Source organism: Hyperoodon ampullatus (genome assembly GCF_949752795.1).
Source record: "Hyperoodon ampullatus genome assembly, chromosome: 4".
Lineage (NCBI taxonomy): Eukaryota > Metazoa > Chordata > Mammalia > Artiodactyla > Ziphiidae > Hyperoodon > Hyperoodon ampullatus.
This window is the reverse complement of record NC_136917.1, coordinates 77,295,862-77,440,040: the sequence shown is the minus strand read 5'-3', so window position 1 is coordinate 77,440,040 and position 144,179 is coordinate 77,295,862. Positions and strand designations below refer to the sequence as shown.

Here is a 144,179-nt window from a genome sequence, read left to right as displayed (position 1 = left end):
CTCGATTTCTGTTAGCTGCTGCCATCACCACCACCACCATCATCATCATCATCATCACCACCACCTGGAGAATGTGGACAGGGATGTGGAGGTGATGGGAGTGGTTTTTAGTGTGACCTGAGGCCACATCGCTGGACTAAGATACCTCTGTAGTTAGTAGATGCCTTTTCTAAGAAAATGCTTGCTGTTGAATTTTAGATTTGAAACTAAAACCATCATCCAGGCTGTTTTATGAAGAAGGAATCAGATGCACAGAGAATTTATTTAGGAGACTTAATACTTGAGGCCTTTTAAATTAGCAGTTTATATTTGAGGAAGATTCGTATTTGGAGATAAATGTTAATCTTCATTTTGAAAATATTCACTAGCTATTGTGTTGCACCTTTCTCTTTACTTTTGAAATGTAATAACATATTCAACCAAGGGTACCAGGGCTGTGCTAACGGTTTCATCCAACCAGAGCCACATTCCGTCTTAGCAGTTCACTGGCTCCCTTCAACAATGACTCCTCTCATTCACCGGTGCCAGGCTGAGGTCATGTTCTCGGTGTATCCCAGCTCTAAGAAAGGTGATTGGTTTGTTCCTTCTGCATCACCCTTGTCCCTGGCTGTAGATTTGATACAAATTCCATGTACACTATATGTAAACCATATGGACACCATCTGAGAAGAACCTTTCTCCTGTGTTAGCTCTTCAGGATAAGCTGAAAGCTTCTGAGCCTGCATGCCTCTGGCTCCTTTAGTCTCTGTTATGGCTCCTTTATTTTAAATCCTGGAATTTCCAAGGTCATGACAAAGTGAGTGTGGGGAAAGAGGGATGACTGATACTTGTTACATTGCTCTGGATTCACAGGTATTGACTCTGGCATAACTTAATTGTTGAGTGAGAGATGCTTTATATTAACTCCTTAAATCTGTATTTTGCCCGAACTTAGGACCTCTGCCCATAGGTTGGCAATCGTTATCTGGCCATGATTTTAGGAATTGTTCTGATTTCTAATGTTATGTCACGTTGTCATTCATGGGCCCAGAGTTTAGTTAAGAGTATGTGTAGTTGAGTCCCTAGGCTCATAGGGTATTAGGACCTAACATCATTTACGTTGTGGTCAGTTACATTTTGTTGCTCAGCATCCATTCTCTTTCTATTGGTAACAACATGCTGGTTTCTCTGTAGGACAGCAGTACCACCTCTCTCCAGCTCTCTATCCAGATGCTGATGGTAACTCTGATGACAGTTGGGCACATGATGTGGGTCTGGTCAATCAGAGCATGGCCTCCCCTTTGTGTCAGTGATTGATTCAAGAATGAACATGTAATGCAGCTGTGCAATCAGGCTCAACCGTAAATCATCCTAGGACTTTTGCTAGAGATACAGGGAAAGAATCCTTCTGTCTTCCCCCTGGGCTTGAAACTATGAGACTATGAGTCTGGAGCTTCTGGCAGCCAATGTGCTTCCTTGAGGAGAGAGGCAGGCTGAGAAAGAAAGGAACCTGGAAAGTGGAGGGATGGAGAGACGGAGAGAAAGTGAGTCCTGATGCTATCATCTGAGGCAGTACTTCCAGCCTCACCTGCAGTTGCCTTCCCCTGGACTTCTCCAGTTTCAGGAGCCAATACATTTAATTTTTTTGCGTAAGCCAATTTGAGTCAAGTTTCTTTACTATAACTGAAAGAGTTCTGATTGATACAAGATGATTTCTAGGTTGGTTTTATATTCCCTGTGGAAAGTTCTTGCTCTTTTAGAGAAGGGAGAGGGAACCTAAGAAAACTTAGTGCCAGGAAACTTTGCCTAGAAACAGACTAGTAGGCACCTGACCTGGTCAGTGGAGACAGACCAGCTAGAACTCAGAATTAAAGTCTGTCCTAAAGTATCATGAGAATATATTGATTCAAATTAAGGTTTATTATTTTTAAGCATTTGCAATCACTGAAAGTATTTTGGAAGACTGCAAAGTGGCCTAAGGTTAAGAAAACAAGCTTCGTACTTGAAGCTTGGGAATGTGATTTCATTTCTTTGAAACTTCTTTTCTTTCATTTCATTTTTCAGTTTCCTCATCTGTATAATGGGCATATCCAGTGCCTATCTCAAATAATCACTAAGGCACATAAAACATTCATAGCAGGATGTCTAGTATATCCTCAAGTAGAAGCTATCACTCTTAATAATGCTCTGACCTTTTCCTTTTTGTATTGTGTGATGCATAATATTATATCTTTGAGCCAGAATTGAGTCAAAATAATGTAAACTAGAAGGACAAATTCTCTAGAAAGAGGATATTAGGGTTTTTAAACATTCCTTAGGCTGACTAAAATTTGCTAGCTCTTCCAAGTTGGTAAGTAAAGGGAAATCTAAGTACTGGTTGTTTTCTTATATTTAGTGAAGGACCAAGTTATCTAACTGAGTTCCTCTTGTTTAAGGTTGCTCTAAGTTGTCAATGACAGTCCTCCTGATGGAAGTAAGAGTTCAGGCCAAGCTTTACCTCTTGGGCACTTAAAAACAAAGTGAGAAAAAAAAAGATAACACAAATCAAAACCCTAATCAAAACCAATCTTTATTTAGTACCATGTGCCTGGCACTATGCTAAACTCTCTCTGTGGACCATCTTGTCTCCATCACAACTCTAGAGGGTAGGAACTCTTATTACCATTTTACAGATGAGAAAACTCAGGTTCAGAAAGAAAGGACTGTTAAAGGGCACACAGTTGGTATGTGGTGGAGCTGGGATGGTAGCTGCCCTTTTAACCACACACACACTGCTCCTTGCCTGTGCACTCTCCAGTCTAGCAGGATGGGAGTCCTCACCCTCCAGTTCCTGAGCCCACATTTGTTCACGGTAGGTCTGAGAGCATCAGGAGACCTAGTTCCTAGGAGTCAGTACCCCCAGGATCATCCAAAAGGCTGATAGTGGGATGTTCCAGTGGCAAATTACACACTGTGGGGGCAGAACTGGCACTTTGAGGAAAAAGAATGTCCTTCCTGGAAGAATTGTTATATTCTCATTGTATCTGCTTGCTGCTCTGAAAATTTGGAGAAGATGTCTCACTGTGGATGGACAATCACTCTTTCCTAGTGAACCACTCAATAATTGATTTGATTACATGTGGTTAATATGGGAACCAGATGTGGGTAAAAAGTATCTACTCTTTTAACTTATTTTTTTTAATACAATGCTGAAAGGGGGGAATAGAGATGTTTATTTGAAACAAATGATTTATTTTACATGAATTTTGTACAGATGATATGCCTTGTTCTAAGATGAATTTAAAGCAGTGGTAATGAACACCTTACATCACCCTGACCATCCTTGAAGTTTCCCCTATCACCATGATGCATATTATCTGAGGTCTTTTTTGTTGCTGTCAGATGTTATCATTGGCTTGGCTTGTCTCCCTGTGACGTGTGTGTGTGTGTGTGTGTGTGTGTGTGTGTGTGTGTGTATGGTGGGGTGGGTGACTTAGTGACAATAGAAATTAACAAAAGATATGAGCAGAGACTCAAACAGTATTGAGCAAATGGATACGAATGATCCACATCACACAGCAATGACCTGGTATGTGGTTGTGAATAGTCAGAGCCACCACACTGCACAACACCAAGGGCTCTATTTTCACTAGATTCAGACATCCAAGGTTCCCTGGAAGCCAAATGGGCCTGTGTAGGATATGCTAGAGAGGGAAGGCCTGAAAAGTGGTGGAGGTAGACACGTGTTACTTCTTGTCTGCCCAGAATTCATTTACACTATTTCTTTCTTTAAAAAAAAAAAAAAAAAATTATTTATTTATTTGGTTGAGCCGGGTCTTAGTTGCAGCAGGCAGGCTCCTTAGTTGCGACATGCAGGCTCCTTAGTTGTGACATGAGAACTCTTAGTTGTGGTATGCATGTGAGATCTAGTTCCCTGACCAGGGATCGAACCCAGGTCCCCTGCATTGGGAGCGTGGAGTCTTATCCACTGTGCCACCAGGAAAGTCCCCATTTACTCTGTTTCTAATAGCTTCTCACATTAACTGGGGATCTACTCTTCTCCTACTCTCAATGTAGATAGAGCTAATTTCACCCCCAGCTCTAAGCGTGGCCTGTGACCCAGGTCTGACCAATCAAAGCTTCATATTCCCCTGACTGCAGAGATGGATCATGACAAGCCACTGGGACTTCACGTTCCTTTGCTGAGGCTCCTTACAGAGAGCTTGACTTAGAGACTTGGTCTTTGTACAAGGCTGACCTGCTTCTCAGGCGTTTCTGAGCTTTTGGGGCCCAACTGTAAAATCATGTTGACTTGAGCAGATCTAAAGCTGGGAAGGAGCACTGATACAATGGCAGGAATACAAGTATGTGGTGAGTTGGAGGCATATATTTCTTCATAATAAATGAGCACTGTAGAAGAGGGACCAGTGTTCATGGCAGAAAAGTGTTAGGGAGAGGAGTTTTGGGAATTGTATCATGAAACGTTCTGGATCTGAAGTCTGTTGGAAGATTCCAAGATTCAAGATGTGATGAGTCTCCCAAGTTACAATTAGCTCCCCCAAGCTTTCAAGATTGCTGTTGTACAGGGCCATGGCTGTATTATCATTCCTTTAGCTAGCTGAATGTTTTCAGGCCCAAACATGTCGCCATTGCTCTTTCTTCAGCCATCTGGAGTCTTTAAGACATCTTGGTTATGGTTTTTCCCATCTCCCAACCTTTTTCCCAGCACCATGACTAGATTAAGCTTTGCCTCTGACAGTGTTTTTTTAAAAATTCACATTTCTATTCAGTACAACACTTTGAACTCTTTGGAAAAGAGTTATCATAGAAATCTAGTAAAAGAGGGAACTCTTGCGGCAGTGATTTGATAACTTATTTTCAAGAAAAGTTTTAAATCGTAGTTTGGAAACCTGTTCTGTTGAATCCAAACAGGATTAGTAAGCATCAGTCAGGACTCAAGGAATCACATTTCTATGGTCACAGTCATAAGTTATCTCCCATTGTATTTACTCTTCCCTGTATTTTTTGCCTGACATTCTGCCTGCAGCGTCTGACTAACTCTGATGAGGGAAAACTATCTTATTCAGCTCTATTCATCATTTTTTTTTCCCCAGGCTGTGCTAACAATGAAAAAATCCCCAAACACCCTGTATGGTTAATTGGGTATAATGTGCTACCATTTGTGGGGCTCAGAGTTTTAGAACTTCCCCAGGCGCAAAGGACTCAGCAATGATTGTGGATTTTAACTGAGGATTTCTATTTATGTCATTCCAAGAAAGGTGTGTTTTCTTAGGCTCAAAGTCTGACCTTTCTCTGCTTATTGAGTGCTTACTGTTGGCCTTTGAAAGTTACTCATTGGCCACTGTATTACCTAGTTACTTTAGTGCTGTGGCAAGTTAATTCAAGAACTACTTGATGGGCTTCCCTGGTGGCGCAGTGGTTGGGAGTCCGCCTGCCGATGCAGGGAACACGGGTTCGTGCCCCGGTCCGGGAAGATCCCACATGCCGCGGAGCGGCTGGGCCTGTGAGCCATGGCCGCTGAGCCTGCGCGTCGCGTACCGCAAAAAAAAAAAAAAAAAAAAAAAAGAACTACTTGAATCACTGAACATTGCATGTGTTCTCATAAACCAGATATTTGGGCTTGGGTGGTGAATCAGAGAGCAGAGGCAGGCACTGAAGGGTGTCTTCAACAGTGCGACAGGAACCCACTTCTGTGTGAATCGGTATCTGGGAGCATTCCTCTGGAAAGTCAGCCTGGGACAGCACAGGAGAAGTAAGCTGCTCCCGGTTCTATTTTCTTCATCTCTACAGAGAGATCTGCAGGTATTGGGCCTGCCTTTGGCCAGAAGAAAGTCTCTGGATTATTAGAAGAGGTAAGAGTGTGGGGGGAATAGAAACAGCAAAAGTTCTGTTTTCTCCAAAATGCTAGAGCCTAGCCGTATGAGATGTTTTTGTGGCTCTTTACTCCCTCTTGTGGTGACATGGTGCCACTGTTTTCTAACTATTGTGGACCTTCATGTTTCCACCTGAGGCAGAAATCAACAAATTGTTTAACATATTCAGGTTGGATGTAACTATCCAATAAGGCAAAGAGCAGAGGTTCCATGCTACATTTGGACACATCTCTCAGAGAGTTAAGGGATTCATCTGTTAAAAGTTGTAAATAAGCATGTAGATCCACTGTTCCCACCAAGAGATGGTTTCACAAATACTTTTCCCCCAAATGTTGGACTAGTATGGGAATTTTAGGATCTGCGGATGAAAAAAAGCACCAGATTTCACCCTTCCATTCCACTTGAGGGTAAATAGTATAAAGTTTCCCTACCAAAAAAATGTAGAATCTGAATTCATATATACATTCCAGTGATATTTTATCAGTCTATATATAAAATGATATCACATATATACATATTTTACTGTGAGCATTAATAAATATTCTTTATTTTAAATTTTGCACATTGCACTTTAACATTACATCCAAACATTTCTCAAGTGGATGCCTACTTTGTAAAACCGTATATTCAGCTCATTGTCATTTCTGTACAGAAGTATAAGTAAATATATGTGATATAATATATGCAATAATACTGGAATTATTTTATTTATCAGATATTTTGTCCTCTATTATATACTCCACTCTGCAGTACAGGGAGGAGTGGAATAAATGGCATAGTTTAATTGGGAGGTCTCTTTTTTAAAAACTTGAATGGAATGGGCAGCTGTACAAGAAAATGTGCCAGAAGTAGATTCTATTTTTCTAGTAAAATGAGCTGGCAGCAAATTTTATAGTGCTGTGCATTGCTTTAGGATCATTCTCAAAATGAGCATCCATTTGTGTTGCTCAGTAGTTTTAGTACTCTGGTAAATTATTCTACAATAAAACACGAGTAGACTCTTTTCAGGCACAGACTCTATAAAGGGCATCCTTTCACTGATGTGGCTGGTTGGGCATGGTCAAGGTAGCTGTAAACACTTGTCTTCCCTGGTGTGGTAGGCAACCTCCAAGATAGCTTCTATGATCCTCCCTCCCCCATCTTGATATTCACACCCTTGTGTAATCTCTCCCTTTTGAGTGCGGGCTGGATTTATTGATTTGCTTCCAATGAACTGAATTCCACAGAAGTAATGGGATGTTATTTCTAAGATTAGGTTACAAAAAGACTATGGGGTGCCAAAACTTGGAAGTAACCAAGATGTCCTTCAGCAGATGGAACGGTAAATAAACTGTGGTACATCCAAACAGTGGAATATTATTTAGTGCTAAAAAGAAGTGAGCTATCAAGCCATGAAAAGACATGGAGGAAACTTAAGTGCATGTTCTAAGTGAGAGAAACCAATCTGAAAAGACTCCCCACTGTATAATTCCTACTATATGACATTCTGGAAAAGACAAAAAAAAAAAAATGAAGACAGTAAAAAGATCCGTGGTTTCCAGGGGTTAGGGAGAGAGAGGGATGAACAGGCAGAGCACAGACTTTTTTTTTTTTTTTTTTTTTTTTTTTTTTTTTTTTGCGGTACGCGGGCCTCTCACTGTTGTGGCCTCTCCCGTTGCGGAGCACAGGCTCCGGACGCGCAGGCTCAGCGGCCATGGCTAACGGGCCCAGCCGCTCCGCGGCATGTGGGATCCTCCCGGACCGGGGCACAAACCCGCGTCCCCTGCATCGGCAGGCAGACTCTCAACCACTGCGCCACCAGGGAAGCCCAGCACAGAGGATTTTTAAGGCAGTGACACTATTCTGTATGGTACAATAATGGAGGATACATGTCATTATACATTTGTCAAAACCAATAAAATGTACAATACCTAAATGTGGACTTTGGGTGATAATGGTGTGTCAATATAGGCTCATCAGTTGTAACAAATTTACCACTCTGGCGGGGGATGTCCACGGTGTGCGTGGTTGTACATGTGTTGGGGAAGGGGTTATATAAGAACCCTCTGTACTTTTTGCTCAGTTTTGCTGTGAACCTAAAACTGCTCTAAAAAATGAAGTCTAGGGCTTCCCTGGTGGCGCAGTGGTTGAGAGTCCGCCTGCCGATGCAGGGGACACGGGTTCGTGCCCGGTCCGGGAAGATCCCACATGCCGCGGAGCGGCTGGGCCCGTGAGCCATGGCCGCTGAGCCTGCGCGTCCGGAGCCTGTGCTCCGCAACGGGAAAGGCCACAACAGTGAGAGGCCCGCGCACGAAAAAAAAAAAAAAGAAGTCTATTTAAAAAAAAAAAGAGGCTATGGCTTCTGTCTAGGTGCCTTCTCTTGCTCTCTCATTTGCTCGCTCTGAGGGAGGACAACTGCCAAGTTGTGAGGAGCTTTATGGAGAGGCCCACGTGGCAAGGAACTCATGTCTCCACCCAATAGCCAGCAAATAACGGAGGCCTGCCCGTGGCCACAGGAGTGGGCTCAGAGTGGAGCCTCCCCCAAATGGGCCTTGAGATGACTGCAGCCAGTCGACACCTTGATTACAGCCTTGTGAGAGACATTTTGAGAAACTCTGAGTTGGAGGTACCCCCTTTAAGGCCCAGATTTATGACTCATAGAAACTGAAATAATAAATAAATGTTTGTGATTTTAAACTATCTAGGTTTTGTAGTAATTTGTTGTATAACGACAGATAGTGAATAAACTTGTTAAGCCACCTCTCATATACAAATGTTGAAGAGATTCTTTAATACTGAGAATTAGATGGAAAGTACTGAACCCATGGTTCACGCCAGGGACTCTACCCACAGGTAAGCATAAATATATCCAACCACCTGTGACTACAGGTGACTACAGTTATAGTCACTGTGTTGTTCTAGAGTAAACCTTCAGTTCCTCTGCATAAAAGGAAGAAAATTAAATTTTACTGAGCATTTACTACTTACTAGGCACTTAAATGATATCTTTTAGGAGGAGATTATGGGCAGTTAAAAAATTTATCCAAGTCTATGAAGATAGAAAGAGAAGAAGATGGGATTAAAATCAAGGTGTCGGACCTCGCTGGTGGCAAAGTGGTTAAGAATCCGCCTGCCAGTGCAGGGGACACGGGTTCAATTCCCTGGTCCGGGAAGACCCCACAGGCTGTGGAGCAACTGAGCCTGTGCACCACAACTACTGAAGCCCATGCACCTAGAGCCCCTGCTCTGAAACAAGAGAAGCCACCGCAATCAGAAGCCCACACACTGCAGCGAAGAGTAGCCCCCGCTCGTCACAACTAGAGAAAGCCTGCATGCAGCAACGAAGACCCAACGCAGCCAAAAATAAATAAATAAACAATAAATAAATAAATAAATAAATTCATTTTTAAAAAATCGAGGTGTCACTTCCAAGTAAAAATAACTTGTATCACTCTTTCCAGAACTTTTCCTTGCATTTTCTCATTCTATATTTTCCACTAATCTGTGTTAAATCATTAGGCTTTCCTCACAGTCTACAGTCATAGTGAGGTATTTTATACACATTTTTTTCAGTAACTGATAGAACAAGCAGGCAAAATATCAGTAAGGATATAAAAGGCTTGAAAAATATGATCTGCAAACTTAACCTAATAGCCATGTATAGAACCCTGAGCCCCAAACTGCAAATTACACATTCTTTTCAAATATACATGGAATCTTTACTAAAACTGTATCAAATTTTACTAAAATTGGGTCATGAAGCCAACCTCAATATGTTTAAAAGGATTGAAATCAGAGTATGTTCTCTGATAATAAGGCATTCAGCTCAAAATCAGCAACAAAAAGATTACTAGGAAATCCCCATATATTTGATAAGAAGAAATATACCTGTAAATAACTCATGCATCAAGAAAGAAATGATCATAGAAATTAGAAAACATTTTAAGCTGGAAAACCTCAAAGTTTTCTAGGAGTAAAAAGAAAAGTTTTCTAGGAGGAAAAGAGAAGCAAGGTTGTGGATTATAATGATGAGTAATGGAGTCTAAGCAAGACAGAGAGGAAGACAGAAAGAGGCTCTGGGTGTCCAGAGAGACACGGAGGGATGTGTTGGAAGTTGCCATGATAGGGAAGGATTCTGCAACGGGAGTACTTGAGCTGGAAAGGTTTGGATGTGAGATTGCCGAAGTGGTAACTGGTAACGAACACGTCCAGGGTGTGACTATGGGAAAAAGTTGCCAGAGTTGACTGGATAAAAAAGTCACTGGAAGTGAGGGCATTAAGCAACTAGGAAGCAGGGCATTGGCTGGATCATGCACAGGGGTTCTAAAGTCTCCAAGCATAATGAAAGGAGCTGAAGTGAAGAGTCACGTAGCAGGAAATAAGCCATGTGATGAGTGAGAGGGTGTGAACAGGAAGGAGGAAGATTGAAAGCAATGAGATGTGAAAGTGGGTAGTAAATCCCAAGTGGCTCAACTGTCATGGGAGTAGGTGTCCAAGATAATCCAGGTTACTCTTAAAGCACATTTCATCAGGTACATTCTACAAAGAAAGACAAAACTGGCAGTAGCTCACTATATACTGAAACTGGTTTTCATAGTTTAGACAATGCATAGAATTATCAATGGCTTCCAACTGGGAGAAACCAGCCAAGTTTTTACTCTTTTTTTTTTAACCCTTTTTAAAAATTCAAGTATATTTAATTTACAGTGTTGTGTTTCAGGTGTATAGCAAAGTGATTCAGTTATACATATCTATCTATTTTTCAGATTCTTTTCCATCATAGATTATTACAGGATATTGAATATACTTTCCTGTGCTATACAGTAGGTCCTTGTTATTTATCTATTTTATATACAGTAGTGTGTATCTGTTAATCTCAACTCCTAACTTATCCTCCCACCCCCTTTGGTAACCATAAGTTTTGTTTTCTATGTCTGTGAGTCTATTTCTATTTTGTAAACAAGTTCATTTATCAAGCTCTTACTCCCTATTTGGGTTTTCTCAGCCTCACAATCAGCTTTATTTACTGTGCCTCTTTTCAGTCTTACCAACTTCTCCCTAAGAGGTTTTGCTCACTACGCGATACACACGACTGCTTGCGGTTTCTCTAAGGGAGATAGACATCCTATAATTCAGGTTTGTATCTGAAGCAGAGTTCACAAGCTCCACAGATATTGTGTTTAGTTCAGAGTGATGCAGCTGCTTGTAACTGAGAGGGTTTTAAGCTACACAACACATGGGATTTTATGGAGCTTAAATTGTTTTTAGAAGTTATTCATTTGTATAATTACACAAGTAGCTTTTCAGGTAAAAAACAGAAAAAGCCAAAGTCCTGTTGATCATTGCCATGGTCCCAAATCATGCCCAGAACTAACCACTTAATCAGGTGGTATGTTCTCTTGGGCTTTTCTCTACGCATTTGCATTCTTGTAAGTGCACAGAGGGGAATATGTAGTTTTTTGCACAACGGATCATTTTACTCCCCTGCTTCTGAAGCGCTCCCCATTATAACTAGAATAAAATCCATGCTTTCCACTGTGGCCTCCAAGATTCCACACAATCCAGTCCCTGCCTCCCTCTGTGACCTCCTCTTGTGCCAGGAGGTGTGATGGTATTCTCCCCACAGGTCCTTTGCATGTACTGTTCATGCTGCTTGGAGAGCTCCGTCACAATCCTTGCTTGACCATTTCTTCTCAACTTTCAAGTCTCAGCTCAAAATTCATCTGCTCATAAGCCTTTCCTGGATGCCCTCTCTAAATTAGTACTTCCCTCCTCTGTCCAACTTTCTATCTCTTTTGAATCCTGCTAGCTTGTTTCAGGCAACAGAGTTCTACCACTGGGGTTTGAATCCTCTCTTTACTACACGCTAGCTAAATTACTTCACCTTTTTGCTCTTTAGGTTTCCCATCTAAAAATGAGGATAATTATGCACTTACTTTTTAGGGTGTTATGAGTGAATATTTGTAAAACATTAACAAGTTGCCTAAAACGTAATGTGCTCTGTTTGATAAATTGATACAATTTTTCCTTAGCACTTGCAATGAGAGGAAATCATTTCTTCCTTTGCTGTTTATCCTCTCCCTTCTCTAGAATGTAAGATCTATAAGTGCAGGGACCTTGTCTGTTCTGTTCTTAGGCCAAGAACAGTGCCTGACTCATAGCACCCTTAATAAGTAAAGGCTGAATGCATGAATGTTCAGATCTTACCTCCTGCATAGGGTTCTGAGTGCACAAGAGGTACTTTTTTTGTTTTTTTTTTAACTTTTGGCCACATCTCATTGCATGTGGGATCTTAGTTCCCTGACCAGGGATCGATCCCGTGCCCCCTGCAGTGAAAGTGCGGAGTCTCAACCACTGGACACCCAGGCAAGTACCAAGAGATAAGTTTAAAATGGAAAACATGGTCCTGCTTTTATTAAAAACTTAACTTTTATACACTGTCCACCACTTAGTGCTATCACCATACCTTGCCCTGTTATACTAGAAATGGATGTAACTCCTCTAACCTCCAAAGTAGGCCTAACCCAGCTGCAATTCTCTCTTGTGTCTTACTTTTCCAAAGAGCACAGCAGAACAAAGACTGCTAACATGCCCTGCCCACTGTCTGCAGCACATGGTGGGATGTAGCTCCAGGACCTTGCTTCAGATGTGCAAGATCACCCATCCGTTAAACCATTGATGTTTCTATTGCTGAAAAAACAAACAAACAAAAAACAAAGAGCACAGCATACAGAAGGTCAGTGTAGTAGCAGCCTCACTGCTAGAAAAACACTAGCAGCAGTTATCATAAGCAAAAATGACATTCCCAGATTCCAGCACAATCCAGACCTTTACTGCAGTTGCCAGCCAATTTATTTAGGATTATCTGCGGGATGGAGGAAAGAGAAAAGTTCTTGTTTAAGCCTGTCAGGTAACTAGTCATACTGTGCTGGTTGGCCAGGGTCTGTGAACCTAAACTCTATTGGGAAAAATCTTCTGTAGAGATGTTAGTTGTGCTTTCATGCGTTCCTCTTGCAGAAACCCAAGCTTTCTCCAGCTGTGCTGTAGCTATTGTCACCACCAAGACGGTGGGTGCTTCAGAGGTCCAGTAAGGTCACATGGACATAAACTTTCCTACTCTGAAAGATGCATTTAAAAAAGATTTTTTTCCTGCAGATATTTTCTTGCTGCATTAGGTCCAAACTGGGTCATCTATCCAAGGCTAAGAAACAAGATAAAAGAGAAAAAAAAATAGCAAAAAATCCATTAGATTGCTACCTACTAAACTGAGCTTGAGGAAAAGCCAGGTCTGAGGTGCTTCGTTCCTGGTGCTATCAATGGGTCTTATTTTTTTTTTAATTGAAGGACAGTTGATTTACAATGTTGTGTTAGTTTCAGGTGTACAGCAAAGTGATTCAGTTATACAGGCACACATATATATATTTTTAGATTCTTTTCCCTTATAGGTTATTAGAAAATATTGAGTATAGTTCTCTGTGCTATAAAGTAGGTCCTTGTTGGTTATCTATTTTATATTTTGTAGTGTGTATGGGATAAATTAATGAGTCTTAAATTCATGCAAATTACAGCTGCCTTTACAGTATAGGGTCCCCTAGAGAACTTCTTGTGATTCCAGGATAAAAAATTCTGTCTCCATCCAAGGCTTGATTCTGACTTATGCAGTATGAGTTCCTGGAAAGCCTGTGCTGGTTCCCAAATGAATCTATTTTCGTATTAAACTTGGCTACTGTAGTCTATATGTGCTCAATCACCCTGCACAGCTGCAATCTCAAACCAGCTGCAGTTCAGTGACAGCTGACAGAATCACTATGAGGGCCAGTGAGTGAGGTCAGGGGCTCTGCAGCCAGGAACCCTGGCCCAATCATGCTGCAGTTGGTCTAGTGAAGACACCGTTCTCCTTGCAGCTGGATACTAGACGTCACCACTCACCCTTCTGATACCACTACCACTGAATTTTGCCCACCCCCGCTAGAGCTAAGACCATTGCTGCTTCTACCACCTATCACCAGAATGGATTCTGTATAGTTTGTCATTCTCTCCATCCCAATTCAAAGCCTTGGGAGGAAGCACCTGATTGGCAGAACTTAGGACATGTGCTATATGCCCGGTTGCAAGGAGGCTAAGAAGGTAAGTATCTCTTATTTTCAGCCTCTGAGGTAGGAAATAGGTAGAGGTATTCTCCAACAATAGGAAGCAGGTTCAGAGACTCAGCAGCAAAAAAGAGAAAAATACTGTTTCCCTGTAACATCCCTTCATGCCCTCCCAGCTCTCCACACACTGTGAGGACTAAGTCACAAAGCTTAGTGTCTCCCTTATAAGAGTAACCCCTTAGAAAAGAGACATCCATAAGGTCGGAGCAAAGAAGATAAACTTAGGAGGAGTTCTGACTAGCAGAGATTAAGTAGAATTCTTACTGGGAAAGGGAGAAAGATTAGGAGGGTAGATAATAGGGGGTGTGGTTGGCCTGGGGTCTTCAGGGACCCAACACCCCTTTTCCCCTTCCGGGGCCAGGGCCTGAAGAGATGGGGGAGAGAAGAGGCTAGAAAGACCAGATAGATATTGACTCTGAGAAGACACTGCTATGCAAGTGACTTTGAATCATCATCAAGTGACTGTGGCAGAACGTTAATGGCCTTGTTTGTTTATGCAATAATGTGCTGAAGGTCCTGTTCCTGTTTCCCTTGGCTCCTGGCTGGCATGGAAGAGATTTATTTTTGTTTGTTTGAAAATTTTATTTTAGACTCACATAGAAGTTGCTAAAATAATTGCGAGAGTGAGAGACAATGCACAGCAGATTCTAGGAATACCTGAGCCCACATGCTGATGCAAACACATTTCAGAGGCTGGATAGACTTGAGTTGGGGCCAAGTGCAGGTAGGTTGAAGATCACTGAGACGTCTCAGTCATGTTGAGAGAATAAACCTCAAGTTTTATCTCCCACATACTTTATCAGTAGCTTGGGGGAGAAACAGAGGCCAGCAGGGCTTTAAGGACCACTCCTACCCCTGCCAAATCTTTCCTCTATCTTAATGTGACCTTTAGGCTAGAAAAGGGAGGAGAGGGAAATCCTGAAAAGACTGCATTTACCCCAAATAGACCGAGTTACCTTTAACTGGTACCTTTAAGTCTCTTCTTCTGCCTCCCCCCACAAGAATGAGGACATGAGAACAAGCTAAGAGCATTAGAGATCAGTGTACACTAATAAAGCAACCCTCTTTTGTAGTGTATCATACACCTCACTCTGAGACTAGCCAGAGCCCAGTTGTGAGTCTGGGAAGTGGTGTATTAGCTTCCCAGCAATGGCTGAGAAAGCCTTCATTCTCGCTCTTGTGGGCCTGTGGCTGGGCACACCTCATGGAAGATCACAGTTGGGTTGATTTTGCACTGACATTTCTGAAAGTAAGAATAACGCACACAACCTTTTTTTCTTTTATTCTTTTTGCAGTTTTTTTTTTTTTTAAACAGAAGAACGGGATTATTGGAAAGACTACAACGCAAGATTGAAGCAGATACCCCGCATGAAGATCTGGGTACTTGTTCCAGGTGGAGCTTGGCGACAGAGCCAATACTCAGCTTGCTAGGCTCCCTCGTGAGATTTCGTTTGAAGAAGTTTGGCGCTGCTCAGTCGCCGTAGCTTCTCGGCAGCCAGCGGGAGCGTGGAGACTACAGTTTACTGAATTGTCCCACTGGCTTACCGTTGATGGCCATGCTCAAGGCTCATTTTTACTTTTTTTTTTTTTTTTGCGGTACGCGGGCCTCTCACTGTTGTGGCCTCTCCCGCTAAGGAGCACAGGCTCCGGACGCGCAGGCTCAGCGGCCATGGCTCACGGGCCCAGCCGCTCCGCGGCATGCGGGATCCTCCCGGACCGGGGCACTTTCAAACCGCGTCCCCTGCATTGGCAGGCGGACTCTCAACCACTGCGCCACCAGGGAAGCCCCCACTTTTACATCTTCATTCGAGTCTGCATTCCAAGTGCCCGCGGACTTCCTTGTGCCCAGTAAGCAAAGAAGCTCGCCGTTGGCCTGATGCTAGGATAGCGTCACGGGTAGACGCGCCTTTGTAGGGAGCAGGGGGCGGGGTGACAGGGGCACCAACCCTCCGGGAAAAGAGGGCCCCGCCTCCAGGCCACGCACCCCCCTGGTTGGAGGCAGCGCGGGGGCGGGGCGAGGTCCTGGCTCAAAGCCTAGGAGTGACCTTTCTTATTACAAGGGCTTTCTTATCTTTCAGCGCCATGGAGGCTAGACTTTCCGGGTTTCGGTGAGCCCCAGAATTAAGGGGTACAACGTCAAAAGGCAGATGTGGATAAAGGGCTAAGAGTGCAAGGGGCTGGTGTAGGGCGAGTTTTCAGTGACAGGACTGTGTTGGAGATTTAGGCTTGAGTTACAGAGAGACTTTTCTTGCTCTGCCTGAGAGTTGAAACCAAACTTTCAGAGTTGTAGAACCATAGCTGTCTGTTTGGCATCTCCAGCCACAGCTTCACTTCGCTTACGGTAGGCAGTTTGCCCAAAATTGAAATCATGTTCCCTCCAAAAGCTGATCTTCTCCCACTATTCCTTATTTTGATGAATGGCCCACCATAACCTAGATTCTCAAGCCAGAAATATGGGGGTTATTTCTGTCGTTCTTCTCGTACATCCTATTAATCAAAAAGACCTATTGACTCCATTTCCAAAAATAGGTAACTAATAAGAACCTACTGTATAGCATAGGGACCTCTACTCGATACTCTGTAATGCCCTATATGGGAAAAGACTCTAAAAAAGAGTGGATATATGTATATGTATAACTGATTCACTTTGCTGTACAGCAGAAACTACACAACATTGTAAATCAACTATACGCCAATAAAAGTTAATTAAAAAAAAAATCTCCAAATTACCCTCTCTTCAACATTTCCTCTGCATTATTTCTGGTCTCAAATTTTCCCAATAGGTTTCTATCTGTTACCCCTGCCCACCTACAATCAATTCTCAATTATGGGGCAGAGTGATCTTTCCATGATGTAAACATTTCTCTGGAGTAATCCTGCTTAAAATATTTTAAGCACAAAATTCAAACACCTAAATGTGCTCTGACTCTGCTTGCTTTCGTGCCCATACCCCGTCTCCAATCTAGCTAGTACTTCTGTTGCCTGAACAGTATTCAGTATAGTTCCCTGTGCTATACAGTAGAACTTGTTGTTTATCCATTTTATGTATAATAGTTTACATCTACTAACCCCAAACTCCCAATCCATCCCTCCCCACCCTCCTCCCTCTTTGCAACCACAAGTCTGCTCTATGTCTGTGAGTCTGTTTCTGTTTTGTTGATAGGTTCATTTGTGTCATATTTTAGATTCCACATATAAGTGATATCATATGGTATTTGTCTTTCTCTTTTTGACTTACTTCACCTAGTATGAAAATCTCTAAGTCCATCAATGTAGTAAGCAACAAAATTAAGAACCATTAAAAGATACTGCCTATGGGCAGCTTGTGTGTCAACATACGTTAATGGGTGTTTTTTATGTGCATGTGCTTAGTTTGCTCTGCTGAACCTCTCTGTACTTATGCTTTTTCTTATCAGTTCCACAGGAAAGAGAAAAGCTGGAATTGAAATTCAAAACAATAAGAAAATCATACATGGGTTGCTTTGTCTGTTAGTGCATAGACTCACTTTGGCTTGAGGAAACGTTTTGGAATTGATTTTAGAAAAGATTATCAAAGAGAACTTTAATAATGCACTTACTATTTGTAATGTCTACAGCACATAGCTCATTGTGTTTACTTTTTCTGATTTTGATCATCCTGGTTTAATAAAAGAAAACTATTAGGATACTGGTTCATTTATGTTAGTTCATTAGCTATAACTTAACATTTGCAAACATTTCTGTTAACCTCAGAAATTAGAATTTAAACTTGATGTGATGCAGTATTAATGTTTCTTAATTTTTGTTGAGAAGAGAAAAAGAACTGCTTATCTATAGATGATGTTGAAAGGTTTGTGATTTTCCTGTCATTTTATGTATTTTATTTTTGCTATTTCCTGATTATCTTTTTCAATGTTTCTAGTTTTATTTTGTTGTGAAACATATCATGGGAGAAGGCATAGGTTTTTACCAAAATTTGTTTCCAGGAACTTGATTTTTATCAATGAAACATTTTTTTTTTTTTTTTTTTGCAGTACGCGGGCCTCTCACTGTTGTGGCCTCTCACTGTTGTGGCCTCTCCCGTTGCAGAGCACAGGCCCCAGACGCGCAGGCTCAGCGGCCATGGCTCATGGGCCCAGCTGCTCAGCTGCATGTGGGATCCTCCCAGACCGGGGCACGAACCCGTCCCCTGCATCGGCCGGCGGACTCTCAACCACTGCGCCACCAGGGAAGTCCACACTAAGTAATTTTATATGCACTAAAAAGTAACTTCAACAATGACTCTCTGTATAGTTTGACAACTTTTCTGATTTAAGGAGAAGAGCAATGATGGTGTGACTCTGGAATGTCACATATAAATGTGGGTAAGTTCAGACACAAATATATTCCAAATACCTCCTCTCAGAGGATCATTGCTTCTTCAACCTCTACTCCCCAGGAAGCTACTTAATGTGTTACAGGAGTGATGCTGGCCTCTTAAGTCCAATAGATTTTAGCTCAGATAGTGGCTCTGATGCCCATATTAGGGTAATTGCAGGAACATGTTTCTTTGTTATTGGAATATGGTATGTTAATAACTTATTTGGTTGGGTGGTGGGATATAAACAGAAAAACCCATATGGCTTCTATACACAACTTCTTGTCTTTTGGAGAGATGGTATAGAGTAAATATTAACACTTCAATTGAGACAGATTTGTTTTACTTTTTACTAATTCCATTATTCCCTCAAATTGTTTCACTTCCCTGAACTTAAGTTTCTTACTTAAGATATGTGGGAAAGGTAAACACTGAATACTCTGGCTATAATATTTTTATTTCTGACACATCAGCTTTCCTAGGCAAATATCAATTGCACTCAACAAATGGACGATAGTATTTGTTAGGCAGGTTTTACAGCAGTACTGAGAAATAACAAATCTAACATTTGTTTTAATTTTTTTAATGTTTTTTTATTGTGGTAAAGTCACGTAGTATAAAACATACGATTTTAACCCTATTTAACCATACAGTTCAGCGGCACTAAGTACATTCACGTTGTGCAGCTCTCACCATCATCCATCTCCTGAATTTTTCACCTTCTTTTTTTTTTTTTTTTTTTTTTTTTGCGGTAGGCGGGCCTCTCACTGTTGTGGCCTCTCCCCTTGCGGAGCACAGGCTCCGGAGCACAGGCTCAGTGGCCATGGCTCACGGGCCTAGCCGCTCTGCGGCATGTGGGATCTTCCCAGACCGGGGCACGAACCCGTGTCCCCTGCATCGGCAGGCGGACTCTCAACCACTGCGCCACCAGGGAAGCCCTTTCACCTTCTTAAACTGAAACTCTGTCCCCTTTAAATACTAACTCCCCATTCCCCCTCCCCCACCCCCCCCCACCTCCCAGCCCCTGGCATCTACCGATGTACTTTCTGACTCTATGAAGTTGACTATTCTAGGTACCTTGTATAAGTGGAATCAAACAGTATTTGTCTGCACCTAATGTATATTGGAATGCATTTTTAAGGTTAACTTAATATATGGCCTGCAAACAGATTGTACCTTCTTTTTTTTCCCCCTGTGCTATACAGTAGGCCCTCACCAGCCATCTACTTCATACACAGTAGTGTACATATGTCAATCCCAATCTCCCAATCCATCCCACTCCCCTCTCCCCACTTGGTGTCCATACGTTTGTTCTCTACATCTGTGTCTCTATTTCTGCTTTGCAAATAGGTTCATCTGTCCCATTTTTCTATATTCCACATATATGTGTTAACATATGATATATATTTTTTTCTTTCTGACTTACCCCACTCTGCATGACAGTCTCTAGGTCCACATCTCTGCAAATGGCACAGTTTTGTTCCTTTTTATGGCTGAGTAATATTCCATTGTATATATTTACCAGATCTTCTTCATCCATTCCCCTGTTGATGGACATTTAGGTTGCTTCCATGTCCTGGCTATTGTAAATAGTGCTGCAATGAACATTGGGGTGCAAGTATCTTTTGGAATTATGGTTTTCTTTGGGTATATGCCCAGGAGAGGGATTACTGGTTCATATGGTAGTTCTATTTTTAGTTTTTTAAGGCACCTCCATACTGTTCTCCATAGTGGCTGTATCAATTTACATTCTCACCAACAGTGTAAGAGGGTCCCTTTTCTCCACACCATCTCCAGCATTAATTGTTTGTAGATATTTTGATGATGGCCATTCTGACTGGTGTGAGGTGATACCTCATTTTGGTTTTGATTTGCATTTCTCTAATAATTAGTGATGTTGAGCATCTTCTCATGTGTTTTTGGCCATCTGTATGTCTTCTTTGGAAAAATGTTTATTTAAGTCTTCTGCCCATTTTTTTTTTTTTTTTTTTTTTTTTTTTTGCGGTATGTGGGCCTCTCACTGTCGTGGCCTCTCCCGTTGCGGAGCACAGGCTCCGGACACGCAGGCTCAATGGCCATGGCTCACGGGCCAAGCCGCTCCGCGGCATGTGGGATCCTCCCAGACCGGGGCACGAACCCGTGTCCCCTGCATCGGCAGGCGGACTCTCAACCACTGCGCCACCAGGGAAGCCCCTTCTGCCCATTTTTTGATTGGGTTGTTTGTTGTTTTGATTTTGAGCTGCATGAGCTGTTTGTATATTTTGGAGATTAATCCCTTGTCAGTTGCTTTGTTTACAAATATTTTCTGCCATTCTGAGGGTTGTCTTTTTGTCTTGTTTATGGTTTCCTTTGCTGTGCAAAAGCTTTTAAGTTTAATTAGGTCCCATTTCTTTCTTTCTTTTTTTTTTGTGTGTGTTACGCGGGCCTCTCACTGTTGTGGCCTCTCCCATTGCGGAGCACAGGCTCCGAAAGCACAGGCTCAGCGGCCATGGCTCACGGGCCCAGCCGCTCCGCGGCATATGGGATCTTCCCGGACCAGGGCACGAACCTGCGTCCCCTGCATCGGCAGGTGGACTCTCAACCACTGCGCCACCAGGGAAGCCCCCCATTTCTTTATTTTTATTTTCATTACTCTGGGAGGTGGGTCAGAAAACATCTATGATTTATGTCAGAGTGTTCTGCCTATGTTTTCCTGTAAACGTTTTATAGTGTCTGGCCTTACATTTAGGTCTTTAATCCATTTTGAGTTTATTTTTGTGTATGGTGTTAGGGAGCGTTCTAATTTCATTCTTTTACAAGTAGCTGTGCAGTTTTCCCAGCATCACTTATTGAAGAGGCTATCTTTTCTCCATCGTATATCCTTGCCTCCTTTGTCATAGATTAGTTGACCATAGGTGCGTGGGTTGATCTCTGGGCTTTCTATCCTGTTCCATTGATCTATATTTCTGTTTTTGTGCCAGTACCATACTGTCTTGATTACTGTAGCTTTGTGTTATAGCCTGAAGTCAGAGAGCCTGATTCTTCCAGCTCCATTTTTTCTTTTTCAAGATTGCTTTGGCTATTCGGGGTCTTTTGTGTTTCCATACAAATTGTAAATTTTTTTGTTCTAATTCTGTGAAAAATGCCACTGGTAATTTGATAGGGATTGCATTGAATCTGCAGATTGCTTTTGGTAGTATAGTTATTATCACAATATTGATTCTTCCAATCCAAGAACATGGTATATCTCTCCATCTGTCTGTGTCATTTTTATTTCTTTCATCAGTATCTTTTAGTTTTCTGAGTACAGTTCTTTTGCCTCCTTAGGTATTTATTCCTGGGTATTTTATTCTTTTTGTTGCAATGGTAAATGGGATTGTTTCCTTAATTTCTCTTTCTGATCTTTCATTGCTAGTGTATAGGAATTTTACATCAGGAAGTGTTTTAGTATAGCCACTATGAAAAACAGTATGGAGGTTCCTCAAGTAATTAAAAATAGAACTGCCATATGATCCAGCAATTCCACTTCTGGGTGTATATCCAAAGAGAACAAAATCATTATGTTCAAGAGACATCTGCACTGTCATGGTCATTGCAGCATTATTTCATAGTCAAGACATGGAAACAACCTAAGTGTTGACAGCTAAATGGATAAACAAATTGTGATACACACACACATCAGAATATTATTCAGCCATGAATAATTGAACTTTGAATTCATGAGTATTTCATGAATAATTGAACTTCTTTCAATTGATATGTCTGTGAGTTTCATTTATATTGTTGTACGTGGTGTTTGATTTTTATTCTCATTGTTACATACTACTATTATGGACATATACCACAGTTTATTTATCCATTCTAGTGTTGATAGGCATTAATAGTGTAGTTGGCAGTTTTGGCCTATTATAAACAGTGATGTTATAAACATTCTAGTTCCTATACTTTTGTAAATCCATCTATGTATTAGGTGTACACCTAAGAAGGAAGGAAGAAAATAGAGAACAAAATTATATAGTTCTAAAATTAAATGTCTTTAAAATATAAATAATAGACGATAGACTCACACATGACCATCTCCTTAAGCAAATAATCTGAAATATTTTCCATTAGATATCACACATGGCTCTACTGATGTTCAAAGAGAGAAAATTTAACCAAATAAACTTAAATGAAATTAAACACATCTTTGTCTGTCTTTGATGATTCAAATGTACCCTGGAAGGACCTTACATATATAAATAAATGTTGTTAATTTTGGACGGTCACAGTGATGAAAGACTGTTTAGAATAGATCAGTTTAAGCAGATTGTATTATATAAACTGAAAAAATCCAACTCCAGGGAAATTTTTTAGAGTATTTAAAGTTTTGTCTTTTCATCTTTATTTTCATTTAAGAAAACTTTTTTTTCTGAAAATAATTGGCTCTGACAAGTATCTTTTAATACAGATTTTTTTAATACAGATTTTTAAAAACGTTTTTCTAAACCTCTAACCCGTAAAAAATCTCACTGAATTACAATATGCCTGCATTAATTTCCATCTATTGTTAATTTAAAACTCAGTGGATTTTCTTAAACTAAACATACTGTGTAACCAGCACTGAGATCCAGAAATAGATCATTACCGTACTACAGTACTATACGATCTGCAGTTGCTGAATCCATGGATGCAGAACTGTGTATAAGGAGGAACCACATAGAGGGAGGGTCGATTATAAGTTATACTCAGATTTTCAACTGTGTGGAGGGTTGTTCAACAATTCTCTCATTATTCGAGGGTCAGCTGTACATTGTGATTCAGCTTCTCCTTCTGCCAGATTCTGCCTTTCTCACATTCTTGCAGGTGAACTTCCTAAGAGCATTGTCCATCAACTTTCCCATTAAAAATCCCCATTTTCAGGAAACCCGATCTAAGATAGTACCAGCAGAAATCCCAGAACATCCATATGGAGAACTATTAGGCTTGCTAAGGAATGAGGAAAACTATGTGCTACCATTGCTGCAGGATTTGGCTAATATGTACCAATATACCATGAGGAGACAAGAGTAGATGCACAGGATTGTATATATTAAGGATGCTGAATGAAGGGGAATAGAACAAAAACGAAAGTTGTGGATGGGGAGTTTATCAATATGGGAGATAGTCCTGTGAAATAGAATTTAACACTCTGGCATCTACAGTGGGAGATCATGCTATTCTCTCCTAGGATAGCTATTAGAAACATGTAAAAAAAATACTGACACAAAATAAATTAGGTAGGAATGTCAGAGTTATCAGGGCTGATGATGGAAAAAGGATTCAAAGATTCAGAAAGAGAGGTAGGTAAGATATATTACATAAAGCTGGATAAACAGCTGACAGTATTTCATGCGAAGGCCTAGAGGACATGCCAGGTGACAGTACTAAGCAAGTAACTGGTGAAAGGGGAACAAAAATTGTTTAGGAGCTCAGGGATGGCTGTTCTCTCTAGGCAAAGAATGACAGTAAGAGATGCTATTTTAGGACTGGGAATCCTGATAGCAATTAATTTGATTGCATCTCAAAATAACAAAGCGGAGATGGTAGTGCTTAGCAATCAAAAGCAAGGTAAGTGCAATTATCACAACGAGCAGCAAGATCTCTGTGGCAGATGAGGAAGCTTGACTCACAGTGAGATATAGAAATGGTTAACAGGATATGTTAGTCCTTACAGAAATATGAATATGCAGCAAGCAAGCATTTTGCATAATATGTACAATCAAAATAAATAAAAATAAATGATAAGGAGGCAGAGGGAAGCTGCCCATTAAAAAGTCACAATTTTTTCCCCTAGATTCCAGATGTGATCTGATTCTCAGACCATGAACCCATTGACTGGAAGAGAGGCCTATGATGAAAGATCATTTTTCACTGTGACAAATGTATAACAGTAGTTCCCCTGTACTTTATCTAGGTGACCCCTGAACTTTAATTCAGGTGCCTCAGCACTGGGAAAAGGGAAATGTCCAGATCATTCAAGGGTTGATGCAAACATGAACATAGTGAGGACAGAAATTCCATATATTAAAAGGAATAAAATAGAATGTCTAGAACCCAAAATACGTTATGTGCAGATTAAACACTACAGAAAAAATATCAGTGAGCTTAAAGACGTAACATTAGAAATTATCCATACAGATATATTTAGCTTTGGTGAAATACGGGATGGTACTAAGAACTCTAACAATAGTGTTGTTAGAGTTCCAGGAAGGAGGTGGACAGGAATTGAATAAATAATGGCTAATATTTTCCAAATTTGTTCAAAATTATAAGCCTGCATGTCCTAGAACCTCAAAAATTCTAATCAAGAAAAAGAAAAGCAAAGGCACATAATTCAAATTTTATAAAATCATTGTTAAAGAGAAAATTTTAAAAGCAGCCAGAGAAAAGAGAGATTAAGTGCAGGAGAATAACCATAAGAAAGTTGTTGACTTTTTATCAGAAACAATGCAAACCAGAATATTTTGGAACATCTTTAAAATGTTGGAAAAAGGTCTCTCAACCTAAAATTCTATATCCAGAAAAAATATTCTTCAGAAATGAAGCGAAAATAAAAATATGTTCAGGAAAAGAAAAACGTGGAGAATTCATCACCCAAAGATCTGCACAAGAAGAAAATTTACAGTAAATTTCTTCAGGCTGAAGAAAGAGTAAACCAGTTTTACTAAGAAATAAAAAATACTGTGAATAGTCACTATGTAGGTAAATTTTTTTTTTTTTTTTTTTTTTTTTTTTTTTTTTTTGTGGTGTGCGGGCCTCTCACTGTTGTGGCCTCTCCCATTGCAGAGCACAGGCTCCGGACACGCAGGCTCAGCGGCCATGGCTCACAGGCCCAGCCGCTCTGCGGCATGTGGGATCTTCCCGGACCGGGGCACGAACCCGTGTCCCCTGCATTGGCAGGCGGACTCTCAACCACTGTGCCACCAGGGAAGCCCTATGTAGGTAAATTTTTAAAAATTCCTTCATTTTAAAATTTCTTCAAAAGGTATTTTATTGTTTAAATTATAAAATGATATATTTGTGGGGTTTATGCCAATGAAGATGTAGATTATTTGACAATAAAAGTATAAAGAAGAGGAGGGCATAGTAGAAATATACTGTTATACATTTCTTACATTAAAATTCAAGAGGCATGATATTACTTGAAGGTAGACTGTGATAAGATGCATATTGCAAACCCTAGAGCTCCTACTGCATAAACTTAAAAGTTATAGCTACTAAGACCATGGTAAAGAAAAATTGAATATTGAAAATATTTAAATAGTCATAAAGAATGCAGGGACAGAGAATAGAAAATATATGGGACACGTCCTCCTCAGCATCATGGCCGCCCTCAGACCTCTCATGAAGCCAAAGATCAAAAAGAGAACCAAGAAATCCATCCAGGGCTTCCCTGGTGGTGCAGTGGTTGAGAGTCCTTTGCCAATGCAGGGGACACGGGTTCGTGCCCCTGTCCGGGAAGATCCCACATGCTGTGGAGCGGCTGGGCCCGTGAGCCATGGCCGCTGAGCCTGCGCATCCAGATTCTGTGCTCCGCAACGGGAGAGGCCACAACAGTGAGAGGCCTGCTTGCCACACACACAAAAAAAGAAAAACAAAAAACACCTGTGGACAAATATCCAGCAGGGTGTTGGGTATATGATTCTGGAGTTCTAGGGCATGTTTGAATCTTAAGGTACAGATGTGGAAGTCATAGCAGACAAGTTCTATTTAAAGCCATAGGCTTGAAAAAATGCCGCCTAGAGAGCCCAGGACATTTAGTGGTGGAGGAGGAGAAAAGGAACCAGCAAAGGAGACTGCGATGAAGCAGCTAATAATGCAGGCACTCAGTTACAAGAACGTCGGGTCCTAGACATTAAGAGATGAGAGAGTTTTGTGAAGAAAAGTGAGCAGTTATGTTGGAAGCAATGGAAAGGTCTGGTTGAGGAAAGAACGGTGATCACTGGATAAATTTTTGTGTGTGTGACCCTGACAAGAACTTTTTCTGGAATAGAAGGGGTGGAAACTGGATTGGACTGGATGTAGAAGATCATATTGACATGACTCTATATTTGTCAAGAAAATGTACAATGAATTGGGAAGGAATGGAAGAGTGGTGGGAAGATGATTCAGGTCAAAGTCATGGGAGGTTTTATTTGATTTGATTTGAAAAAAACCAATATTAGTGCTTTTTTGTATGCTGGTGGTAATATTCCATCAAGAACTGAGAATTGGTTGAAGCAGGAGAGGAAGTGTTCGAGGAAAGTCTTTGAGAAAACACGGGATGCAAACCCCAAGTGGAGGAATTTGTATTTAATACCATGCTTCATTTTGGGATACATAGCATTATGCTAAGAGAATGTATTGATGTCATAGTGCTCTATGCTTTAATACTCAATTTATAACTAAAAAAGAAGACTGAGCAAAATAAGATTTGGTTCAAGTTAAGATTCGGTTAACATTCTCTGATTTCATTTTTGGTTTGGAACACACAATTTTCCCGGTTTTGCCTATCCTTCAGGAATATCTTGCCTTCATTAGATAACTACTATAAAGTTAAAATGAATAGAGAGCATTTTCTAAAGGTTATAGTATTTAAGGTTGTATTTATTGAAGGAAAAAAACATCTAAACAGTTTTATCCTGATGGGAAAAATAGTTTCACCTGAGCCACAAATGAGACGAAACAAAAGACAGAATCTGAGAATTTGTTTGCAGGGTCTTCTGTTCAAAAGAATACAGTCCTCTGAAAAATCTGCAGCCATAGTAACAGCCATTCCCAGTCCTGTGATCTACAGAGCATAGGACCCTGTTAGGTGTCACAAAATAACACACCATTGCATGCCAGTCACTAATGAAAGGTTGAATTTTTTTTTTTTTTTGGTTGCTTTTGGTCTTGGTTGCTGTGTGCGGGCTTTCTCTAGTTGTGGCGAGCAGGAGCTACTCTTGGTTGTGGTGCGCGGACTTCTCATTGCAGTGGCTTCTCTTGTTGCGGAGCCTAGACTCTAGGCACATGGGCTTCAGTAGTTGCGGGGCATGGGCTCAGGAGTTGTGGCTCGTGGGCTCTAGAGAGCAGGCTTAGTAGTTATGGCGCGTGGGCTTAGTTGCTCCGAGACATGGGGGATCTTCCCGGACCAGGGATTGAACCTGTGTCCCTTGCATTGGCAGGCGGACTCAACCACTGGGCCACCAGGGAAGTCCGAAATGTTGACTTTTTATTGTCAGTTCTTGAACAGCCACTAGCAATCATTCGGAGCTAATGACACACTCTTCATCTAATGTGGTGAATGGAGCTAATGAAATATTTAAGGGCCAGAGCAAGAAGTGAGGAAAAAAGCTGTGACTTTAAAATCCCAAGAAACAAAGGATTTCTTACAAATGAGAAGAAAACTTGAGATTGTGAAAGCCTGAGGTTGGGTCTCAGGAAAAAAGAATGTGAAAAAAGCAGATTATTTTCCCAAATACTGGCATTTAAGCTTCTAGTACTTCCACGGGGGTGACCACCAAGATTGTGAGAGGATCTCCTACTCTTGCTGGTAGATCTGCGGAGCTTGGGCCATCCCCTCACTCCTTCTCCTACCTCCTTCAAACATAGATAATAACTCTAAAACAGGTGTATCAGTGAGTATCCTTTAGGTGCAAGTCACTGAATAAACTAAAAGTGGCTTAAACAACGAGAATAATTCGCTACCTCGCAGAACAGGAAGTCTCAAGTTCTGTTTCAGGGCCTAACTTCCAGCCCTGCCACTACTATCCATCTGCTTCCACTTTGGGGGTCTGGTTTTCTCTTCTATAAATTGAAGGAGTTGAAGTTGTTGGGTATGGTATCAACAAATATATGGCACAATCAACCTCATAATCTCAGTATCCCACAGCAATATGCATTTACCTAGATCACACATCCATAGGTCACCTGAGGGTCTCCTGTTCTAGGCTGAGTACATCCCTGGCTGGCTCAGCCCTGTAGGTCTCTAATCCTCCTCAGCTAGCCCAGGCTTACTCTCCTGCTCTGACAGATGTGAAGGAGAGCAGGCACAATAGCACAAACAGTTTTCTGTTAACATTCCATTAACCCAAGCAGATCATGTGGCAAACCCGAAAGCAAGGGGTAGGGAAGTATCTTCTGTCTCTTTCCTGGGAGAAGGTACTGCCAGGTCGTATGTGAAGGATGTGGATAAGGGCAGGGTAAAGAATTGAGGACATTAATGCCGTGTATTTCAACTGCTAAGATTGCTTTTAGCTCCAGCATGTTGTGATTTTCTTCCAATTTACATTTGGTTGGCAGAGTCTCTTTTCCTTATTTCTTTTCTTAATGTTTTTCTTTTTTTAAAAAGTGTTATTTTTAAAAATTAATTCTTATTGGAGTATATTTGCTTTACAATGTTGTGTTAGTTTCTGCTGTACAGCAAAGTGAATCAGTTATGTGTATACATATATCCCCTCTTTTTAAGATTTCCTTCCCGTTTAGGTCACCACAGAACACTGAGTAGAGTTCCCTGTGCTATACAATAGGTTCTCATTAGTCATCTATTTTGTACATAGTAGTGTATATATGTCAGTCCTAATCTCCCAGTTCATCCCACCACCCCTCTTCCCCACTTGGTATCCATAAGTTTGTTCTCTACATCTCTGCCTCTATTTCTGCTTTGCAAATAAGTTCATCTGTACCACTTTTCTAGATTCCACATATAAGATATATTATACGATATTTTTCTCTTTCTGACTTACCCCACTCTGTATGACAGACTCTAGGTCTATCCACATCTCTGCAAATGGCACTATTTCATTCCTTTTTATGGCTGAGTAATATTCCAGTGTATATATGTATCACATCTTCTTTAACCCGTTCCTCTGTTGATGGACATTTAGGTTGCTTCCATGACCTGGCTATTGTAAATAGTGCTGCCGTGAACATTGGGGTGCATGTGTCTTTTTGAATTATGGTTTTCTTTGGGTATATGCCCAGTAGTGGGATTGCTGAGTTATATGGTAGTTCTGTTTTTAGTTTTTTGAGGAAGCTCCATACTGTTCTCCATAGTGGCTGTACCAATTTACATTCCCAACAACAGTGCAGGAGGGTTCCCTTTTCTCCACATCCTCTCCAGCATTCATTGTTTGTAGATTTTTTGACGATGGCCATTCTGACCAGTGTGAGGTGATACCCCGTAACCTCTTCACACTCTTTTCAGATCAAAATCCCTATATTCTGCATCTAGGAAGGACTAATTATTTCCCTCTTTACTGTTTAAACAAAAAAACCTGCATCTGTGTGAACACTGAAAGCATATTCACGATGAAGAAAATATAGTGCTCCAACCTCCTATGAGATTGTCCTTTAATATTGCCTTCTGGAACAATATGTTCAGGGAACAGCAAGATCAACATATAAAAAAAACACAGAATGGCAAACTGACATGAGTTTTCTGCCCTTCAGTGAATTCCTGTTTGCCCTAGGCAACTTGAAAAACATTGACACTAATTATTAGAGAAATTCAAATCGTAAATTTTTTGTGTCTATGTCCATCATTGATATTGACCTATAATTTCCTTTTTTTGTGATATCTTTCTCTGGTTTTGTTATCAGGGTGATGGTGGCCTAATAGAATGAGTTTGGGAGTGTTCCTCCCTCTGCAGTTTTTTGGAAGAGTTTGAGAAGGATAGGAGTTAGCTCTTCTCTAAATGTTTGATAGAATTCGCCTGTGAAGCCATCTGGTCCTGGACTTTTCTTTGTTGGAAGATTTTTAATTACAGTTTCAATTTCATTACTTGTGATTTGTCTGTTTATATTTTCTAATTCTTCCTGGTTCAGTCTTGGAAAGTTGTACCTTTCCAAGAATTTGTCCATTTCTTCCAGGTTGTCAGTTTTATTGGCATATAGTTGCTTGTAGTAGTCTCTTTTGATCCTTTGTATTTCTGTGGTGTCAGTTGTAATTTCTCCTTTTTCATTTCTAATTTTATTGATTCGAGTCCTCTCTCTTTTTTTCTTGATGAGTCTGGCTAAAGGTTTATCAATTTTGTTTATCTTGTCAAGAACCAACTCTTAGTTTTACTGACCTTATTTATTTATTGTTATTGTTTTCTTAATTTCTATTTAGTTTATTTCTGCTCTGATCTTTATGATTTCTTTCCTCCTACTAACTTTGGGGCTTTTTTTTTTGTTCTTCTTTCTCTAGTTGCTTTATGTGTAAGGTTAGATTGTGTTTTAAAGATTTTTCTAGTTTCTTGAGGTGAGATTGAATTGCTATAAACTTCCCTTTTAGAACTGCTTTTGCTGAGTCCCATAGGTTTTTGGTCATCGTGTTTTCGTTGTCATTTGTTTCTAGGTATTTTTTTATTTCCTCTTTGATTTCTTCAGTGATCTCTTGGTTATTTAGTAGCATGCTGTTTAGCTATCATGTGTTTGTGTTTTTTACAGTTTTTTTTCCTGTAATTGATTTCCAATCTCATAGCATTGTGGTCAGAAAAGATGCTTGATACGATTTCAATTTTCTTAAATTTACTGAGCCTTGATTTGTGACCCAAGATGTGATCTATCCTGGAGAATGTTCCCTGTGCACTTGAGAAGAAAGTGTATTCTGCCACTTCTGGGTGGAATGTCCTCTAAATATCAATTAAATCTATCTGGTCTATTGTGTCATTTAAAGCTTGTGTTTCCTTATATATTTTCTGTCTGGATGATCTGTCCATTGGTGTAAGTGGCGTGTTAAAGTCCCCCACTATTATTATGATTATTTTTTAAATATTTATTTATTATTTTCAGCTGCATTGGGTCTTAGTTGTGGCATGCAGGATCTTTGTTGTGGTGCACGGGCTTCTCTCTAGTTGTGGTGCAGGGCTCCAGAGCATGTGGGCTCAGTAGTTGCGGCATGCAGGCCCTCTAGTTGTGGCACATGGGCTCCAGAGTGCATGGGCTCCGTAGTTGTGGCACATGGGCTTAGTTGCCCCACGACATGTGGGATCTTTGTTCCCTGACCAGGGATCAAACCTGCGTCCCCTGCACTGGAAGGCAGATTCTTAACCACTGGACCACCAGGGAAGTTCCCCCCCGCCCAACTATTATTGTGTTACTGTTGATTTCCACTTTTATGGCTGTTAGCATTTGTCTTATGTATTGAGGTACTTCTATGTTGGCTGCATAAATATTTACAATTATTATATCTTCTTCTTGGATTGATCCCTTGATCATTATGTAGTATCCTTGTCTCTTGTAACAGTCTTTATTTTAAAGTCTATTTTATCTGATAGGAACATTGCTACTCAAGCTTTCTTTTGATTTCCACTTGCATGCAATATCTTTTTCCATCCCCTCACTTTCAGTCTGTATGTGTCTCTGGGTCTGAAGTGGGTCTCTTGTAGATAGCATATATACAGGTCTTGTTTTTGTATCCATTCAGCCAGTCTGTGTCTTTTGTTTGGAGCATTTAATCCATTTGCATTCAAGGTAATTATTGATATATGTGTTCCTATTACCATTTTCTTAATTGTTTTGGGTTTGTTTTTGTGGGTTTTTTTCTTTTCTTGTGTTTCCCACCTAGAGAAGTTCCTCTAGCATTCGTTGTAAAGCTAGTTTGGTTGTGTTGAATTCTCTTAGCATTTGCTTGTCTGTAAAGCTTTGGATTTCTCCATCGAATCTGAATGAGATCCTTGCTGGGTAGAGTAGTCTTGGTTTTTCCTTTTTGTCACTTTAAATACATCATGCCACTGCCTTCTGGCCTGCAGAGTTTCTGCTGAAAAATCAGCTGATAACCTCGTGGGCATTCCCTTGTAGGTTATTTGTTGCTTTTCCCTTGCTGCATTTAATATTTTTTTTCTTTGAATTTAATTTTTGTTAGTTTGATTAATATGTGTCTTCGTGTGTTTCTCCTTGGGTTTATCCTATATGGGACTCTCTGTGCTTCGTGGACTTGGGTGGATATTTCCTTTCCCATGTTAGGGAAGTTTTCAACTATAATCTCTTCAAATATTTTCTCAGACCCTTTCTCTTTCTCTTCTTCTTCTGGGACCCCTATAATTTAAATGTTGGTTCACTTAATGTTGTCCCAGAGGTCTCTGAAACTGTCCTCATTTCTTTTCATTCTTTTTTCTTTATTTTGCTCCTCAGCAGTTATTTCCACCATTCTATCTTCCAGCTCACTTATTCGTTCTTCTGCTTCAGTTATTCTGCTATGGATTCCTTCTAGTGTATTTTTTATTTCAGTTATTGTGTTATTCATCACTGTTTGTTCTTTAGTTCTTCTAGGTCCTTGTTAAACATTTCTTGTATTTTCTCAATCCATGCCTCCATCCTATTTCTGAGATTTTGGTTCATCTTCACTACCATTACTCTGAATTCTTTTTCAGGTAGGTTGCCTATTTCCTCTTCATTTATTTGGTCTTTTAGGTTTTTACCTTGCTCCTTCTTCTGTAACATATTTTCTTGTCATCTCATTTTTTTTTATGGGTGGGGCTGTGTTCCTGTCTTACTGGTTGTTTGGCCTGAGGCGTCCAACACTGGGGTCCGCAGTCCAACACTAACAGTTGCGTAGAGCCAGGTCTTGGTGCCAAAATGAGGACCTCTGGGAGTCCTCACACCAATTAACATTCCTTGGGGTCTGAAGTTCTTTGTTAGTCCAGCTGTTTGGACTCAGCACTCCCACCACAAGATCTCAGGCCTGACCCCTGACCTGGGAACCAAGATCCTGCAAGCTGCAGGGCACAGCAAAAAAAAAAAAAAAAAAGGCAACAAACAAAAAGGAGCAGAACAATAACAAAGAATAAAAAATAAAATAAAGTTAGGAAAATAAAAAATATATTAGAAAAAATAATAATATAAATGAAACAATAACAAGAAGGCAAAACAGAACCACAGCAGCAAAAAAAAAAAAAGAAAAAATGCCGGAAAAGGCCTTGGGGGGTTAGATGGGGGGGGGGCTTAGGCAGGGGCAGCTGAGACTAGGCTCAGTGTGGCTGGAGGGGGCCCTGGAGGGCGGAGGTTCAGGCCCAGGACCCCAGCAGGCTTGCCGGGGCCCGAGCAGGTTGGGAAAATGCTGGCTGCATTCCCCTCCAATTCCCTGATCCCCTGAAGTTCTCTCCCCATCCCCACTGATCCCTTCACCATGAGTGGGCCCCTCCGAGCATGGGAACCCCTCCCCTCCCCCAGCTGCCCCTTGGGGTACTGGTTCTCTCTCGCCTCTACTTCTCCTCCCCTCCTCCCTCCCTCCCAGGCCCACAGGACATGCGTGACTGGAGGGGGCCCCAGAAGGTGGAGGTTCAGGCCTTGGACCCCAGCAGGCTCACTGGGGCCCAAGCAAGTGGGGGAAATGCTGGCCACATTCCACTCTGATCCCCGAAGGTATCTCCCTGTCCCCGCTGATCCCCTAGTGGTGAGTGGGCCCCTCTGGGCATTGGAACCCCTCCTCTCCCCCCAGCCGCCCCTCAGGAGCACCAGTCCCATCCTGCCTCCACTTTTGCTTCCCTCTTCCCAACCCCCCACGTCCTACCTGGTTGTGTAGGGGTTCCTCCCGTCCCCTTAGGTGTCCAAGGTCCCCCACCAGAGCCTGGTAGGTGCCCTAGTTGTGAGGAGATGTGAACTCTGCATCCTGCTACCCTGCCATCTTGACTTCACCTCCCCCCCCATCCCCGGAAAAAAGCTCCTTGACATGGGTCTTGGTAGTAATTTTTTGAATGTGATAGATACTTAAAGCACAAGCAACAAAATCAAAAATAAACAAGTGGGACTAAATCAAACTAAAAAGCTTCTGCACAGCAAAAGAAACCATCAACAAAGTGAAAAGACAACCTATGGAATGGGAAAAATATATGAAACCCTATAACTGCTTAGAGATTAATATCCAAAATATATAAAGAACTCACACAAATCAGCAGCAAAAAAACCCAAACAATGAAAAAATGGGCAAAGAACCTGCATAGACATTTCTTCAAAGAAGATATGAGAAAGGCCAACAAGCACGTGGAAAAAATGCTCAACATTACTAGTAACTAAGGAAATGCATTAAAACTGCAATGAGACATCACCTTGCACTTGTTAGAATGGCCATTATAAAAAAGACAAGCGATAACAAATGTGGGTATGGATGAGGAGAAAGGGTTTGGTGGGATTGTAAATTGGTACAGCCACTGCAAAACAATATGGAGGCTCCTCAAAAAATTAAAAATAGATTACCATATTACCCAGCAATTCTAATACTTCTGGGAATATATACAAAGAAAATGAAAACTCTAACTCAAAAGATACCTGCCCTCCCATATTCATAGCAGCATCATTTACAATAGCCAAAAGATGGAAACAACCTAAGTGTACATTGATAGATAAAATGAGTAAAGAAGTTGTGGTATCTATACACAAATGGAATATTACTCAGTCAGAAAAATGAGGAAATTCTACTATTTCTGACAATGTATGGACCTTAAAGGCATTATGCTAAGTGAAATAAATCAGAGAATGACAAATACTGTGACATCTCACTTATATGTGGAATCTAAAAAAAAAAGTCAAACTCATAGAAAAAGAGATCAGACTCGCAGAGGCTGAGGGTGGGGGGAAGGGCAATTGGAGGAAGGTGGTTAAAAGGTACAAACTTCTAGTTATTAGATAAATAAATATTAGGGATGTAATGTACAACATGATGACTATAGCTAGCACTGCTGTGTGTTGTATAGGAAAGTTTTTAAGAGAGTTCTTGTAACAGGGAGAAACATTTTTTTCCTTTTTGCTTATTTTTTCTTTTTATTGTATCTATATGTGAGCTGAGCCTATTGTGGTAATTGCTTCACAGTATATGCAAATCAAAAAATCAAACCATCCTGCTGTACACCATAAAGTTATACTATGATGTATGTCAATTATTTCTCAATAATTGGAAAACTGGAAAAAATAAAGAAATAAAAAGCCAAACATAAATTAAACTTCTGTTCATTTGAACATTTTCTTTCTGGCTACCTAGAATATTTCATCTTTTCTTCAGTATTCTGTAATTTTACCATTATGTAGTCAGGTTTAGTTTTGCTTGTATTTATCTTGCCTGAATATTCTAAAATTAGATGCTTTATATATTTTTCATCAGTTTTGGTTAATTGTCAGTCATTATTTACTCAAATATTGCTTTTTCTTCATGTTCTCTGTTCTCTACTTTGGAATTCTTACACATCTCTTTGACCTTTAAGTTTTTTCCAGTATTTCATGTTTTTATTTTTTCCATGTATTTTATGTATTTTCCATGTATTTTTCATGTATTTTATCTGACCTATCTCAGGTCACTAATTCTATCATGTGTAATTTGATAGTAAATACATTTTTGAAATTCTTAATTTAGTCATTATATTTTTATTATTATTTTTAAAAATCCATTAGATCATTTAAAATTTTCCATTCATGGCGTAAATTTTTAATCATTTTTTAACACCTTGAACCAAATAAGAATAATTATTTTGAAATCTATGGTCAGTAACTCTATTATCTGGAAGCCCTTGGTGTCTGTTTTATAACCTTTGATTTCTCATGGATTTTGTTCACATTGTCTTGTTTCTTCAAATGCCTGGCCATTTAAAGCTATATGCTGGAATGTATATGTGTATATATATATATACACACCACACACATACGCATGCACACATATGAATGTATATATATATTCATATGTATATATATAATATATTCTAGAGTATATTTAAATATGTATATTCCAGCATATGTTAAATATATATGTATATGTGAAAGATAATTTAAAGTTTTTAATATAGTATAATATGCATAATATTCATATTATGTAACATAATATATAATATGCTAGACTTTATATAACACCAGCTGACGTTTTTTTAACAATTTTTAAAAATTGAAGTATAGTTAATTTACAATGTTGTGTTAGTTTCAGATGTACAGCAAAGTGATTCAGTTATACATATGTATATATATCTATTCTTTTTCAGATTCTTTTCCATTATAGGTTGTTACAAGATATTGAATATAGTTCTCTGTGCTATACAGTAGGTCCTCATTGTGTATCTATTTTATATATAGTATTGTGTATATGTTAATCCCAACCTCCTAATTTATCTTCCCCCCCACACCCCCTGCTATCCTGTTTGGTAACCATAAGTTTGCTTTCTATGTCTGTGAGTCTATTTCTGTTTTGTAAATAAGTTCATTTGTATCATTTTTTTAGATTCCACATATAAGTCATATCATATGATAATTGTCTTTCTCTGACTGACTTACTTCACTTAATATGATATTCTCTAGGTCCATCTATGTTGCTGCAAATGGCATTATTTCATTCCTTTTTTGGTTGAGTAATATTCCATTGTATATATATATATACCATACCTTCTTTATCCAGTCACCCGTTGATGGACATTTGGGTTGTTTCCATGTCTTAGCTATTGTAAATAGTCCTGCTGTGAACATTGGGGTACATGTATATTTTTGAATTAGAGTTTTCTTCAGATATATGCCCAGGAGTAGGATTGCAGGATCATATGGTAACTTGACTTTTATTTTTTTAAGGAATCTCTATACTGTTTTCCACAGTGGCTGCACCAGTTTACATTCCCACCAACAGTGTAGGAGGGTTCCTTTTTCTCCACACCCACTGCAGTATTTATTATTTGTAGACTTTTCAATGTTGGCCATTCTGACCGGTGTAAGGTGATACCTCATTGTAGTTTTGATTTGCATTTCCCTAATAATTATCAATATTGAGCATCTTTTCATGTGCCTGTTGGCCATCTGTATGTCATATTTGGAGAAATATCTATTTGGGTCTTCTTCCCATTTTTTGTTTGGGTTGTTTGTTTTTTTGATATTGAGCTGTATGAGCTGCTTATATATTTTATCTCTGTTTTTGTTTCCATTACTCTAGGAGACAGATCCAAAAAAAGTATTGCTGCGATTTATGTCAAAGAGTCTTCTGCCTATGTTTTCCTCTAGGAGTTTTATAGTATCCAGTCTTTCATTTAGGTCTTTGATCCATTTTGAGTTTATTTTTGTATATGGTGTCAGAGAATGTTCTAATTTCATTCTTTTACATGACCAGTTTTCCCAGTACCACTTACTGAAGAGACTGTCTTTTCTCCAATGTGTATTCTTGCCTCCTTTGTCATAGATTTTTTTTTTTTTTTTTTTTAGTACGTGGGCCCCTCACTGTTGTGGCCTCTCCCGTTGCGGAGCACAGGTTCCGGATGTGCAGGCTCAGCGGCCATGGCTCACGGGCCCAGCCACTCCGCGGCATGTGGGATCCTCCTGGACCGGGACATGAAACCGTGTCCCCTGCATCGGCAGGCGGACTCTCAACCACTGCGCCACCAGGGAAGCCCTGTCATAGATTAGTTGACCATAAATGCATGGATTTATTTCTGGGCTTTCTATCCTGTTCCATTGATCTGTATGTCTGTTTTGTGCCAGTACCTTACTGTTTTGATTACTGTAGCTTTGTAGTGTGGTCTGAGGTCAGGGAGGATGATTCCTCCAGCTCCATTCTTTCTCAGGACTGTTTTGGCTATTCAGGGTCTTTTGTGTCTCCATACAAATTGTGAAATCTTTTGTTCTAGTTCTGTGAAAAAATGCCATTGGTAATTTGATAGGGATTGCATTGAACCTATAGATTGTCTTGGGTAGTATGGTCATTTTAACAATATTGATTCTTCCAATCCAAGAACAGGGTATATCTTTCCATTTGTTTGTGGGGTCTTTAATTTCTTTCATCAGCATCTTATAGTTTTCAGAGTACAGGTCTTTTGTCTCCTTAGGTTTATTCCTCTGTATTTCTTTTTGATGTGATGGTAAATAGGATTGTTTCCTTAATTTCTCTTTCTGATATTTTGTTGTCAGTGTATAGAAATGCAACAAATTTCAGTGTATTTGTTTTGTGTCCAGCAACTTTACCAAATTCATTGATGAGCTCTAGTAGTTTTCTGGCAGTGTTTTTAGGATGTTCTACAGAGAGCATCATCCCATCTGCAAACAGCGACAGTTTTACTTCTTCTTTTCCAATTTGGATTCCTTTTATTTCTTTTTCTTCTCTGATTGCTGTGGCTTGGACTTCCAAAACTATGTTCAATATAAGTGGTGAGAATGGTCATACTTATCTTCTTCCTGATCTTAGAGGAAATGCTTTCAGCTTTTCACCATTGAGTATGATGTTAGCTGTGGGTTTGTCCTATATGATCTTTATTATGTTGAGGTATGTTCCCTTTTTTCTCCCTTTCTGAAGTGTTTTTATCATGAATGGATGTTGAATTTTATCGAAAGATTTTTCTGCTTTTATGCTTTTCTGAGATGATCATATGGTTTTTATTCTCCAGTTTGTTAATGTGTTATATCACATTGATTGATTTGAGGATATTGAAAAATCCTTGCATCCCTGGAATAAATCCCACTTGATCATAGTTTATGATTGACAGTTTTTTTTTAACCCTCCTTTTTAATTTTTATTTATTTATTTTTATTTATTTTTTGATTGACAGTTTTATATCCAACTGAATTATCATTTAATACTGAGGGTGAAATGAAGATATTTTCAAGTAAAATAGTAAGAGTTTATCAACAGTAATCCCTGTTGGTGCTGCATTGTGTTCCCTCAAAATTCTTATGTTGAAACCCTGACCCCTAGGACCAGAAAATGTGAGTGTATTTAGAGATAGGGCCTTTAAAATGAAGATTAAGTTAAAATGAGGCTGTTAGAGTGGGCCCTAATCCAATCTAACTGGTGTCATGTAAGAAGAGGAAATTTGGACATACAAAGGGACACCAGGGTACCTGCTGCAAGAAAAGACCATGTGAAGACACAGTGAAAGGCAGCCATCTGCAGACATTAGGAGAGGCCTCAAAAGAAACCAAACCAATCAACACCTTGATCTTAAACTTCCAACCTCTCCAACTGTGAGAAAATAAATTTCAGTTTTTTAAGCCACTAATCTGTGGTATTTGTTATGGCAGCCCTAGCAAGCTAATGAAGATTCTTTAAAGAAGTACTAATACTTTAACTCCTAAATATTTTCAAATTGCAGCACACATATAAAATATTCCTGAAGTATTCTGACAGAAGTACACAGGGGTTGGGGCACTGACCCTCTGTGCAGTTGAAAGTCCTCATATAATTTATAGTTGGTCCTTCATATCCATGGTGCCACACCATGGATTCAACCAACCTCAGATCTTGTAGTACTGTAGCATTTACTATTGAAAAAAAATTCACCCATAAGTGGTCCTGCACAGTTCAAACTCATGTTGTTCAAGGGTCAACTCTAGGTAAGAATGGTCACAGGCCAGAGATCAGCCAGGGGGTTCTAGCCATTCTGTTCTCCACAGCCACACTAAATGTTGAGGATATCAATATTTCATACACATCTGTAACCCTTTCATGACACCTCATCTGGGAAGCTCTTTTCTAAAGGATAAACTTCAGAAAGAAGTAAAATTATCTCATAAGGAATGTCCGACATTCACGGAGGAAGTTTCTTTCTATATATCAACTGAACCCCAGGCAGAGTTTCAGGATGGCTATTAAAAAAAATTTTTTTTTTAAACAGAAGGACGCTAACTGATGACTTCTCAGTGAGCTGAGCCCCAATCTCCTTTATCACCTTTACCTTCCAGGTATATTTTCCTGCTTCTGCACTTGGATTCCAGTAAGTTGTGAGGATAGATCTGTGAGTATAGCCCCATTCTCTGCTTTGGGTTTCTCTCTGGAAATACAAAGGTTTTTGTTTGATCCTAGCTTTATAATTCTCTTTTTGTATTTTATTTATCATCACTATGTCTTTTTTAATTTATTATTTTTAAAATTTATTTTAGTTTTGGCTGCGTTGGGTCTTCGTTGCTGCATGTGGGCTTTCTCTAGTTGTGGCGAGTGGGGGCTACTCTTTGTTGCAATGCATGGGCTTCTCACTGTGGTGGCTTCTCTTGTTGTGGAACATGGGCTCTAGGTGCCGGGGCTTCAGTAGTTGTGGCACGTGGGCTCTAGAGCGCAGGCTCAGTAGTTGTGGCTTGCAGACTCTAGAGCACAGGATCAGTAGTTGTGGCGCACGGGCCTAGTTGCTCCACATCCTGTGGGATCTTCCCGGACCAGGGCTTGAACCCATGTCCCCTGCATTGGCATGCAGATTCTTAACCACTGCGCCACTAGGGAAGCCCATATCATCACTATGTCTTTTGGACAGAGATAGTATATTGAGAGTGTGAACAAATGGAGACTTAATCAGAAACCAAACATAGCCATTATTCAAAAAGTTTCAGATTCCTCTTTGCCTAAGATATTGACTTATGAGACACCACATGAGGATTCATATGTTCAATTCAGTTGTGTTAAAGTGCATGACAATACCCAAAATGAAATTTCATCCTTGAAAATTGGACACTGCTGAAGCTATTTAGTAACTATTTAGAAAGCATTATTTTCACCTTGGAAAATAAACATTAAAGTTTATTTTTTCTAGTAAAATTATGTTTCCAAAAATGTTACTAGTTTATCTTAGTATAAACTAGTTGTTCTCATTCAGGGGTTATCCCCACCCCACCCCAACTGAGGACATTTGGCAATGTCTGGAGGCAATTTTGATTTTTGTGACTTGGGGTGGGGTGCTACTGGCATCTAGTGGGTAGAGGTCAGGGATGTTTCTAGACATCTTACAATGCACTGAACAACCCCACATAACAAAAAAATTATTGACCCCAAATTTCAATAGTGTCAAAATTGAGAAAACCTACATCATTTGACTGTACTCACCATCCAAAAGCAAAAATCATTTAGGAGCACCTGTTGACATTTTTTTGTCCCCTGAGATTCTGTTACCAAGGCTGTTGCCCCAGAATCATACCCCTGCCCCTCCCTCGAATGGAAACCAGTTGTTCTTATCTAAGTTCAGGAGGAAGCTGCAAAGAGAAAAACAAGGACTGGTTAGAACAACTAGACCCAAGATGACAGAAGATTTGACTTCCAGTAGACCTTGATCCTCATTATGCGCTCATTGTAATACGTTAGCATGCTAAAGGGCCCATCCACCAGCACCATGACAGGTGACGATCACCTTGACAACAACTGGAAAAGCCCATACAAGGACTGAAAAAGAGTGTTGCATCAGTTCTGTGTCCAAACCACAACCCTGTTCTCAGATAAGACGTGAGTATGCCTCCCACTCTTTCCAATTCCCTCCCTTTTACCTCGGCCGTCCTAAACATATGGTGTCTCTGTCCCAGTTGGGTTGTGAAGTTGATTTGTGAACTAAATTTGCGCTTCTCCATTGTTTGGCCATTAATTGAAGCTTGTGCTGTTCCAGTCTCAGCATAGGTTTCATTATTGGCTGTGCGAATCTGAGCGGAAAAAGAACCTCCCTGGGTGTCGGCGCCTGGCTAGGACTTTAGTGAGGGTCCAGTTGACCAGTTTGGTAACAGTTCCATTTGGGAGGTCAGCCTGGGGGCCCAGGACTCTGCATTTTTTCCAGATGGTTTCCATCCAAGAGGTCCAAGGATTACATTCTAAGAAATCTTTTTTACCCCTTGCTATTTCTGAAAGCTACTTAAGGATAGGGGCTGCATCCTCGCCTAAATCCAGAAAACGCTTGTTGAGTGAATGACAAAACGATGGATGAAAGTATGAATGAAGTTAGGGGAGTCAATCATTTTACTGCACAGGTCCCAGCAGCTCCCATTACTTCCGGCCGCAGAACTGGCCCCTTCAAGCCAAGCCTCTTGGGCAGGCTCTCGCCGCGACTGGAGGCATGCTGGACTACATTTCCCAGAGTTCCAAGGGATCGCTGCGCAGGCGCACTTGGAAAACTAGGCGTCTCTCTCCTCCTCAGAAACTGGCTGGTCATTGCCGTCCTGCTCCAACCTTTCCTCGTGTCCTCCTTGTCCCGCAGTCTGAACTCCAGTAGTTCTGCTAGTGTATGTGTGTCGCTGCAGGCTGGACTTATGGCCTCGCCGTTGAGGTTCGACGGGCGGGTGGTACTGGTCACCGGCGCGGGGGGAGGTGAGTACGCGAAGGCTAGAGGGCCGGCGTCCTCCAGCTCGCTCTCGTGCTGGGAGTCCCCCTTTTTGGTCTGTGATACGCACGCAGCTGTAGCTGCGACCTCAGCATCTGGGCTGCGGGCAGCGGTGGCGGGGCGGCTTGGGGAGCGAGCGTCTGGACTCGGTAGGGTTGAGGGTGGGAGGACGGACGACGATTGTTCTCCGGGCGCCTAAACGGCTGAGGAAGGAGAGGCGGGGCTGGCCAGCCTTGAGTGGGGAGCCAGAAACTCCTGGTGCAGCCCTCTTCTCCACACCCCCAACCCTGTGGGAGCTTCTCAAGGCTTCAGGTCTTGAGAGGAGAGAGGCCGGGCTCGGCTGCGGGTTGCAAAACTAGGTAAAATTCATCCCGACGCCCGTCTGTGCGTATCGATTGCGACTCTTCCTGTTAATAGACTCCCTAGGCCTCTGTCAAGTGTTTTAAACGTGGCGGAAAAGCCGTCTGGGGGCTGGAATCACCCCCGCAGGAGTAGAAATGTCAGCCCCTTGCCTTTGAAAAGTCAGTCATCTTTCCCTCTGTCGGATGATTTTAAGTTCTTGAGAGGGCCTTCTTTAAAAAAAGGCATCTGATAAGAGTTCTCCGTTTTAGACTTTGTGTGTTTATCAGGCGGATTGCAAACTCCAATGCCTGCAGGACTGAGGCAGGCGATAGAGGAATAAAATGAGAGTGGGGTGGGGGCAGTAGGAACTCGAGAGCAGAGGCCTTTCTGAAGTGGGCCAGATCTTCCTGTATTTCAGAAGCCAAGTGGAGATTGGTTATGTGAAATAACCCTATTTTTATTTCTATTTATTTACTTATTTATGGCTGCATCAGGTCTTTGTTGCGGTGCGCGGGCCTCTCACTGCGGTGGCTTCTCTTGTCGCAGAGCCGGGCTCTAGGCGCGCAGGCTTAGTTGCTCCACGGCATGTGGGATCTTCCCGGACCAGGGCTCGAACCCGTGTCCCCTGCATTGGCAGGCGGATTCTTAACCACTGCACCACCAGGGAAGTCCCAAAATAACCCTATTTTTAAAGGACAAAATTTTAGACAAACCACTCATACCCACACGGATGCTTTGCAGTGAGGTTTTACACTATTTCCCACCTGTCCATGATCTCTGTAATCTCCAAGTGCAGGGATCTTGACCTTATGGGCTTTTGATTACCCACTGGTAGTGCCTTATACCTAGAATGGACCTAATGCAGAATTAATTTGAATTATATATTAAAAGTCACAAACAGTGGAATTCTGACAGTTAATTCTTACATATTTTCACGTCTCCATTTATAAAACGGATTCGCATGCTTCCTTTCAGAAAATATCTTTAGTTTTAATTGGTGGCCAAATGTTTTATATCCGTAGCTATATTTATTCTAAAATGATTATGTTTTTGGGAAAACATTTTGTTTACACTTTGCTTTTGATGGAAATAATTAAGTAATGAACTCATGTTTTAAACCTCTTTTGACAGTGAGTGATTCACAGTATGAAATACATTTTATACCAGGACCTGGTATACACACACACACTATATTTGAAACAAGCTCATGACACGGTACACAGTAAATGCAGTGCACTTTGAACTTTTCTATTCTGTTTCATTAAGTAAATGCAGATTACAACCCACTAAATGGATTTTGTGAAGTATTAATGGGTTGTGACTAGACAGTTCTGAATTTAGCACCTCCTGTTCATGAACTGATTCATATTTTAAAGAGCCTGGATTATGATACAATTACTAGCCATTAGATTTGAATACTGATCTGGGGCAGATATAATTTTGTGGTAAAGTTGAGACTGTCATTAGGTCTACACTGGGCCATCATTATGAAAGAGAGATTGAGATCTAATTCCAGTTCTATCATGAAGACTGTTGTCCTTGAGGTCTTGGGGTTCTCATTTAAGGATACATATCTGTAGAATATGTACACTGCTAAACATCCCAGGAGGGTGTTCGTGAATGCCTGCCAGGCCTGTGTCTGGGAATTAGTCTAACTCCAACCCACACATGTTCTAGAGATGAATAGAAATATCTTTGCACTATTCAGGTGCTGTTGTTTAGCTTGGAATATTGAATAGTTTAATGGGAGACTTCGAAGGAGAGGTTTAGAATTGTCTAGGATTAAGGTAAACAATTTTGCCATGATGGGTGGTATAATGGGAATTCGTATTTATTAGCTGATTATAGTAGTTGCTGGGGATGTAGTTGTGAGAGTGGTGGAGGTGGGCCATGGAAGAAGGGAGTCTGGCCATTGTGAATTTGAGATGGTTATAAAATAGCAAGCTGTAGATCTGGAGGTAGTGAGAAGTGTGTGAGTAGTTGGAGATTCTGGAGTCAGGAGAGGTTTCGAAGTCATTTGACTTTCTTTGATTGGTAGAGCTAGAAGGTGAAATAGTTCAGGAAACTAATCTCAGAGGCTCTGTCAACTTGAAGCAGAGAGAAGTCTAACCCACTGAAGAGAGCACTGAACAAGCACTGTGAGAAAAGAATCAACTGATATTTGACAATGCTAAAGAAGTTAAGGTCAGAAGAGAAATGGGGAAGAGAGGACAGTTGACAATGAACTTAGGTGTGGGAGAAAGTTAAGACAGGATTTAAAAGAGGATTAAGAGAAAATAGAGGCTCTTGGCTTTAACTTTTTGTGCATTTTGACTGTAAAGATGTGCTGGGCATTGTGGGAAATGTAAAAGAATGACATAATCTCAACCTACAAGGACCTTCTAGTTTAGTTGGGGAGACAGACTAAGACACATAAAGTATTTAAATAATGTTTATGTAAGCACAGATATAAAAACATGGGAGGACACTTAACGAACCTGTTAATGGACGAGTGGTGTTACAGGGAAACAGGGAGAAGAATGTCACTTTTAACTTTATATATACAGATTTGTGTACAGTTTGCATGGGCCTTTATGGTAAAAGTAGATTACTTACATATCTTTTCAGAGAATTGTATAGCTTGGTTTTGAGATAATTCTCTGATTAACTTAGATCAATCTGTACTAGAGACATACCCCATTCCTTTTATCTGATGATTTTCTACTTTGTTACCATTTTTTTTTTTTTTTTTGCGTTCTGGTTATGAGTATTTGATTTCTCTGAAAATCTCATGTTTAGAGCAAGTGCTTCAGCCTAGATCTGATAAAATATGAGGAGACTTGAGTTATTATATTGGGTGGGTTCTCTCTCATCCATTCAGAGTGGATTAAATTTAAAAATAAATTATTTGGTGATCTTTTAGTTTTGGAAAACTTTATAGTTTGGGTTCTTTTTAGAAGAGCCTGATAATTTAGCCATCTCAATATTTGTTTACTTGTTTATCAATTCAAATTAAATTTAAACTACCAATTAAATTTATCAATTACATTTCAAAAAACATGTGCATGTTAAAATGATTTAAACAATACAGAAGTAAGCTTTCCACCCCTTGTTGCTAGTTACACAATTCTGTTCCCCAGAGGTAACCACTAATTGCCAGTCTCTTATATAGTCTTCCTGAGATGTTCTCTGCCTATAAAATTTATATGGGCATGTATCCATTTTTGGATGTATAAATTTACACCTCATACCTTTGAGTCTGAATTAAATATTTCCTGTGTTTGGTGATTATGTAGTCAAGGTTCAGAGCAGGATATAGAAACCACTAGATATTTGAAACAGGAAAGGACTTAATTTAGGCAGTTGGGTTTTAGGCAGTTCCTCTTGGAATTCCTTATGGAACAGTATAAAACTGGTCCATTAGTGGAGCCACTACCTCTGAGGCTACCATTGAAAATAGCCCCTGGCCCCAGGGATTTAGAGAGTGGAAGCTGCCATCCAGAAATTAGGGAGCTAGATCTAGAAGCTGCCACTATATCTGCTTAATACCTAGGAATCCTCAAGAAATCAGCTTCTTAACCAACAGTAACATCCAAGAGTCACAGTAAGGTGGCTTCTGCTTCATTTCCTCCTTCCACATTTCATGCAAATGCGTTTAATGGTGTAACCCAGTTCACATCTAGCATCCATCCTAGAAGCTAGGTAGAATGATAGGAAATGGTAGGTAGAACAGGTGGAAAATACAGTTTTAAGCTTTCCAACCCCTGAAAGTAGAAGTAGGTGAAGTAGAGGCTGAGAGTACCAATGAAGGCTCTACCCTTGTAATGTAATTAATTGTTCACCAGTTACTTTGCAATAGGGATTGAGTTGAGTGGACCAGAAAAATTATGCTAACATTTGTTCAACCTTCTGATTTTTTTCTTTTTTTTTTTCAATAGGATTGGGCCGAGCCTATGCCCTGGCTTTTGCAGAAAGAGGTGCATCAGTTGTTGGTAAGTTGATATATTTTTCTTTTCATTCAGTAGCTAGGAACTAAAATACAGTCTTCACAAGCCTTTGTATTCACATCAAATAATTTGTCAAGGTCAAATTCATCACTAATTTTTTCTTCTGCCAACAAAATTTTTTTCCCTGTTGAGGCTAACTTTGTAACTTACTTTTTGAAGTAAACTAGTTTCATAGAATTTGCAAATTAATAGAACTGAGAAAGATGAGCCGACATCCATTATATAAAAGGAAATTCTTGAATTTGGTATATTGTGGGCTGTAATTTTTCGATGTAGAAGACTGGTGCAAGATGAATCCTTGTAAGTGTAAATATATTGATAAGGTAAGAAATAAGTGCATTTTCGTAACTAAATGTTTGGAGTCGGGGAATCCAAAGTATTTTTTTTTAAATCTCTTTCATAAAAATTTTTCAAATGGAAGCTTTTATAACAGTTAAAATTTTTTTTAATTAAAGGGGCACTTGCATGAGTTTTATTATGGCGGGATCAGTTGGAAGATGGTGTATTGAGGAATACACCAAAAGTGGGAGGTTTTAGTAATCTCAGTGGTTTGCCTGATGTACTTGGCAGTTGGTATGGACATGGGAGTGGATTTGTGTACAGCCAAGTCTTTGTGGGGAATATCTAAATGAGTGCCGGGTAGGTACGTAGGGCAGATGTATGGCCCAGTATTTATTAATATCTTTCCTGGGCTAAAATTGTTGGCCCACATTGACCTCCCAATCCCAGTTTTCCTACATCTTATCAGGGAATACAGAGAGACAAACTTCTCCCAATTTGTTTACAGAGATGTGTAATAAAAGACTGAACAAGCAGCCAGGTTTTCTAACCAAAGAAGACCTAAACAGGGTATTGAATATACTTTTCTTCCTCAGCATAGATCTTTTTTTTTTTTTCATTCATGAGATATTTATTAAAATAACACATTTAGGGAAAAAATCAATACAATTGTATACATCATTACTGAAAACTGTATACCATCATACAAAAAAGGATTTTATTTTGGGAAATCAATTCCTAATTTATGGTAAATTTTACTTTCAGAAATAAAACCACAAAACAACACAATCTAATTCAGTCTTAAAAGCTGGCATGCTGAGCAAGGAATGTTCTTATTCCTTGTAGGAGCTCTTTCTTTACACCGTCAGGTACCAGGGCTCTGCCTTTTGGTGTGATTTCAGCCACCAAGTCATCAACAGTAACGTGTTCTAGTCCTTTTTCTTTAATTACCTTTACAGTGTGCCTTCAACTGATCCTTCCAGCCACATTCAGTTAATTTAGCTCTCAGCAACTCTTTGAGGCATTCTCTTTCTCCAGTTTCTATCAACTTTTGGTTAATTGCTGCTCTCATCTGTGCATCTTTGTTCATCTTGCTAACCACACTCTTTGGCTGCCCGGACCTAGCATATATCTTTATGGAAGGGACACAGAGACTTTGGATGTTCCTTGTTTAAGATCATAGCCACTGTCTGTTAATCCAGTCTACTTCTTGGGACAAAGACAAATTTTGATATTGTGGTATTTGGTCAGGGGGTGTATAGTTCAGGCCTTTTTTTCCGGATTTTCCCCAAAATATTTCATGTCAGGGCCTAAAGGCACATGTTGTAACTTTTTTTTTTCTTTAAAAAAAAATTGCTATTTATTTATTAATACTTACAACTTTTTATTTATTTACATCTTTTCCACTCAGTTCCGTAAGTGCAAGTATCTCATTTTATCTTTTGTATCTCCTAAGGGACCTAGAATATTGCCTTTTGTAAAGAAGGGACTTTGTTCATTCGTTCCTTTATTGTTTGATGTAGCCCTTTTTGGGGGGTGGGGTGGGCTGGGGAGTGGTTGGTGTGTCTTTGAGATTGGTTGAATAAAGTTCTGCTGTTTTTGTTGTGACTAAGTTATAATCTTAGTTTATAAACTTGTTTTGTAAAACCTTTTGCAGCAATATGTGTTTATGTGGATCAGTTTTCCTGTATTTATTTATTACCTTTGAATTTGTTGAACTCAGATTGGAGTTTTTCAGTTCTAAGAAAAAGGTAAACAGGGACAATGTATCTGTTTATTTTGTCATTGCCTCAGGGATGGTATTGCAACAAGTGCTTGTGAAAGTCCAAAAAGGCAGAAAATTAGTTTTTTGGGAAAAATATTTGCCAAACTTGGCTGGAGAGCCAGATTTAGTTTAGTTTAGTTTATGTGAAAATGTAGAACTTTTCACTGATATTTTCTACCACTTTTTAGCCTGTGACCTAGCTGTGAACGTTCTAGGCTACCAATGGGTTTTGTTCTTCCCTAACCACCACCACCCTCTGCTTTAACTTTTTTAAAACACAGATGCCCCGAGTCCAGGTTTTATCATGTGCACTAACATTTCTCCTGTGTTAATTTTGTTCTGCTCAGCATATTTTTACCTGAGTAAGCAAAAAATAGTAAAGAGGAGTAAGCAAACCTAGGACTTATGACATCGGAGTATCTTGTTTGTGGCAAAAGTACTAATCAGTTAATCCTATGACTAGCTCAGAGGCCAGTAAAAGTAAGACCTTAAGAAATGGAGTACCTTGTTTCTCATATAAGTCGATTTTTGCTAGGTTATGCTGAGTTAACAGACAAATCTCAATGGTTTATAATAATAAAGGATAATTTCAGGACTTCCCTGGTGGTGCAGAGGTTAAGAATCCACCTGCCAATGCAGGGGTCACAGGTTCGAGGCCTGTTCCGGGAAGATCCCACATGTTGCGGAGCAACTGAGCCTGTGCGCCACAACTACTGAGCCTATGCTCTAGAGCCCATGAGCCACAACTACTGAAGCCTGCGTGCCTAGAGCCCGTGCTCCGCAACAAGAGAAGCCACTGCAATGAGAAGCCCACGCACCGCAACGAAGAGTAGCCCCCGCTCGCTGCAACTAGAGAAAACCCATGCACAGGAAGGAAGACCCAACACAGCCAAAAATAAAAATAAATAAATAAAATAAATTTATTTTTTTAAAAAAAGGGTAATTTCATACCTACCTGACCTTTCAGCTTCTGGTCAGCTGTGTCTCTGCCTTATCTGTCTTACTAATTTCAGGATCCCAGCTGAAGGAGCAACTTTCATCATGGCTGTTCTTCCGGCAGAGGGAAAATAAAAATGGATCCCCTTGGTGTCTCATAAAGCTTCTGTTTAGTAGTGGCACGTCACTTCTACTCACCTTTCATTGGCCAAAGGAAATCACCTGGCCAAGCGCAAAGTTAAGGGTATCAGTTAAGATATTCTCTTCATGTAAATACGATTGCTATGTTTTATATTCCATAATATAAAGCATTATGAGAGATTTAAATCTGGGTATAAGAACTGCTAAGCCTTTGGCTGATAATTACAACAAGGGACATTTGGTTTCGTACACATTACATCTTTCAAAAAATGTTCGCACATATCTGAAGGAAATGTTGGGAATGGAATAGGTTTGAGGTTTCCTCAGTAGGTGAGCTGTATCGAGTTCTCTGAATATTAAGTTTTGTCTTGAGAGCGTGAACACAAAGAAGATGGAAGTGTTCCAGCAAGGAGAACCTCTTTTTGGACAGTAAGAAAGGCAGAATGCTTTCTATTCTTGAACTGGAGGAGTAGCACTTTTGGGTAACTGAAACTGCAATCTGTTGAAGTAAGATCAACATGATTTCTTTTCTGTACTGCAGTTGCATAATAACTGGTAAAGATGAGTTACAAGTTCCTGTGGTCTGATGCCAGAGCCTGTGTTTTTAACCGCTGTGTGATCCTGACAGCCAGAAGGTGAACTGCAGTGGGGAAAGTGAATTGTCTTTGAAGTTACGTCAGGCTATAAGTCCTGTTTCTGCTGTCTAATTACATGACCTCTCTGAATATTAGTAACCACCTTACCTAATAACTTCTAGGATTATGATGGGGATTAAATGACATCAAGAATTAAAACCTTTTGTAAAGGGAGTAAAAAGCCAATAATAGTGACTGCCTACCGTGTGCTGGGCACTGTGCTCAAGATTATGTCAAAGTGAGCTTAGGGGGCATCCCAGGCTGGAGTGAAGTCATCTAGGGGAACAAAGTGAGAGATGAGAGATCACAGGAGGTCAGGTCATGTAGGACCATTTAGTTCAGAGTGAGGACTGGCTTTTACCCTGATTGAGATGGGAAGCCATTGGAGAGTGTGGAGGAGCAACATGACCTCATTTAAGGTTTAAATGGCTCATTCTGAGTGCTGTGTGAGGAATAGGTTCTGGGGAGCAAGAGTGGAAGTGGAGAAGTATGTTGGGCATATTGGGGTTTATTCTATTAACTCTTCTTGTCCACACTTGTAATTTTTCATTAAAAAAAAGAAGTGGAAACATCTGTCAAGTTATCTCAGTAATCTACATAAGAGATGGGGGTGATTCAGACAGGTGGTAGGGATAGAGGTGGTGCAAAGAAGTTAAATTCTGGAAATATTTTGAAGGTAGGTATGGCAGGGTTTGCTTATTTGCTGATGTGGGTTGAAAGGGAAAGAGAAGGATAAAGTGGTGGTTTACCGAGATAGGAAAGACTGGAGGAGGGCCGGATTCTCAGAGAGGGGACATTGCCAGTAGACTTTCAGATGGGGATAGTAGGTAGGCAGTGGGACATAGGCCTCTGTAGTTGGGGGGACAGGTTGAAGCTATATAGATCTATTTTCAGTTTCTAGGTGGTATTCAAAGCCGGGAGACTGGATTAGATTACCCGGGTGGTGAGTGCAGATAAACAGGAGATGGGGTCCCAGGACTGAACTCTGGAGGGGACTCAGTCTCTCATTTTCAGTTTCTTCTCCCTTTAAGGAGACCTTTGATGCCTTCTTGTTGTTGAGACAGATTAAGTCCCTTAAATTAAAGGGACCTAATTTAAGACGTTGCTTTCTAAACTATCACAACATTTTGGAGGCCTTCAAATATTTAGATACATTTATGGCCATTCTGGAAAAGCATCTGATGAACTAGGGTGATTGTGTCTTTCTACCAAACAGTGAAAATAGTATGGCAGCTCTGTGTTTTCCGCCTTTTCTTTGGCTGTCAAGAAGCTTAAGGGTAAACCTGACACTGTCCCCAAATAGAGTAACTACCATTAGCATATGCTTTGAGTAGGCTTCTCTTTCTCTGATGTAACGTTTTCTTAATTTTTCCATTTTTTAATAGCCCTTGCACATTTAAGACACCTTAAATACTTTTTGGTAGCAGTCAGGACATGAACAGAATAGAGGAAGAAATCCCCATTGGGCCCACAGCTCTAAAATCAATGAAATGATTCTTAATGCTATTGTTTGCTATCGGAAACTTTATCAAAATAGGAGGAAAGGCATCAAGCATAGAAAACAGAAATGTCTGGAAGAACATCCAAGAGATGGTTAATAGCAGTTACCTCTGGGGTAAGACAAGGATTAAAAAGACTTTTTGAATCTGCAGGGTTTGAATTTCTTGAAAGCATTAAAAAAAAAAAAAAGTAAATAACCTCTCCAAAAAATAAGTACACTTGTAGTATAATATTGTCCATGTCATCTTTTTATATGCTTCTCAGATTACTCATTGTAAAGGATGTCACTCACAGAATCAATACATATGAAAGTTATTTTGATTTTGTAGATTTGGAAGCACCATTTTACTTTGGAAATGAGTCATTTATAGATATGTCATTGGTAGTGGATATGACTCAGCTGGTGTCAAACCCTTGGATTGAATAAACATATGAACACGAATATGTGTAAGCACAGTTATAAAACACTCTTCAAATACAAAGCATTATAACATTATTACTCTTGATAATTAAGTGGCAAGTTAGAAACTGCCAAATAAGCAATTTCCCGCACTGAGCTACAGCAAAAAGGACGAACTACTTATAGTAAAGTGAAGCAGTAAAGTGAGGGCAGACTTTAAGGGATCTTGAAAGTTAGGCAGTGAATAATAGGGTTCCACTGCAGATTTTGAGCAAGGGGATGACGTAGTATAAAGGCTGCCTTTGGGCCATTACCCAGCAACAGTCTGCTGATTGCCTGGAACGATTAAGATTGGAGGCAGAAGACCACCGGGAAGGCAACTGTAGTAATCTGGGCATGAAATTATAGAATAGGAAAGAAATGGCAGTAAACGATTCCTCGAAAGAACTGGAAACTCCTCAGTGTACAAACTGTCTACCTTGCGAGCTCAAAGCACCTAGCACAGTGCTGGATACAGAGTGGGAACAGAGTGAACATTTGAAGAATCATAATGAAGTTGATGTCAAGCCTTGAAGGCTAGTGACATGTGCTGTTCAGAAATGGGAGAAAGGAAAGAGTACCTGGGAAATAACTCACCCAGCAAAGTGATGTTGAGAAGGTGGGACAGTTTGAGGAAGATGATAATCAGTTTGATTTGCATTTTTTTTTTTCTGTCAAACTAAAAGTGACATATATTCCCTCAGCTGGTTTAGCAGCCCTGATATCAGGAGACCCAAAGCATGTTTCTTGCTCTAGTCTTTGGAGCCAATAGTCAGGGCTGAAGGATAGCAAGAAAGAACAAGAAAACCAACTTCTGAGAGCAAAGTCCTGTACACAAATAGGATTACTAAAGACAAATCCAGATTTCTCAATCTGGTTTATGTAACAAAACACTGAAAAACAATGTATGTAATGCTCATCAAATAATATTAATGCTCCAATGTTACCTCTGTTTCTCTTTCAACATTTCAATAAAGGAACTTATGATTTGCAACACATATGATAAAGAATTAAAATCTTTTATAAGTAAGGGACACATACACATCTGTAAGAAAGAAAAGCACCCCAAATGAAATGTGATTTAAGCAGGCAAAACAATAAGAAGTATAAATGACCAATAAGCCCATGAAAATAATGTTACCTTACTAGTGCTCAAAGAAATGTAAATTAAAATAATGAACTACAACTTGTAATCATTTAATTGTTATACTGAAAAGAATGATGTCCAGTGTTGGGAGGATATGGGGAAACAGGCATTGTCACAAACATGGTTCTGTTTTCAGGCTTCGATAGCTGATAACTTGGTACTTTGTATTTAGGTATCCATTTACCTATTACCTTTTGCAGGCTCCAAGTGTGTTTTAGAATTCTCTGGGTTCTTATATCCCTGCTCTAGTGGTTAGCATATTGCAGGTATTTAGTAAAATCTTGGGGAGGATTTTTAGTAAAAAACCTTATGTATTCTTTAATAGACTATCCAAGTCATTGATTTATTTAAAATGACAGAAATAGAAAAAAGATTTTACATCTTAAAAAAACCCGAAACTCTTCAGAGCTGTAAACTGGATTTTATATGGAGGATTTACAAATATATCACTTTTGGGGATATTTTGATGGTTTTAGCTGAGAAGACTCTGTCCTTAACTATCATAATCTTAACCATTTTTACTCCCTATTTTAAAGCTATTTGTTTGACTGGGGTGGCTGATTTACTGTTCCTTCTATATTCTCCCCAAGCACATGTGATTTTTTTATTTTTAGTGGAAATAATTAGGATAAAAGAAACTTGTGTACAGCATTAGAGGAGCAGAGTGGTATTGTGGTAGGTCCAGGTTCTAGTCTGAATTTTGCCATTTCATGCAGCCTTGGAGCCTGGACAAGTTTTGGAGCCTGGAACAAGTTACATAACCTTTCCTAAACTTTCCTCTTCTGTGAAAATAGGAACAACTGTTCCTGCCAAACTCCTAAAAAGCTGTATGGAGATCAAATGCAGCAATGTACATAGATGGGTCTTTGAAAATGCAAAGTATATATATACCAGTATAAGGCGGTAATGGTATTTTAAAATATTACCGTGATTAGAATTTTAGTCATATATTTAAGCGGAACAGTGTCACATAGTGTGGATACATTTCTCTTTGTATACAGTCTGTTAACATTGTTGCTGTCCAAGCCCTTCAGTGTGTAACCAGTGCTTTTCTAGTTAAGCCTGTAATCCCTGTGATTTAGCTCTGGTGATAGCGGGATAACTGAGTGGGGTCAGTGTTAAGTTTGTACTCTCTAAGGTAGAGACTTGTCTTGAATAAATCTATTCTGAAACTGCTTCATTGCACATCATTGATCTCAATAATTATTTATCCAGTCTTCAGTTCTTACCTTTGATTGCACTTGGCTGCACTTTGAACAGTTTCCACTTGGGGGTAGTGTTTCATTTCACAATTGAACAAGTCTTTCTTAAGAATGGCCTTTGCCAGTTTGCTCTTGAACTTTCCCTTGCTTAGTTAAAAAGGGTCTTAAAAGACTGTTAGCAGCATGTTTTAAAATCTTGATTTTTAAAAACTGTTTCCTGTCATTTTAGTAATTGTACAGAAATGAATAATTAATAGGAATTTAGTCTTGAGAATCTTAACACTTTTTTTTTTAAATCTCTGAGGGATAACGTAAGCCTTTTCCCCATTATTTTGTGTCTTTGCGGCATTTTTTATTTACAGTAAGACTGTTAAGACTATATTGTTAGAGGGCTTCCCTGGTGGCGTATTGGTTGAGAGTCTGCCTGCCGATGCAGGGAACACGGGTTCGTGCCCCGATCCGGGAAGATCCCACATGCCGTGGAGCGGCTGGGCCCGTGAGCCATGGCCGCTGAGCCTGCGCGTCTGGAGCCTGTGCTCCACAACGGGAGAGGCCACAACAGTGAGAGGCCCGCGTACTGCAAAAAAAAAAAAAAAAAAAAGACTATATTGTTAGAAAAAATATATCCCAGTCCACATTTTGAAAAACTCATTTCCTTTAAGCGTAAATGCACATTAAGCTAGCTTTGCTTGGTATCATCCCTGTATCTCCCTTTACCACCCAACCCCACTTGCAGCCCTCACCCCAGCCCCCCCAAAAGAGAACCATTCTTGAAAAGAAAAAAAAATCTTGTGGGCTTTCTTTTTTCCCCAGTTATGGTAATTATCAATTTGGTAATATTAAGAGACTTTAAATTTTAGTATATACCTCTATGCCATTTATTAATTAGTAATTTTTAAATTGTTATATTCCACACAGTATGTGCAATAACCCTACAAAAATGATCACTTTGCAATGCAAATTAATTCTTTGTCCCAGGTATTTGTTTTAAATTCTGTTTTTTCCAAGTTATTTGGCATTGATCTATATATCTTTTCATTTGTTTTTGCATGTTATTTTGTAAATAATTAAATTATTGTATAAATTACCTTTGTTATCATATTATTTAGTTATGTTGGCTTTTATAAACTTTATGATGCAATTAGTGCATTAGTGTAGTTACCACATACTTAACTTTCAGTAGATTATAAACTCTGAGGATAGGAACCATTCTTATACATCTGTAGATTTCTATAGATTTCCTTTCAAATAGTAAATGTGCAATTAATGTTTGTATCCATATAATTGGATATAGGGAGATGTTATGTGGTAAGTGTGGTCAGTTGTTAAACATATAAACTACATATATGGTATAAATTAGTGACTGAACACATATTAGTTGTGTATGTCATTTTTGACCTCTTTCAATAAATTGTTTTTATTTTTTTGGTAGACCATGACACACTGTGTTTTATAAAAATTCACGTGTGCTTCTCCAAGAGTTTAATACTGTGCTTGTTCTTTATCACCATTCCTGTAAACAAAGTCTTTCTTGACATGGAGCAGATATTTCACATTGTGTATTTAACCTTTCTTTGTTTCTTTTTTTAAAAAATTATGGTAACATTTAATATGAACATTTAACAAATTTTTAAGTGTACAATACAGTATTATGAACTACAGGCACTATGTTGTATGGCAGATAAGATCTCTAGAACTTATTCATCTTGCATTATTGAAACTTTATGCCCACTGATTAGCAACTCCCCATTTTCTCCTCCCCCTAATCTCTGCAACCACCATTCTACTCTCTGATTCTATGAGTTTGACTATTTTAGGTACTTTGATGTTAAGTGGAATCATGCAGCATTTGGCCTTCTGTGACTGGGTTACCATATTATCTGCAAGGCTCATCCATGTTGTTACATATTGCAAAATTTCCTTCTTTTTTTAAAGGCTGAATAATAGTACATTGTATTTATGTACCACATTTTCTTTATCCATTTTTATCTGTCAGTTGATATTTAGATTATTTCTACATCTTGAATAGTGCTGCATTGAACATTTGGAGTGCTGTTGTCTCTTTGGTTCCTGATTTCAATTCTTTTGAATAAATACCTGGAAGTGGGATTGCTGGATCGTGTGGCAGTTCTATTTTTAATTTTTTGAAGAATGTCCATACTGTTTTCCTGTGTATTTAATCTTAAAAGTGATCTTTAGGTTTTTTTCTTTTCTTTCTTTTTGCTGAAAGTGGTTTGAATCATGGTCTTTTTCTTTCCAAAAAAGGAGAAGTATTGCACAGTTAAAAATTTCATGACATGAACCTGTGTTTAAATATTTTTGCTGCTTCATATCTGTATTTAAAAACAAAGAGGCATGTTTTGAAAGTACGTATCTCATGGTGTGTTCAGTAAGATGGGAATATGGTAATAGGGAATTAGGAAGAAGACTGAAGAAATACACTAATAATATAATTTCATTTCCAACTCATATTTTTAAGGTCTAGAACTGAATTCTTATTTGTTTATTTTTGTGTTGCAGTGAATGATCTAGGAGGGGACTCCATGGGAGTTGGTAAAGGCTCCTTAGCTGCTGATAAGGTTGTTGAAGAAATAAGAAGGAAAGGCGGAAAAGCAGTGGCCAACTATGGTACAGTATTTGAGAGAACTATACTGCTTCTTTTATATTTCCTCAACTAATGCTGTTTCTCATGTTAATAATTATTGAGCAAATATCTTGGCATTCCAGTATAATTATGAAATTAGATTTTATCTAAGTCTGCCAAAGATGTTTCGTGACGTATTTTTTTAAACTTTTGATGTAGATTATTTTATGAGTCTAACTTTTTTTTTTTTTTTTTTTTTTTTTGTGGTACGCGGGCCTCTCACTGTTGTGGCCTCTCCCGTTGCGGAGCACAGGCTCCGGATGCGCAGGCTCAGCAGCCATGGCTCACGGGCCCAGCCGCTCCGCGGCATATGGGATCCTCCCAGACCGGGGCACGAACCCGTATCCCCTGCATCGGCAGGCGGACTCTCAACCACTGCGCCACCAGGGAGGCCCTATGAGTCTAACTTTTATTCAGTTGTTTATTTAATATTTTTAATAATGAGCACATGATATAATCAGTACATTACTATAGATGTGAATATGAATATGCTCTTTTCTTAAAAGACCTGTCTTAGCTAAAAGGTCTTATGTATTTCTTCAGAGTTCTTCTTTTTAAAATTGCTTTTAAAAAAAATTTCTTAAAGTAATATAGTGTAAGAAGTGAAGTGCCCCCCTTCTGTACCCAGCCTTCATATTCCATTCTGCACAGGTAACCATTGCTGTACGTAACTTTCTTATCTTTATGAAAATGTAGGAGTCAAAGGCATTAAAAATAAAGAAAAAATAACGACAGCAAATACAACCTTTATGTTTGATGTATTGATTCTAATAGTATTTGTAAGGAATCTTCTTGAGTAGATTTACTTTAAAAAGCTAGTGCTTACTGACTTTTCTGCAAATTAGATTGTTTTTATGGGCCAGGGAGAAAATTAGATTGCTTGTGACTTTATTCTGAAATTTTAGAGGAAAAGAAATAGGATATGATTTGTTTTGAGGGTTCAAGGGAATAATGAGACAGACATTTTAGTATCTTATTTCCACATTGAGAGTCTAGAAAAATGTTTTCAACTTAAAAAAAAATTTCTGGGGTTTTAAAACCTATTTTGTAAAGATAAAGATTTCGGATTCTCTTCCCTGCCCCTCAGTTTTGATATTCAACCTGTATCAATCAGGATTCAGTCAAGAAAACAGAAGCCCCTCTCGGTTTTCCAAGTGTGAAGGGTTTTATACAACGAATTAGAGACTTACCATTGGAAGGTCTGGGCAGGTGCATGTCAGGGAAACTGTTGATGACCATCTCAGCCTGTGGCAGGTGGTTTTCAAGAGCTCACCTAGATGTGCTGTCAGTCTCACATCTGCAGCCTGCTCACAAGATTGCCTGCATTTACAGTCTCCTCCTATGTTTCCTCCCTTTAAGCGAGTATCTCTTTTTGGCAGATCTAACTCAGGACTTTATGGATCCCAGGGAAGGGACCTGGCTCCCCCAGTGATTGCAGAGGAAGTAGAAAGAGGCAATGGTGATGTTGAGTTGACAGCTGACCATTTGACACACAGCTCTGGGGATATGAGCCCTTCTCCTGGGCTGATTAGCAGAAAATAACAAATCCATAATATTTCATTGAGCTTTACTTTTTGTAGTTAGTATTACAAAAACAGTAGGTTTGTTTTCCAAATGTAGTGATACAGAATTGAACATGCTTTTTCAAATTAAACACGCTCCTCCTTCCCTCCCTCTCAAAGTCTCATTTGCATCCTTAAGGGGAAGTGCTTATGTGGCTATTTAAAATTCAATAGAAATGAAATAAAATAGAATATTCCATTTGTCGTACTAGCCACATTTCAGGCCACACTTCAGTAGCCACATGTGGTTCGTGGTTACCGTATTAGTGCAGAAATTGAGCATTTCCATCTTCACAGCAAGTTCTATTGGACCGTGGTATCTTGTATATTATTTGTCAAATACTTCTCATTTACCCCCTCTCTTTTTCTTTTTTGTAGGTTAAAGGATTGTCTTAGGGACTAAATTTCTTTTGTCACATGTATCATATTTTAGTTTGTTACATGCCTGCAATATGAATGTATTTTCCTTGGAAACAGGTTCTGTTGAATGAATAGTATCTGTCATGTGCTCTGAGCCACAGAATTTAGAAGTCATTTGTAAGGGATACTACTGAAGTTTTATCCTAATTTCCTTTTCCCTCAGATTCAGTGGAAGCAGGAGAAAAGGTTGTGAAGACAGCACTGGATGCTTTTGGAAGAATAGGTAATGTTTCTTTGCATTTATGGTACTAACAGAGCAGCTTCTACCTTTCTAATGAAATATTTTTTATTTCCCTTTTGTTTATTAAAAACTCTTTTTTGGTAATCAAATTTTTAGATTTGTTTTAAATTTAAATTTTTTTTTTTTTTTTTTTTTTTTGCGTTACGCGGGCCTCTCACTGTTGTGGCCTCTCCCGTTGCGGAGCACAGGCTCCGGACGCGCAGGCTCAGTGGCCATGGCTCACGGGCCCAGCCGCTCCACGGCATGTGGGATCTTCCCAGACCGGGGCACGAACCCGTGTCCCCTGCATCAGCAGGCAGACTCTCAACCACTGCGCCACCAGGGAAGCCCCAAATTTTTTTTTTACATACCCTAGTCTTATTCCACAAAGGGCTTGAGGTGACAGTTTTTATACATGTATGTGTTGAGTTTGTTTTATATTTTTTTGTACTTTAAGAACCTTTAAAAAAACTTGTAAGTATTTTCTAAGTTTCCTTTTTATAATAATTTAATCATACCCCAAATGTATTTAGAAAATAAAAAATAAATCAGTATTTTGGCAATAGAGGACCCAGTGGAATATTTTAGATAATTGTAATGATTCAGATTAAAATGATTCAGTATCGTGCAAATTAATTAAGGTGAATTATATAAAATAAAAATCTTCATTTTTAAGAAGCATTTCAAGCATTTCAAATATATTGTTTAATTTTCCTGACTTAGTCCCATACATTGTTAGTAAAAGGTTATTGAATTACTAGGGGTAAACTACTGCAGATAAGCCCAACATGTTTTTAATCTGAAAAACGTTAATTTTTGTAGCTTGAATATGTCCCCCCCCCTTTTATTGATCTAGCGTATATATGTTTCTAGCTATATTTGGTTGAGCTTATGAGAGATGTGTTCACATAGTGTCTGACACAGGGATAGAGACCACAAAGTTTTGAAGTCATAAGGTGAAAATAGCCACAAGATGGTGGTTGAACCTTAAGAAACAATCCCCTTTTTTTTATAGTGAGAATGCAATTATGTATTAAGATAGGCCATCAGTTTCTAACTCTAATGGTTTCCTTTCTGGGCTTTTGACTTTTGAGTGGCAAGGAAAAATCTTTTAAACTTTTAACTTTCCCAGTGAATTTTGAAGTTAATTGAGGGATGCCTTACGATTACCACTGAGTTCTAAGAACCTAAGAGTTGTGTGACTGCTAATCCTGTAAATAAGCTCACAGAATTTTGGCAGAAGGTAGAGGTGGAAACATTTAGGTATGTAGACTTGAGAGGAAAGCACTGATATAATGTACTTATTGTGCTTTTGTGAATCAGATTTTTTTTTGCTATAGGTATAAAATTTTGTTCTGCTGGCACTTGTTACCTATTATATCTACTTTTCCATGGGCAGGGGGGAGGCAGGGAACACTTTTGAAAGAAATGTGAGTTGTAAGCAAAGGCAAATTAATATGCTTGCTTTTATATTTGTGACTTGAATATTTTTATATTGTAGATGTTGTGATCAACAATGCTGGGTGAGTATTTCTTTTTAAATTTCCAATAAAGCAATGTACATGCAAACTTTTTTTTTTTAAGTCTTGACTTTCTCTTCTCAACATATATAATATCAATTTTTTAGAATTTTGAGGGACCGTTCCTTTGGTAGAATAAGTGATGAAGACTGGGGTAAGTTATTTTAAATATATGTTCTCTGGAACATACTTATCCATTTAGCCTTCTAATATTTGATACATTTATACACTTAAGGAAAAACTTGCTTCTACCTATTTTTGCCTCTGCTAATGTAAGTGATGATAAGCTTTACAACTGAAAATGAACAGTTGGAAGAAAAGGCTTTTGTGACTTAACGTTCGTTTCCCTTTTTCTCTTTGAGAGGTTGTCAGCATTTTCTTGCAGTATTAGTTGTTTCTAACAGCCTTTTGCATGCTTGTCTGGCTGTATGATTCTTATTTCAAGAGCAAGAGCAGGCTATGGAAGAGAGTCTGAGGCACTAAAAATGATGGAGATCGGAGAACTGGGTGGGAAAAACCTAGATATAATTTTGAAACTTCTAATAAGTAGGAAAAATTTCCATTAGGAATGTCATGTTGGAAAGATTGAGTTTAGATGATGAACAATCACAGTTATAAAATTTTTTTATCCTGTTTGCTCTTTTTTGCTCTTACTTTCACTGGCTATCAGAACTAAAACAAGCATTGGTGGCTGAGATGGTGGCAGGCATGGTAACTGAGATGAATTACATCATTGTTTATAGAGTGTGTTTCTGGGAAATATTGCCAGAAGTTCTTTTGGAAGAAGCAAGATAACTTTCTGACTTAGAAGTAAGCAAAGACAGGCTTTTAGTTTCCCATTCCCTTGTAATAGCTGGAGAAAAAAAGGAGCTGAGAAAGATAGAATTGATTGGCAGAGGGGACTTAAGCCAGTGCTTTGCTTTGAGCTCTCATGGGGCTGGAGTGTGTCCTCTTCTGGTTTCATCAGAGTAAGATTAAATGTAGAGTTGTTTGTTTATCTGAGTCATCCTCCAAGTTGTCTGTTCATTAGATTGACATTTCAGAAAGCAGGCTTCTCTGTCTCTCTTTTTCCCTCTTTCCCTCCCCCTCTTTCCTACACCTCCATACCCCGACCCCCAGCTCTCTCTAACTCATTTGCAAATCCTGTTAAAAATAGGGATTTAGGGATATACTGAACATTTTATAAACATTTCTTGATGAAGAACTGAGTGGTTTTTGATTATGCTTTAACTAATGTTTGTGTTGAGTCCCAATTATATATGTAAAATTCTTGGTTATTTGTATTAATGAATTTTTATATAAAATAGGCAAAAATTAAAGATGGCATTGTACTTAGATGTGCATAGGCATCGTATTTAGGTGGCATTGTATTTATGATAAAGTTAGATATATTAGATAATCTAATCATAAATTATAGGCAAAATGGGTATGAATTATTGATTGGTTATGTAACTGGAACTAAAGCAAAAATGATTACTCAGAGTGCAATGTGACAGTAGTTGATTTTGAATGCTAGGTATGAAATGAACATCTTTGTATAAGTAAGTCATTGTTTATGTTGATTCTGAGATAGGTCTGTCTAAATTTGACAATATTCATGATAAAAATTTCTTGTTTTAGATATCATCCAGAGAGTTCATTTGCGGGGCTCATTCCTGGTGACCCGGGCAGCGTGGGATCACATGAAGAAACAGAAATTTGGAAGGTAGAGTTATATGTGGCTGTCACGGGGGACTGGAGATGCCGTGTGTGGGTACTTATGTACAGAGGAAAAGAATTGCTTTGACGTTGAAAAATACACCTTCAGATATGCACAGGCCTTTTAAATGTAGTTTTGGCAGATGCCTCCCTGTTACATTGGTGTCAGTCATAGATTAACGAGCTGGACAACTTAGTATTTCTTTTCACCTCCTACTTTTCGTTATTAATGATTCTCCTGCTATTCTCTGATATTTTAGCAGTACAAACATTGAGGATTCAGCAGTACTTTATTCTCTAACCAAAATATCATTTTTTGTGTCCAGTGACCAACTGGGGAGAGATGAGTGGATATTTTCTACTGGCTGGCACTGGTCAGACATGAGTTAGTCTTTGTAAACTAGGAACGGTAAGACTCTTATAGTTGCGTCTGTGTGACTCAGACGTGGCAGACCTAGTAAGTGGCCCCATGCGCTCTAACGTAAAAGTTATTTCTGTTAACTTAGGGTTCACACACATCTACTAGAAGAAAATTGCATGAGATATCTGTTCTTATTGGAGAGTTCTAGTATATCCTGATACTAGCAGTTTCTGAAAGTAAATGATAGGATTTACTTGTTCTACTAAGTAGAGTAAGTGAGATGAGGTCAGATTATGAGATGGTATTGTTTTAATATGAGGCATTTAATATTATCCAGAAAGGGAAAGGAGCTAAGTGATGAGGACTAAAGAATTAGAACTTCATGATCTAATATTTCTTACTAAAATTTTAACTTGTAAATTGGCAGTTTATTTTATGTTTATAAATACTTATTGTTTTCAGTAGATAATGAATATACATTCTTACACTTGAATTCATTTGATACTGACCAGGGATTCTTTGTAAAACAGTAAAATCTCACAGTTGAATTTTGAGAGATTACTTTTATTATTTATATTAATTTAGATATATGAATCATGACTTTTAAGAACCTAATGGCAGTATACAGAGTTGCTTTTGACAACTTTTGATAATAGTAATGAAAAAGAAAAAAATGCTTAGAGTTGCAACATTATCAAAATACAGAAAAGATGATGTTGAGAGATTGATTTTCCTTTTAGGATCATCATGACTTCATCAGCTTCAGGAATATATGGCAACTTTGGCCAGGCAAATTATTGTGCTGCAAAGCTGGGTCTTCTGGGCCTTTCAAATTGTCTTGCAGTTGAAGGCGAGAAAAGCAACATTCATTGTAACACTATCGCCCCTACTGCTGGATCACGGTTGACCCAGAACATTTTGCCTGATGGTAAGTAGTTTAGATTTTTTTAATGCTGTTCCTCACATACCTGTGTGGTGTGAGCTTTGTAAAAGTATTTAATTTTTTGAGTAGCTAAAAAAATTTCCTTACAATTTAAAAAAGCATTATGTGTAGTTTATGTTCATAATAGAAAATTTAGGACAGCACAGACAAACAAAATATGACCCATAATTCTACCACACTGAGATAAACTTTCTCTTTGTGTAGGTAGACATACATACATTTTTTTCTTTACAGAATGAGGTAATAGCATTCCTACTGTTTTATAATAGTAATTATTTAAAACAATTAATAGATTATGTTTTTTAGGGCAGTTTTAGGTTTATAGAAGAATTGAGCAGGTAGTAAAGAGAGTGCCCATATACTCCTCCTCCCACACAGTTTTACATCAGTGTGCTACATTTATTACAATTGATGAACCAGCATTGATCAATTTTCATTTATTTATTTATTTATTTATTTGGCTTCATCGGGTCATTGAGGCATGTGGGATCTTTTGTTGTGGTGTGTGGGCTTTTCTCAAGTTGTGGCATGTGGGTTTTCTCTCTCTAGTTGCGGTGCATGGACTCCAGGGTGCATGGGCTCTATATTTTGTGGCACACTGTCTCTCTTGTTGAGGCATGTGAGCTCAGTAGTTGTGGCACCCGGGCTTAGTTGTCCCGCGGCATGTGGGATCGTAGTTCCCTGACCAGGGATCGAACCTGCATCCCAGCATTGGAAGGCAGATTCTTTACCACTGGACCACCAGAGAAGTCCATGATTGATTATTATTAACTATAGTTAATAGTTTACTTCAGGGCTCACTCTTTAGGTTGTATGATTATATGCGTTTTCACAAATGCATGATGTTATGTACCCACGATTATAGATCATACAGAATGGTTTCACTCTAAAAATCCCCTGTGTTCCATCTCTTCATCCTCTCCTCTTTTTCCCAAATGTCTGGGAGGATTGAAGCTCATTTCTTTTTATCACTACATAATATTACATGGTATGTAGGTGCCACAATTTGTTTTTTCATTCACTTATCGTGGAACATTTTGATTGTTTCCAGTTTTTGACCATTGTGAGTGAAGCTGCTATAAACATTCATGTGCAGGTTTTTGTGTGGAAGTAAGTTTTCAACTCATTTGGGTAAATATTAAAGAGGATAATTGCTGGATTGTATGGTAAGACTATCTTTAGCTTTGTAAAAATTTCCAAACTGTCTTCCAAAATGGCTGTATCGTTTTTCATTCCCACTAGCAGTGAGTGAGAGTTCTTGTTGCTCCGCATCTTTGCCAGCATTTATTATTGTTAGTCTTTTGCATTTTAGCTCTTTTAATAGGTGTATAGGGTATTTCATTGTTTTAATTTGCAGTTCCCTAATGACTTAAGATGTTGTGCATTTTTTTCCTGTGCTTATTTGCCATTTATTTATCTTCCTTGATGTTTCTGTTCTTATTTTTTGCTCATTTTTAAGTTGGGTTCTTTTTCTTTTTTGGGGGGAGGGGGGTTCTTTGTTTTCTTGTTGTTGAGTTTTAAGGGTTCCATGAATATTTTGGAAACAAGTTCTTTATCAGATATGTGTTTTGCAAATATTTTTTCCCAGTCTTTAGCTTGTTTTTTATTCTCTGTAGTCTCCTTCACTTCTGAAGGATAATTTCACTGGGTACAGAATTCTGGGTTGGTAATATTTTTCTTTCAGCACCTGAAATCTTTCACTCCACTCTTCTTTTGCTTACATGGTTTCTGAAGGAGAGTCTGACATAATTCTTTCCTTGTTTCTTTATGCATAAGGTATTTTTTCCCTCTGTGTTCCTCCAAGATTTTCTCCTTGTTTTTTCTGCAGTTTGAATATAGTATGCATAATAATAGGTGTAGATTTTTGGCAATATTCTACTTGATGTCTTCTGAGCTTCCTGGATCTGTGGTTGGTATCTGTGATTAACTTTGGAAAATTCTCAGCCATCACTACTTAAAATATTTCTTCTATTGTTTTCTTTTTTTCTTCTACTTCTGGTATTACCATTATGTGCCTGTTCTATCTTTTTATTTTAATTAACTAATCGATTAATTTATTTGGTTGGGCCAGGTCTTAGTTGCAGCAGGTGGGCTCCTTTAGTTGCAACTTGCGGGCTCCTTAGTTGCAGCACGTGGACTCCTTAGTTGTGGCATGCAAACTCTTAGTTGTGGCATGCAGAGTCTTAGTTGCGAGATCTAGTTCCCTGGCCAGGGATTGAACCCAGGCCCCCTGCATTGGGAGCGTGGAGTCTTAACCACTGTGCCACCAGGGAAGTCCCAATATATCTTTTGTAATTATACCACAGTTCTTGGATATTCTATTCCCTTTTATTTTTTTGTCCTTTTTTCTCTTTGCATTTCATTTCAGTTTGGGAAGTTTCTATTGACATGTATTCAAATCAAGCTTACTGATTTTTCTTTTTTCATTTCAAAATGTTATATTGGCTTTTTTTGTTGTTTTTTTTTTGCGGTACACGGGCCTCTCACTGTCACGGCCTCTCCCGCTGTGGAGCACAGGCTCCGGATGCGCAGGCCCAGCGGCCATGGCTCACGGGCCTAGCCACTCCGTGGCACGTGGGATCTTCCCGGACTGGGGCACGAACCCGTGTCCCCTGCATCGGCAGGCGGACTCCCAACCACCGCGCCACCAGGGAAGCCCTGTTTTTGTTTTTGATCATTTCCTTTTGATTTTTTTAGCATTTACTTCTGTCTGCTTACAGTAGTCATCTGTTCTTGTAAGTTGTCCACTTTTCTCCATTAGAGTCCTTAGCATGTTAATCACAGTTATTTTAAATTCCTAGTTTGATAATTCCAGAATCTCTGCTATATTTCAAGCTGGTTCTGAGGCTTGCTTTGTCTCTTCAGCCTTTACTTTTCTTACCTTTTAGCATGCCTTGAAATTTTTGTTGAAAACTGAACATGATGTATTGGGGTAGTAGAAAGTGTGGTATTCAGAGCTTTATTCTGAGGTTTCATGTTTATCTGGCTAGGAGTTAGGTTGCGTATATTGGTTGCTGTAGCTGTTGGTGTCAGAGGCTACATTTTCCTCTTTGTCATTGTTTTTGTGTTCCCTGTTGTCTTTGGGTTTCCCTGGGTACTCTTTGTGTTTGCAGCTCTCTCAGTTGTAATCCACTGTTGTTATACTGGAGCCCTGTTGAAGTGGCTGTAAATTATGGCAAGGGGAAGTGTTCTATAATCTTATGATTAAATCCCCATGGTTTTAGCAGGTCAAAGTCTCTGGACTCTCACCTTCAGTAGAGTTTTTTAGCCTTTTTTTTTTTTCTACCCTTATTTGAGACAGGAAGGCTAGAGGGGTTCCACTAGTCTAATTGCTCTTCCCTTAAGTCAAATAAGGCTCTGGTAGCTTCCCTTGAGGATAGGCCTTTGTTAAGGAGAACAGAATGCTCTGGGCTTATTTCAAATTGATTTTGTTTTATTGATTTATTTATTTTGTTACCCTCTCCCTTTTTCTCTGTAACATTTCAAAGCAAATCTTAGATGTTGCATCTCACCTAATAAATACTTGGAAATGTGTCTCTAACAGATATGGACATTATAACCACAATGCCAATATCACACCAAATAAAATAATTCATTAACATTGTCTAATACCAAATTTATATGAAAACTTCCTCATTATCTAAAAAATATCTTTTTAGAGTTAGTTTATTCCACAATGAACTAAACAAGGTTCACAGTCATTTTGTTACTGTATCTCTTAAGTTTTATTTAACATATGATAGTTCATTCTCCTTTTTCAAAAAGTGCCAATTATTTGTGGAAGAAACTGTGAGTTCATTTGTCCTGAAGACTATTCCTCATTCTTGATTTGGATTGCCTTTGCACTTTTGTGGAAAATCAGTTGACCATGTATGTATGTGTGGGTGTATTTCTGGATTGTCTGTTCTGTTATATTGATCTATGGGCCTGTCCTTTTACCAATACCATGATGTTTTGATTACTATAGTTTTATAGTAAGTCTTGAAATCAGGTAATGTGAGTCTTCTAACTTTGTTCTTTGAAAACATGAAATATAAAGTTTTAAATTTAAAAATTTAAATGTATGATTGAGAGCCAATGCTTATTTATTTAGTTGTATAATAAATAGAATACTTGACTGGTGGAAAACTGTGTATGGTTTTTGATACTCCTGGTTTTAACATATTTCTAAAAAGAAAATATCTATAATACTTTAAGAGTAGTTTCTGTGAAACAGTATAAAACAATTGATGAGTGAAATTACTTTAGAATTAGCTGCTTCATGGCATACAAATGCTTTTTCACAGTACCATTTTACTTTCCACGTTTGAGCTAACATTCATTTTAGAACTTGAGATTTGTAATACCAATTATGTACTTGCTAGCTTTTCCTAAGAGCTGTGCCTAACCAGTTTGCTTTAGTGTAGAATAGCTATTTGTACCTGAGATCTAATTTTTTTTTCCTCTTCTTTTGTCAACAGGGCCATTTAAAAAAGTCCCTTATTTTAAAAACTCTTTATACTCTCATATCTTATTGAAGGAATTCTTGTTAAAGAACTGGATTATTTAAGTATAATACTACACATATATATGCACAACAGTGTAGGTTACTGGCAAGAAGTAAAGCATCAAAATGTAATGCATAGTCATGAACACACTGCAGAACCCAAGAATTGGAACATTACTTGCATCTAACTTTATACTTTCTATTCTATTCCTCTGTTTCATGCCAAGAGACAACCACTATTTAGAATTTTATGCTTATCATTTCTGTGCTAGACTCCTACCTAAGTCACTTTTTGCCATTGGCTGTAGACTTTCTTGGGAAAGCAGCAAGTTTTCAAGAAAATATTGAAAACCTTAGCTTTTTTTTTTTTTTTTCTTTTTTTTCTTTTTTTGCGGTACGTGGGCCTCTCACTGTTGTGGCCTCTCCCGTTGCGGAGCACAGGTTCCGGACGCGCAGGCTCAGCGGCCATGGCTCACGGGCCCAGCCGCTCCGCGGCATGTGGGATCTTCCCAGACCGGGTCACGAACCCACGTCTCCTGCATCGGCAGGCGGACTCTCAACCACTGCGCCACCAGGGAAGCTCCGAAAACCTTAGCTTTTAAATTTGCTTTCCTTTGAGAATGTAGCTTCCATTAATTTTGACCTCTAGAGATGTTAGGTCACTGTTTAATGTAGTATTTTTTATGCCCACCAAACCCTAGTGAAAGATGTTTGGAGAATAAGATCTACTTTAGACAAATTTAATCTTTCTGGACCTGCTTTCTCTTCTGTGAAAGAAGAGAGTTGTTACAGATCATTTTTGAAAGCCCTTCAGATTCTGAATTTCTGTTATTTTAAATTTTGGTATTTATTACTTTTTTATAGTTTAGAAAAAGCTGAAAATTTATTTTGCCTCAGTGTTTTTCCTCTTTTCCTCTGAAATATTAACTTACAGGCTGTCAAAGGAGTTATTTGTTAAAGAACCAGGTGTTATGAGTAATGTGTGGAGACATTTGCAATTTCATTTCCCCCTTTGAAATATATTTGAAAAATGGAAAGTCATATATGTGACTTACATGTTTCTTACATGAAATGAAACATAATCTTAGGATGAATACTTATGAACTAACTTCCCAAGCTGTATTAGTTATTTACTGCTGTGTAGTAAATTACTTCAAATTTTGTGGATTAAAACAACAAGTATATATTATCTCACAGTTTTTGGGGTTACAAATACTGTTAAATGAAAGGTTTTTAGAGCTGTTCTTTAATTTACAGGGACTGTAAATGTCATCTTTGTCACTTTAAAATATAAAACTATATTTTGTCCCTTCACAGTTAAAATTTACATTTATTTGATATTTAAAGATTATAAGATGTATTTACAAACAGCGTCTCATTTGAGCCTTGCAACAACTTAGTAGAATAGGCAGGTAACGCATTTTAATTACCATCTTACAGATACAGACACACGTCCAAGAGAGTTGAGTGCTGTGCTCAATGCCGTAAATTGCCTACGTGGCAGGGCCAGCAGTAAAATCTAGGTGTTCATGCTCCTTGTGTAGTACCTTTCTGCTCTGTTAAGTTGCTTACAGAAGGTATGCAACAGGAAAATATTTCTTACACTTTGTGACTCATCAGTAATGTTTGCAAGGTCCATTTTACATCATCTTACTGTCATTACAGTTGTCAAGGCTGTTTTGTAGTTTTCTAGCTTCTGGGAGAGCAAAATAGTTTTGGGAATGAATGGTACCTAAGTTCATTATGCTATGTATGCCTTTGCTCACCAGTCTTTGCCAAGGCAGCTTTAACTTGTCTTCTAAACAGCATGTTACCCATCTTGGAAAGGTATATCTGATGCCTTCTATGTTAGAAGCCTGAATGTCTCCATTGGGATGAAAAGATTCTTCTAAAAGCCTTGGATGTTAATACTAATTAATTATGTATATCTAATTTTTTTCTTGTTTATTTAAAAAGTCTCTGAACCTATAATTTTATAAGTGAAGAATTTTCAGAAAGTAAAATGATTGATTGAATATGTATATATTCTTGTTGATAGATTTTTTTTTTTTTTGGCTATTTATTTCAGATCTTCTGGAAGCTCTGAAGCCAGATTACGTGGCACCCCTGGTCCTTTGGCTTTGCCATGAGAGTTGTGAGGAAAATGGTGGCTTGTTTGAGGTATTCTGCACCTTTGCACTTTCTCCCAAAGCAATATTTGTGTAATTAAATATAAAAAATGATTCAAAAATTAGTATTTTCCAATTGTTCACATTTGTAAAAATCTGCATCAGTTGGTATCACTTGTATATTTTTTAATATTATGTATATGTTATAATTAAGGAACAAGTATGACGAATGTCCTTTTTTGAGAAAGTAACAGCAGCTTTGTCAATTGTTCTTCCCGAGTTCTTCATTTCTGATATTCTTGTCAAATGAAAATGTGACTGACTGGTTTGATGTGTTTAGTCAGATACAGAAAGTCTCATTTTGTTAGAGTTGCTGAGTAGTAAAGTGAAAGGACAAAGGTGATGGTTTAAAGTCAGCCAGGCCAGGTTTTGATTTCTTGCTCTGGTAATTGCTGGCTCGCTGGAATATTGTACAAATTAACCTCCCTGAGTTTTAGTTTTCTTGGGGTTTTGTTGTGAGAACTGGAGATCATATTTTTAAACTCTTAGCATACAGAGCAGTCACCCCTCAATTTTAACTATTATATCAGTATAGCAGGAATTCAGTCTGGGTATGATAGATCAGTAAACACAACTTATTATTTGTATTAACTTTAAAAATAAACTTTGCTATGTTTCCCTGTTGCAAAGCTTTACATGTTTGCTATAAAAATAAAAACCACACATAATCCTACCATCCAGTGAGGTTCAGTTTTCACTCTATAATCAAAGTCCCTTTAGATCTCCCTATGCTGATTTATATATTTTTTAGTCCTCATTTGAGTTTGATCTCTTTTTTCTTTTCTAGCATGAACTGTTATATTTTAGACCACCCCCCTTTATTTGATTCTCTGTGGTAATATCATAATAAACGTGTTGCATGTGGAATACATGACGTCCAAAGGCATTTCTTGGTAGCAAAATTACCTGGCTCGGTTTGAAGTGAATGATATATATTGGCCTGATTTATTTGAATAAAAAGCTGTTTAGTAAATGAAAAACAGTCTACACATGTCTATGCAGAGATAGGCGCCTCTGCTTTCTTAATCACAGTCGTTGATTGTGAATTGTGGAAAATTAGAGGTGGAAAGAACTTTACAACTCTAGATTTACAAAAGAGAAAATTAATAATATCAAGACATGTGGAGCTCAAAATTTGGTCTGCCTGTCTTTTTAACTCATTAAGGAATTTTTAAAAAATTCTTTGTCTTTTACATTTATATTTGTTATTAATTCTGTGAACAAGAATAATATATGCTTTTTGTAGAAAACTTCAAATATATAGGGGAGTATATAGAGGAAAATAAAAATCACCCACTATCAAGAGATAACTCCTATTAATATTTTTGTGGATATTCTTCTCCAGTCTTTTATTAGATGTCATTTTACACGAATAGTCTTTTTTTTTTAGGTATACAGTTTACACACACACCCAAACATACACAGATAACTAGGATAATGCTGTAGATGAAGTTTTGTTCTTTTATTTTACTATATTGTGGACATTTTTAGTAAGGGACATTTGCTGTGTGAGATTGAGTACAAAATACAGTAAGAGAGGTGTGTAATATCCTGACTTAAACCTTGAATGTAAATTGACACTTTGTTTGCCAAGTTTTGATAGATATCTAGAGTGGCAGATAGAGATTTTTTGGATTGACTGGAGCTGTTGTTTCTAGCACCTGTGAGGAGTTTGCAACTTGTTGCTTCACTCCCCAAATATGGTAAAAGATGATATTTTTCTTGCCTGTTATCGGTACCACTGCCACTTTAACTACTCTGACAGCATCAAGGCCGATTGTCCTGTTAATATACGTAAAGGAATGAGTGATTAAAAAGCCATACCCTTGAGCGTAGAGCCACTGAGAAGTGTGCTGTCTGCTGGTACAGTTTCTTCTGTTATATGCATGTGGAACACTGTAGTTGTGGTGTTTGAAGATATGACAAACAGATTTTCTTACATCAGACATTTTCTTCTGAGGATTTCCTTGAATGGCTTCTAGAAAAAATATCATCTTTCTGTACGGTGATTAATGTATTTGGTCATTTGCCTTATTTCTATATAAAGGTGTTTCATTAAAATGAGTATATGTAGTTCATTAAGTCAAATCCTGGCTTTATTTTTCTTTGCTTTTTATTTTTTTTTATTCATTAAGTCTTTCTAGAAGGACATGTATTTCAAGTGATGTGCTGGGCAAATTTGGTATTTATATTGTTTAACCTTCATGGTTACTTCATGAAGAGTGTATTATTATCCTGATTTTACATAAGGGGAATCTTGAGTTTAGGGAAGTCAAATTATTTAACCAGGATCAGACAGCTAGTCTGTAGAAGAACTGGTTTCACACCTTGGTTTCTGTGCAAAGTCATGCTTTTATACTACATGCATTTCTGCTATATTGTGTTGCTTTATTTTTCTACTCTGATAACATGAATAGTGCAAAGTCATGTGGGTCAATGGACTTTTGTAGAGCTGCATTATTTTCATCCATTGTCATCTAGCATTCTGATACTCGTAAAAAGATAGCTGCCTGTTTAGTTAATTTCATAAAAATTCTATTAGTAATTTCACATTAGATGGTATAACTTCTTCCTCCTCTTTTTGGTAGGTTGGAGCAGGATGGATTGGAAAATGTAAGTCTCTTTTGGTTTTTGGTTTGCCATACATTATTTCCATATCTTTAAAACTGCATATCCAGGTAGAGCTGGGTAAAGACCTTGTCAAATGCCGAACCATTGGATTTAGTGCACGCATAATCAAATTCAAACATTGTTATAGCAACAGGTCTTCTAAAACATAGAAGTTGCCCTGCAGGCCTGTGATATTTTCAAGGATCTTTTCAATTTTTTTCCTATTAGCAGTGCTTATTCAATATTTGTCCTGTCCTATTCAGAACTGGCTGTTTCTTCAGACAGCACAGTCTCTCTTTATATTGATGTTTGTCTTCCCATGTCTCCAACACCCCACATGCTTGTTCAACAGAGTAGTGAGTGGGAGGGAGGGTGTTTTTTGAAGATGGGAAGAGCTCTGTCCTAGGCAAGTTCTCCAGTTCTCTCAGTGATTCTTTTCTTCCTTGGAGCATGAGACATCAGGAGGAGACAGTGGGGAATCACACTGGACAGCTTTCTAGAAGAGAAATTGCAGCTGATCTATAGAAATTATTCTCCTTCAGCCCAATAGTAAATTCATCTGGCTTAAATCCTCTCTTCCCCCAGTTCTTAAACCTTGTGAGCTCCAAATTGGATAATTACTGTATGGTGTTTAAAAAAAATTGTGAACATTCTAATATCCCAATTCAAGTTTTCAGTTGGATGCTGGTATCAAAATTAATTGAATTATTTAAAAGGCTGCCATTACTGGATGACATTGTTACAACATATTGTAGAGTATTATTAATGACTGTTCTCTAAGTTATGAAGTAACTTATTCAAACATTTTTAAGTGTCTTATGACACCTTTTTTTTTTTTTTTTTTTTAGTTTCTGCTTTATAACAAAGTGAATCAGTCATACATATACATCTGTTCCCACATCCCTTCCCTCATGCATCTCCCTCCCTCCCACCCTCCCCATCCCACCCCTCCAGGCGGTCACAAAGCACCCAGCTGATCTCCCTGTGCTCTGCGGCTGCTTCCCACTATCTATCTACCTTACGTTTGGTAGTGTATATATGTCCATGCCTCTCTTTCGCTTTGTCACAGCTTACCCTTCCCCCTCCCCATATCCTCAAGTCCATTCTCTAGTAGGTCTGTGTCTTTATTCCTGTCTTACCCCTATGTTCTTCATGACATTTTTTTTTCTTAAATTCCATATATATGTGTCAGCATACAGTATTTGTCTTTCTCTTTCTGACTTACTTCACTCTGTATGACAGACTCTAGGTCCATCCACCTCATTATGACACCTTTTAAGAAAGGAAGATCAGTTGTTGCAATAAAAGCTATATATGGGACTTTTTCAATAGGAAATCTCTAGAAGCTTCTGTCATTCCCCAGGGCAAACCTTCAATTTAGTAATCATAAAAGTCTGACCATTCTGTTTAAATAAGGTTCTATTTATTCCTCAGGCTTTTTAAAAAAGAAACAATGTTAAAAATTATCTTCATGGAACTTATGCAGCAGTGATGATTTTTGTGAATCTGGGCAATCTAGTTGACTTCCCATGGAAAAGGAGGAAGAGCAAAGGGAGGAAAAGGGAGAATTATGTGGGGTTGTCTGATATATTAATTTGATTATCTGGAGTCTTTGACCTGTTATCGCCACTAGTTTTCAGTTTACTATTCAACAGAGCTCTATTCTGTTCTGTTACCTTGAAGTGTATTATCTAAGTGATCTGTGGTGATGAAGACAGTCTTTTGGTGTGATTATATATAATTTAACTTTCTGATTCAGCATTTCATCCTACCTTTAGTAGTATCTGGCATAGTCAGAGGAGGGAGAGGTTTTCCCTTCAGCTTCAAATATTAGAAAAAGAAATTTGACATCCTAATGGTTTTGTTATTATTTTTTTTTAATTTGTAGTAAAAATCTTTAGAAGTTAGAATCTTTTTTCCAAATTCCATTTTTCTTGATGTTAAAAAAAGCAATCCAGGGGACTCATGAATTCTACTTTCTGTCTCCCTCTTAAACTATGTGTTCAGTATCTTAGTTTTGTTTCTATAACCAGTACGATGGGAGCGGACCCTTGGAGCCATTGTAAGACAGAGGACTCAGCCAATGACTCCTGAGGTGGTGAAGGCTAACTGGATGAAGATCTGTGACTTTGATAATGCCACCAAGCCTCAGAGAATTCAAGGTAAAGAGTCCCAAGTCAGTTTAGTCCTGGTTGGGTAATCAGAGGCAACAAAGCATTCTCTTCTCTTATGGAATTGTCTTCTTAATTGTGATAACTTAGATGCTCAAATCATCAAGAGCACATTTTCTGCTCCAGTAGGTATTATAACTCTCCAATTTAAGGTATGTATGCTACTCCCACTGTCAGTTTTTCAGTTTTCTTATGATCCTGATTTTTTGGTATATGTGTGATTGAGGGGATGGTAGGAGGTGTTTACCCATTTGTGCTCAATGCATCTATTCCCCATCTGGTGGTTGGTTTCAAAGTCTTGCCTTATCTAATCACATGCTCCTTATCTGACCTGATTTTTCTTTATTTCCCCAAAAGTTTATTTAAGTCTTATATTATTTAGGCTTAGGTCTTTTCTCTCTAGTGAATAGATTTTGCTTTGTTTTAGCACTTTGTTTTTGCTACTGTTTCTCTGCCTTTCTAAGATGCCTCTTACTCCTTTTATCACCTCTGCTAATCTCGGTGCTTCTTTAGAAAAACTCAAGCCCCAGATGTTCAACAAAACCTCCCCAGATATTCTGGGCTTCATATTCTGGGCTTCAGCTCTTTCTTAGCTGAACTCTTACCACTTGAGCGTCTAATCATGATTGCTTTCCACTGCTTTTGTTTTATAAGTGTGTGGTTTCTTAACTGCATAATAAGTTCCTTTGGAGGCAGAGAATGTATCTTGTATGTCCTTTTGTATTTGGTGCTAGCATAGTGCTGAACTCATAGAAAGGATTTAGTAACTGCTTGTTACCTTGAATTATTGAATCATCTATGATATGCCACAGGGAGAGATGGCCAATAAAAGTCACATTATTTTTTCTAGTATAACTCACATATGTATATAGTATATGAAATTTAAAGGACCTTTCTGGGAAGGATCATGAATCAGGATTATTTTTACAGAAAAATATTTTTTTTCCCTTCCTAGTATTATATTTAATGTTTGATAGAAGAATATATCTGAAAAATGACTGTTCTTTTTTTTTTTTTAATCCCAATGTTACTTTCCTGTCTGCTGGTACACTCACTGAAATTTTCATTATACTTTTCTCAATCAGAGGATAACATGATTGTTATGTCATTAGCAGTAGCATTTTCTGTATTCTTTTTTTTGATATTTGAGGTAAATTTAGTCTATGAATAGCAGTCACCTATTAATGAAAATTAGGAAAAGGAAAAAGTATCTTAAAAACTCTTCTCTGAGGTCAGAATTCCATTTTATTACCTTAAAAGTATTAGACTAATATAAAGAAAAAGCTAACAATGAATTATATAGTTATAAATGAAAAGATACCCCTAGTATTTGAAGTACAGTTAGAAAAAAATCTTACACTTTCTGTAGAATCACGACTTTCCAAGCACCCATTTCATCATTCTCATTTTACAGATGATGGAACTAAATCCCAGAAAAGCTGAGTAAGTGGCCAAAGCTTTCTCAGTGTTTGAGCCAAGAGTTAACTCACGTGGTCTGTCTTTGAGTGCAGTACCACCAGCCTGTACCAAGGTTACTTTCAGTTAAATAGCCTCCCATCTAGGCAGCAGCCTAAATGGGGTGGTAAGAGGAGGATTGGTAGGCAAGAAACCTACCTAGTGTCACCAGGAATGGCAGAGAGCCCTGCTCATCTCACATTCTGTAGTTTAGTTATAGTTTTTGTCTGAGTTTAGAAGGAGGCCCAGTTATCTAAGGTTTGTTAGAAAGGTCCCAGAGCTTTTGGAACCTTATGGCATATGTGGATACTCTGTGAATCTCATTTATTAACCTTTAGACCCCAGAATAGCAGCTTCTGAATTCTGTCCGTAGTCACTGGTCATAACGGTGGTTTTCTCTGGAAGAATTTTCAGTAATATTTTCTGAGCAGTTACCGTACAGAGACCTGGGGGGTAATCTTGACATTGTTGCATCCTGGAGGAGGGGTGATGGTGGGGAGAGAAGGAAAATTAGTTGTCCCTCCACCAGATGGAAATTGCACATCTATGGACAAGGATCCGACTTTACAGAGTTGTAAAATCACTCAAAGACTTTGCAAAGCTCAGAGCCTCTTTGGAATCATAACGTGGGGAGAGTATGTTGGAAACACCCATTTATCTTTGGTCTATTCAGAGTCTTTCACGATTTTTTCCTGCAGTAGCCTGACATTATGCAGTCAGTTCACGAATGCCAGCGAAGGTTCTGCAGCAGGCTTGCTGGATGTTAGAGGAATGATTGTCTAAAGCATTGTAGCTTTTCTTAGTCACGTCTGTAACAAAAGCTTTTTTTTTTTTTTTTGAAATAGCTTACATTTATTTGGATTTCACCAGGGGAATATTAGCTCTTTAGGATATTTGAAAGATGATGCTTTTATGATCTTTATGTAATAGGTTTACCAAAGCACCCTGTCTTATTTAAATTCCAGTGATCCTAAAGAGAAACTTCAATTCGTTCATCCTTATTTATCCTGAAGTTGATTGACTTGAATCATTCATGATTTAAAATTTTTTTCAGTACAAATTAAATATAGTTCAACTATATAGGAAAAATCTGGAAGTTTGTCCTGTAGGTCACTAGTTAAATAGCACTGTAAAATAACTGGCTAGATATTTCACATATGTAAGTGCTCTTCCCACACCATAGTGGGACTGATTTTTTTAAAAATTAATTTTTATAAGAGTATAGTTGATTTACAATGTAGTGTTAGTTCCTGCTGTATGGCAAAGTGAATCAGTTATACGTATACATATATCCACTGTTTTTTAGATCCTTTTCCCATATAGGTCATTATAGAGTATTGTGTAGAGTTCCCTGTGCTATACAGTAGGTTCTTATTAGTTATCTATTTTATATATAGTAGTGTGTATATGTCAATCCCAGTCTCCCAATTTCTCCCTCCCTGTCTCCCTCCCCAGTTGGTAACCATAAGTTTGTTTTCTACATCTATAACTCTGTTTCTGTTATGTAAATAAGTTCATTTGTACCATTTTTTTAGATTCCACATATAAGTGATATCATAGATATTTGTCTTTCTCCTTCTGACTTAACTTCACTCAGTATGACAATCTCTAGGTCCATCCATGTCACTGCAAATGGTATTATTTCACTCTTTTTTTATGGTTGAGTAATATTCTATTGTATGTATGTACCACATCTTTATCCATTCATCTGTTGATGGAAAAAAGCATTATTATTGTCATTTATTCCTTTTTTTTAGACTCAATTGGCGGTATAATTGAAGCTCTAAATAAAATAGATTCAGATGGAGGAGTTTCGGCAAATCATACCAGTAATGTGACATCAACAGCTACATCAGGATTTGTAAGTGGAAGAGAAAGCCTAATGCTTTGCCTTCTCTGGAGACTTTTTTCTTTTCTTTCCTTTTTTCTTTTCTTTCCTTTTTTTCTTTTCTTTTATGCAAAAAATGCTTTTCCAAGCTATTAATTTATTGTTAAATAGGAAAGGTGAGTGACCATAAAACTTTATAGAACATGTACTGAATGTTTATAAAATTTGAATGAACATAAGGCTAAAATATTAAATGTAACTTTTACTTTCTCTTCTTCAGTGTAATAAACAAGTGTCTTTTTTGTTTTTTGGAGCATTTTTGATAATCATCCTTCAGTCACTTTCTAACTCTTTAGAAAAGGATATTTAACTTAGTGCCTCTTTTGAGTCATTTCTTTTAAGGAAAAGCATTGATAAATTGTATTTTGGAAATATTTCAACATGGCTGCCAGTAAAAAGTCTCCCATTGTGTCAGAAATTCTAATGGAGCTGTGGTTATAGCTCTTGTGAAGTTTGCTGATTAACTATCTCCAGTACTTCTTTTTTTAAAAAAAAATTATAGTGCATAAATAATAAGAAATAAGTCATTTGACACATTCAGGTGTGGTGTTTTGTGACTCAGGGGAGACATAGTGATGAAGTAAACAATCTAATTGTAACCCTGAGAATATGAGCAGTTTATAAATGTGATTTTACTTTAGAGTAGGGGTTGGCAAACTTTTTTGGTAAAGGGCCAGATGGTAAATATTTTAGGCTTTATGGACCACATACTGTTTCTGACACATAATCTTCTTTTTCTTTTTTTAGACCACTCTTAAAAAAATGTAAAAACCATTCTTAATTCTCAGCTGTTGTTTGCTGACTCTTGCTTTAGAATGAAAGTGATGAAAAATTGGACATGATTCTTTTATAACCTAACATATGCTTCACAAATTAGCTAGGCATGTCATCACTAAATAGAAAAATACAATATGCAATTAGATAAAGGACAGTCCTAGGTAGGAGCTTACGGTAAAATCTAATTATAACCAAAACCATTATGAGGGAGTCTGATTTACAAGCATTAAGCAGTGTTTTGCTCATCTGTTTATACTGACTTTTATAAAATAGATCTTATAGAGCCATTCATTATCCCTGTTTATAATAAATTTTTTATTTTTTGTAATTTTGAGTAGCTAACAGTCACTGTATTAATAGGCTTTTCCATCATCAGAGACAGGAAAGTTGAAAATGAGATATACTATCTGTTAGCAAGAAGTGGGCAAGAAAAAAGTAATTATTTGTAAATGAAGTCTTTTTCCATACATTATAATTGATTTTATTAAAAAAATATAGTGAAACAATTATTATACCCTATCAGGTTCACTAAAATGACATTCTATTCACAAAGCTAAGTATGTAGCAGTTAATAGTTTTGAAAAGTCAGAAATTTAAAGATTTGACAAGAATATCAGTGAAAAAATAATTTTCTACAATTGTTCCATAGGCTGGAGCTATTGGCCATAAACTTCCTCCATTTTCTTCTTCTTATACGGAACTGGACACTATTATGTATGCCCTTGGAGTGGGAGCATCAATCAAGGAACCGAAAGATTTGAAATTTATTTATGAAGGGAGTTCTGATTTCTCCTGTTTGCCTACCTTTGGAGTTATTCTAGCTCAGAAGTCTATAATGGGTGGAGGATTAGCAGAGATTCCTGGGCTTTCAGTCAACTTGGCAAAGGTATGCATAATAAGACACCTTTATTTTGTTCTTCTTCTCTTTCTTTAAATATGATTGGTAAATGTCACATGCTGTGTGTGTGTGTGTGTGTGTGTGTGTGTGATGTCTTAATATAATAGTTTATAGTGGTTGATTCAAGAATAAAGATTTAGCATGTCTTTTAATTTTTCTTAAAAAGGAAAAAAGGGTAGAGAGTTAGTTGAAAAGACAAGCGAAAAGAAGACAACAATAATTATGTACAGTCCATAACCCTGGCATAATGTTATTAATTCTCTCTCTGCCATTACATGCTATTTGACCAAGGGTAAATAACTTCTCTAAGCTTTAGTTTCCTTGTCTATAAAATGGGTATGATAATCCTTACCTGATGATAGTGATGAAGGAGCAAGAGTGAAGAATATTTGAAGCAGAGAGAACAGGTGTAAAAGGCCCCGAGGCAGGTGCATACTTACCTTGTTTTTGGAACAGCAAGGGGGTTGATATAGCTATAGAATGAGCAAGGGGGCAGTGGTAGGAGAAGAGGGCCTTGGAGTCATCATAAGAATTTCAGCTCATACTCTGATTAACATGGGAGGCCATTTGTAGTGCTTTGAACTGAGGAGTGGTATGATCTGGCTGTGTTCACTCACAGGCTCATTTTTGCTCTTCTGTGGAGAATAGATTTATGGGAGCCAAGCATAGAAGCAGGGAAACCAGTTTGGAGTTTATTATGGTAATTCCAGCACTAGTCTGGATATGCATGGAAAGAAAGAGGAGTCAAGGATGAAGGTTTTTGGTCTGGTTAACTGGGATGATATATATGCATATATACCTGTATATTTATAATTTATTATGTACAATGTATTTAATATGTATAGTAGTTACATATGACATATGACTATGTATAATAAAATAGATATATACAGTAACTTTAAGGTGGGGATGATCAGGAGTTGATTTTGGACAGATCTGAGATGCCTATTGTACATTCAAGTGGAGATATAAAGTGGGCAGTTAAATATGTGAGTTTAGAGTTTGTGGGGGAGGCCCTACTGGGATTCGTAGCATTTAAGTGAGATTTAAAGACATGAGACTGGGTGAAATCACCAATGTGTGAATGTAAGTAGAGAAAAAAAGCCTGAGTTTGGTGAGAGGTTGAAGAGATGAGGAGGAGTTAGCAAGAGACATCGGGAAGGAGTGGCTGGTGAGGTATGAGGAGTATCAGGAGAATGTGGTATTTGAGAAGCAAAGTGAATACATTGTTTCAAGAAGGAAGGAGCAAACAATTGTGAGAAGGCTTTGGGGTTATTTTATTTCTTGAAGTAAGGGTCAGGCCATGAGTCCAGTTGATAACTGTTGAATCGTAGACTTTTGAACTGATTTCTGTGACTTTGACTGTTTGGAGAACCCATTTACTGGAGGATCAATTAGCTCATTGCTGCTCTGAATCTATGAGAATCTACGGTTATTTTCTTAAGGTATTCAATGAAGTAGGGAGGGAGGCAAGAAATAGATGCCAGGCAGTTTGTTGTTTTAGTCACTCTCCCATGGTGTTTGTTGCGTACAGTTCTTCTGTTTGGGTGATGTCAGTACAAACAATTAAAGTAAATTGAGTTGGAAGGAGTTGGAAATCATGAATAGTGTTAAAAATCTGTCACTGGGAATGATAGCCATCTTGGGATTTGAATCCCAGTCTTCCTAACCTTGAGCTTCCAGGTCATATGATAGTGAGGCAGTCCTTCATTTGTCCTCCCATCACTACCCTCACCCCTTTTCTTTTTCCCTTCTGGGTTCTGAAGAAGACTGGGAATTAAACTGTCCCATAGCAGTTGAGTGTGGTCATTCAGATATATGGGTCAGGTTTTGTTTTTACTGTCCTATTGTATTCCTACATATATTTTTATATTCTTGCTTTGATACATTGAGGTTAAGTGGCTATGAAGTTGCACAGGGTCTTTAGTATTTACTCTTACACTAGGGAAATGTTGACATTGCTTTTACTTGAATGTGGTTGTAAGATTTATATTAATGTTTTGGTTGTGTCATTTGTATTTGGCAGGTGTGACCTGATATTACTTTACTAGTACTGACCTATTTGTTCATTTTTATTCAATAGATATTTACTGGATACCTGTTATGTTCCAGGCACAGTGATGAGCATTGGAAATACGCCTAGTTTAGTGTCTCCATTGGCAAATAATCCACAGTTATCAGTCAACAAAAATTTATGAATGTCAAGAAAGAACACAAATGTATCTTTTCTATTCTAGAGAGCTGACAGTCTTTAGATTGGGGGACTGATTATTTCTGAATCATATAATTAAGAAGTGGGAGCCAAATTGAGACAGATAATTTGGGGGAAGTAGTCACGTGAACATGTGGACAGTGAAATGCCACTTGTGATTAGCAGTATCCACAGAAGAAGCTGTGGAAAAAGAAAGTCTACTAATAAAATTTTGCTTACCCTAATGTAGGTTCTTCATGGGGAGCAGTACCTGGAGTTATATAAACCACTTCCCAGAGCAGGTGAGTTCTTGATCGTTTTATTTTCTGACTGACCTTCCAAACTGTGTCAATGTGTTAAACTGGCATAGAGCAATCTAAATAAACTATATTATAAGTTATTTATGTGCATGTCAGCCGTTAGAGTAGATTGATGTTAACTAGTACCTATTTTGGTTCCCATAAACTTTGTCCTATTTGAATAGTCTTATTTAATAAATTACTTCAAAATACTGAACATCTGGTCAGCAATTGAAAGGAGAATTTTCTGTGTGTGTCCTAAACTTAGTGATTGTGTATAATCAGTTATGATTCCCATGAATATGATTCTTCATTCTTTTCTCAGGTATTTGTGTTGGTACTGATTTTCATAAAGCAAACAATGTTAAAAGATACAGAATGTCTTGTAATTAACTTTTTTCTATTTTCTTTTAGAGTAAGTAAAACCAAGGGTGTCTTAATAATCAATTTATTTTTCTCAATAATATCTTACTTGTTCAGTAAATCTTCTCATTATTTTTTCACTTTACTTCAATAAGTTTGTTTTATGTTGCTATTCTGATGTCAGAATATTAATTATATACTGATCATGTAAGGTGGTAAAATAAAAAAAAAGTCTTTTTCATTTCACATTATATAATGTAGAGATCAGCAAATAGCTAGCATTGTACTTTAATTTTTTTTGAGATTTTAATTTAAAAAAAATTCATATTGCTTAATGCTGAATAGTTCTATTTCAGTGTTAGTGTTAGTTGTTTCTGGCTGCTTTTGTAGTTCTTCCCTGTTTTTTTCTTCTTCTTTTAGTTTTTTCCTTTGTGGTTTCATGCTTTTCTTTTGCTTGTGTTCCTTTCTCTTTTGTTTTTGGGTATCTGTTGTAGATTTTTGATTTGTGGTTACCATGGGGCTCATAGATGTTGATCTATGACTCTATTTATTTGTTTTAAACCAGGTAGTCCCTTAAGTTCAAACCCATTTTAAAAGCTCTACATTTTTTTACTCGCTTCCCCCATCTGTGTTTTTGATGTCATAGTTTACATCTTTATGTTTATCCCTTTACTGATTATTGTAGTTATACTTGATTTTACAATTTTTTGTTTGTTAATCTTTGTACTAGCTTATTTAAGTGGTTGAGCCTCAGCCTTACCTATATATTTGCCTTTACTAATGGGATTTTTCCTTTTCTATAGATACTTAATTCTTGTTATAGCTTTTTCTTTTCTACTTAGAGAAGACCCTTTAGCATTTCTTTTAAGGTTGGTTTAGTATTGATGCTTATCCAAGAAGTTCTTTATCTCCCCTTCAATTCTGAAGGATAATCTTGCTGGGTAGAATATCCTAAGTTGTAGGTTTTTCCCTTTCAGCACTTTAAATATACCATGCCACTCCCTTCTGGCCTGCAAAGTTTCTGCAGAACAATCAGCTGATAGCCTTAGGGCATTCCCTTGTATATGCTCTTTGGTTTTCTTTTGCTGCCTCTAGAATTCTCTCTTTTAGTTTTGCCATTTTTATTATGATATGTCTTGGTACGGGTATGTTTGGATTCATCTTGTTTGGGACCCTCTGTGTTTCCTGTACCTGGATATCTGTTTCCTTCTTCAGACTTGGGAAATTTTCAGCCATAATTTCATTAAATATATTTTTACCCCCTTCTCCCTTTCTTCTCCTTCTGGGACCCCTATAATGGAATGTTGGTATGCATGATGTTACCCCAAAGATCCCTTAAAATGTTCTCAACTTTTTTCTTTTTGCTGTTCTGATTGGGTGATTTCCATTTTCTATATTCTAGATCACTTATGTGTTCTTCTGTGTCACCTAGTATGCTGTTAATTCCTTTTAGTGTGTTTTTCTTTTCAGTTGTTGTATTCTTCAGTTCTGATTGGTTCTTTTTAGAATTTTCTAGCTCCTTGTTAAAACTCTCACTGTATTCAGCTATTCTTTTCCCTAATTCAGTTAGCATTCTTTTTTTTTATTAATTAATTAATTTATGGCTGTGTTGGGTCTTTGTTTCTGTGCGAGGGCTTTCTCTAGTTGTGGCAAGTGGGGGTCACTCTGCATCGCGGTGTGTGGGCCTCTCACTATCGCAGCCTCTCTTGTTGCAGAGCACAGGCTCCAGACGCGCAGGCTCAGTAATTGTGGCTCACGGGCCCAGTTGCTCCATGGTACGTGGGATCTTCCCAGACCAGGGCTCGAACCCGTGTCCCCTGCATTGGCAGGCAGATTCTCAACCACTGCGCCACCAGGGAAGCCCTGGTTAGCATTCTTATTACTAATGCTTTGAATTCTTTATCTGGTAAATTGTTTATTTCTATTTCATTATTTTTTCAGGAGTTTTCTCTTGCTCTTTCAGTGGAAACAGATTCCTCTGTCTTTTCATTTTGCTTATCTATTTCTTTATCTATTGAAATTTGGTGAAATAGTTACCTATGGTGGTCTTGAAGGGGTATTCTTTTGTGGGCGTGTCCCTATACAGTGGCATTGATGGGAGAGCTGGATTTGATGTGAGCACAATTTATGTCTTTTCTCAATGTGTGCCAGCAGCTGTCATCTTGGTACTGCATGTCCTGCATGTCCACTCTGACCAACTTTAAAACATGCTCTCCTATTACGTCTGAAGTTATTTTTTCCCAAAGTCAACCTGATTACCAACCTGATTATGCCAAATCCTTCTATTTTAAATTGGTGCGGGGGCAGGTCCCAAGTTGCTGGAGCAGAAGCCCTGAGGGTCGGGTCTGAGCTGGCTAAGTTTCCTTTAAGTGTGTGCTTTCCCCGCCTCCCAGCACTGGCACCCTTGCCCCAGAGGGGAGCAGTGGTGGAGCGAGAGGGGCTGGGGTGGGTAGTCAGTGAGGGTCAGAGCATGGGTTTTGTTTGGCATGGCCACCATCAGAGATCTGGGGCCCCTGTACAGTCACCAGTAATGGCTGCCCCCTCGCCACTCAGTTGCCACTTAGGGTTTGAACCTCCTCAGTGTCTCATGGCTGAGCCTTTCCCTCAATCACGGCAGCCCAGAGTGTGAAGCTGCAGCACAAGGCAAATGGTGCTGGCGTGTTCTCTCAGTTCAGGCTGGGGACCAGGACAGCTGTAGGCAGCCAGTGAGCTACCCAAGTGGTTTCAGTCTGCCCTCTCTGCCCTGCCTCGGGAGCACGTAAGTGTTCACGTGCTCCCGGAGTCCAGGCTTCTCACAGCCCTCCTGTTAATCCCACTGGCCCTCCAGCCAGCCACAGGGACTCGTGTTCCCTCTGTTGGACACCAGGGCTGGGGCGCACAATATGTGGCTTGAAGTGCTCACTCCCCAGGGAAGGTCTCTTCCTGTGTAATCTCCTTTTTCCTCTGAGTCCCCTCTCAGGGGCACAGGTCCTGACCTGCTCGCTTTTCTTCCCTTTCTACCCAGTTACCTGTGGGTCTTTCTTACAGTCTTGGTTGTACAGGTCTTTCTGTTAGTCTCCACTTAGTTTTCAGGGAGAACTGTTCCACCTGTAGATGTATTTTTGATGTGTTTGTTGGGGGGGAGGTGAGTTCCGTGTTCTCCTGCTCCACCGTCTCAGTTTGAGTCTTCCGTTTAGTGTTACAGCCTAAGTTTTCACGCAGCCCTATTTTTAAAATTTATTTTATTTTATTTTTATTTTTTGCGGTACGCGGGCCTCTCACTGTTGTGGCCTCTCCCGTTGCGGAGCACAGGCTCTGGACGCGCAGGCTCAGTGGCCATGGCTCACGGGCCCAGCCACTCCGCGGCATGTGGGATCTTCCCGGACGGGGGCACGAACCCGTGTCCCCTGCATCGGCAGGCGGACTCTCAACCACTGTGCCACCAGGGAAACCCTCTGCCTCCATTCTTGCTCCCTTCAGTTCTGCTCATCTCACTGTAGCCAGAATATTATTTCCAAAATGCAAGTGTATTTGTCACTTCTCTATTAAAAACCCCAGATGGCTGTTCATAGACTTCAGGATGAAATCAGAAACTTTTCATATAATCTGGCTTCTCCCAGTCTCTTCATACTCAAGTCTTGCCACATACTTAGACACTATTTTATGAGGCAGGGGTCATGCTGAAGTTTCTGGCTTGGCAGTTGGGTGGATAGTACCATTCATTCGTATAGGGAACAAAAGAGAAAAACAGGTTGGAGAAAAAGATTATGAGTTCACTCCCAAATAATTGTTAATCCATCAAGATTTAACATTACCAGTTAAATAATGGAACAGTCCCCAAAAGAACAGAATAGTTAGAAAGAAACACTGTCTAATTGAAGCCCGTAGAGTAGAGATTTGAGAAGGAATGGGGTAGATGGTGTTGGCTGTATGCTTAACAAGTGTTCATTGAATGATTGAAAATTGTTACTTTTTACAACCTAATTTATCAGAATTATTGATGTTTCAAATTTGGTGACTCAGGTATTCTGATTGCTTTTAATGTTTATGATTCAACATTATATTGAAAATTATTCTAAATCATGATTTTTTAGTTTTGCTGAACTTACAGTGGAAGTTATGTTAATTTCTCTCATGTCTTCATATAACTTATGGTCTTTAAAACAGTCTCCTTATTTATTTATTTATTATTTTACTTTCCATTTTAGGAAAATTAAAATGTGAAGCAGTTGTTGCTGATGTCCTGGATAAAGGATCTGGTTTAATAATTCTTATGGATGGTAACTCATTTCTAGTTCTTCTAATAATATTGTTAGATTCATAGGCTTTGTATGTAATACAATGCTTTATCACAGAAGTTGATGAATAAGTTTCTATTTATCTTCCAGTTGTGAGACAGCAAGATTAGTGTTCTAAAAATTCACAAGCTTTTTTAGAAAATAAGGGAGAAGGGGGTGGAGTAGATTGGGGTAGAGGTCCAGAGAGTGGGACATTTCAGGGGATTTGTAACAACATAACCAAAGCACAGAGGTGAGAAATGTGGCTGGTATAGCAAACATAGAGGAGAATTATGCTTCCTAGATTATGTTTTTGGCAGGAATGAATACATAGACTGCCTTCAATTGATAATTAGGCTATGTTGTAGATACTCTTTTCTATGTTAGCTCTTTGGAACTTGGAACGTATTTGACCCCTGAATCATTCTTTTTTGTTGTTTTTTTGGGTTTTTTTGCGGTACGTTGGCCTCTCACTGTTTTGGCCTCTCCCGTTGCGGAGCACAGGCTCCGGATGCGCAGGCTCAGCGGCCATGGCTCGTGGGCCCAGCCGCTCCGCAGCATGTGGGATCCTCCCGGCCCGGGGCACAAACCCGTGTCCCCTGCATCAGCAGGCAGACTCTCAACCACTGCGCCACCAGGGAAGCCCCTGAATCATCCTTATAAATGGTAGTTAGGTTCTTAACCTTGCACATTCAAACCTATTGAACTTATAATGTGGTTTAAACACCATAGCCACATTTTATTTGCAGTGGGAAAAAAGATTATAGTAGTTTAATGAATGTTGAAATACTAGTATTTAAACATAAGCTAAAGATACATTGTTTAGAATTTATTTGTTTTAAAGTTTAAGAACAATAGAAATAGATAAACATAAAAAATTTTGGAAATAGCAGTGGAAAGTTTAATATTGTCTGGTATTTGGAATATAAGCTTTATCATTTTTGTTCTAAATACACAGGAGGTTATACTGAATATGTTGTTTTGGAACTCGCCTTGTTTTTACTTAATAATATATTGAGAACATTTTTAATGCTCTTAAATATTTTTCTACTACATTGTTTTTGTTAACTCATAGTTTACAAACTAAACTATGTATTTCATCATAGACACATAGAACATGTGTCTGTTCTCTCTCTTTCCCTCTTCCTCCTTATCCCTCTTCTTTCTTTTTTAAGATTTTTGTATTTTCTTACCATTCCAAATATTGGCTAACATTTGTCTGCAACTCTCCCGGTTTTCTTTTAGTCTTCTCACCATTCTACCAAATGTCTACCACAAAAAAGTTTTGCAGTAACCTTAGCTTTAATTTTTACTCTTCTTTCTTGATCTACTCCATTTATTTAGCTATAGTTTGGTAATAGGTAATAATGTATTAGAATTTTTAGATAAAATATAGATGGAATTAGATATCCAATTTTCTGTGTAATAAGGATAAAAGTCTTATTTAAAATACAAATCACCATGAGTTCCCTTATTTTTTGTTATAATTTTATTTTTCCTTATTATACAATTCAAAATCATATTCCTAGTTTTATAGTGCTGGTGATTTAGGTGATGCTCAAACTGTCACCAGGAAAGTAGTCAGTAGAAAGAGGGACAGCTGTCTTTCATTCATTACTTGCTTACTTATTCACTAACTTGCTCAATCACATCATTTGTTTATTGATTTACTAATTAATTTAATACATATTTATTAGGTGCCTTTTCTGTCCCAGTTACTATTCTAATTGCTGGGAATATGATGGTGAGCAAAAAAGCCATGATCCTGCCCTCTTGAAGCTTATACCTTCATTCTCACTTATTTCTTCTTTTACATTCCAGGCTCTATTGAGGACTTCAGCAGAATGTTTGAAAATTTGGGAGTGTGGTTATCTGTATTTTATTTTAATTTTTTAATTTTATTGAATTATTGAATTTTAGTGGATTTACAATGTTGTGTTAAATTCTGCTGTACAGCAAAGTGATTTAGTTATACATATATACATTCTTTTTCATATTCTTTTCCATTATGGCTTATCACAGGATATTGAATATAGTTCCCTGTGCAATACAGTAGGACCTTGTTGTTTATCCATCCTGTATATAATAGTTTCCATCTGCTAATCCCAAACTCCCAATCCATCCCTCCACCACCTTCCCTTCCCCTAGGCAACCACAAGTCTGTTCTCTATATCTCTGAGTCTATTAATGTTTCGTAGATATGTTCATTTGTGTCATATTTTAGATTCCACATATAAGTGATATCATATGGTATTTGTCTGTCTCTTTCTGACTTCTCTTGGTATGATAATCTCTAGGTGCATATGTGTTGCTGCAAATGGCATTATTTCAGTCTTTTTTATGGCTAAGTAATATTCGTGTGTGTGTGTGTGTGTGTGTGTATCACATCTTCTTTATCCATTCATCTGTTGATGGACTTTTAGGTTGTTTCTATGTCTTGGCTATTGTATATAGTGTTGCTATGAACATAGGGGTGCATGCATCTTTTTGAATTGTAGTTTTGTCTGGATATATGCCTAGGAGTGGGATTGCTGGATCATATGGCAATTCTATTTTTAGTTTTTTGAGGAACCTCCATACTGTTTTCCATAGTGGCTGTACCAATTAACATTCCTACCAACAGTGTAGGAGAGTTCCCTTTTCTCCACACCCTCTCCAGCATTTGTTATTTGTAGACTTTTTAATGATGGTCATTCTGACCAGTATGAGGTGGTACCTCATTGTAGTTTTGATTTGCATTTCTCTAATAATTAGCGATGATGAGCATCTTTTCATGTGTGTTAGTCTGCATTTTATAGTGGAATTGTTTGAAAGGTTTGAGAAGGAGAGAATTGAAATACGAAAGGCAGTTGGGGAACTTTAAGAAGAGGTGAGATGAACTGCTGTTTCATAGTCAAGAAAGGATTTGTCAAGATCCTCTTCTCTCTGCCTTCCAGAGACTGGTAGTGAATGATTAAAATGAGTGCTTTGTATCCCACACTTGGGTGTCTTGAAATTGCAAAGCCTTTTAGTAATTGGAGTTCGTTTCTGAAGCTTTTAAAAGGATTGTTGATCATATATTGGGTAACTAGTTATGTCTTTTGATAATAACCTCTTTTCTTTTGTTCTTTCATTTACTTTTCAGTCTACTCTTACTCTGGGGAGGAACTTATGTGTTATAATCAGTTCTCCATCTTTGTTGTTGGCTCTGGAGGCTTTGGTGGAAAACGGACGTCAGACAAAGCTAAGGTAGGCTATGACTTCATAAGCGAGATACATGTGTCGTTAAGGATCCTTATCTGTATTTTGAACTTACCATATGTGTAATTTAATAGAGTAGGGCTTCGGTAATCCACACTTCTTTGAATCAGAATGTGTTCCTTGGATTTGAAATGCTGTTTATATTTGTATATTTTAATATATAACATATGTTATATATAGAAAAGTCTGGCTGACGTAAGTGTAATGTAGCTGAGGTAACTATGGGAATATCTTTGTTTTCTTATGCAAACTTTGCCTGCATCCAAAACTCTTTAGAAAAACCTAACACATACAAGTGATCCTTGTATAAATGCAAATCATCATTCATTAAATGACTTGAGCATTACTCTTGTATAAAACAATTCTAGTTACTCTTTAGTTTTCAAATTCTATCCAAAACCATATTTTTTTCCTAAAAATATTTTGTAAATTGGATTTTACATCAATTTAACCTAGCTTTTACCTCTGCCCTCAGTTCTCAGAATAGGGCCGCACTGTCTTCCTAGGAGGAGCAGCCCACTCATTTTTCCTCTTCCCACCCCGGCTCCCCAGCTTGTGTTGCAGAAGCTCAATTACAGGTAAAAGTGGCTGAGAGTTACGGGGCTGTCTTCCTCCACCCCGCCCCTACTTGTAGGGTGGAGACTGTATTCCACTGTGGCAGGCTGAGAACACTAGGGCCCTGATAACTCTTGCTCAGCCCGCTCATAGAGTGGTGGTCCCGTGCTGCTAGAGGCAAGCTGAGAAGACCAGAAGCTCCTACCTCTGCCTAGGACTCTTCTTGTAAAGTGAGGATGTCACTTGGAGAGAAGTGGGCCACTATTCTTGCCCTCATGTCCGTTGCAGTGGTGCAGAGGTTTTGCCTGGGGGGCAAGGCAGGCTGTAATAATATAGAGAGCTCTGAAGCTCTTCCCACGGAAACTGACTCATTTTGGTACCAAGTATTTGGAAGCTCAAAAGTAAGGATGGTTTCAAAAACAAGGTTACTTTAGTGATAATCAAGAGGAGGCTGGTAGCTCCATGAAAGCAGTAAACTAAACTAGTCCAACTAGAAATTTGCCAGAGAGAACCATGGAAAGAGATAGCTAAGAAGAGTTGTCATGGGATCATAACAAACCTCAAAGACTGGCCTCAAAGACTACACCTCCAAAAAGGCCTGACTTTAATTGGATCAGATTGTGGAACAATTTATGCCCCAGGGCACTGTTGAAAATAATAGAACAGTCATCTGTCAATTTGTGAAGCCGAACAGCTGGACAGACAGTTTAACAGAGAGATCAGGGAGAGACAGTCACACAGAGCCCTGCTAAAACCACTGTCATCCCAGGCTGACTGTGCTTGCCCAAGGCTGTACCCTCTGAGGAGCAACATCAGAGTCTGCACACTGTGGGGGAAATATACTTAACTAAAATAGTCTAGCCAAGTCACTAAACAAATAAGTTAACAATAACAACAAGCCCTGGAAGGGGAAAGGGGTCTCAGTATCCAGAGTTGCTGCAATATGTTATCTAAAGTATCCAGTTATCAACAAAAAATTACAAGATCTGAAAGAAATAAAAGAGTATGACCCATATATAGGAAAAAACGAAGCAAAACAGGCAACAGAGATTGCTTTTGAGAAGACTTAACAGGAAAAGACTTCAAAGCATTTATTGTAAATATAGTCAAAGAACTAAAGGAAACCATGCTTAAAGAAGTAAAATGTGTAAAGAAGTAAAGTATGATGACAATGTCTCATCAAATAGAGAAAAATTGGGGAATTCCCCAGTGGTCCAGTGGTTAGCACTCCGCACTTCCACTGCAGGGGGCGTGGGTTCAGTCCCTGGTCAGGGAACAAAGATCCTGCAAGCTGCGTGTTGTGGCTCAGAAAAAAAAAAAAAAAAAGAGAAAGAAATCAATAAATAGAAATTATATAAAGAACCAAATAGAAGTAGTTCTGGAACTGAAAGTACAATAACTGAAATGAAGAATTTACTAGAGGGTCTCAACAGTAGATTTGAAGTGGCAGAATTAAAATCAAAAAGCTTGAAGATCAATCAATCTATCTCTGTCTGAAGAACAGAAAGAAAAAAGGTGAAGAAAAAGAATGAAGAGGCTCAGAGAAATGTGAAATACCATTAAGTACATCAGCTTTTATGTAATGGGCATACCAGAAAGAGAGGAGAGAGAAAGAAGCAGAAAAAATAATTGAAGGAACAATGGCATTGATGAAAAACGTTGATCTACACATCCAAGAAGCTCAACTGCTCCAATTAGGATATAAATGCAAAGAGGAAGATCTAAATAGACATTTCTCCAAAGAAGACATATAGATGGCCAAAAAGCACATGAAAACATGCTCAACATCACTAATTATTAGAGAAATACAAATCAAAACTATGAGTTATCACCTCACGCTGGTTAGAATGGCCATCATCAAAAAATCTACAAGCAATAAATGCTAGAGAGGGTGTGGAGAAAAGGGAACCCTTTTGCACTGTTGGTGGGAATGTAAATTGATACAGCCACTACGGAGAACAGTATGGAGGCTCCTTAAGAAACTAAAAATAGAGTTAGCATATGATCCAGCAATCCCACTACTGGGCATACATCTGGAGAAAACCATGCACCCCAATGTTCATAGCAGCACTGTTTACAATAGCCAGGACATGGAGGCAACCTAAATGTCCATCAGCAGAGGAATGGGGGCTTCCCTGGTGGTGCAGTGGTTAAGAATCCGCCTGCCAATTCAGGGGACACAGGTTCAAGTCCTGGTCCGGGAAGATCCCACATGCCGTGGAGCAACTAAGCCTGTGTGGCACAACTACTGAGTCTGCGCTCTAGCACCCGCGAGCCACAGCTGCTGAGCCCGCGTGCCACAACTACTGAAGCCTGCGCGCCCAGCGCCTGTGCTCCACAATGAGAAGCTTGCGCACTGCAATGAAGTGTAGCCCCCGCTCACTGCAACTAGAGAAAGCCTGCACACAGCAACAAAGATCCAACACAGACAAAAAAAAATAAATTTATTTAAAAAAAAAGATTTATGCACTTAAAAAAAAAAGGAGGAATGGATAAAGAAGATTTGGTACATATATACAATGGAATATTACTCAGCCATAAAGAAGAATGAAATAATGCCATTTGCAGGAACATGGATGGACCTAGAGACTGCCATACTGAGTGAAGTTAAGTCAGATAAAGACAAGTATCATATGATATCACTTATATGCAGAATCTGAAAAAAAAATGATACAAATGAACTTCTTTACAAAACAGAAATAGAGTCACAGATGTAGAAAACAAACTTATAGTTACCAGGGGGGAAATGGTGGGGGAGTGATAATTTGGGAGATTGGGATTGACATATACATACTACTATATATAAAACATAACTAATAAGGACTTAACTGTATAGCACAGGGAACTCTACTCAATACTCTGTAAGGACCTATATGGGAAAAGAATCTAAAAAAGAGTAGAGATATGTGTGTGTGTGTGTGTGTGTGTGTGTGTGTGTGTGTGTGTGTGTATATATATATATATATATAAAACTGATTTACTTTGCTGTACACCTGAAATTAACACAACATTGTAAATCAACTATACTGCAATAAAAATTAAAAAGAAAATAAATGCAAAGAGATCCACACCCTTAGTAAAGTGCATTTAAAGATTAAATCAATATAGATGTGAATTGTTTGTCTAAGTCTTACAGTTACTGTCATCTTTTGCATTGGGAGAAGAGTCTTTACCTTTTTCTCCTTTGTGGCCTAGAGAATGGATCTGGTTATATAATTCCTTTCATTAAACAAGGTCATTTCAGGGAAATCTTAATGTAGATGAAGCTAGCAGTTGTGAAATTTTAAATGTCATTATGTGCTGAAAATAAAATATTAAAATAAACTTTTTATCCAGCTTGCAGATTTTGTTACAGTCAGCCCTCCATATCTGTGGGTTCTGTATCCACAGGTTTGGCATCTGCAGATTGAACCAACCGTGGATCAAAAATATTCAGGGGCCTCCCTGGTGGCGCAGTGGTTGAGAGTCCGCCTGCCGATGCAGGGGATACGGGTTCGTGCCCCGGTCTGGGAGGATCCCATATGCCGCGGAGCGGCTGGGCCCGTGAGCCATGGCTGCTGAGCCTGCGCATCCGGAGCCTGTGCTCCGCAACGGGAGAGGCCACAACAGTGAGAGGCCCGCATACCACAAAAAAAAAAAAAAAAAAAAAAAAAAAAAAAAAAAAAAAAAATATTCAGAAAAAAAAAATTCCAGAAAGTTCCCAAACTATTTACACAGCATTTACATTGTATTAGGTATTATAAGTAATCTATGCACATCCTCCCAAGTATATGGGAGGATGTGCATAGATTATATGCAAATACTACACCACTTTTATATAAGGGATTTGAGCATCTGCAGATCTTGGTATCCGTGAAGGGGTCCTGGAACCAATCACCCCTGGAAACTGAGGGATGACTGTATATTGAAACATGGTTGTTTATCAAATATCAGTTTGGGTAAAGAGAATAACAATTATTTTGTTATTATTTAACGTGTAATGTTTTTTGATCTCAGGTAGCTGTAGCCATACCTAATAGACCTCCTGATGCTGTACTTACAGATACCACCTCACTTAATCAGGTAAGAATGTATTTTTGAAAAGTGATAAAGCCACCTGACTCCTGACACTTTTTGATTTATAACTCTGATACCTTTGTAATTTTGTGAGTCCAAAAGTAGCAGCTGTGTTCTTCTACGTAATAAAAATAACAGCATATTTCTGTAGTTGAAATTTGTTCTTTCTGGAGTTTTACTTAGCAGTTTTTTTCTCCACTGGGTATCAAAAAAAATGTAAAATGGCTTTTCATTAGTCAATTGAAAAAGCATCATGCTTTGTTGGCAATGGATTGCTTGCCTTAAGGAGACTGCCTAGCTTAGTAGTGAAGAATTTCATTAAAGCCTTAGAGAGCAGGATAAAATAAAAGGCAAATTTCAGTTATCCTTTCTTCTATTGGAAAAGAAAACTGAGCGACATTGCTTTGAGAGAGATTATTTTATGCTAACTTTAGTGGACAGGTACAGTAAAGCATCTGAGAAGGAGTAGACGATTTAATCTCTTTTGTTTGGCATAAATCATATGTTTTCTGATGGAGGAGTTAAAATGCCCTGTCAGTTAACAAATTCTGTAAGCATGCAAAGATTTATCTAAGAAACAAAAGGTGACCATGAAGATGAGAAAAGCAACTTTGTTTTTGAGAGACCTGAAGATTCTTCCCTAAGATGGCCAGAATACTAACCATGCAGATATAGAACAGAATATGTAAAGCTCTGAAGTTATGCTGTGAATAAGCAGGTAATGACAGCACATTATTTGTAAAATTCACTTATTTTTTGATACTAATTTTGATATACTTGATATGAGAACTTCTGCAGGATTTATGTGTGCTGGCAAATAGGAATATAATTTCATGAGCCAGAAAGAATTAAGTTTGGAACATATTAATTGTATTTTTTTATACACTCTATAATTGGGTGGTAGAACAATACTTTCTGCCTCAGATTAGTTTTGCCTTTAAATGTTCTTCCCATCCCTATTTCTTATCAGTTTCTTAAGAGAGCACTCATATTTATGTTTAATTAAAGCTTCATAGTGAAATTAATTTTATTAGCACACTAAAGAACAGAAGACTTCATGGTTTCATGGTTCAGAAAACCCAGAAATGCTCCATTATTATTCTTGTGTTACTGAAATAATAAAATGTATCTGCTGTAGATAAGAAAAGCTGAATAGTTTCCATGGCTTGAATTTCTTTATGCAGTAAGCAGAAAGATTTTCTTTTTTTCTTTTTTCAGATGAATAGAACTTTTTGTTAGCATTTAGCAGACTTGAGTATTTTGCTGTGTGACAAAGGACAGTTTATAGGTTAACAAATATTTTTTGTATAAATAATGGACACCCATCATTTGACAGAGGTTCCTGACCATTTGTATCATGGTCACTCGAGAATATGATAAAAACTACCGACTGTTTCTTCAAAAACATTTTGCATAAAACTTTGCTTAAATTTCAGGGGCTTTGTGGGCTGTTTTAAATTGGATCTGTGCTGTAGGAGATACAAGTCAAGTAGAAGAAGTGTGATCTATTGACAAGGAACTGAAAGGATACTTAGATATAAGGTGTAGATGTCTTAATTTCTAGGGCACCTATTCTAAGCAACGAATGATTAAATACAAGGCTTTGAATTGTAGAGTAAGTGCTGTAGACATTCTGAGATGGGCTACTCATTAGAGAATGGCATACAGAAGAGTTTGGTAGGAAAGATGGGACTTCTGAACTAAAATGGTGTACAGATACTCTCTTACCAGGGATATAAGGCTTGCAGTATGGCCTGGAAGGGGATAAGAACTTAGTAATGATAGCAGAAAAGAGCATGATGTATGTACAAGGAGTAAGAATTAGAGCATTCACACTGGAGAGTGGTGGGAGATGATTGTGGATGAACAGACCTTTAAGGAGAAGTGGAAATGGAACAGATTATGTTGTTATAGCATAAACTTTGTGCCAGGTATTTAAATTAAATAAGTAACTTCTCAATCAGTAGGGAAACTGGCAACCATCGCTCTACCAATATCCCTTCTGGAATATTTTGTTTTTCATGTCTTTAGGAGAATTTCTTCATCTTCAAACTGGTATGATATTACAAGTATACTTCATGGTTTTTCATAATTAATAAAGAGAAAATTCATCCCCAATAATCTAGAAAGACCAAAGAATAAATAGGTAACAGGTGTCAGGCTTTGTATTTGAGGAGAATGAAAACAAGTATCTTTAGTTTCCCCAGATACATATCTTATACTACTTATTCTAACAATTAGGATTTTAGCTACCATCATTGTTAAATAAAGTTAATCTTTGGAATATTGGTTATACTATCCATTAAAATATAATTCTTTATTATATTACCATGTGTATTATAAGTACTTTTAAAATTTTGTTTTGAAACAATGATTTATTATTTTACATGACTCTGGGTTGCCTGGGCAGTCCTTGTGCTACAAATGGTGTTGGCTGTCACTCATGTAGCTGTTCTCAGACAGTGGCTGGGTGGGGCAGGAAAGTCCAGGATGGCTCTTTCACAAGTGCAGGGTCTTAGTGCTCCCTGTTGGCTGGCGTACCTCTAATCTCCACCTGGCTTCCTCTTCATGTGGTGTCTCATCTTCCAGGGCCTTTCTCTGTGACCCTCAGGGGACTTCTATTTAAATTTCTGGAACTGTTTCCTGTGTAGCTTCCTCCTTTTCAGTACATCTACATTCCAGCTGCCCATTCTCCCAGAACTCTGATCTTTATCTCTTTAACTCTTTGAGACTGTTTTGCTATGTTTCGGTTTCCTTTTTTGCACTGGAGTCTAGAAAGTGCTGTCAGGCAGAGCGCTGTGGCCATTGTAGAGTCCATCTTGTTTGTTTCTTTTCTATCAAGAATCATAATCCTGTTCTGCCTACTGTCCAGTGTCTAAGAACAGTATCTCCCTCGCCCACTTAAAAAAAATTTTTTTTTCCTACTTGTTTACAGTGGAAGAGTAAGTTCATTCCACTTATTCCATCTAGGCCAGAAGTGGAAGTCCTATACCTTTTTATATGCCCATAGTGCCCAATTTTCTCATTTATTACTATTTGTTTTTTCAGTTTTTATTGCTGTGCTTTGTTTCCTACTTGTTTCTAACAATTAAAGAGCCTATTTTATTTTCTTGTTTCTCTTTGCTTATAGTTTGCATTTTGGGGAGTGCATTAATTTTACTTTTTCAGAACATTTTAACATTTATATATTATTCTTCCCTCTTCCCCACCTTTGTTTTAGTCTTAGATTTGCAATTGAATATATATCAATCCTTTTGCCAAAGGTTCTCCCATATCTCCTGGTTGGATAAAGCTCCTCCTGTGGTAGGTTCTCTAAGAAGGCCTCGTGTATAGTATTCCTTTGGTTCCTATGTATTTATTTATCTTATTATTATTTTTAAAATAAATTTATTTATTTATTCTTGGCTGCATTGGGTCTTCTTCATCGCTACGCATGGGCTTTCTTTAGTTGCAGTGAGCGGGGGCTACTCTTCGTTGTGGTGCGCGGGCTTCTCATTGTGGTGGTTTCTCTTTGTGTTGGATCACGGGCTCTAGGCGTGCGGGCTTCAGTAGTTGTGGCACAAGGGCTCAGTAGTTGTGGCTCGTGGGCTCTAGAACACAAGCTCAGTAGTTGTGGCGCACGGGCTTAGTTGCTCTGCGGCATGTGGGATCTTCCTGGAGCAGGGCTTGAACCCATGTCCCCTGCATTGGCAGGCGGATTCTTAACCACTGCGCCACCAGGGAAGTCTGGTTCCTATGTATTTAAAACTATTTTTCTATACTCTGGATACTTGAAGGACAGCTTGGCTGGATATGAAATCTTGAGTTTCTTAAAATGGTGTTCCATTGTTGCCTGGCTTTCTATATTGCTGTTTAGAAGTCTGATGCCAGTCGTTATCTTCCTCTAAGTTACTTGATCTTTATCCTTGAGGGCTTTAGGATTTTTTTTTCCCTTTATCTTTAAAAATCTAATAGTTTTACTAGGATAAGTCTCAGTGTTGCTCATTCCAGGTCAGTTTTCCCATGTACCTGGTGGGCCTTTTTAATATGTGTGTTCAGATCTTTTATTTTCAAAAAGTTTTTTAGGGTGATAATTTTAAATATTAGTTCTTATTCATTGTTTTATTTTTATTTCTTCAGGCACTCTTTATGTACATTGGATCTTTTTCTATCTTTCTTCCAACCATTTTCTCTCTGTCCTTTTTTAGTTCTTTATTAATCTCATTTCCATCCTCTTGGTTTTTTTCTTCTTTTTCTTCTATGCCCCTTATTAAAATTTTGTTTGAATATATTCTCCTTTGGGAACATTATAATTTAGTCTTCAATTTCTGATATGATTTTGATTTTTCTTTTATTTCTTTCCCAAGTTTAATCATCTCTTACTTCATTTCTTCATGTTTGTTTTCCATTTATATTCTTGGTTTTTGAATTTCAGATTCAAGATGTTTATTTCCTATCCCCAAATGCTTGAGTATTGTGTTATCATTTTCTTCTGTTTGCTAGTTGTTCTTTTTGGGGAAATTTTATTTATTATAATGTTTTGGTTCTTATTTTCTTTTTTAGTCTTATTGTAGCTTTGCACAGATGGAGATTACTTACCTATATGCATTTTGTAGGTAAAGTTAGTAGTTTGGGACGGTTTACAAGATTCTTTCTTAAAGAAATTCAAGATTGTCATCTTCTGTCAGTATAGCAAAGTGCCTTTTCTTTAATGGATGGCTTTTTGGAGTAGGGCATAGTGGGGAAGTGTTTTATTAAATTTTTTTTTAGTTCTCTTTATCCTGTAGGATCATAAATTTCCCCTCTTGCTTCTTTTTCTTCACCATTCAGTCTTCGAAGGGGACACTTTGTTTTATCCTCCTCTTCCTCAGAAGTATTGCCTTTCTAGGACTGCCATTTGGAGGCCTGTGCACTTTTAATTCTTTTCTCAGTAGTCAGTATTCTAATCTTCCAGGATTCTTCTCAGTATTTTTGTCCTCGAGGTAGACTGTCTGCGTCTCAAAGTGATTTTTCTCTGTTTCCTTTTTTCTCTTCCATGAGCTTCTGCTATACTCCCCCTCCCCACCCCTACCACTCTCTCTAGTAGTTTTGAGAGGGTGCTCAGAAGACAGTGCTGCTGGATATAGGTGTTTATTTTTCTACTTATAGGAATTTGAAGTTTGTGGTTTTTCTCTTCTAGTTACACTAAAGGCCTGGGATCTGTGTAGTTTTACCTGTATTTCTTGTTGATCTGTTTGCTTTTTTAGGGGGTGTGAGGATTTGGGAAGAACTAATCCCTGACCCTTTTAATTTAGCATTTAGTTTAACTTAATGGTACACTTAAAAATTTTTTTTTTACTTATTTATTTGGCTGCATTGGATCTTAGTTGTGGCATGCAGGGTCTTCGTTGTGGCATGCAGAATCTTTCACTGCGGCATGTGGGCTCTCTAGTTGTGGCGCGTGGGCTCAGTAGTTGTGGCATGCAGGCTCTCTAGTTGTGGTGCACAGGCTCCAGAGTGTGTGGGTTCAGTAGTTGTGGCGTGTGGGCTTTCTAGTTGTGGTGCGTGGGCTCTAGAGGGCGTGCACTCAGTAGTTGTGGCGCAAGGGCCTAGTTGCCCCTTGGCATGTGGGGTATTAGTTCCCTGACCAGGGATCAAACCCATGTCCCCTGCACTGGGAGGTGGATTCTTAATCACTGGATGACTAGGGAAGTCCCTACTGGTACACTTTAAATAAATAAAACTAAGAACTAATTTACTCATATATGGAAGATCCTCCCACTTACATTTAATACTCAAGTAAGACAATATAGAGCTATTTTTCTTAGTTTGTATGTGTGAATTTTAGTGATTTTTACATCTAGGCAGAAATGAAACAGAACAAAACACGAAGCTTTTTGCTTTTCTTCTGAAATATGAAAGCCCTTCAAGATAATCAGAAAATAAACCTTGATAGTGTTCTTTACTGTTTGGAGAATGGTTATTTTGCATTATGATTGAATTTAGTCAAACATCCAATCAGTTTACATTAGTCATTTCTCATGATAGATCTTTTATGTCTTTGCTAATTCTGCCTTCTGTTGGAAGCAATGCTGTCATTGAAATAATATGAAAAATTTCATATTCCTTTAATATGATTTCTTTAGAAGAGTTGTTTCTTTTCATTTATAGGAATGATATCTGTGGGGTAATAACACTGGCACTAATCTTAAAAACTTGATTGTCTTATACCGTTGCTGAAATCTTTTAAAATAATCATAATAGTTCACATTTATTGAGTATTAATATTTATCAAGGATAATGCTCTGTAAGAGTTTGATTAGCCTCTCAGTTTTTTAAATGAGAAGATTGAGGCTTAGGTTGATAAAGAAAATTGCCCACTAATGGCAGAGCTGGATTTGAACCTAGGTCTGTCTGGTGCCAAAGCCCATGATCTATTATGTGTTTGACACCTTCCCCTTTGGGCCCTGAAATTCATCATTTTTTTTCCATTTGTATGCAACGTGATGATGTATATTTGCCTAGTGTTCTATTTTTTTTTAAGTGCTTTCTAAAATTGATCATTTCATCCTCTACCATCTTATACAGAATCTTAAGTCACATCTATTTGATAATTGTTGATTTGATTTAATTATTTTTAGAAGCCATATAAAGGGAAAAATACTGAGTCATTTAAAAAGTGAATAATTTAGAAAACTATCATATAGAGTGATGGGAAAGAGAAAGAGCTTATTAAAATTGTACAAAACATTAAAAAGTAAACATTTTCATATGAATTATAGGAGATGTTATTTTCTGTAAATAAAATTTGTTAAAAACGAATAATCAATAATTAAAAACAACAAAAACTCATTAAGAAAGTCAGGTATGCTGACATGGCTAGTCTCTACACAACATTTTAATAGTCTTGGAAAGCTTGACCTAGCAATTGATAAGAAAGAGAAGTCTAGAGGCAGCCCCAAAATTAATACACAGATACAGTAAATACTTACTGTTAGCTCTTTTGTGAATTTCTTCCCTTCAGTACTGAAAAGTACTCTCTCATTTGACCAATGCACAATTTAAATGCTGGGAAGTATGGTGACTTTTTTCCTATTGTTATCTATATCTTTCTGCTAATTCTGCCTTGTCTAAGTACAGAAGTGATGTGAGGATCTGGAGTAAGCAGGAATATAATCTTAATTGCAAGTTATTAGTCTATTTTTTTGCAGGATGAGCTGATCTCAGGATTTAGTGTACCCAGTAGAATGAAAGTTTGTGAGGAGTGTGTGATGTTTATATGTCTAGTATTGGGTTACAGCCTTCAATTTAAAACACCCCATTAAGAAAGTTGGCATAAATTTTGCTTGGTTAGAAGAGGCTATAAACATTTACACCTTATCTTCATTGTGTTCTTTTTTTAATGTTTATTTCTTTTCTTTTTTAAATAATCAATTAATTAATTAATTTTTGGCTGCATTGGGTCTTTGTTGCTGTGCGTGGGCTTTCTCTAGTTGCGGCAAGTGGGGGCTACTCTTCATTGTGGTGCACAGGCTTCTCATTGTGGTGGCTTCCCTTTGTTGCAGAGCGTGGGCTCTAGGGCATGCGGGTTTCAGTAGTTGGGGTGCTTGGGCTTCAGCAGTTGTGGCTCGCGGGCTCTGGAGTGCAGGCTCAGTAGTTGTGGCGCACGGGCTTAGTTGCTCTGTGGCATGTGGGATCTTCCCAGACCAGGAATCAAACCCATATCCCCTGCATTGGCAGGTGGATTCTTAACCAGTGCGCCACTAGGGAAGCCCTTCATTGTGTTTTAATGAGAGTAGATTGATGGATTCCTTTTTGTGAAATTCTCCTTAGGCAGTGGTAACCAGTGTTGTTCCCAGATGTAGTTCTTGGTTCCCCTTCCTATTATTTGACAGTCGTCACCTCTTCTGATTTCAGTGGCAGGTGTTACAAAAAGCATTTGATTTACACTTAATCTTTTTTTGTTAGAAATAGTTATTTTTTAATCAGAGCTACCATTAGGTACATTATAATGCATTTCTTATGCAATAACCAGCCATATTTCCTGTTTTTAGTTTAATGTATTCTAAGAAGGCACTTAGGGTGCTAGTTTCTTTTACAATTCTTTCTCCACAGGCTGCTTTGTACCGCCTCAGTGGAGACTGGAATCCCTTACACATTGATCCTGACTTTGCTAACTTAGCAGGTGAGTTGCTAATAATGTGAGCCAATGAAAATATTAGCTCAGTTATCTAAATAATACTTAAAGATGTCGCTACTTATGACTGGAATTTTGAGTAACATTTAAAAAATAGCCCTCTCCTAATATGTTTATGCAAAGGACATGGAAAGGTGGGAAGTAGTGTTCAGAAAATGGTGTACGTGAAATTCAGATTATGGTGGAAGGTAGCTCCTGCTAGTGCAAGGTCTAGGATAGGACCATGGGGATGGGTATCTGAGTTATCATGAAGGTCAAAGCCGTTGGAGAGGAGAGGAAAGAACTGAAAGGTTGAAGAAGGATCATCTACATACATGGATATTGAAATCACTGTGGATGATTTCATGGTTACAACCAAAGCTAAACAAAATAATTATTTGTGTCCCCAGATCTCTGATATTCCTTTCTTTTTTGTTTTTTCTTTTTTTGTTTATTTCATAATTTTTTTCCCAGGAAGTATTATTTATAAAATATTTTCCATATTTCTTAACACATTATTGACCGGAGACGTATTAACACCATAGGCGTTAATTTCTGCAGAAATCCCCCCAGTCAATAATGTGTTAAAATAGATGGTATGATTCAGGCTAATGCAGTTTAAAAATGTATTTTTCAAGTCCTGAATGAACTGTTCTTGGTTTTTAAACATGAAATGTGCCTTTATCTAACTAAATTCTCTCTCTCATTTTTAGGTTTTGACAAGCCCATATTACATGGATTATGTACATTTGGATTTTCTGCCAGGCATGTTTTACAGCAGTTTGCAGATAATGACGTGTCAAGATTCAAAGCAATTAAGGTGTGTGTAAATTATTAATAATTTAACTACTTGTTCCTTTTTAGTTTTAGAGGAGTCTCAGTGACTTCACTTAAAAATAGGTACTGTACTGAAGTTATTATTTTTATTATTTCATTGACTTGGCAATCAGCAAGTTTTCTTTTTGTAGCTATAAATGCCTCTATTACACATGCATCATGAAGGATATTATATACAGTTATACTTTTAACAGATTAATTTGATTGTTTTATAAATAGTTAGGAACATACATATAGCAGCATATATGCCTTAACAAAAACTCGAGATTTACCTTTAAAAATTTATTTATTCATTTTTTACTGTTTTATAATTTGCCTTAATTTAATTGAAAATGTTAAGTGGCTGCATTTGAACTCTAATAAACATGCACCTATATCAGTATGTTGGCTGCATATTGATTTTAGTTTTGCACTTTTTTTTTGTGGTCACTTTAAATTTATTTATTTTTGGCTGCATTGGGTCTTCCTTGCTGTGTGCGGGCTTTCTCTAGTTGCGGCGAGCGGGGGCTACTCTTCGTTGCAGTGCGTGGGCTACTCTTCATTGCAGTGTGTGGGCTTCTCATTGTGGTGGCTTCTTTTGCTGCGGAGCACAGGCTCTAGGTGTGCGGGCTTCAGTAGTTATAGCACGCGGGCTCAGTAGTTGTGGCTCGCGGGCTCTAGACCACAGGCTCAGTAGTTGTGGCGCACGGGCTTAGTTGCTCCGTGGCGTGTGGGATCTTCCTGGACCAGGGCTCGAACCCGTGTCTCCTGCATTGTCAGGTGGATTCTTAACCACTGCACCACCAGGGAAGCCCTAGTTTTGCACTTTTAAGTTGGCTTCAAGTTTTCATCCATTATAAATTACAAAGAAAACTGACTCTGCACAGTTTTGCATAAATCGAAAGACATATACTTAAAAAAAAAATGAAACAAAACTTTAAGGCAGTGTCAAATAGCTCTAAAAGCTTTTATCAGTTTGTGATCCATGCAGCAGTGGAAATTTATTTTCTTATGTCTTGCCTTTGATAACACTGATTATTCTCATTATTATAACTATTTTATAGTTATTATTATAATTATTTTAAAAATCAGTCAGTAATATGTACACAGAGCAAATAAAATAGTATAGAGAATTAGGAAATAAAAAGTGTAATTATTCTATCCTATACAACAACCCCAGGTCTTATTCCTCAGACTTAATTAGTACCACTTTTAACTGCTTCTGTTAAGTTGTTCTGGTGGTTACCTATATAACTCTACTTAATATGATTATTCTTCTGTGTTTTGATTTGTCAAGATTAAACTATTTATTGATTCTATACTTTGAAAGACAAAGAATTAACTTTTACTAACTATATCCTTTCTCTACTAATTGTATGGTATTACTATTTTTATGAATTTAAATATAGCCCAATCTCTGTTTCTTCCTTTTATGCTCTCCAGCCTCTCCCCCAAATTCCACCCCCCCTGCTGCAAAGTGGAAAAGTTTCATATTAAAACATTTTTAACCCTAAAACACATTTTTTTTAAAGGTTCGTTTTGCAAAACCAGTATATCCAGGACAAACTCTACAAACTGAGATGTGGAAGGAAGGAAATAGAATCCATTTCCAAACCAAGGTATGAATAATGTAGTTAGAGGTACATTGTTTTGTTACCCTCTTCACTGTATCCTATAATTATGTTCCATCCTAGCATTCTTTTGGTTATTACTATGGATATGATATAAAACTTAGAAAGTTTTTAAAAAAAAAATCAGTGGTAACTTTTAATTGAAAATAAGATGCCTCCGTACCTTGTTTTTTATTTTCTGTTTTTTTTTTTTTTACAGTCCAGGTCTTTTATTTTCTTTACCCCCATCATGCCATGAATTCATAGGGAATGGGCTCCAGCAGTTCAGGCTCTTTTCCATTGGTTCTCACGAGGTGTGCTTCCCTGGGTGGAGCAGGCTGGCTCTTCAGCTGAACCCAAGTACCTTTCTCTTTGGCTTCCTTCTTTTTCTGATCATTTTCCTTCACTTGTTTCAGGAAGCTATCTTGGCTCTTAGAGTGCTTAACATGCTTGATACGCACATTAATTCTCTTGGCAAGAATCTTGCCCTTAACTTGTTTGTTTACAATGATGCCAACAGCATGCTGAGTAACATTGTAGACTCTCCCAGTTTTGCCATGGTAACATTTGTGGGGCATTCCTTTTTGAACAGTGCCCGTTCCCTTGATATCTACAATATCACCTTTCTTGTAGATTCGCATGTATGTGGCCAAAGGAGCAGCTCCGTGTTTTCTAAAAGGCCTAGAGAACATGTAGCGGGTGCCCCTCCTCTTTCCCTTTGTGTTGGTCATTTTGGTGAATTACTGGAAGATGGCAGTTCTGGCCGAAAAGAAGCTATTTTCTGTTTTTTATTCTCAGCAAAATTGGTGCCTATCTACATAGCATTTCTGAAAACCCAACCAACCATATCTTTTTTGGCTCAACCCATCATTCAAGTTGTTGTCAGAATATAATCTTCAGAAAATTAAAGGCATGACTCTCAGACAGATATAAAATGAAAATGTGATGAAAATTTATTTAATTCCTTAATGAGGGAGCTAGCAAGATGATAAAACTGGTTCAAAGGAGAACTAGAACAACAGGGTTTATGTGGTCCAACAGGGAAAGCATTCTAAAATAATTTTGCTGAGTTAGAGACAAAACTAGTTAATTGTCCTATAAAACAGTAAAACCATATCTGTTATGGTTATATTTCCTACTGGACAGAAATCGTGTGCATCTTGATGACACAAAAACCCACAAATTAACATCTTATGTCACAGAGTCTGGGCTTAATTAATAGTAAGTAACAAGACAGAGTATATCTCCCTATAGAGTTAAGTAATTTTGGGGTGAGGCTGTTAGCAGTGCTCCGGTAAAATACTAAAAGGACATGCAATCAGCCTTTTATAAGTTTTTTACAGATTATTTTTGTTAATGCAATTGACCAGGGTGATACTTTTTGGCCTGATCATTTGTACTACATTGATGGTTTGTGTCGAGCAGTTTAAATACCACCACCAACAATAATAACAGCGTAAAGTTGTCGAGTACCTACAAACAGGCTATCCCATTATTTCTACTATGCATAACAACTCTACATGTAACTTAGGCAAATCTAGGTTCAGGTCTCTTAAATAACTTGCTCATGGTCACATAGAAAGTGGTGGAGCTGGGATAGACACCCAGGTCTGCCTGGCTCAAGGCTTAGTTCCTAGGCCCTAACTTATTATTTTTTTTTTACTGTATCATGATCTCTTTCATAAATATAAATACTTTGCAGAACTCTTCTTTGTATGGCTGCCTTCTGCTTATTACTTCCTGATGCTTGCAGTATCATTTTCCTGCCTCATGGATGCACACTGTTTATTTCACTTTTCAAATTTCTTTTGTCTTTTTGGCTTCAGTGGAAGCTCTACCTTGTCCTTAGAGGTAGCCCCTTACTACTTCCCTTTCCCTCATCCATATAAAAACACATACTGGCTTTCTCTGAAATCCTCCTACAATTAATGTTGGTGCCACATATTCTGGAATCCTCTTATTTTCTAATTATTTCGTCTACGTTTATTCATTTATTTATTTTTAACATCTTTATTGGAGTATAATTGCTTTACAATAGTGTGTTAGTTTCTGCTGTATAACAAAGTGAATCAGCTATACATATACATATATCCCCATATCCCCTCCCTCTTGCTTCTTCCTCCCACCCTCCCTATTCCACCCCTCTAGATGGTCACAAAGCACCAAGCTGATCTCCCTGTGCTATGCGGCTGCTTCCCACTAGCTTTCTATTTTACGTTTGGTAGTGTATATATGTCCATGCCACTGTCTCACCTTGTCCCAGCTTACCCATCCCCATCCCCGTGTCCTCAAGTCCATTCTCTACATCTGCATCTTTATCCGTATCCTGCCCCTAGGTTTTTCAGAACCTTTTTTTTTTTATATTCCATATATATGTATCAGCATACGGTATTTGTTTTTCTCTGACATACTTCACTCTGTATGGTAGTCTCTAGGGCCATCCACCTCACTACAAGTAACTCAATTTCATTTCTTTTTATGGCTGAGTAATATTCCATTGTATACATGTGGCACATCTTCTTTATCCATTCAACTGTCGATGGACACTTAGGTTGCTTCCATGTCCTGGCTATTGTAAATAGTGCTGCAGTGAACATTGTGGTACATGACTCTTTTCGAATTATGGTTTTCTCAGGGTATATGCCCAGTACTGGGATCACTGGGTTGTATGGTAGTTCTATTTTTAGTTTGTTAAGGAACCTCCATACTGTTCTCCATAGTGGCTGTATCAATTTACATTCCCACCAACAGTGCAAGAGGGTCCCCTTTTCTCCACACCCTCTCCAGCATTTATTGTTTTTAGATTTTTTGATGATACCCATTCTGACCAGTGTGAGGGGATACCTCATTGTAGTTTTGATTTGCATTTCTCTAATAATTAGTGATGTTGAGCATCCTTTCATGTGTTTGTTGGAAATCTGTATATCTTCTTTGGAGAAATGTCTATTTAGGTCTTCTGCCATTTTTGGATTGGGTTGTTTGTTTTTTTGGTATTGAGCTGCATGAGCTGCCTGTTTATTTTGGAGATTAATCCTTTGTCAGTTGCTTCATTTGCAAATATCTTCTCCCATTCTGAGGGTTGTCTTTTCATCTTGTTTATGGTCTCCTTTGCTGTACAAAAGCTTTTAAGTTTCATTAGGTCCCATTTGTTTATTTATTTATTTATTTATTTATTTATTTTGCGTTACATGGGCCTCTCACTGTTGTGGCCTCTCCCGTTGCGGAGCACAGGCTCCGGACGCGCAGGCTCAATGGCCATGGCTCACGGGCCCAGCCGCTCCGCGGCACGTGGGATCCTCCCAGACCGGGGCATGAACCCGTGTCCCCTGCATCGGCAGGCGGACCCTCAACCACTGCGCCACCAGGGAAGCCCCCATTTGTTTATTTTTGTTTTTATTTCCATTACTCTAGGAGGTGGGTCAAAAAGAATCTTGCTGTGATTTATGTCATAGAGTGTTCTGCCTATGTTTTCCTCTAAGAGTTTTATAGTGTCTGGCCTTACCTTTAGGTCTTTAATCCATTTTGAGTTTATTTTTGTGTATGGTGTTAGGGAGTGTTCTAATTTCATTCTTTTACATGTAGCTGTCCAGTTTTCCCAGCACCGCTTACTGAAGAGGCTGTCTTTTCTCCATTGTATATTCTTGCTTCCTTTATCAAAGATAAGGTGACCATATGTGTGTGGGCTTGTCTCTGGGCTTTCTATCCTGTTCCATTGATCTATATTTCTGTTTTTGTGCCAGTACCATACTGTCTTGATTACTGTAGCTTTGTAGTATAGTCTGAAGTCAGGGAGCCTTATTCCTCCAGCTCCGTTTTTCTTTCTCAAGATTGCTTTGGCTATTCAGGATCTTTTGTGTTTCCATATAAATTGTGAAATTTTTTGTTCTAGTTATGTGAAAAATGCCATTGGCACTTTGATAGGGATTGCATTGAATCTGTAGATTGCTTTGGGTAGTAGAGTCATTTTCACAATATTGAGTCTTCCAATCCAAGAACATGTTATATCTCTCCATCTGTTTGTATTATCTTTAATTTCTTTCATCAGTGTCCTATAGTTTTCTGCATACATGTCTTGTGTCTCCTTAGGTAGGTTTATTCTTAGGTATTTTATTCTTTTTGTTGCAATGGTAGATGGGAGGGTTTCCTTAATTTCTCTTTCAGATTTTTCATTATTAGTGTATAGGAATGCAAGAGATTTCTGTGCATTAATTTTATATACTACTACTTTACGAAATCCATTGATTAGCTCTAGTAGTTTTCTGGTAGCATCTTTGGGATTCTCTGTGTATAGTATCATGTCATCTGCAAACAGTGACAGTTTTACTTCTTCTTGTCTGATTTGGATTCTTTTTATTTCTTTTTCTTCTCTGATTGCTGTGGCTAAAACTTCCAAAACTATGTTGAATAATAGTGGTGAGAGTGGGCAGCCTTGCCTTGTTCCTGATCTTAGTGGAAATGGTTTCAGTTTTTCACCATTGAGAATGTTGTTGGCTGTGGGCTTGTCATATATGGCCTTTATTCTGTTGAGGTAAGTTCCCTCTATGCCTAGTTTCTGGAGAGTTTTTTTCATAAATGGGTGTTGAATTTTGTCAAAAGCTTTTTCTGCATCTATTTAGATGATCATATGGTTTTTCTCCTTCAATTTTTTAATATGGTTTATCATATTGATTGATTTGCGTATATTGAAGAATCCTTGCATTACTGGGATAAACCCCACTTGATCATGGTGTATTATCCTTTTAATGTGCTGTTGGGTTCTGTTTGCTAGTATTTTGTTGAGGATTTTTGCATCTGTGTTCTTCAGTGATATTGGTCTGTTGTTTTCTTTCTTTGTGACATCTTTGTCTGGTTTTGGTATCAGGGTGATGGTGGCCTTGTAGGATGAGTTTGGGAGTGTTCCTACCTCTGCTGTATTTTGGAAGAGTTTGAGAAGGATAAGTGTTAGCTCTTCTCTAAATGTTTGATAGAATTGGCCTGTGAATCCCTCTGGTCCTGGACTTTTGTTTGTTGGAAGAGTTTTAGTTAACAGTTTCAATTTCAGTGCTTGTGAATGGTCTGTTTATATTTTCTATTCTTTCCTGTTTCAGTCTCAGGAGGTTGTGCTTTTCTAAGAATTTGTCCATTTCTTCCAGGTTGTCCATTTTATTGGCATATAGTTGCTTGTGGTAATCTCTCATGATCCTTTGTATTTCTGCAGTGTCAGTTGCTACCTCTCCTTTTTCATTTCTAATTCTATTGATTCGAGTCTTCCCTTTTTTTTTTTTTTTTTTTGATTAGTCTGGCTAGTGGTTCATCAACTTTGTTTCTCTTCTCAAAGAACTGGCTTTTAGTTTTATTGATCTTTGCTATTGTTTCCTTCATTTCTTTTTCATTTATTTATGATCTGATCTTTATGATGTCTTTCCTTCTGCTAACTTTGGGGTTTTTTTTTCTTCTTTTTCTAAGTGCTTTAGGTGTAATGTTAGGCTGTTTATTTGAGATTTTTCTTGTTTCTTGAGGTAGGATTGTTTGAAAGATTTTTTTTCTGAAGTATAATGGGGAGTAGTCAAGGGAGAATGATCTTCCTGATTGTTAAAAGTCAGTTTTAATAAATGCTGCCTTAAGTTTTAGACATTGTCCTATACATTTGTAGCAATACCATACTTTTATGAAAGAATACCACTGGAATAATCTTAGCTGATGTATTAGGAATTAGTATTAGAGTTCCTTTAATATTTTATAAAAAGGCTATTTAAGTATTACTTTATACTGTTTACACTTCCTTTTTGAAATAAGAGCTAGAATTATTTCTTTAAAAAGACTGTGGTCTGTTCCTACCCAATTTTATTCTATGTTAACCGAACAAATACACTTTATGTACCCCTACCTCATGTGGATTTTGTGCCATGCCTTTTACTATTTATAAGAATTAAGTAATTCTCACCCTGGTTCCCCATTAGACATACTTATATTGGAAAAAAAAAAAACCCAAATACCAATGCTCAGGGTCCACCCCAAACCATTTAAATTGGAATATTTGGAGATGGGACCTGGTCATAAATATTTTTTAAAAGGGCTCCAGTTGATTCTACAGTTAGGATTAATTAACACTTGTATTAAATCAGTAAGCCTTCATGTTTATTTCTCTTGATATTTAATTTATGAACTGTTTATTTAATTTGGATTATTTTCTTTTTCATATGAAGAAAAATGTAAATTTCTTTTAAAAGACTTTATACTGTTTCACAATGAAATTGTATTTTCATTGGAATCATCGGAGTGAACTGGTTGTTTTTTTTTTTTCTCTTGTACCTTTATAAGATCCAAGGAACTGGAGACATCGTCATTTCAAATGCATATGTGGATCTTGTGCCAACAGCTGATGTTTTAGCTAAGACACCATCTGAGGTGGGTTATAACCACTGACCTCCAAGTCATACCCTGACCTATGAATTTCAATTGAGATCACTTTAAGAATATTCAGTCTACTTTAGAAAATTAAGAGCTATGAAAGATTCTTAATTGTGGAAGTGGAGAACAGTAATTTAAAACTGCTTGGAGAAAAAGGAATATTTTGACAACTTATGAATTTTTTTAAAAACTTTTTTTGTGGGGATACTGGGGTAGCTTTCAAGAGAATATAAGTAATTTTCTAGTTTTAGAGTAAATAAATCAGTTGTTTAATGAGAAATCTTAAACAGTATTTGGGAGAAAAATATATTAAAAATTTAAATATCCTGTACCTTTTTTTTGATTTAAAGATTTGTATAATGCTTTGAATGCAGATATAAAAACAGTAGCATGTATTATTTATTAAAACATTTGTGTTATTCTGTATTAACATGCTGAGACTTTTAATAAAAATATTTATATTTTCTGTCTCCAAAATATTAACTTTGTAATGTAGAGGTTTTCAAACCCATGATCTTTGTCTTTCATTCACCATATTACCATATAACTGAATGAAAATTAAAATCTCTTTAAAGAGAATGTAAGATCAAAATCTTAAGAAATTTTAGAGCTAGACAGAAATTCAGGCTTCATGTAATTTAATCCTATTTTACAAACAGAGAAATGAAACCACAGTAGTTGACTGATTTGCCCAGTATCTTCCTGCTGAAGTTAGTTAGGATATAAGTTATCCAGTTAGTTCCTAGTCTACTTGTAAAATATTATTTCTGAATTTTGATAAAAGTAAAATTCTTTTATTAAGAGGAGTGAGGTTCTGGGTGACATAAATTAATATAAGGAAAGGTGTGAAAGAAACCTAGTGAGAAAAAACTAGTTTCCCTTATTTATGTGCAGGTTTTTAAAAAAAAATCACGTTGTTGCACTTTTATTTTGTAATAGTTTTATCCCCTTGAGTCATTTTTACAGAACTTCTAAAATTAAATTAACTTTTCTCTTTTTGCTAGGGTAGGGAACTTCAGAGTACCCTTGTGTTTGAGGAAATAGGTCGCCGCCTTCAGCATATGGGGGGAGAGGTGGTGAAGAAAGTAAATGCTGTGTTTGAGTGGCATATCACTAAAGGTGAAAATACTGCAGCTAAGTGGAGTAAGTCATGTCCCTGGCTCTGTAATATTCTAAGATAACTCTTAGTCAATAGAGATAAAGTATCCTTGTTATAACTAAAGCCCGTCTCTTTGAAGGTAGGTAAATCTTAACCTTCTTCAGTATGTTGTTTTTTTATGGGAAATAACGGGTTTCATGGCACCCAAAGGCATGCATGTTTTTTAGAGATGAAGGGATTCAATTAAAATGAAAATATCTGTTGTAAAGATTTCATTGTAACACCTGAAATTAGTACTTTAAACAGTCACCTTAGCCGTATGCTTCTTTAACTAATCTTCAAATTCCTCTTAAATGTGAAGAAAGTACATCAGGTTAAATGAAATATTTTAAAGTTTTGAGTAATTCTCATTATATTTTAACAGCGTTAAAAATATTTTCTTCATTCCCCCCAAATTAACATTTGGATTATCACCTTAACTATCAGTATATAATCATAATTATTTTCTTCATCTATACAGATGGCAATCAAAGGTACTAATTTTATCTAATCTAGGGAAGTTATCTACTAGAGTGCCATGTTAGCAACCTGGCAAGGCATCCAGTATAAGCCAAGTTGCTGCAGAGAGAAAGCAGTTACATTTCCATTCACTTCTGTGGAGCTCCAAAAGGACTCTGGTACCATTTTAAGAAGAAAGAGAAAATAAAAAGGGAAAGGGGTAAAAAAAATTCTACCATGTCTTTTGTATCTGTTGTGTAACTACATTCTTAATCATGGCACAAATTTTTCTTTGCTGTGGTCTCTTAAAAGACTGCAGTGTCCAATTTTAATTTAATTCTTAAAGTGAAATTGGGGAAGGTAAGATGAAATTACTAAAGATGATTAAAAAAAATTTTCTAGATCAGAGAATTTTCTTCTTTTTCTATCTGCATAATAAAAGCACTAGCACTTTTGTGGGCTCACTTTGCTAATCAGCCAGATCTGTTAGCAAGTTTTTAAGTATCCAGTGTCTATATGTCATGACACAAAAATATGTGGCTTTATCAGATTTCACTGTTCTGTTTTTATATAGGTTAAGGGGAGTGAGTATATATCCATTCTCTTTCTTCAGCATCAGTCAATTATAGATTGAGAGGCCACTGCTTCTAACAATGAGAGTGTCTTAGTTCAGTTTGCAATAACAAATATACTATAGACTGGGTAGGTTCAACAACAGAAATTTATTTTCTCGTAGTGTGGAGGCTGGAAGGTCCAGTGTGAGGGTGTCAGCATGTTTGGGCTCTAGTGAGAACCCTCTTTCTGGTTTGTGGATGGCCGCCTCCTTACTGTTTACCCACAAGGCAGAGAGAAAGATCATCTCTCTTACGTCTCTTCTTCTAAGGACACTAACCCCATTATGGAGTCTCTACTCTCATGATCTCACCTAAACCTAATTACCTCCCAAAGGCCCCATTTCCAAATACCATCATGATTTGGAGATTAGGGCTTCAACGTATGGATTTTGGAGGAACACAAACATTTATTCCATAGCTGACCGCTATTCATATTTTGAATCATGAAGCATGCTATTAATGAACTCTGACCATCATTTCTTTACCTTTATATTATAAAGTGTTCTAGCTTTACTTTGATTGGTAGAATATTCTTTCTTTATAGAGTATTCTAACCTTTATGTTATGGTTTATGTTATAGAGTATTCTGATCTCTAGAGTTGTTGGAGAAAAATGGTGTATCAGTGAATGTTTACTGAAACTTCTTGATTTCTCATGTTTTTTGTCTTGAGGTCCCAAGGGGCAGGACCCTTTCATTTGTAGTCAAGCAGCTGTGGTCCCTTGAATCTGTCTACTAATGTGGTACAGGGAGCATCCAGAATAGTTTTAGCTCAAGGATTTTCCCCATCCTTCATAACTGTGAAGTACAATGGGATCCTGTAGTTAAGGTTGGCCAAGAGCCCTTGGAATGCTGAGGGACTCCTGGAAGTGACCTGTGATTGGCTTACACTCCAGGACCATGTTAACTTTCAGGCCCATCTCAAACCTGGTTGTAATCCTTCTCTGGGGACTGTAGGCTAGTGTATGAGATGTAGTATACTATGGTGGTACCTGAAAGCAAGGATTGTAGGCTGTGCTTCTGCAAGTCCCACAACTGATGGTATGAACCACCTTCACTCATTATTTGTATACCACATATCGTGCAGATAATCTGTCTATACAGACTTTTTTTTAAAGGAAAACATCTTTAGGTTTGGGATTTTACTTGCACAGTAGAAACTACTGTTTTGTAGATTTTCATTATTTTTATTCTGAGATTACTATTTTAGAGTGCCTAAATACCTTGTAAATCAGACTGTTTTATTTCTCATTACAATTAAAGATCACTGTAAATGCTCACTGAGACCAAAAAAATTAAAATGTATCTCTAAATCAACTAAAACTTTTTGAGACCATCTTCTATTACATATTCCTAGGAAACATTTTGAAGTTTTGTTCAATTGATTTTGGTTTAATGTAAGTTTCTTTTTAACATAACAATTGCTATTCCTTTTAGGGAGTATATTTTCATTATATAAAATTTGGTATATAAAAGTATAGAGCAGAAAATAATGATGTATAATCCCACTACCTACAGTTAACATTTTGATGTTTGTCCTTCTGGAGGACATTTGTGCTTATAGGAGGTTAATTCAGAAGGGGGTAAAGGAAGCCAAAACATGTAATATGTATTTAGTTACCCAAAGTTCAAAGTGTCTATTTTTTTTTCTAAATAACTTCATAGATTAACAGTGATGTGTAGGTATCATCACTTTCTTTCTATTTTCTGTCCTTCCTTCTTTTTATCTATTCATGATGGAATTCAACCTTTTCCCCTGTAGATGAAACTATATTAGAAGTTGAGTTATAAATATAAAACACAGGATTTTTGAACATACTGGTGAAGGAAAGGAATGCGATCTGTAAGAGAAAACGTGCTGGAATTATGTGTCTCACAGTTGGCAGAAAAGAACTCTGTAGAGATTTGTAAAGTATACAAGTGATTCACTCTGGCAAATAGCGTAATTTCCTTCAATATACTGTCAATAACCAACTAAGATTTTCTCCTTAGTATCACTTTCCTTGTAGAAAGTATTAGAAAATGTGCTTACATTTAATAATTAACTTTAATTAACCTAGGCAAAAGGTTTTTTCTTGTATTTTCACCAGAAAAATGGGAATATTAGAAACCTGTTAATAACTACTTGTAATTGATGCTTGTGGCTCTTGTTTGTTTTATCATCTCTTCTTCAGGTCCAAATTTATCAAAGCTAACAATCAAATTGGGTCTTGAAGCTTTTCTGAAAGGGTTCATCGTTATCTTTGGTTATCTGCCTGTCTTTTATTTGATCTGATTCTCAGCTGTGTAACTTTTTTCAATTCTGGTTGTTTTCTCACCATCTTTGCGTCACTGAACTAAATCAGAGTAGCTGGCAGCAGTAGAAAGTATCTATTTGTTTTGGCTTATGATATTTTAGAAGATGATTCCATGTTGGTACCTCTCTTTTGCATCTTGGTGCTTAATGACATAAAATAGATGATTGAATGCTCTGACTTAGGGAATACCTAATTTTTTTTTTTCACAAGCAGTTTTAAAAATGTTTTGCTAAACAGTTAATCACCAAATTCTTGGTATTTTAAATTGCTGTTAGTTGTCCCAGTCATGTTTGCATTATGGCAGATCCAAACCTGTTTACAGAGAACAGGCTTAGCTCCCTAGCTCACCTATGGAACTGGAGTTACACAAGTGACAGGCCTTGAGCAAGTCTAGGAACCAAGGGGTTTGGGCTCAGTGGCCTGGAAGATGCATGTCAAACCCAAAGATCGGGCTTCCCTGGTGGCGCAGTGGTTGAGAGTCCGCCTGCCGATGCAGGAGACACGGGTTCGTGCCCCGGTCCGGGAAGATCCCACATGCTGCGAAGCGGCTGGGCCCGTGAGCCATGGCCGCTGGGCCTGTGCGTCCGGAGCCTGTGCTCCGCAACGGGAGAGGCCACAACAGTGCGAGGCCCGCGTACCGCAAAAAAAAAAAAAAAACCCAAAGATCCTGGACTGTGCCCATCTTCCCTGCTCCTTCCCCTATCTTGCCATCCAAACAACACCAACAGTGAATCTCTGGGCAGAATGTGTGTCTATGTCGGGATTTTTAAAAACCAGATTAGTGTGAGTCTAGAGAGAATGGAGAGAGTTCTGGTGTCAGTGTTGGTTTTGGCTGTGGAGGAGGAGGAGTCTTAGCTGTGTCTTTCGAGGTTAGGCCTCTGTGAGGCCTGTCGTGCTTGATCATCTAGGAGCAGGAGGGCTGCCTGGGTGAGGACCCTTCCTCTTCTCTGGGGAACAAGAGTGTGTAATGGAGAGATGTAGCCCCTTGACATGCATAAGAAACCAGAGGGTGGGCCTCAGTGAGGTGCTTTTGGGAAGGAAGCCCAGATCTTGGAATGCTCACTTGCACCTTCTTATCCATACTGATGTGCAAAATATTAATGAAATAAAAAAGAATCAGAAAGAGAAACATTGTAGACTTCTTCAGCTGTTTTGGGAGCTGAAATCAGAACATTGTAGCAAGGTCATCCTGTTGAGTAAAATCTGTAACACTATCTATTATTTATTATAAAATAAAAATTTTTTATTGAGGTATAGTTGATGTACAATATTGTATAAATTTCAGGTGTACCACATAGTGATTCACAATTTTTAAAGGTTATATTTCATTTATAGTTACTATAAAATATATTTCCTGTGTTGTACAATGTATACAATAGATATAGAGCTTATCTGTTTATCTATTTATTTATTTATTTAATACATGACATCCCTAGGTTAGTTTGTTTACTGGATCTATACTTTTTTTTTTAATTGACATACAGTTAATTTACAATGTTGTGTTAGTTTCTGGTGTACAGCAAAGTGATTCAGTTATATATATATATATTTACACATATACATATGTATATACACATATATATATTCTTTTCATATTCTTTTTCATTATAGCTTATTACAAGATACATAATACAGTTCCCTGTGCAAAAGAGTAGGACTTGTTGTTTACCTATTTTATATATATTAGTTTGTATCTGGTAATCCCAAGCTCCTAATTTATCCCCTCTCCTCTTCCCCCTTTGGTAACTATAAGTTTGTTTTCTGTCTGTGACTCTGTTTCTGTTTTGTAAATAAGTTCATATTTTGGATTCCACATATAAATGATATCATATAATATTTGTCTTTCTCTGTTTGACTTAATTCAATTAGTATGACATTCTCTAGGTCCATCTATGTTGCTGCAAATGTCATTATTTCATTCTTTTTTTTTTTTAATATTTATTATTTATTTTGGCTGCACAGGGTCTTAGCTGCAGTATGAGGGATCTTTAGTTGCGGCACGCGGGATCTAGCTCCCTGACCAGGGATCGAACCCGGCCCCCATGCATTGGGAGCACAGAGTCTTAACCATTGGACCACCAGGGAAGTCCCCGTTATTTCATTCTTATGGCTGAGTAGTAGTCTGTTGTGTGTGTGTGTGTGTGTATGTGTGTATATACACACACCACATCTTCTTTATCCATTCATCTGTTGATGGACATTTAGATTGCTTCCATGTCTTGGCTATTGTAAATAGTGCTGCTATGAATATTGGGGTGCATGTATCTTTTCCAGTTAGAATTTTCTCCAGAATTATGCCCAGGAGTGGGATTGCTGGATCATATGGGAACTCTATTTTTGTTTTTTTTTTGTTTTTTTTTGCGGTAAGTGGGCCTCTCACTGTTGTGGCCTCTCCCGTTGTGGAGCACAGGCTCCGGACGTGCAGGCTCAGCAGCCACGGCTCACAGGCCTAGCTGCTCTGCGGCATGTGGGATCTTCCCAGACCGGGGCACGAACCCATGTCCCCTGCATCAGCAGGTGGACTCTCAACCACTGCACCACCAGGGAAGCCCTATTTTTGGTTTTTTAAGGAGCCTCCATACTGTGCTCCATAGTGGCTGCACCATTTTACATTCCCACCAACAATATAGAAGGGTTCCTTTTCCTCCACACCCTCTCCAGCATTTATTATTTGTAGACTTTTTGATGATTGCCATTCTGACTGGTGTGAGGTGATACCTCACTGTAGTTTTAATTTGCATTTCTCTAATAATTAACAGTGTTGAGCAACTTTTCATGTGCTTATTGGCCATCTGTATGTCTTCTTTGGAGAAATAAATGTCTATTTAGGTCTTATGCCCATTAAAAAAAATTTTTTTTTGATATTGAATTATATGAGCTGTTTGTATATTTTGGAAATTAAGCCCTGTCTGTCGCATTGTTTGCAAATATTTTCTCCCAGTATGGAGGTTATCTTTTCATTTTGTTTATGGTTTTCTTTGCTGTGCAAAAGCTTGTAAGTTTGATTAGGTTCCATTTATTTATTTTTCCTTTTATTTCTTTTGCCTTGGGAAACTGACCTAAGAAAACATTGGTAGAATTTATGTTAGAGAATGTTTTGCCTATGCTCTCTTCTAAGAGTTTTCTGGTGTCATGTCTTTTTTTTTTTTTTTTTTTTTGCGGTACGCGGGCCTCTCACTGTTGTGGCCTCTCCCGTTGCGGAGCACAGGCTCCGGATGCGCAGGCTCAGCGGCCATGGCTCACGGGCCCAGCCGCTCCGCGGCATATGGGATCCTCCCAGACCGGGGCACGAACCCGTATCCCCTGCATCGGCAGGCGGACTCTCAACCACTGCGCCACCAGGGAGGCCCTGGTGTCATGTCTTATACTTAAGTCTTTAAACTATTTTGAGTTGATTTTTGTGTACGGTGTGAGGGTGTGTTCTAACTTCATTAATTTACATGCAGCTGTCCAGCTTTCCCAGCACCACTTGCTGAAGAGACTGTCTTTTCTCCATTGTATATTTTTGCCTCCTTTGTCAAAGATTAATTGACCGTGGATGTGTGGGTTTATTTCTGGGCTCTCTTCTGTTCCACTGATCCATATATCTGTTTTTGTACCAGTACCATGCCATTTTGATTACTGTAGCTTTATGGTATTCTCTGAAGTCTGGCAGGGTTATGCCTCCTGCTTTGTTCTTTTTCCTCAGGATTGCTTTGGCAATTCTCGGTCTTTTATGGTTCCATATAAATTTTAGAATTATTTGTTCTAGTTCTGTGAAAAACGTCATGGGTAATTTGATAGGGATTGTATTAAATCTGTAAATTGCTTTGGATAGTATGGCCATTTTAACAATATTAATTCTTCCAATCCAAGAGCATGGGGTGTCTTTCCATTTCTTTAAATCATCTTCCATTTCCTTTATCAGTGTTTTACAGTTCTCAGCATATGAACCTTTCACCTCCTTGGTCAGGTTTATTCCTAAGTTTTTTATTTTTTTGATATGATTTAAAAAAGGATTTTTTTTTTTTACTTTCCCTTTCTGATATTTCATTGTTAGTGTAAAGAAATGGAACTGTATGTTAATCTCGTATTCTGCTACCTTGCTGAATTTATCAGTTCTAGTAGTCTTTGTGTGGAATTTTTAGGGTTTTCTGTATTTAGTATCATGTCATCTGCATATAATGACAATTTTACCTCTTTCCTTCTAATGTGGATACCTTTTATTTCTTTTTCTTGTCTGAATGCCGAATAGACTTCCAGTACTATGTTGAATAGGAGTGGTCATCCTTGTCTTGTTCCAGATTTTAGCAGGAAGGCTTTCAGCTTTTCACCATTGAATATTATGTTGGCTGTGGGTTTGTCATAAATAGCTTTTATTAAGTTGAGGTATGTTCCTTGTATACCCACTTTGGTAAGAGTGTTGTAATTTGTAAGGTATATAGTCTAAAACCTTCAAATATCTCTAAGTCCAAATATATGTTCTCATCTAACACCTTTCCCTCCCCCATTAAATTCTGTAAAGTATAACTGAAATTTTTTGGACTTTTTCAGTGCATTAATGATTATATAAATACTGAGCTAAAATAATTCATAAAGCTTTAAAAATACATTCTGCCACAAAAAAAATACATATAGCTTGTTTCTTCATTTCATTTAGATTACCCATGACCTAACAGGTGTCTGTAAACCTAAAGTGATGGTGGTGGATGACGATCCTCCTGCAGGAGCCATTTGTAGACCATGACTTGAGCCACTGTGGAATGGGGAGTTTCACTCCTTTACCCCAAATTTCAGTATTCTTGCTAAGAACTTCCCCCTTTTTAGCCTTCTTTTCTTTTACCAGCACTAGTTATTAGCTTTCCACAGAAAAAATGTTTTATTGGGCTTCCCTGGTGGCGCAGTGGTTGAGAGTCTGCCTGCCGATGCAGGGGACACGGGTTCGTGCCCCGGTCCGGGAAGATCCCACATGCCGCGGAGCGGCTGTGCCCGTGAGCCGTGGCCGCTGAGCCTGCGCGTCCGGCGCCTGTGCTCCGCAATGGGAGAGGCCACAACAGTGAGAGGCCCGTGTACCGCAAAAAAAAAAAAAAAAAAAAAAAAGTTTTATTGTTTCATAAACGTCATGGCTGTGAAGCAGCATGTAAAACCAAGTGAGTGAGAGGGCAGGTAGACAGCCCTTCATTAGAAGGGCCTTCATTAGCTAACAGACTTACTCCACACTGGAGTATTAAGACGCGTGAGTCCAGTTTTATTCCTGAGCAAGACTAGTACATACAGTGGTCCTTACGCTTACTTGTGAAGAATTAAAATCATGTCTGTTGAATACCAGAGGTTTGCTTTTCTTTCGTCTTTCCTTTCTGCCCTCTGACCCCCGCCCCTTATTCTCTCCCTGCTCCCTCCCTGCCTGCCTTCGTCCCTCTCTTTTTCTACCTTTCTTTTTAACTATACAAATAATACATAAAACACATTTGTAATATGTGTGTACCAATAAGAACAGAGCCTTTGTTCTTCATGCCTTACTTTTAGTACCTTGTACATGGTCTGACACCCACAGAAGAAACTTAACAATGAAGTGAGTGAATGAAGCATAAAAAGCAAAAAGGTCTCCTTGTCACTCTTACTCCTTCCCAGGTAACCGTCATAGTCATGTTATTATTTTTTAGTTTAGTTGGCAAGATTCTCTTCTGTGGACAGTGGGAGTGACTTAGTTTTCTCTTTGGAGTAGGGCTTGGCTAAGCAGAATGCATGGTTTTGCTTACGTGTGTGTAGCTTTTCCTTGATCCTAAATTGGGAGTTTCCTGACACTCTTAGGGAGAGTGATGCAATCATCGCTCCTTCGCAGTAGCAGAGAAAGCACATTCAAGAGGCTGAAGCTGGATGAGGGGAATTACCTTCCTGGATGACTGGTCTCAGTCATATATGAGACAAGTAAAACTTTCTAAAATGTACCTTTAACATAAAGCTCTGTAAGTGTTGTATAGAGAGCAATGAAGGCAAATTTTTAATAGTTTTTCCAGTTACCCAGCCTGTTTCTGGGAGACTTAATCCTTCTGTCAAAAACATTTAAGGGAAAAGATTTTAATTTTAACGTTTCTTCACAACAATTAGGGCAATAAACATTTTATAAATAAATTATAGCAAACTAATTAGAATACTTTTTAAAATTTAATTTGACTGTCGTTTAATTCATATGACAGAACCTTTGATGAATTCAGATTTTTGAAAGGTAGTTAGAGTGTGCATTCCCTTCCCCCACGCCAACCAATAAGCAGTTGTTTTAAAATTCAGTTTTCTTCCTTTGTTGACTACAGAGTCTTTATTTGAATCTAAAGGCCTTAACCATATAACTTCCAACCACTTGACTTCCTTATATTACTCTACATTGATTCACATTTCAAATATCTCTGTTGTGTAAACTTCTTCAATGAAGAAAAACTATTATGGATTTGACTATTTTGAAGATCATATTCTTTATAAAGAGGACATCTCAAAAAATCAAGGGTTTAGAATTTTTTTCTAAGTGATAGGTAATATATAATTTATTGGGTTGGCCAAGAAGTTTGTTCGGGTCTTCCATATCTTACAGAAAAACCCAAACAAGTTTTTGGCCAACCCAATAGAATAAGTACCACGGTAACTTGGAAACTATAAAAATCTCTGCATTTATTTGGTTTATTTTATTCTCATATTGTGAAGAAAAAAATGACAGACATTTGTTTCTTCCTATTTTTCCCAGCTATTGACCTAAAAAATGGTTCTGGAAAAGTGTATCAAGGCCCTGCAAAAGATTCTGCTGATGTAACCATCACGCTTTCAGATGAAGATTTCATGGAAGTAGTCTTGGGCAAGCTTGATCCTCAGAAGGTAAAGTTCTTAAAATGTTCATTTATTTGTCATTATTGCTTCCTATTTGACAATTGCAGTTTTTTGGCTGACTCCAAAATTCTGATTTATAAGACAGATATCTTGCAACTCTGAGGAAAGACAGAGTTGATAGCAGTATTCAAATTGATAGATCATATATTTTTCGAATGGAGTTTTTCAACTGATACTTTTTAAAACTAAATTTTTGGGTGGAATTCTTTAGCAGATAAACAATGTAAAACCCACATCTAGACCTTTTAATATATTGTCAGTTCAGAATTGAAAAACCATATGATATTTCATAAAATTAGACATTCTTTCCTGATATATAAAATTAAGAACTTGTCTTAATCATCACTGAAAACTGGAAATAGAAGGATGGAACATAATAGCCAGTGTCTTACTGAAGGTAAAACATTTAGAGACATTTCAGTGGAAAATCATGATTGAAACAAGAGTGCCTTTGCTGGCCATTATGAGGTAATATTGTTCTGAAACCTATGGCTAGTCCACAAACACACAAAATTAGATGTAGCAATTAGAATGGAGTAGAAAATTTGAATGATTATGTAGCTAGAAATCCCACGAGAATCAACTGATTGATTCTTAGACCAGAAGAGTTCAAACAAGTGATTGAATGCACAATACTTATTTAAAAATAGCTTTCACATAGCAGCAAAACCAACTAGAGGATATAATTTTAAAAATTTGTTTGTAATCACTACCCAAACTACAAAGTACCAGCGACTACCCTAACAAGAAAAAGCACAGGGCTTATTTGCAGAAAACTATACAACTTTACAAGGAACGGAGCAATTTGAATACGGGAGAAAATGTTCAATTTTCCTGGATAAAAAGACTAATTTTAAAGAATTGTAAAGTAGTATAGTGGTTAAAAATACGTTCTTTGGCATCAGATAAATCTAAGTTTGAATCTTAGCTCTGCCACCGACTCTCTAAGCCTTAATTTTCTCATTGTAAAATGAATTGTGATAATCCCAAAGGATTGTTATGATAACTAAATCCAATAATATACATGAGGAGCTTAGAATAATGCGTGGTACTGAGTGAGCCCTCAGTTAATTCCTTCCCAGGAATTTATTTAGTACCTCCTTTTATTCAGGTGCTAGGTGTGGCTGAACAAGACAGTGCCCCTTCTGGGTAGAGCTTAATTCTAGAGGGAAATGGAAAAGAAGTATAATTTCAGGTATGAAGAAAAATAAGAGTAATGGGTTATAGCAGTGGTTGGCAAACTTTTTCTGTACAGGGTCCCCTAGTAAATATATTCTAAGCTTTGCAGGTCACATGGTCTCTGTTGCACCTACTCAGTTCTGCCATTGTAGAGTTAAAGTAGCCATGGATAATATGTAAACAAATGGACGTGGCCGAGTTCCAGTAAAACTTTGTTTACAAAAACAGGCAGCAGACTGGTTTTGGCCCGTAGGCTGTAGTTTGCCAGCCCCTGGATTAGAGTGTGACAGGATAGAAGAACTATTTGAGACCGATTGTCCAAAAAGGCTTGATAGAGACCTGAACAAAGTGAGGGAAGGAGCCATAAGGCTAAAGAAACAACTAGCACCAAGGTGGGAGGCACTGGTAGCTCAGCTTGATACTATAACTGTGAGGAGGCCAGTGGGGAGAGAGGCAGGAGGCGAACAGGGAGAGGTAGGCATGGCGTAGATCGCACAGGACCTTGTAGATGTTGGCAAGACAGTTTAGATCTTGTGTGATAGGAAGCTATTGAGCTGTGGAGTGACATCTGATTTTTAAAGGTCATTGTGGCTGCTGAGTGGCTAATTAAGAGTTCTTTTTTGAGATATATTTGAGGTGCTTATACATAAAGATTAAATGTAGGATTTACAGAAACATTTATATAATTGCTAGGAATATCAGACCTTTGGGGGGGAATGGATTATTCAGTGAATGGTACTGGGCAGTTGCCTAGGGAATGGTAGTGCTTTATGTCATTCCATATACCTTAATCAGTACCATACAGGATGGAATTAAATGTAAAAAAATTAAAGCAGAAGCAAAACTTGATGAAAACCTAGGTGTTTAGTATTCTTAGTGACAGTCCTTAGAGAAGTTCTAATTTAATATTAGGGGTTTTCTAAACTCATTTGGCTCAATTACGTTCTGCCTCACCTCAGTGCTTTCTGTCATCACTATTCTTCAGTTATCAAAGACCTTATATCCCAGTGTACAGTCTCTCTCTCTCTCTGTCTCTCTCTCTCTCTCTCTCTCTCTCTCTCTCTCTGTCTGCATCAACTCTTGTCAACCTTGATGGCTTCCTTCAGGATTTGTAAAAGTGACTTCTCTAACAGATGACTCTTAGTTTATTGATATTATTTCTAATTATCTTTTACTCTATTCTACATCAGCTTTTGTCTTTATTGGGAGCATAATATGTACAACTTCTAGTATCTGTTACAAAACATCACCATTTTCCAACACCATCACCTACAGTTTCATTAACTTGTTTTGTTATTCCTGCTACTGCTGTTGAGCTTCACAGAGACCTCCGGTTTGTTGACAACACCACTTTCTATCCATCAGCTCCCTTCTGTCTTCTCTTCTTGTTCAGCTTAGAGTCCATGGTCCATCGGAGTATCTCCCTTGAAAATACCCTCATCTCCCTTGGACTTCTCTCATCTTATTTGCCTGGAAAACTCCCCTCTATTTTAACCCTACTCTCTGCCATCTTTGCATCTGTACCTGAATAGCTGAAGACGCCAGGAGAAAAGCCATACAACTAGACAAATTGGCTTCCCTTTAAAATTTTGATTTCAGGTCTCAAATAGTCTCTACACACTGTCTAGCAATCTTACTGTGATTTTCCACTAAGCCTCCATTCCTGTTGTCTGAGATGAGTATTTCATACCTGTCTTCTCAAAACTCCCCCATGCCTACCTCTCTTTCATTTTCAGCTGATGATCTTTCTCATGTTCTTTGGGAGAAAAAAAGACTTTCAAATGAAAATATTCACTTTCCCATCACCAGATCTATTTTGTCAGCATCTGCACCTGTCTTCTTTTCTTCCTATACATTACGTTGAAGGAAGTCTCCCTCTTCCTGTCAAAGACCTCTTCACTTCTCATCCAGGTATCTACTCAAAGTCATTGCTTCTTCTCCTTTCCACTTTTTTCTGCACCATTCTCTCCCATTCTACTACATAATTGTCCCACAGCATAGAGGCAAGCTAACACCTTGATTTTAAAGCAAACACTCTGTTGATATCAGATCCCCATCCAGCATGCCATATCACTTCTCTGTTCCTTTTCACAAAAGAATTGTCTAAACCAGCACTGTTGAATAGACATATAATGTGAGTCACATAAGTAATTAAAAACTTTCTAGTTGCCACATTAAAAAAAGGTTAAGAACAAACTCAAAATGGCTTAAAGACTTGAACATAAGCCGTGACACCATGAAACTCCTAGAAGAGATCATGGGCAAAACATTCTCGGACATAAATTTTTCCAATGTTTTCTTAGGTCAGTCTCCCAAGACAATAGAAATAAAAACAAAAATAAACAAATGGGACCTAAGCAAACTTACAAGCTTTTGCACAGCAAAGGAAACCATAAACAAAACAAAAAGACAACCTACAGAATGGGAGAAAATATTTGCCAATGATGCAAAAGACAAGGACTTAATTTCCAAAATATGCAAACAGCTCATACAACTCAACAACAAAAAACAAACAACCCAATGGAAAAATGGGCAGAGACCTAAATAGACACTTCTTCATAGAAGAAATACAGATGTCCAACAGGCACATGAAAAGGTGCTCCACATATTGCGAACTATTAGGGAAATGTAAATCAAAGCTACAGTGAGATATCACCTCACACCAGTCAGAATGGCCGTCATTCAAAAGTCTATAAATAACAAATGCTGGAGAGGGTGTGGAGAAAATAGAACCCTCCTACACTGTTGGTGGGAATGTTAGTTGGTGCAGCCACTGTGGAAAACAGTATGGAAGCTCCTTATAAAACTAAAAATAGAATTACCATATGATCCAGCAATCGTGCTTCTGGGCATATATTCTGACAAAACTATAATTCAGAAAGATTCATGCACCCTTATGTTCATAGCAGCACTATTTACAATAGCCAAGACATGGAAGCAACCTAAATGTCCATTGACAAATGAATGGATAAAGAAGATGTGGTGTATACAATGCAATACTACTCAGCCATAAAAAAGAATGAAATAATGCATTTGCAGCAACATGGATGCAACTAGAGATTATCATACTAAGTGAAGTAAGTCAGAAAGAGAAAGAAAAATACCATATGATGTCACTTATATGTGGAATCTAAAATATGACACAAATGAACCTACCTATGAAATAGAAACAGAATCACGGACATAGAGAACAGACTGGTGGTTGCCAAGGGGGAGGGGGTTGGGGGAGGGATGGAGTGGGAGGTTGGGGTGAGCAGATGTAAGCTATTATATATAGAATGTATAAATAACAAGGTCCTACTATATAGCATAGAGAACTGTATTCAATATCCTATGAAAAACCATAATGGAAAAGAATATATAAAAAAAGAATGTATATATATGTATAACTGAATCACTTTGCTGTACAGCAGAAATTAACACAACACTGTAAATCAACTATACTTTAATTAAAAAATCAAAATAAATTTAAAAAGCTTAAAAAGAAACAGGTAAAATTAATTTTAATATATTTTATTTAACCCAATACATTCAAATATTTTAACATGTAATCAATATTAAATATTAATGGGATATTTTATATCCTGCTTTTAAAAAATCTTTAAAATCCAGTGTGTATTTTATACTTATAATACATCTCAGCCAGGGCTAATCATATTTCAAGTACTCAGTAGCCGCATGGGCTAGTGGCTACTTCAGTGGGCAGCAAAGGTTTAAACGTTCTGTCTTGACTGCTCATCTGCCTTCTCTTATCTGACTTCCACATCTGTTACTCCACTGATAATGTTTTTGTGAAGTTCTTGTGATGACCTATATTGCTAAATCCAGTAAATATTTCTCTACCTACATCTTTCTCAGCCTTTCAGTAGCATTCAACTCAGTTAACCACCAACTTCTTGAAATAATCTTATCCCTTGGCTTTCATGATACCTTATTCTCCTGTTTTGCTTTCTCCACCTTTGGCTCTTCCTAATCTCCTTTGGTGTCTTCCTCTTTTACCCCCAACTGTTGAGTTTTGGTGTTTTTCAGGGCTCATTTCAGGGCTCTTCTCTAACTAACACTCTTCTTAAATGAGTCCATCCATCCTGTGGTATTTAGAGCCGTCTACATGTTGACAACTTGCAGATTCAAATGTCTCACTCAGCATCTTCTCTGAGTTCCATAGTGGTATAACCAGCTCTTCACTTGTGTCTCTGATGGCACATCTTACTATGTCCAACTTACAACTTGTGATTTAGTTTTTTTCCCCCATTCTTTTTGTTTCCAGGAAATGGCACCATGGTCTATCTACCCAAATTAGTATGCTGAGTAATGTAAGAATTGCCTTGGCTTCCTTCTTCACCTCTGTATCCTTTCTATCCTTAATCCTGCTTGTTCTTTCTCCAGAACGTATCTTGAGTTCATTTTCTTCTCTTCGTCACTAGGGTTATCATCCTGATCCAAGCCTCCATCATCTCTCGCCTGGCTTCCTGACTGGTCTTAGTGCTTTTAGTCTTGCTTTTCCACCAATCTGTTCTCCATACAGGAGCTGGGGTAATCTTTTAAAAATGTGAATCAGATTATAGGTCATTCCACCTGATAAAAACCTCCAAGATTTACTTTTACACTTGGGTAAAATCCAAACTACATATTATTATATTGTATGTGAAGTTTCCCTTGCTTATCTTCCCAGCTTCATCCTGCACTGCTTGCCTCATCACTTACAATGCTAATTCAATTTATGTTGCCTCTCCTCTTAGTTCCTTCCCATCAATTTTTACCACTTCAATGTCTATTTATTTGCCTTTTCTGGAATTTCTATTCCCATCTTTTTGCATGGCTGGCTTTGTTTCATCCAAAGTAGTTCCCTCCTATTATATTATCTAAGTAGCCTCCTTCATATCATTTATAACAGGCTTTAATTACTTGTTTACATTTTACTTTTTGACTCCCCTACTGTAATGTTAGCTCCATGAGAACAGGGAGAGATGTCTCTTTCCTAGCATAGAGTATTGCCTAGCGTACTGTAGATGCTCAATTAATACTTGAGTAGATTAAAGCAAGGATAGAAATAAGGAACCTAAGCTCAATAGCAGTAGTTTAGGCTATGTAGAAATTAAAAACTTCTGCATGTCAGACTCCATAAGATATTCCATAAACCTGGGGAAAAATAAAATAATGATACATAGTATATTGGTGTTAATAACCTATAAAAATTCTGGACAACACGAAGACCTCAATATAAAAAATGGGCAAACAACATGAACCAGTAATTAATGAAAGAAATAGGTATGACTAACATACATGAGAAAAACTATTAATTTTTCCCAGTATCTAAAACATGCAAATTAAAGCATGTCATTTTTGCCTCAGATTTTCAAAGATTAAGAAAACAGTATTATTAAGGTTGGGATAAGAGGATTCACACGTAGCTAGAAGGAATATTAATTTAACAGTCTTTCTGGAAAGTACTATGGCAGAGTTTCACTGACTTTCTTCCTTTATGGCCACTTACTGTCTCAGCACTTTTTGAGTGGCACTCCTAGGCCAAAAGAAATACCTAATGGTTCAGTTTATTAAGTAGTTATATCCAAACAAGAGTAGTTTTCCTGTTGTGTTTGACCAATGTCACTGTGTTTCCTTCAAAAGTTTTAAATATTCTGTAGTGTCTGTTGGAGTTTGGTGTGGTGCCCCAGTGCACTGAGGTGCACAGTTTGAAAACTGTGGTGATATGGAAGCATGGTCAAGAAACTTACTTAAGAAATGCCATGATTTAGTAATTCTTCTTCTAGGAATCTATCCTAAGAAAACAGTTAGATAGGAACAAAGATTTATGTACACAATTCTTCCACTCAAATAACAACCATCAAATATTGGTATATTTACTTCAAGGAAGTTGGTGTTTTTATTTTAGGTTGTAAGTCCCTCTCAGACTGTAGCACCTGGCAAGCCCGTCTAAGAACTGACTCTGCAGGAGTCGCAGACCATCATTTCTGTAACTGCACAGTGAAAACTGTCTTAGTTTTAAAATTCCAGTCTCTAGTTTGAATGCTTAGCACTTGAACCTGATTGAATGAAATTCTCCTGCATTATTTTTGGGATAAAAAGTTTAAGCAGTTTTTGCTTTTCCTCCAGTTGGTAAGGATTCGCTTCTGAAATTAAGTTGCTGCTAGTTAATAAGCAGGAGACATTATTAAGCAGAGAACACCCGTGTTTAGTCCTGGCCCACTTTTTGTTGGCTCTGTGGCCTTGAGTAGGTTTTTAAGCTTTTGAATTTCTTTTTTGCTGATATGCCCACTTCAGGTTGATGTCTGTGCTTCTCAAGTGATATTTTATTTGTGAGGCTGCTTTGTAATGTTACATGTACATGGATATTACTATTTTTTCAATCTAGCTAAAAATCTAGAGACTTCTTTTCCACTTCATATTCCGTATGTTATTTTCTCAGTAAGCTATATTATGTTTTATCATTTTTATTTTACTGATAGGGAACTTGACACGGGGGGAGAACTTGCACAAGTTTCTATTGTCAGGTCAGAAAAAAAGTGGTACAGGAGCTCTTAGTGTTTTGACATTATAGTCTTTTGCTTGGTAATAATGAGCTTAATAGCTCCTTCCACATGTTAAATGCTAAGCTAAGCACTTTTCACACTGTTTCATTTAACTCATACAACAAAGCTGCTATTTAGGTGCTGTTGTCATGCCCTTTATAGATAAGGAGGCCAGAGCTCAGAGAGGTTAAGTAGTTTGTCCAAGCTCACCTTGCATTTAGTGGCAGAGCCTAGATTTTAACCCAGGCATTCTGATGCTACAGCCCAGGATCTATTCACTACTTTGTTACACTATCTTATTTTGCCATTATATGGCCTTCTGTTTCATGAAGGTATAATAAATATTTTAAATCTACTTTTGAAAGTTCTGAACTCAGTGTTTTTATTGTTAGTAATACAGTAAAGCCTTTTATTCATATGGTCTCAAATTCACATTTAAGAATATAGGCTAAAGCCAGAAGCATAGGTTGAAGCAGAATTCCCAGATCTGTCAATTCAGATAAATTATTCTATGGTTTTCTAAAATACACAAGGAGTCTTTATTTTTTCTTAGATATCTAAAAATATGGGTGTTATCTATAATCATTAAACTATCATTGCTAGATAAAAGTTGCCTTTGTTGTCCAGAGTTATTAACTCAATTGTATTCAGTCTAAGCAATGATCTTTTTAAAAAAGAAATACAATGTGACATGGTAAAGGTTGGTTCTGTCTTTCCCTTTCTCCTTTCCAGGCATTCTTTAGTGGCAGACTGAAGGCCAGAGGGAACATCATGTTGAGCCAGAAGCTTCAGATGATTCTTAAAGAATATGCCAAGCTCTGAAGGATATACTACGTTATTAATTACAATAGAAAAATTAAATACTCTCTTCAACTAAATATGCAGAAGTGATTCAGCAAAAATGGTCAAAATTAAGATACAGGGGAAATTGCTTAACATTTTCAGATTACAGATAACTTTTTAGATGTTCATTTTCTACTAATTTTTCATGTTATTACTTTTACAAGGAACTGTAAGCTGGCACATGATTATCCTTCTGTTCTTAGACCTATGTCTTCATAATAAAAAAGTTTCACTCAAGTCCAACCTCTTTAGAATTGTGATGGCATTTATAAGTTGTAAGGAAAATGAAATGAGTAGAGGCCACTTTGATGCCTTTTACAGTTTGTTTTGTTATTTTCTCTTCTCTTTATTGATATCCCAATTTTAACATGAATTTTCATCTATTTATTCATTTTCATACTTTGCTATGAGAGATAGTGTTCTGCTTTAAGGCAAGATAAAGGTCTTTGTGTTTTCAAATAGTTTTCTTTCTTCTCCCTTCCCTTTTGCTGGAAATTCTTTACTTTCACATAATGCTTGGAAATCTACCAAATATATAACTTTCTTTTTTTCTTTTTTTAAAAATTTAACTGTAGTTGATTTACAATATTATGTTAGTTTCAGGCATACAGCTTCAGATTCTTTTCCCTTACAGGTTATTACAAGATATTGAATATAGTTCCCTGTGCTATACAGTAAATCCTTGTTGTTTATCTGTTTCATATATAGTGATATGTATATGTTAACCCTGTGCTCCTAATTTATCCCTCTCTCTCCCCTTTCCCCTTTGGTAACCATAAGTTTATTTTCTATGTCTGTGAGTCTGTTTCTGTTTTATAAATAAGTTGATTTGTATTATTTTTTTAGATTCTGCGTATAAGTGATATTGTATAATATTGTCTTTCTCTGTCTGACTTACTTCTCTTGGTATGATAATTGCTAGGTCCATCCATGTTGCTGCAAATGGCAATATTTCATTCCTTTTTATGGCTGAGTAGTATTTCATTGTATATATATTCACATCTTCTTTGTCCGTTGATCTGTCGACGGACATTTAGGTTGTTTCCATGTCTTGGCTATTGTGAATAGTGCTGCTGTGAACATTAGGGTGCATGTATCTTTTCCAGTTAGCGTTTTCATCTTTTCTGGATATATGCCCAGGAATGGGATTGCTGGATCATATGGTAACTCTACTTTTGGTTTTATAAGGAACCTCCATACTGTTTTCCATAGTGGCTGCACCAATTTACATTCTAACCATCCGTTTACAAGGGTTCCCTTTTCTCCACACCCTCTCCAGCATTTATTGTTTGTAGACTTTTTGATGATGGCCATTCTGACTGGTGTGAAGTGATACCTCATTGTAGTTTTAACTTGCATTTCTCTAATAACTAGTGACGTTGAGCATCTTTTTGTGTGCTTATTGGCCATCTGTATTTCTTCTTTGGAGAGCTGTCTCTTTAGGTCTTCTGCCCATTTTTCGATTGGGTTGTTTGTTTTTGTGTTGTTGAGTCGTATGAGCTGTTTGTATATTTTGGAAATTAAGCCCTTGTCCGTCACATCATTTGCAAATATTTTCTCACAGTCTGTAGGTTGTCTTTTCATTTTGTTTATGGTTTCCTTTGCTGTGCAAAAGCATGTAAGTTTGATTAGGTCCCATTTTTTTATTTTTGCTTTTATCATAAATGGAGTTTTTATCATAAATGGATGTTGAATTTTGTCGAATGCTTTTCTGCATCTATTGAAATGATCATATGATTTTTATCCATACATTTTGTTAATGTTTGGTGTGTCACATTGACTGATTTGCAGATGTTGAACCATCCTTGAATCCCTGGGATAAATGCCACTCAATCATGGTTATAATCCTTTTATGTATTGTTACATTTGGTTTGCTAATGTTTTGTTGAGAATTTTTACATCTATGTTCATCAGTGATATTGGCCTGTAATTTTCCTGTGCCATTCTTGTCTGGTTTTGGTATCAGGGTAATATTGGCCTTGTAAAATGAGTTTGGAAAAGTTTCCTCCTCTTCTGATTTTGGAAGAGCTTGAGAAGGATTGGTATTAATTCTTCTTTGAATGTTTGGTAGAATTCACCTGTGAAGCTGTCTGGTCCTGGACTTTTGTTTGTTGGGATATTACTAATTCAGTCTCCTTACCAGTAATTGGTCTCTTCAGGTTTTCTATTTCTTCATTATTCAGTCTTGGGACATTGTGCATTTCTAGGAATTTATTCATTTCTTCTAGGTTATCCTATTTATTGGTGGTATTCATAGTAGTCTCTTGTGATCCTTTTAATTTCTGTGATATCAATTGTAACATTTCCTCTTTCATTTCAGATTTTATTTGTTTGTGTTTTCTCTCTTTTTTTCTTGGTCAGTCTAGGTAAAGGTTTTTTAAAGAACCAGCTCTTAGTTTCATTGATCTTTTCTGTAGATTTTTTAGTCTCTGTTTCCTTTATCTCTGCTCTAACATTTGCTATTTTCTCTCTTCTACTCACTTTGGACTTCATTTGTTCTTCCTTTTCTAGTTCCTCAAGGTGTGAAATTACGTTGTTTGAGACTTTTCTTGTTTCTTAAGATAGGCATTTATTTCTATGAATGTCCCTTTAAGAACTACTTTTACTGCATCACATAAATTTAATTTAGGGTGATTCATTGTTATGCCAGTTGAATTTAAAAAAAACAAATGGCAGTCTTTTAATGTTTGTCTTTTATAATTGTGCTTGGAACAGCTTAGTGTCCTTCCAAATAGAAATAGCATAGTAAAGTTAATCAAATGCCACTACATATTAATGAATGAAGTTGTTGAATATATACCCTAGATGCTTAAAGCATATTAAGAAAGTGACCTTTTAATTACCTTACTAACCCACCTCTGTCAATCTTAATGGTCAGAGGGCTACTGGTGTCCAGATTTAATAGCTTCCTGTTAGTCCTCATGCTCCTTAACCTTTTTGTAATATTTAATATTACACCATGTTGTGTACCATCATGTTGAGTACAGCATCTTTTTTGTGTGTATGTGGTACGCGGGCCTCTCACTGTTGTGGCCTCTCCCGTTGTGGAGCACAGGCTCCGGACGCGCAGGCTCAGCGGCCATGGCTCACGGGCCCAGCCACTCCGCGACATGTGGGGTCTTCCCGGACCGGGGCACGAACCCGTGTCCCCTGCATCAGCAGGTGGACCCTCAACCACTCTGCCACCAGGGAAGCCTGCTCCATCCTTTTTAATTCTTTATTTCCCTTTTATTCTCCGGTGAGAAATATTTTACCTTCTTAAATGAACCTATGAGTTAATCTCCCTGACTTCTGCTTGTCTCTTTGGTAATTTCCTCTGTCTACCTGTCTTTACAGAATTTTTGATTGAGGTTTCAGCCCTCTCCACTTTTTGGTAGGTGTTTTCTTACTGGGTGATTTCATTTACTGCCTTATCTTCAACCATCACCTGAGTATTCATAACTGTGAGTCTATTATCTTCAACTCTGATCTTGCCATAATTCCATAGTTCCATGCACAGTGCCAAACGATTACTAGACTGTTGTCATATATAGTTGACCCTTGAACAATGTGGGTTTGAACTGCATGGCTCCACCCATACTTGGGTTTTTTTTCAATAAATGCATACTACAGTACTATACCATTTGTATAGTTAGTTGAACCCACAGATATGGAACCACAGGTATGGAGGGCTGAGGGCCCACTGTAAAGTTATATACGAATTTTTGAATGCATGGAGGGTTGGTGCCCTTAACCCCCTTATTCCCATTGTTCAAGGGTCAAGTGTAGTTACTGCAGATACATGTTTAAAATAAACATGTGATCTTCCTCTCCACTCCTAAATGTGCACCTTTTCTTATTTTGTCTTAGTTAAGAACATCACCTTTTGCTGAGTTAAACTAAGAAACCAGAGTTATCCTTGACTTTTCTCTTCCTCACACCCCATATCCAGTCCTTCACCAACTCTTATCACTTCTATTTCCTGAATATTTAAGGATTTTACTCGATGCCACTCCTACCCAAGTACTTGTACCCTAGTACCTCATACTTGATAGCTCATTTTAATGGCTTTCCAACTGCTTTCCAGTCTTTCATTACCACCCTCTTGCCAGCCACTTCCCTGCAGCCTCCAGAGGTTAACACATCTGAACATGTGACTTCCCAACTTAGAAACCTGCGATGATTCCTACTTGGTCATCTTACTGTCAGACTGTTTAGCATGGTTCAAGTTTGCATCATTTGGGATTCTTTCAGTGGCAAGTAATAAAACCAATTTGGCATAAAACTTTTTCATATAACGGAAAAAAATCTAGATGGGTAGGACTGGCTTTGAAGGGGAATCATTGAATGAGTCAGTGTTATCCAGGCCATCTCTCTGCCCGCTTTATCCACAGGCTCCATGTGGTAACAACCCTGGCAGCTCCAAGTTATTCTCATTGTGGTCACAAGATGGCAGCCAAGAGGTACAGCCGCATAGTCGCATCTCAAATCAACCAGCAGGAGAGAGACCACTGGGTTCTCCCAAAAGCCCCAGTGAAGACCTTATCTGGTCTCACTAGCTGTTATTGATTATAAGCCAATCCCTGAACTCATCACTGTAGCTAGAGATTGTGGGTGTGCTGATTGGCCTGCATCTATCAGGGTCTGTACATGTAGCAAAGGATAGTGTGTTGGGGACCCCCAAGGCTTTCCCCAGATTTGGTGATTTGTCAGGAGGACCACAGAACTCACCATATAGTCATACTTACGACTTATGACTTTGATTTATTATATCAAAATATACAAAGCAAAATCAGAAAAGGCAAAAGCGTGCATGAATAAGTCCAGAGGAAATCAGGTAAAAGCTTCCAAGAGTTCTTTCCCTGTGGAGTCATCCAGGACATGCCTAATTTTCCCAGCATCGAATCATGACGGCATGTGAAATGTCTACCAAGACTCAGTGTCTGAGCTTTTCATCAGGAGGCTGGTCACATAGGTGTCTTCTGCCAGAGTGCATACCAAAATTCCGGACTTCTAAAAGGAAAGAGGGTATTTAGCATCAACCACATTGTTTGTGCAGTTTGTGCACCGGGAACCACTCTTCTCAGTGAGGGAACATTGGGAAACTTCTCAAAATTTTAAGTTCCCACATGTCAGCGAAGGGCCAGCCTTGCAGGCGAACCTTTCTAAGGACAGCAGTCTCAGGCCTGACATGGTAACTCTTCTGCACTGATAGGATCAGCCCCAGCCAGACCACAAGGCCTGAGGGTGAATCAGGTATGATACCAGAGGAAATTTAGAGTATGGAGAGCCAAATCTCAACAGTCTACCCTAAGGTTTCTTTGCCTTTTCACCGCATCACCTGGCAAAGTCCTCCGTATCCTTAAGCCTCCCCAGTGTGTTCCCTGTGCGAAGCTCTTCGTAACCCACACTAGTAGAACAGCCTCTGTTTGCTCCTCACAGGGCTCTGTGTGTGTATTTTAAAGCAAACCAACTGAGAAAGCTGAATTCTATGTTGGAGAGAAATAGATTTGAGTAATAATCTATTTAATAAGAATACTACCCCAACATTAACTTTATCCTTTAAGTCAACAACTATTGCAGCAAAACTAAACGCTAATCCAATGCCATGAAGAAATTCTGCTCAAAGTTAAGGAAAGTGATTTTCTGAAGAGCAGAAGGTTTTAGGTCAGTGTGGACTAAGCTATTTAAGAGGGGAGAGGAAAGACAATAACCCATTTAAAACCCCATAAATAGGCAAAATAGAAAAACTGCAAGTGTCGACTAAAAACCTAGATGTATATTACATGTGTCTGCAGTATATTGGCTGAAGTTGCCTAGTAAGTGACATCCAGCTATCAGGGTTATCTTAGCTTAAAAAAATAAAAAGATATCTGAGGAGGTAAAATGTTGAGGCACTAAATTCAAAATTTGCTCATGGGAGAGCTGTTGATGGCCTCATCCAGAATCCCCGTCTTTTAGACAGTTTGGTTGCGTAACATTTGAGTCCACAGCCGATTAAGAGTCAGAAAACAGAGAAGTAGAAAGCACCGCGAGTTGGGGCGGTGTTGGCCAGGGAAAGTGTTTTTTGTTTGTTTGTTTGTTTTTGTTTTTGTTTTTGTGGTACGCGGGCCTCTCACTGTTGTGGCCTCTCCGTTGCGGAGCACACCAGACGCGCAGGCTCAGCGGCCATGGCTCACGGGCCCAGCTGCTCTGCAGCATGTGGGATCCTCCCAGACTGGGGCACAAACCCGCGTCCCCTGCATCGGCAGGCGGACTCTCAACCACTGCGCCACCAGGGAAGCCCCAGGGGAAGTTTTTGAAGGCAGCATGAAAGAAGACATAATCACTTCAAGTGAGTTTTATGTGAAGGGAGATTGAACAGCTCTGTCTTCCTTAGTCTCTTTTGAAGTTACAGGCATGTCAGTAAAGAACAATGATGGGTTAAAGCAGCTGTCAGCAAACATTTGCTGTAAAGGGCTAGAGAGTAGTATTCTAGGCCACATATGGTCTCTGTAGCATCTTCTTTTTCTTAAAACAGCTTTGTAAAAAAAATGTAAAAACCTGTCCAAAAACAGGCCAGGGTTGCAGGGGGCGGGGGCGGTGGATATGGCCTTCAGGCATAGGTGCTGAGAGTGCCAGTTTAGAAAACAAAATATTGAACTGTCACCTTTATTTGCTTTGAACAGTTATGAAAATGGGAATTCATATGAATTATGAAAGTGTGAAAGGCCCTCTCCCACTCCCACACCCAGACAGGTAGAACCACACAGCACATGCCCTGGCTGTGCCCCTACCAGCCACATGATGCATTCCCTGTGTTGGCGAGTGGCACCAACATCCACTCAGTTTTCCAAACCAGCAACTCCAGTATCCCCTTGATCTTCCCTTTTCACCTCCATCAACATTCACGAACCGCTACCCTCTATTTAAACATTACTGTTTTAGACATTTCAATTCTTCTGAACTGTTTTCTTAGACAAAGCTTTTAGGGGTAGGATTACTGGGTCAGAGGGTGAGAGCAGCTTGTGACAGTCCTATACAGCCGAGAAGTTTCATTTGTGCTTATCCGACTTTGGGAGGTGAGGAGAGGAGAGCAAACACGTCAGCACATTTATGAATGGCGAGTTCTGTCATAAAAAACAAAAGTCTTATACAAAAAGCCTTATACAAGTCAATGCCTGCGGACTGCAACAGTCCCTCAGTTCCCAATGTGACTAAATCTTGTATCGCCTAGCAAGAGAAAGCAATTGAAGCAATATGACTTAGACCTCTGATTCAAATGAGGTGTCTGTGGAAGTAAAGTAGGCAGGAAGTGCGTACTGCTGTGTGCAGGTGCTGGACCAGGAGAAGCAGGCCCCTGCGTCTGATTGGGAACCCGTCATCATCCGAAGATACAGTCCTGTTCACAGACTGTATCACAAGAAGGTGGGTAGTACTGTGTGTTTCAACGATCTGACTCTTTTGCCTTTCTGAATAATCAACTGAAATTGGGGTTCCGTGGCAACCAAGTCTCAGTCCAGAGTGAGCCATCACTTTGGCCCATGTCCCAAGGGAGGACACCTGGGCAGTAATAGTATTTCACCTTAGATTTCAGATTGGGAGATTAGAGAGAGGGGCTTTTGGTAACACTACCTTCTGGCCCACTGTCCCCTGCAAAAATAGACCTGTCTTCTTTTTCCTCTGCCTGGTAAAGAGTACTGAAGTTTATTGGCCTGTGGTGGTGAGTTAAGACAGATTGGAATAAACCATTTCCCCTCACTCTTCACCTTTCAGCCTAATGTGTGAGCTATTCCAGATACATGGTTTTTGCTACATGTAACCGTACTGATTCCCAAATAACAATTTTCAAGCCCACCAATGGATAGTCAGTTAATGACTGTTTATTGAACTCCTAATGTGCACCGGGCATTAAAGATTTAGATGGGAATAAGGAAGAGAGAATATCTGATCTTAAGCAGCTCATTGCATGAGTGAATCCAATTTTATCATTACTTCTTAAGGATTATTATCATTAAAAGGAATTCTTACTCTTTAGCAGATGTTCAGTGGTTTCTCTGGTTTGATTTAAATTGTGTTTTTAAATTAATTAGAGAATGAACATTTTCCCATCAGTTGTTTAAGGAGTGTGTATTTCTCCACGTGTGAATTGTCAGTTTCTATTATTTAGAGTTGACAATCGAAAAAAAAAAAAATACATTTGACAGATGGCAGTGAAACTCCGAGAAGTTGATGAGTTGTCCCAGGTCATACTGGGACAGATGTAAGAGTCAGACCAAGAAACAAACTCACCATCTCCTAGTTTGTGTTTGTTCTACTATGCATTCCAAGCAGTATCTCTAAACATATCTTTCCATCCTATCTTTTAAGGTAATATGATTTGTCTTAAAATAGACTCCTTAATTAAGGAGATTGGGGCTCTGAGAAGTGCTGTGTCTATAAAGCTAGCAGTACTTTGCTCTGTAACTTTGGAATTATAGAAGATTCTCTAACTAAGGGTGAAATAAGAGAAGGCTGGGTATTGTATAATTAATTGGACCAGAGAGGCCAATCTTTGGCATTTTTTATTTCTAATTCTTGCAGAGTTGAAAATATGCTTCTCACTTATACCTTATACCTCCTTTCTTTGGGTATTAAAGTTTCCTTCCCTAAGTGCCTTTTTACAGAACCTTAGAGACTCATCTCTTCTGGACCTCCACCCCTCCTCCAATATCCAAACCAATATTCTTTGTATTTTTCTGATAAAATCTTGTAGTTGACAAAATCAAGTTCTTTCTTGAATTAATTAGGCTTATATCTATAACTATTATAAAAGAATAATACTTAGAGGCCTAAGACATGGTCTGTTAACTCCAATTTCTATACAGTAGCTCATCTTTATCTTCTTTGTATATCTTAAAAGTAAAATTATTACTATTGTAAACATACTGAATTGCTGTAGAACTATGACTTTATCACACAGCCATTTAAAAAAAATCCCAAGCTACAAATCTCCAAAATTCAGTTAATTAAAGTGTTTAGTTGATTTTCATTTCATAAATTCAGTGAAAATTAGCTTAATTGCTTATTCAATAATTAGACTACAACAGAAAATATTGAAATTTCATATTCTTTGTAAAGGCATTGAATTTTGTAAATTGTGTTCACTTTAACTCACCTGAAAATCAGTTCGGGACATAGGAAAGCAAATGAAAACTTCAGAAGTTTTTTAAATTTTACTTTATTGAAGTATAGTTGATTTACAATGTTGTGTTAATTTCTGCTGTATAGCAAAGTGATTCAGTTATTCCTATATATACGTTCTTTTTCATATTCTTTCCCATTACGGTTTATCACAGGGTACTGAATATCCTTCCCTGTGCTATACAGTAGGACCTTGTTGTTTATCCATCCCATATATACTAGCTTGCATCTACTAATCCCAAACTCCCAATCCATCCCTCCCCGCCCCACCTTCCCCTTGGCTACCACAAGTCTGTTCTCTATGAAAAACTTCAGAAATTATGATAATCAAATGGGTCTGCTTTCATACTCAATTTCACTCTTATATGTCAAAGATTGAGTTTCATCATGATATTTTATTCTAAGGAGAACGTTAGAAAGTTATCTGATGTAATAATGCATTGATTGGTGTAGTTGAAATAAAGAGATTATCTGTTGGTAAAATGGGTTAACTAACATCACAACTCAGGAATATATGCAGGCAACTAGTAATAGCTCCCTAGTTTTATGAGCCCCCTTACATACCTAGGCTTAATTTTATTCCCTTTCTGACTTGAAACAGCCAATGATAAGAAAGGGAATAGTTGCCCTTGGCTGAAAACTCAAGTTCATTTGCTGCTGGTAACTTGCATGAAAACCGGGCAAGCATTCTCTAGGCTGGTTTCCTAGTTGTTAAGAGCTTGAACTAGGTCATCACCAGAAGGTCTTCTGGTTTCAAGATTTTAGGAGTCCATAAACATTAAAGTTCCAATCTTCCTTTGAAACCAGTTATTTCACTATATCAAGTAGGAATAATACTGTATATAGATGTCCAATGAAAACCAGTGATGAAAAAAGAGAATTGGCATAGTCAAAATGTCAGCAGCCTTGGTGGAAAAAAAGTGGTGGGGGCCCAGGTTTTTCAGCCTCTTTGGTCACCTTTCATTTAATATTTAATTCAAAGAGTCTCCATCCTGCTCACAATGCGAACTCCCATGCCCCTACCAACATGTCCAAGTATTCTTGGGGAGGGGAGCAGTGGTTAACAGTTTTTCTAGTCATCTTTTGATATAATTTTCTGACTCCATTGAATTAGCAGTCTCTCATCTCTCCTTATTCAGTTATTCCCTTCTTTTATCATTGCATTGAATCTAAATGCGGAACAGCATTCATTTTTGCTCATATTTTATCCCAAACCATTTACACAAGGTAGTTATGTGTACTAGACCAGGACTGAAGCATTAGAATTAACACAGAGGGTTTACCTCACAGCTTAGCCCAGGAGGCTACTTGTGGAATATACTAGATGCTCTGGTTCTTAGTAGTGCCTTTGCCACTCCCACTGTTGAAAAGCCCCAAATAGGCTGACTCCTCTCACATCTGCCTTCCTTACCTCCCACATCTCCATGCTTAATAAAGCAAATATACCTAGCAGTTTAGCTCTGTTTCTCAACCAGGCCATTGGAGCTCTTTTCACAGCTAGGGAGGATTTCAGTGTATATGCCTAAACAAAGATAATTCTTTCTCTAAAAGGAATTCTGCCTCTCCCTTACAAGTATTTTTTCCTCTGGGGCAAAGTAGGATGGCAAGTTAGGGAGAAGTGAGTAGGGAAACTTGGAGGCAGCTTGGGAAGAGGATGCTGGGAAAGGGAACTAACACCTCTGAGTTGCCCACCAGCTGCAGGACCCAGTGCCAAGGGTTTTACAAGTATTATCCCAGCTAATCATCATGACAAGCCTACGAAGTAGATAATATCATCATCCCTATTATAAAGACAAGGAGACAGGTTTGGGGAGGTTCAATAACTTGCTCAACAGTATATAGCTAAGTGGCAGATTTGGGATTTGGATACAGGCAACCTTTGTAAATCACTATGAAACGCTGCTGCCTTATCCATTTTGCTGGCGCCCCACGTACATGATTGCATTCTATTCCTGTGAGTTATGTGCAATTTTCATCATTTTTTCCAAAGAGTAAACTCTCCCAAAGTCACAGAGTTAGGATTTAGTGGCGCCAGGAATCAAACCCAGCTCACGTCACTAATCTCCTAAGTCTGTGTGGCATGTTGCCTTGATGGGCTTTCCATTTAAAATATTGATATACCTATACTTTTCCTTGGGTTTGACAAGGAGAATTTATAATGATCCCATTAACATTTTGCCAGGTTTTATAGTAAACATCACAGAGTTGATGCCTAAGGACATTTATTTTCAAGGTTTACAGTGTGAGCAATAGAAAGAATAGGAGAAAGTGCATCAAAGAAGATTAAAGAAAACACTTTCAGATAGTAAAAATACCATTGGGCAAGAAATACACAGGCTTAGGATTGTCAGGTATGGGTATTGTTCTAATTTTGGAATTCCAAACCCATGGATTCTGGTAAGAAACATTTTACCGGGTACTTCAACTTGTCAAAAATAAACGAACTGGCAAGCATGAAGATATGCAGTCATTTATGTTAAACATTGCAGTGAAAATACTGAATTTTCATTGTCTTTTAAAATTACTGTGCCCACAGAAACATTTTACACATAAAAATTATGGAAATGGTAATAGGGGTGTTGAGTCTGTTTTTAAAAACGAGCTTAATAGAGAAATGAAGAGAATTTAAAATCAATAAAATGAAACATCAGTCAATATCCATCCCACTGGATGCTTGAATTCCTTCTTTGATGTACCTGGCGGGTGTTTGTGCGGCCTTTTCTAGGTTACCTCTAGTGATAGAGAACT

The 144,179-nt window shown here is 38.1% G+C and overlaps 2 protein-coding genes and 1 pseudogene across 5 annotated transcripts; 1 reads left to right on the top strand and 2 right to left on the bottom strand.

The window, feature by feature from the left end:
• Positions 1–42,188: 42,188 nt before the first annotated feature.
• HSD17B4 (hydroxysteroid 17-beta dehydrogenase 4) lies at positions 42,189–132,527 on the top strand (the record flags this gene model as incomplete). 3 transcript variants are annotated; one of them, XM_079702355.1, is made up of 24 exons in its annotated part: positions 42,189–42,261; positions 46,534–46,587; positions 57,167–57,274; positions 59,436–59,495; positions 60,994–61,015; positions 61,120–61,166; positions 62,633–62,717; positions 63,812–63,999; positions 70,569–70,660; positions 73,257–73,281; positions 75,312–75,440; positions 78,662–78,765; positions 80,219–80,455; positions 82,909–82,960; positions 87,508–87,579; positions 90,701–90,804; positions 95,368–95,433; positions 103,501–103,570; positions 104,275–104,381; positions 105,910–105,996; positions 112,288–112,374; positions 113,382–113,520; positions 123,599–123,726; positions 132,180–132,527. In XM_079702355.1, 24 exons carry the CDS (start codon positions 42,204–42,206, stop codon positions 132,267–132,269), a joined length of 2,211 nt encoding a protein of 736 aa, XP_079558481.1. In that variant the 3' UTR covers positions 132,270–132,527. The 3 variants fall into 3 exon arrangements, with proteins under 3 accessions (XP_079558481.1, XP_079558479.1, XP_079558480.1); XM_079702353.1 differs by lacking the exon at positions 46,534–46,587 and having other exon boundaries at positions 42,204–42,261; XM_079702354.1 differs by lacking the exon at positions 87,508–87,579 and having other exon boundaries at positions 42,204–42,261.
• On the bottom strand, positions 47,683–47,980 carry LOC307052204 (transcription and mRNA export factor ENY2-like; annotated as a pseudogene). Its single transcript has one exon. The product of its transcript is annotated as a transcription and mRNA export factor ENY2-like (transcript).
• Positions 106,236–106,718, bottom strand: LOC307052879 (large ribosomal subunit protein eL21-like; the record flags this gene model as incomplete). The annotated part of the gene is made up of 1 exon (XM_079704045.1): positions 106,236–106,718. One exon carries the CDS (start codon positions 106,716–106,718, stop codon positions 106,236–106,238), a length of 483 nt encoding a protein of 160 aa, XP_079560171.1.
• Positions 132,528–144,179: the final 11,652 nt, after the last annotated feature.